Source organism: Pipra filicauda, unplaced genomic scaffold, assembly GCF_003945595.2.
Source record: "Pipra filicauda isolate LSUMZ 115617 unplaced genomic scaffold, ASM394559v2 scaffold602_size241134_pilon, whole genome shotgun sequence".
Lineage (NCBI taxonomy): Eukaryota > Metazoa > Chordata > Aves > Passeriformes > Pipridae > Pipra > Pipra filicauda.
In genome coordinates, this window is record NW_024104757.1 from 100720 (window position 1) to 239142 (window position 138423).

General features: G+C 54.9%; 4 protein-coding genes, 1 long non-coding RNA gene and 1 other non-coding gene across 12 annotated transcripts in view; 4 read left to right on the top strand and 2 right to left on the bottom strand.

The window, feature by feature from the left end:
* ELK4 (ETS transcription factor ELK4) overlaps positions 1-11094 on the top strand; it is a 20875-nt gene extending 9781 nt beyond the window's left edge. For both annotated transcript variants that reach the window (XM_027727994.2, XM_039388051.1), the window contains exons 3-5: positions 1-735; positions 1870-1986; positions 2867-11094. The exon at positions 1-735 is cut by the window's left edge and continues 171 nt beyond it. In XM_027727994.2, the coding sequence (XP_027583795.1) occupies positions 1-735; positions 1870-1986; positions 2867-2965 (951 nt within the window). In that variant the 3' untranslated portion in view covers positions 2966-11094. The remainder of the gene's footprint in view (positions 736-1869; positions 1987-2866) is intronic.
* A 1248-nt stretch (positions 11095-12342) lies between these two features.
* On the bottom strand, positions 12343-33755 carry MFSD4A (major facilitator superfamily domain containing 4A). Of its 2 annotated transcripts, none has more exons than XM_027727986.2 (10): positions 33544-33755; positions 26465-26663; positions 26097-26336; positions 19730-19898; positions 18098-18213; positions 17013-17186; positions 15574-15721; positions 14863-14933; positions 14574-14694; positions 12343-13460 (listed from the first exon to the last, which is right to left on the bottom strand). In XM_027727986.2, the coding sequence occupies exons 1-10, from the start codon at positions 33594-33596 to the stop codon at positions 13396-13398; spliced, it is 1356 nt and encodes a 451-aa protein (XP_027583787.1). In that variant the 5' UTR covers positions 33597-33755; the 3' UTR covers positions 12343-13395. The 2 variants fall into 2 exon arrangements, with proteins under 2 accessions (XP_027583787.1, XP_027583786.1); XM_027727985.2 differs by lacking the exon at positions 33544-33755 and adding an exon at positions 32533-32873.
* Positions 33756-37522: 3767 nt separating this feature from the next.
* CDK18 (cyclin dependent kinase 18) lies at positions 37523-74017 on the bottom strand. The gene is made up of 16 exons (XM_027727988.2): positions 73914-74017; positions 55026-55172; positions 48874-49019; positions 48463-48588; positions 46266-46322; positions 45870-45984; positions 45062-45156; positions 44906-44968; positions 44412-44535; positions 44213-44333; positions 43807-43904; positions 42865-42970; positions 42651-42693; positions 42091-42181; positions 41724-41801; positions 37523-41398 (listed from the first exon to the last, which is right to left on the bottom strand). The coding sequence occupies exons 2-16, from the start codon at positions 55147-55149 to the stop codon at positions 41364-41366; spliced, it is 1422 nt and encodes a 473-aa protein (XP_027583789.1). The 5' UTR covers positions 55150-55172; positions 73914-74017; the 3' UTR covers positions 37523-41363.
* Positions 74018-88215: 14198 nt separating this feature from the next.
* On the top strand, positions 88216-121567 carry LOC113991552. 2 transcript variants are annotated; one of them, XR_003541949.2, is made up of 3 exons: positions 88216-88539; positions 115404-115597; positions 115866-121567. It is a non-coding gene; the product is annotated as an uncharacterized LOC113991552 (long non-coding RNA). The 2 variants fall into 2 exon arrangements; XR_005566052.1 differs by lacking the exons at positions 115404-115597; positions 115866-121567 and adding an exon at positions 90304-91435.
* A 1983-nt stretch (positions 121568-123550) lies between these two features.
* TRNAW-CCA lies at positions 123551-123622 on the top strand. Its single transcript has one exon. It is a non-coding gene; the product is annotated as a tRNA-Trp (tRNA).
* An 8901-nt stretch (positions 123623-132523) lies between these two features.
* KLHDC8A (kelch domain containing 8A) overlaps positions 132524-138423 on the top strand; it is a 7403-nt gene continuing 1503 nt past the window's right edge. Inside the window, exons 1-2 of one of the 4 annotated variants that reach the window (XM_039388053.1) lie at positions 132524-132686; positions 134230-134434. The gene's annotated coding sequence lies outside the window, so the exon portion shown is untranslated. Of the gene's footprint in view, positions 132687-134057; positions 134435-138423 lie in introns of those variants that run through there. The other 3 variants (XM_039388052.1, XM_027728001.2, XM_039388054.1) reach the window with 3 other exon arrangements.

Below are 138423 nucleotides of genomic sequence, written 5' to 3' on the forward strand. Positions count from 1 at the left end.
AAGTCCCAGTCGTGTGCGAAGTCCTCGAGCCGCAACGACTACATCCACTCAGGCCTGTACTCCTCCTTCACCCTCAACTCCCTCAACAGCTCCAGCGTCAAACTCTTCAGGTCCATCAAGATCGAGAACCCGGCGGAGAAGCTGACGGAGAAGAAGCCTCAGGAGCCGACCCCCTCCGTCATCAAGTTTGTCACCATGCCCTCCAAAAAGCCGCCCTCGGCCCCCCTGGTCTCCACCGTCTCCGCGGCTTCCGCCGCTCCCGCCGCGTCCTCCTCCCTTCCCATGGGATCCGAGGAGACCCTCCAGACCCTGGAGACGCTCGTCCTGCCCAAGTTAACTGTCCCCGAAGCTCCAGCACCTTTGCCAAACTTAACCAGCAGCTTCACCCCGACCCCCCCCATCTCCTCGGTGTCTCCCACTCTCCAGGTCCCTTCCACGCCCCCGTCGCCGCCCCTGAGCTCCAATCCCGACCTGGACATTGACACGGACATCGAGTCCGTGGCCTCCCAGCAGCTGGAGCAGGCCCAGAGCCTTCAGCACCAATCCCCAGAGCCCAAAGAGCAGGATTCATCCGTGCTGGAGAAGGAATTTGCCAATCACCTCTCCAGATCTAAGAAACCCAAAGGGCTGGAGTTGGCTCCCACTCTCGTCATCACGGGCAGTGATCCAAGTCCTCTGGGCATTCTGAGTCCTTCTCTCCCGACTGCTTCTCTTACTCCAGCACTTTTCTCTCAGGTAACCAAACTCCCTTCCTGGTTTCTTTTTTTAAAGTAACAATGGTGATTATGTTACATTTTAAACCAGTAAGGGAAGGCAAGTGGAAAATGAATAGTCGGTTCATTGTGTGGGGTGTTCTGAAACTCAGGATGTCCCTCCCCCCCTTTTTTTTTTTCTCTTTAATTAAAACCTAAGTTTTATTCACAGTTGGTATTAACTTCACCCCAAAAAGGTGCCCAAGTGGTGTGTCAGCCCTGCACGTCTGGGCAGGGTTGGCATGTGGAGGCAAAACCCAAACCAGCACCAGCAGGATCCTTTGTAAACCTTGCCAGGGAGGGACTGAATTATTTCAGAAACCCTAAACCCTGCCCTCATCCTTCAGCTGGTTCTGAAAATACTTTAAAAATAGAGAAGCACAGAGGTGTCTGTTTGGCAGCTTTTTTTACTCAAATATAGGCATTTAGTTAAGGCCAGAGTCTTGTGAGTGAACATGAACAGCAATAAGAGCAGCTGCTTAATTTGGTTGCTATCTTTGTGTGGGAAAGGAAAGCTTTTGTGTCTCATGGAAAACTTGGAAGAGAACTGAATCCAGCTAGGCTGTTAAATCATTCTGTATCTATTTAATCTCTTTCCTGTGATAAATTGGAATTAGAGTGAAGCTGTAGGGAAGCTGCTGATTGAAAAGCGAAATGGCTGAAGGCAGGGAAAAAAAACCAAGTGGAGTTGCTCTTTTGGCACCCTGGGAAGTGTTTGGCTGGTGAACCTGGAGCATCCAGGGTATTCAGAAGCTGGGTGGAAACTTGTTTTATTGTTCCTTATATTGTCATTGTCACCCAGACCAGGCTTGTGCCTGCTGTCTGCTCCTTTGGAGTTCCCAATCCCGGTTTTCCCAAGTCCTTGCAGGTGTTGTGTGCTGGATTGCTCTGCTGGAGGTTCCAGCAGGATTTGGCAGCTGTTGGGAAAAGAGGGTTGATTGCTCAGCCAGGGGAGGGAGAGCTGGATGGGGCTGGGAAGGGAGGAGGAGCAGGGACTGGGAGTTCCTGAAATTGGGAGCCAGCCCTGGCAGCTGCAGGAGCTGAGGTGGTTGTGGCTGGGCTTCCACGTGCTCTTGCTCCAGGGGCAGGTCTCACTCAGCTCTCCTGTCTCTTCCAGACTCCCATCCTGCTGACTCCCAGCCCTTTGCTCTCCAGCATCCACTTCTGGAGTACCCTGAGCCCGGTGGCTCCTCTCAGTCCTGCCAGGTTGCAAGGTGCTAACACCCTCTTTCAGGTGAGTTCAGCCAATCTCTCCCTGCTTTTCAGTCCCTTCCTCAATAGACCTGCAGGAATCAGTTACCCAAATACCTGCTGTAGAAATAAAATACCTGCTGTAGGTGCTGCCCCATCCCTGGAAGTGTCCAAGGCCAGGTTGGCCAGGGCTTGGAGCAACCTGGGCTGGTGGAAGGTGTCCCTGCCCATGGCAGGGGGTGGGACTGGATGGGCTTTAAGGTCCCTTCCATCCCAAACCATTCCATGATTCTGTGATCTCTCCATTCTGCTGTCTTTTGTTACTTGGAAATTCTCACCTTCGCTGCTTTTAATAAATAATTTTGTTCAATATATAAGAAAAAAAATCCCCTATTTTTAAAAAAAACCCCTCCTTTAGTTGTAATTCCTCGTGCTCTTCCCTCACCTTCCACTTTGGCATTGGAATAACCACATCTGCTGCCTGGGTTTGCTCAGGCAAAGGGTGGGATTGAAGTGGTTGCTTTTTGGGTTGGGATCTCTCATCTCCATGGAGATGAAGGAAGTAGCTCATACATGCCACGAGGATGGGGAATAAACAATGCACTGACCATTTTCCTCTAGAAATAGCTGATAATTAACTGAGGGACTATTTAGACCTGTGGTTTCCCAACAACCTGTATTAAAGTCACTTATTAATTGAGGACATGGGCAGTGCTCAGGGCAGGGATTGCTGTGCCACTGCTTGCAGTGGCATTAAAAAAATTAAATTAAAAGTAGAAATCCGAGAGAATTCTTTGAAGTTTGGGGTGTTTTTTCTTTGTTGTGTTTTGTTGTTTGTTTTTTTTTTTTCTACATGCACAGATAGGGGAGAAACAATGAATTAAAGTGACCTCTTGCCTAATCATTTTTGTTTTGTCTCTTAGTTTCCATCAGTGCTGAACAGTCATGGCCCATTTACTCTGTCTGGACTGGATGGACCCTCTACCCCTGGCCCGTTTTCCCCTGATCTCCAGAAGACATAGCACATGGAATTCATGGAAAGGACACGTTGGCAAACAAGGGAAAGATGGGACACTTCTATTTAACCACGTTTTTTTAAAAATGAGCAATTTATAATTCCACACAGAGATTCTCAACGATCGTAGTTTTCGCCATTCCCAAGTAAAAATGCCTTTTTTTTTGCAAAATTCCCTTTTTTTCTGAAGAACCCAGGTTGGGAATGTATATGCAAAGGCCTTAATAGGAGCTGCAGCTCCAGTTTTCTTCTCTTCCCTCCTTGGTTTGGAAGATTTCACGTGGTCAAAAAGGGACTTTTGGTCGGTGTTGCAGCAGCTGAGTCTGCACTGATTGCAGTGAACAGTGTCAGAGAAGTCTTTTCTCTGTGACTTTTGGGGAAAAAAAAAAAAAACAAACCCTCTGTTCTTCTGCTTCCTGTGCTTGGCAAGAAGATATCTGATCAGGATGGAAGCTGGCATTCCAGGAAATGCTTGGGAAAGGGGTGTGTGCACTCCAGCTTTGCCTGGGGGGGCCACGGTGACTTCTGCAGCAACAAAAACAGCCTGGTCTGTTCTGCTGTAAAATCATCTTGTCTTTTTTGCAGGGAGAAATTTTCAAGGACTATTATTCAGTGCTTCATATCCTGAGATATTGGACAATTTGGGAATTGTGGTGGTGTGTGTCCCACCAGCCCAACCCCTCGGAGAAGTGGTCTGGCTGGATCCTGGATGCTTCCCCTGCCCTCCCTTTGGTGGGGAGGTGAGGTCTGGAGAGAGAGAGAAATCAGTGGTGGGATGAGTTCCTTTCAACCCTCAGAGAGTTTGAATGCTGAAGTCCAAACATTTCTTGTGCCAGAGACCTCTTCCAGAGCTTGTGATCTCACGGCTGGATGAACAGGATGGTGGATTTTCCTTGGAAGTTTTGGGGGGTGGGTGCCTGTGCTGAGGTTGCTGCCTGGTGCTGGAGTTCCACACCCAAACAGTGGTGAGAACACAGATGTCCCAGCATTAACTGCTCTTTCCCACAGGTTTGGAAAAGTTTCCTGCTTTTCCACAAGTGGAGGAGCTCCTCTTCTACCAGCTCTTAGCTCGACTTTTGCATTAGAGCTGTTGTTTGGTTTTTTTTTGAGGAAACACTGACCCAAACTCAGGCTCAGTGTGTCCACCTGGCTGTAAATCTGCTCTTGCATTGCTTTTCTTGGTGGTGTGGATGGATCAAGAATGAGAGATTTAATTTCCAGAGCCATTCGAGACGAAACGAAATTTGTACTTAGATTTATTTTTTTTTTTTTTACACCTCAGGAGGCCTTTTAAGAGAACTGAGGAGTGAAAGGAAGGGAGATTTGTCCTCTCTCAGCCCCTCAGAGTCTGGATGTCTTGGTCTGTGGGTGCTGGGCCCTGTGTCCTCCTTCCACTTGGGGCATCTGATGTCAGGCAGCAACTTCTGTTTTGCTACTGAGTGCGTTGAGATGGGGATGGAAGGGAATCTTTTTCCATAAAACACCCAGTAGAAAACAGATGGGAGCTTCTCTCTCCTTCAGCATCCTCACTTGGCTGCCTGCAGAGTTTTCAGGAGCAGAAGATTTCGCAGCAAGAGGAGCTGACAGTGTTTGCTGTACATATTTGCACCCCCTTTCATGGAGAAGTTTGGTGAACTCAAAGCTTTCCAGAAGTTTTTTTTTCCCTTTTGCCACTTTTGCAGGCTTGGAATTCACTTTCCAAGGGTGTGACAGCACCCGAGACTTCTCTTCCTTGGTGGTGTTACCTTCCTGTGTTCTGACATTGAAACGTGTACAACCACTTTGTGTGTTCCTGACGTGACACCTGGGACAGGTGGGTGGAACAGCTGATTTTTTTTTTGGGGGGAATGGGGGGCATTGTTCATCCAGAACACCTGCCCAGTGGGAATGGGAGAAAAGAGTATTCCTTCTTCAGGTGGAGAAGCTCATGGAGTGACCTGTCTTCCTGTTGGGTTCTGTCAGAGGCATAAATGCTTCACATTTTAGACATCAGCAGATGCAGGATGAAGTTCCTGTGCCAGCAGCTCTTAAAATGTGCAATATTGACCTTTTCTTTTTTTTTTTTTTAATTATTATTATTTTTTTAATGCAGAAGCAAAGCTGCAGATGATAATTGAGAGCAGGCATCTGGAATTTTCTGGTTTGCATGGTGGCTTTTGAGTCTGCTCTAGAAAAATATATATAGCTATGTATAAATAGCAGCACTTTTTTTTAATGGTTGTTTTAGGTTGGCCAATTTGACGCCCACCAAGTGTGTGGACTTTTTGAGAGCAACATTGCAGACTAGGATTAGAATTTAAAAAGTACTTAATGAGCACTAAAAACCCTTGCAATTTAATTGCTTCCCTTTCCTTGTCCCCTATGGAGAAAAGCCAAGTTTATTTGTTTAAAAAGTTGTGTGTGTGCACACATGCACTTAATTCTCTGTGAACTTTTATCACTTTGAGCATAGGGTATGCAAGAGAACCCAGCCTGGGTTCCTGCTCTTCTCCAAGAAGCTTCCTAAGATTGCACTGCCATAGCTGGGGGAGAGCCACCTTTCCCTCTGGGAATCCCTTGTGCAGAGGAAGCTCATGTGGAAATGCAGCCTGGATGGGATGGTTTCTGTCTGGGAATATCCACTGAGGTGGTGGTTGCTTTTCCTTTCCAAGGGAAATCAAAATCCACGGAAGGGTTACAATCTTAGGAGGCAGTTGGGAAAGCACATGGGAAGGGCAGGGAAGGGAGGGGAGAGGAGCAGCTTGCTGCCTTTTCTCCATTCCAGCTTTCAGGTCACTTAAAGGGAATATTATCTTGTATATATGCTGCCTGATTAAACACACATTTACTGACAGGTATGGAACTGCCAGCTTTTTTTTTTGGATCACATTCCTGACGGAGCACAGGGTCCTGTGACTCCTTGGGGCTCAGTGATGTGATTGCTGGTTCTCTGCTAGGTCACTTCAGGAGCACTTTGCAGCTCCTTGCAACTTGTTTTTTAATTTAGTGTAGGGCAGGTGGGGGTTAACAGAGGTTCTCTTTTCCTGGCCACGGTGGCAGTTTGCACTGTGGTGGCTTAAAAAAGTGATAATGCAGCATTACAGAAACCTTTCCTTAGCTGCCAGTTGATGCTGCTGGAGTAGCCATGGGATTGTGGAATGCTTGGGAATATTTGCATTGGTTAATTGGTAGCTGGTGGTAGAATTGGACTGGATGAGCATCTTGCCTTGCTTCTGGAAATCTCTTTTCCATGTCACTGCAGAGTTGGGAGTCTCACCCTGCTGGTGCTGTGTGTGCCACACCCGAGAGCCCGGATTCTCGGGATGCCAGTGGACAGACAGTCCAGACAGACTGCCACAGACAGTCCATGGAAGCAGGAATGTGTTCATGACCCCCTCCAGTCACAGAACCATTCGTGTTCTGTCTCACCTGTGAAGGGAATCCTGGGGAGGAGGGGGATGGAGGAGCATTGGGGTTTTTTTTAAACAGCAGCTCAAGTCCAGAGCCTTGTTTCAGAACCTGAGCTGTTCAGCAGTGGTGGCTGAATGCAATTCCTATGCACTGCCTTTGGCACATTGGAGCTGTGTTTTGCAATAGGTCAGCAGGTGATAAAATTCCTTGAGTTGGAGAATTCAGTGTTTTAACTTGGAGCATCCTCAGACTTCAGCATCCACGCAGTCTTTGGGGTGTGTGAGAACAGAGAGGCTTTGCCTGTTCAGTGGTTCATTTGGGGTAATTTCTCCCTCTGATACGTTTTCAGACCTCAGATTTCTCACCAATAGATTCTTCTTGTGTTTATAGCGTTCCTCCTAAGGACAGTGAAGGCTGCTTAGGTGCAAATCTCCCTTTCCCCAGCTTCCCACAACGCTGAGCTGCAGCAAGGTCAGGTTCCCTCGGGACTTCAGCTCTCACATGAGAGCTCTGCAGGCTGAGGTGGGAGGACAGAGCTGTCCTAGAGCAGTGATGGCTTTCTCAGGTGAGAGTTTTGATCCACTTCTGTAGCGTTTTTCCCAGTGCTGAGCTCAGAACCTGCAGTTCTGACACGCTCTTGTCTCCCACGATTTATTCATTTAGCTTTTAGTTACCTTCTGCTCCTGTTTTATAGCAGTTTTGTGTGTACTCCTGTTTTATGATTTAACCTCTTCCATTTTTAAGGCATATTTGTTTACAATACATCTCAGTGTTGTATCAAGAGGCTCTCTTGGTATTGTCAGCTCTGAAAATCAACTACAGCAGTAGTTACAGAACGTTGTCAAAGGGTGTGTTTTAAAACTCGATGTTTTGAGTTTTTGGGTGTTCACAACAGTTTTGTTTCATTTCTTAAGTTCTCCTGCGTGAGAAATAGAATGTGTATCTGTAAGAGTAGAAATAGGGGGGGAAAAAAAAGAGACCTTCTGGCCTCTGAGGTCGTGGGGATGGATGGTTTATTTTGTCTTAAAAAAATCACAGAGCGCGGTGTTGCAAAGAGCCCCCCCAGGATGTCACACTGGGCAGATCAGTCCAAAATCCATGAGGATTGCAATCCTGGTGCTTAGAAGCTGTTCAGGATGTTTGGTGAGGTATAGGATGTCTTGCCTAAACAGGGGGTTTTGTGGTTGGATTGGAATTTAGTGAAGCTGGTGGGTCTGGACAGCAGGTCTGCTCCGTGGGGAAGCCTTTGGCCATCCCGGGATGGTGGGATGTGGGACATGCTGGAGCTGCTCTGCTGGGATCAGGGGCTGTCAGGTGAAGGCTGAAGGATAAAATGCAGTGACAGTTCTGTGCAGTTCTCCAGGGGGTTCCTGCAGGAGGCTCTGTCTTGGATCAGCCCCTGGGCACACGGAATTCCACCTGGAGCGAGTAACACCGACTGTGGAGGTAAGAGCTGGTCCTGGCCAGAGAAGAACTCTTGGAAATGGAACCAGATCTTTCTCCACAGCCTAATTTTAGTCATAAGGGTACAACAGAGGAGCTGCAAAGCCACAGGGATGGTACATCCCTGCAAATCTGTTCAGCAGCAGCAGCTCCTTTGGAAGTTCCCTGATGGACCTGGTGCCATCTGGAGCAGAAAAGTGAAGCTTTGGGTTTAGTGTCTCCTGGATCTTGGCCTGAGGTGTGTTATTCCTGCCTTTTTACCAAGAACAAACAGAAAGAAGGAGGATCTGTTCACTGCAGAAGGGGGATTGGTTTTGGGCTGAGCCAGAACCAGGCTCTGCCAGGTAGGAAAGCTGGGCAGGGCCCGAGTTCCTTCTTGGATGTGTGTGTTCAAGGATTTCCCTTTGGGAATAGCGAGATACCTGCTTCATAAACATTATTTTTGGGGGAAAAAAAACCCACCCTAAAACTGACTAGAATTGCTTTTTTGTTTACCCCTCCCAAAAAATGTAGCAGAAGGTTTTGCCTGTGGAGCTGTTCCAGCTGCCTGACGAGAAGCACACCCTGAGAGCTGAAAACTTGGAGGTTTTTTTAGATTCCTTGTGCCTGGAATAGCCCTGCATGGAGCACACGTGTGTCATGCCTGACAGGATGTGTCCAGGATGGAGTCTTGGCTTCCAAATTTGTATAAATACCCCTCAAAGCAGCCACTGCACTGTGCAGTCGCCACTTTTAAATATGTTTTGCACACCCTGGTGAGGTTTTTTGGGGGCTTTTCCTTTTCTTTTAGGACTCAAGTCAATCATGCCACAGCGTGGACTCGTTGTGTTGCCAAAGGGTATTTTTAAAAGCAGCTTTGACATTGCTGGATGCCACATCTCCTAAAAAAAAAAAAAAAAGAAAACAAAAAAACAAACGTGTCTTAAATTTGTCTGTGAATAGTTTTGTGTTCACGGAACAAAAGTTTGGACTCCTTTACTCGAAACACTTCTCTCCTGAGACCAGGCATTGCAGAAGGTTTTCATCTCAAATTGGTTGTGGCAGGGGGTGGAACAGGGAAATGCTGAACCTTCTGGAGAACAGGGACCTTCATGGAGACACTGAGTGACCCGGGAGGGGAGGCTGCAGGTGATTTTGGAGCCCATTTCAGCCCTTGAGCAGTACATGCAGCAGTGCTGTACCAATAACTGGAAGCTGTTGTTTTTTCTGGGATTTTTTATTTTAACTTTTTAATTTTTTGGGTTTTTTTTTCAGTTGGGGGTTATTTTTTCATGGTGTTTGTTTTTATTTTTTGAACACAGGAAGGCTTTGAGGGTGGCCTCTGCATGGTTCCTAAGTGTGTGCTGTGTGCTGGGGTGGGGTGGGGTTACAATACCTGGGTTTGCTCGAAGCTCCTTGAGATGTGTTGTGGTTTGTTCTTTTCTTTTCTTTCCTTTTTTTTTTTTGTTGTTGTTTTCTTTTTTTTATTTTTATTTTTTGGCTGGCATGTCTTAAATCTTCAGGCTTTGAAACTGCTTTCTAGAGTTGTGTTGACTTTTTTGTTCTGCTGTTGTTCAGTTGCACAGAGTTTTCTATATATGATGTGCTAGTTTTGACGTTGATTCTCTGTGAACAGGGTTGAGATTATTCCTTGTAGTTTAAAAAGAAACCAAGTTGTATCCTAAAAAAAACTCCCTTTTTCAGACCTTGTTTGTATCCTGTTGCAGTGTTACCAGATGGCCTTATGTACGTCACAGTGTTTTGTGATAAGTACAGTAGCACATTTAATGCTTATTTCCCCTCTGTTTTTATAGCTGAGAAGTGTATTTGTAATAACAGAGCCAAATAAATGGGAAAATTCTAGGTAAGGGTGGTGGTTGTCTCCCCTAATGGGTAGTGGGGCAGCTGGAATTAATCTGGGACTAAACCCTTAGACTGCCTTGGGAATTCTGAGGCTCTTGGCAGATGTGGATCGTGTGCCAGGGGCTTGGAAATCACAGCAGCTCCATTGGCTCCACCACAACTGCTCCGACTTCCAGGGGCTGAGAACCTGCTCTGGGGGCAGCTTTTGGGCTGGGAGAGGCAGGGGAGAGGGAAGTTTGAGGTAATTTTTAGCAACTTAAGCACCCAAACCTGCTGGGCGGTGGGAAGGTGGGCCAGTTTTGTCCTGTTGATTTCTGCAGTTCTGTTCTGGGAAGTGACTTCCTGATGCCTTCAGTGCTTTCTAGTCCGTGGCTGAATTTTTTTTTAGGCTGATCTGGGTTTTCTTTGCTGCTCCAGCAAAGTTTTGGGCTCCAGCAGCTCTGCCAGCTCTGCTGGGAGCAGCTTCTGAGCAGATTTCCCTGTCAGGTGACTCCTAACTCTGCCATGGATCCACTTTTACCTTCCTGTGATTTTAACAGGGGTAAAAATGACATTAGAGGCAGCGGAGAGAACATTTTTCAGCTGCTCTTTCCCTGAACAGAATTGCATTTATTTTTTTTTCTATAAATATATATATAGTACCAAGTCTGGAGACAAAGCAAGTTATGTTGTAGTGAGTGTCTCAACTTCCTACACTGGAGACTTTTCTAGACATGATCTTTTAGAGACAACTGTAACCTCACCCCTCTGGGGTCCTTGTTACAGTTGGGTGAACCTGCCTGGGACAGAAAAGCTTCTCAGTCTAACTTTCTTTTTTTAAATAATACCTTATAATAAGAGTATCTTAATGCCATTGTGTTAAAAAAAAAAATGCTGGTATGTAATGCAAGTACATAAATAGCCAAAGTTTTCAGTAATTGTTCAGTGTTAACTAAATTTTGCTTTTATTTAACCTTCCAAGATAACATTTAGGAAGACCTTCAGCATGTTGACGTCACAAAAGTCTGATCAGCTTGATTAGAGCAGAACGTGGAGTTATTGGAACACATTTCAGGTTTGAATACAATTTGGAGGCAAAGTTTTTTAAGATGCAAAACTTCCTTTGCACTGTAATGACACTTCAAATGCTGCTTTTACAGTGGCTCATTGGTAATTGTTATTCAAACATCATGAAGGTCTTTCCTGAGAAATCAGGTGACTTTTCTATTGCTTCGATTTTTGTGCAAAAAAGTTAAAAATAAAAAAAATCAATGTATTGCAATCTTTTTTAAAAACGGGGTGGGAATAGTTAAAGAAAACTATTTTATGTAAGAACTGACAGAGGGATTTGCTTTGTATAATGCAAGCTGGCTTTAAAAAAAGCATTGTAGCAAAATTATTCAAGTCAATCATATGTTAATAGTTATGTGCAACCAGACATGCAAAACAATTGTATTTTTTTAAATAAATATTTTTAACAAAGTTTCTGCTCTTTTTGACTGGTTTGGTTTTTTTTCAGTAGAGGAAATAGAAAGTTACAGCTGCAGGGCAGCTTGGGCTGTGAGAAGGAGGGAGGTAAAAAATCTTTTTACAGCATCACAAGCTGGAGACAGAGATGGAGTTGGGAAGTTTGGGGTTTATTCCCCAAACCAGGTATTATTCTGGTGAAAATTTCCTTTAATTAGCATTTTTTTCTTTAAGCAGCCCCTCTGCCTAGACCTGAGAGTGGAGATTTGAGTTGCCAAACCTGGTGACAGGAGCACTGTTGCTCTGGCAGAGCAGATTTAGCCCCCTGTTCTCCAAACCTGCAGGGACACACCGAGATTACTGAAGAGCTGCCAGTGCTGGTGTGGCACCCACTTCATCTGAGGAGATTTCCTTCCAAAGAAACCCCCTCCTTGCATTGTTCCTGCTCCTTTCCTCTGGGCAGGGCTGCAGAGATGCTCTCCTGGTGGGAGGGGCTCAGGAAGGACACTCTGGGCTGGGGTTTTCTTTGCTGCAAATGGGTTTTGCACACACACAGGCTTTTTTTCCAGGAGAGTAACAGTGGCATCCTGTGGAGCTGGAGAAGAACTGCAGCACATCCTGCCCGGGGTGGAATCTGCTCTAGGACTGGAATAGAATCATGGAATGGTTTGGGGTGGAAGGGACCTTAAACATCATCCAGTGCCACCTCCTGCCACAGGCAGGGACACCTTGTTTGCTCCAAGCCCCGTCCAGCCTGGCCTTGGACACTCCCAGGGATGGAGAAGCCACAACTTCTTTGGGTTATTTCTGTTTTTCCAAGCATTTTTTTCCCTAAAATACCTTCACAAGCCCCCACGGATGGTCCTGTGGAAACAGCCTCGAGAGCTGGTGAGTTAAGGTGACTTTGTACCTGAAGGTGAGTGTATGAAGCAAATGCAGGAACAGGTAAATGCAGTTAAACTCTGGGTTTAGCTCATCCCTCTGCCTCACATCCCAGAATTAGAACCTATTCTAGCATTCTCTAATGAAACTAAACCCAAATTCAAGGCCAGGTTTGGAGCAGCCTGGGCTAGGGGAAGGTGTCCCTGCCCGTGGCAGGGGGTGAAACGAGAGGTTCTTTTAAGGTCCCTTCCAACCAGACCCATTCTGGGCTTCTAGAAATGCTAAAAAGAGTTTAAATTAAAACAGCTGGTAAATTCAGGCTGAGTTTAAAAACTGGTTAACTGAAGGAGCTGATGGTCTTGGCCAAAAAGAGAGAGAGAATTTAGCAATCAATCACCTTTAATTAAACACTGCTTTATATACACACATACATATGTACATCCACATACAGCAGTTAAAGCAAAAAGAACATGTCCAATCACTCACTGAAGGAGGAGCTGTTTGGAGCTTTTACATTCCTCTAAAGCCAGTCCTTCCCCCGGAGCTGGAGCAGGCCATGCGTGGGCTATGAGAGTACCTTACACAAGGCACCTGGATGAGGATATTGCACAGGTAAAGCAGCTGGAGACTGGCTCCCAAATACCTCTGGTGAAAGCTTCAGTTGGAAGCTGGAAATAAAACCACCCTAAAGGACACTGCCACTGCAGCAGCTGAAGTAAGTGGCTGACTTAAAGCAAAACAAACCCATCACAACTCATTCTTTAAAAAAAAAAAAAAAAGGAAAAAAAAACCACAAAACAAAAAAAAAGAAAAGCAAATGATTGTAATAATCAAGAGGCCTGAGCATGCTGAGTAAGACACTGTCTTAGTGAAGGTGTTTGTAAGTGTGGAATATACAGAATCAAGTGTGCAAATACAGACAGGGCTCTGCCAGTGTGGAACTGTTCCCCTTTGGGAGGGTAAATGGAGGTGACATCGACTCGAGTCCATGTTGCACAAAAATGAATTAAAATCCAGTATTGTGCTGTAAATTCAAGGGGCTCCTGTACATTACAGGCCAGAAAAATAATCTGTTCAATTCCTTAACTAAGCCAGGAGACATTCAGTCACAGGTGGAGCAGAGAGAACCTCTTCCTTCCCACCCTCCATCCTGAACAGGTAAGGAAGTTCATTTACAGGAGGAACTGTTGGGAAATCCTCTCTGCTCACACCTTTCAGGTGGCACTTAAAGTCCTTCTGGTCCCAGTGCCACTGGCAGCTCGTGCCACGGTGTTTTTGGGATGTTTCCTTGATTCTCACTTACCCAGTCGAATGTGCTTTTGATTGCAGAGAACTTGCATGATTCAGTCATTAAATGTTGAAATCATCCTCGAGAGCAATGCTTAATTGGAGGGGGGGGATGGTTTATTGCTTGTCTAGAGCTTGGCCACTTCCTCAGCGCTGGTACTGCCCCGTGTCATCTGGCACTGCTGCTTTGTCGGGAGAGGCATCGTCCAGCTCTGCAGAAGGGACATGAAACACCTGAATGTGCAGTTCTACTGAGCTTAAAGGGGGTGGGCATGAGCTCTCCCAGACAGGAATGGTGCTTTTCCATCACCCACCACAGGAGCTTAGTTCCCTGGTCATGGAAGGAAGTCACTGAGGTTGGAAAATCCCTCCAAGATCCGAGTCCAACCTGTGCCCGATGCCCACCTTGTCCCCCAGCCCAGAGCACTGAGGGCCACGTCCTTGGACACCTCCAGGGCTGGGGACTCCAAACCTCCCTGGGCAGCCCCTTCCAATGCTGCCTGAACATCCTTTCCACGACAAAATTCCCGGTGTCCAACCTGACCCTCCCCTGGCACAGCCTGAGGCCGTTCCCTCTCCTCCTGTCCCTTGTTCCCTGGGAGCAGAGCCCGACCCCCCCCGGCTCCCCCCTCCTGTCAGGGGGTTGCAGAGCCAGAAGGTCCCCCCTGAGCCTCCTTTTCTCCAGGCTGAGCCCCCCCAGCTCCCTCAGTTCTCCTGCTGCTCCAGCCCCTTCCCCAGCTCCATCCCCTTCCCTGGACATGCTCCAGCCCCTCAGTGTCCTTCTTGTCTTGAGGGGCCCAGAACTGGGCACAGCTCTCCAGGTGTGACCCCACACAGCCCCAGTCACCCCTTTCCTGCACCCTGGACATGTTTTTCCCTGTCCCACTCTGCTGGTTTTGTAGGAGGTGCTTACAAAAACAAACAGCCTCTGCAGACTGAGGTGATAAGCAAGAAATCCTTTATCAGTGAGGCTTTTTTCAAGAGCCTGACAGCTGCCCTTGGACAGCAGACCCACTTGTTCCCTGGATTTCAGCCAGGAAACAGCACAGGGAAGCTGGTTCAGTCTCTCTCTCTCTCTCTCTCTGAGATCCGCAGACCATTCCTACTTTTCCCCTCGCTTCTCCAACAGAAAAGAAAGCAAACCCCGGGTTGTGGCTGCCAAGGCTTTGTGGGCAAGTCAAAGCAGGAAAAGGGGAGAGGAAGCAGCAGAAAAATAAACATTTCCTTGCATTTTGCTGGAGTGCTGGGCCCTGGCTCTGTGGTGCTGCAGGTGCTGCTCTTCCTTCCATTCCAAAAGCAGGGCTGAGGGGCTGGTGCTTTCTTACCTGGAGAGGGCTTGGGGTACATCCTGTGGAAAAACACCAGGAAGGCGTAGAAGGTGAAGGCCAAGCATCCAAAGATCATCCCACAGACCAGGAAACTGTAGCTGCCCCGATCATGGATAATCTGCAATGGAAGGGAAACGGGGAGGGGAGCAGACATCACCAGAGCACTCAGATACCTCAGTCAGGGGGGGTAACTCGAGGGTCAGGCAGTGCTTCTTCCCCAAAACCAGGACTAAAGTTTTGACTTTAAAATTCCAGTCGGTTTTTTTGGCCTGTCTTGCCTACTCACCGAGCCCACCAGCAGCTGTAGGACCATCTCCCCAATCCCAGCTCCAGTCACCAACACGGTCGTGGCACAACCTGCAAGGAAACAGTGCAGGAACAGGTGGGACAAGCAGCAGGATCAGCTTTAAACTGCTCTTCCAGGGACCTCCCCACACAAGAGTTCCAAATACTCAATGCACGTCCCCAATTAACATTGAAAATGCCTCTGCTCACCTGCAGCAGTGCAGAAAGGGAAAAGTTTAAGCCAAAAAAAAAAAAAAACAAACCAACCAAATCTCCCTACCCCTTGTCTCTGTTGGCAGAGGTGATGTTGCTTCTTGCTGGAAAGATTCTCATTTTTCTGTCTCACTGCCCCTGAGACAGAGGTTGGCAGAGCCCTCCTGGGACAGCTGGCCAACTGGTTTGCAGTTCACTGACAATCTGATGATGTTTTCAAAACTTATCTCCCTGTAAAACCCCTAAAGCAGCACTCGTGTGAGCCTGAGATCCCTAAAGCTGCAGGAAAGCAGGAACCAGGCTGGATCCCTGCCTGGGGAAGTTATTAGCCAGCCAAGCAGGGCTTGTTACAGTCTGGGTTTGTGACTCCAAGCTTGAGCAAACAATTCCAAAGCAGCTCTTGCTTCCAGGCCTCCTCCTGGGCACCCCTGGGGAGGGAAGGAGCTGCTTGGGGTGACGGTATCTGAGCACCCAGAGGTGTTCCCAAATCCCTGCTCACCTTGGTACTGCAGGATGTCCTCGGTGTAGGCCAGCATGCTGGGGAAGGTGCTGCTCAGGAACAGCCCCAGGGATGCCGTGCCCACGAACAGGAAGACGACGCTGGAGGAGAAAATCAGCAGCAGGAGGAAGGTTATGAGGACCCCAACCTGCGAACAACACACGTGGAGTGAGAGAAATGCTGAGCTGCAACAGGCTCTGGGGTTTATTTCTGATAGGAAAAATAGCCTGGAAAAGAAAATACGCTGAGAAAAGACCAGCCTTTGAGAAAACGAAGCCACTGCACAAAAAAAAAATCTGTCTGGCTTTAAAGAACTTGGTAATTTTTTTATAGCAGGAATTTATAATATAACTCGGTTTTATGTCTCAACTTTGTTACGTAGAAATTTAAGATTGTACCTGAAAAAATGCTTATTGATATTTAATATTTTAAATAATTGCTGTAATAATAATAATTACTCGTGGCTAGGCTTTGCAAACAAAGATTTGGGAAATAATAATTAATAATAAAAGGTGTGTAAATATCGATACATAACGTTGAATAAAATAATAATTAATACAGTAGTACTGCTCCTCCCATGATATTTACCTATTTCAATCGCTAATAATTCTTTAACCTGAGTAAGATTTAACTGCTGAATGAGACTTAACTCACTCTCAAAGAATGAACTCTCAGGGCAGAGTCAGCAGAGGGAGCTCTGAGATTCCAGCTCGTACTGAATTAATTGTCTCAGCTCTGATTGGGGCTCATTTGCATGAGCTCAAGGGAGATTTGAGCTCTGAAGAAGCTGAATTGGAGCTGCCGTTCGTGTGACCCTGCAGTGCCAGCTCCCAGCGCTGCACAGGGGGCAGTGCCAGCCAAGGGAATTTTTACTCAAAATATCCCAAAATGTCTCTTGTCACCACCCCGTGCTCGGCCTCACGGTATTAGCTGTGCAACTCACCACCAGAACAACTGCTGGGTTAAATAAATTGTAAATTAAATGCCTTCTCACTCCTTTCTTCTTCTTCCTAAGAAGTGGGCATGGGATCATCTCCCTCCCTGTTGTCCTTACACATCCTGAAGGGATTCCTTCCCCTTTCTCCAAGTGAATGTGTGTCACTAATTTAAGCCACCTCACACCACGCTGGTTTCTCTGACAACTGCTGCAGTCTAAGCAGAGAATTTATGGAATGATCTGCCTTCCCTTCCCCATGGAATTAACCTCCCTGTGTGCAAAGTAGACGAGGCTGGCAGACACTTTCCTGGGCGCTTTCCCGACTCTAACACCGGGTTAACCGAGGGGTTTGGGCTCTGAAAAGCTCCCCAGTCAAGTTTTAAGCCTGGAGGGCCCCTTGTCCAGCCCTGCCTGGTGCAAACCTGCCCCAGAGAGGAGCTGGAGCTCCGAGGCAGCACCGTGGGGTTAAACCAGGACTAAAGCAGCCTAACCCCAGCCTTACCACGTTGATGAAGACCATGGTTGCCGGCTTCATGCGGTAGGACACGGGGATGGAGATGAGCCTGCCCAGGGTGATGAAGCCCCAGAAGAGGCTGGGCAGGTACCCGGCGACCTTGTGCACCACAGCCAGGGGCTCCTCCACGGCGTAGCTGTACACGAAGCCTGAGTACTCCCCCTGCAGGGAAACAAACCGTCCTGTCACGGCCAGGGCGGGGATTTAACCTGTCCCTCACTTGTTCGTGGGGGGAGAGCCATGAAGGAACCTGCTCCCGAGGCTTGGCAGCTTCCACCAGAAGCAGAACACGGGACTCAGCCTTAGTCCAGACTCGACAGCAACAGCAGAAATGCACGCTGAGCTCTGTCTGCAGAGATTCTCTCTCCCCCAGGGGCTTCCCTTGTCCTTTTGGAATTCCATACTCTCCAGACATCACATTTAGAACCAGGAGTTGATCATCCCTGAAGATGATCATTCCCATCCCTGTCAGCTGCTGCGTAACCCCACTCACCTCAGCACCCTAATTAACACCCTGCTAAGACCCAGCAGTGTTTTACCATGAGACAAAGAAAAAGAACAGCATCTTGCCAGCCAAGAGAGAGCCTTCCCTGCCTGGACAGACATCCCACACGCAGCAAAGCCCAGCCAGGGCCAGGCTGCCAGGCCACTGCAGGGCTACACCAGCCCCACGTGTTCTCAGCGTGGATTTTGGGGGCTCGGGAGACCCCTCAAGCAAAGAGCCACCACTTCTTCTGAATCAAAATGAAGCTGTTCTTGCCTCTTGGCTGAAGCAAGACCTCTGCTGTGCAGACAACACAGCTCCAGCTCTAACCCAGCTGTGCTCAGTGGTTTTAGCAATCCAGCTGCAACACCACAGAGCCCAGGAGGAGCCAAAAAAGCCTCCCCAGAAGCAGGACACACATCAGCCTGGCTGGGATCAGCTTGGAATGATCCTGAGCCCCAGACCACTGCCTGGCAGACCCTCGTGTCCAGCCCACTGCACGTGCTGGGGTTGGGCTGTTCCAAGAGGTTTGGGAGGAAGAAACCACAGAGCTTTGCTCAGACAAGACCCCTCTGTCAGCTGAACTCACCACAATCCCATCAGTCATGAAGAGAACGAGAGCCCCGGTGACGTGGACTGCGAAGTAGGTGTAGGAAGCCCCTCTGAAGTTCCTGCTTTGGCAGCAGCTCAACAAGTCGTCATGACCTGGTGGAAAACAATGCAAAGCAAACTCAGCTGGGGGGGTCTGGGTGGTTGCCAGCCCTCAGTGGGGATTTGTTTTGTGCCCAGATTCACTGTGGATGTGGGGCACTGCTGACCTTGGCTGGCACCACCTCAGCTTTACCCACCTCTGAGCTCTCAGCAGGCAGAGGGATGTGTTTTTGGGCTGCTGTCCACAGATTGGGATCCCCCCTCTCCAGGGAATCTGCCACCCCTCTTACTGTAGCTGCTTGTGCTCCTCTTCCCATTTAGGGGCCCCACATTGCTGGCCCTGCTCTGACAGGCAAAAAACCCAAGCCCACCCAACCACAGCACTCAGAGCCCCTCACCCCTGGAACCCCCACCCAGGAGGGTCCTTCCCGGGAGAGCTCAAATTCCTGGGATAAATAATATTTAACCAAACAGGCCAGATTTGGGAAAGAGAGTATTAAACACCCACAGCTCACTGTCACCCCATAAGAGACCCCTGAGAGCCTGGCAAAGCTGGGGGTGAGGGCCCCAGGAATTCCCAGCCTGCCCATCCTTGTGCTTGTAGCACAACTCCTCTGGGATGGGTAAGGGGCTGGCATTGAGCTGGCAGCACGTGGAGTCCTCCTGCATGGCAAGGATGGAACTGTCCCTGCTGCGGGGCAGGAGGGGTTTCACCAGCACAGACGTGTCTGTCCCAGATCCCAGCAGTGAATTTACAGCCTTCCCCCTTCCCTAAGGGTTAATCCCAGCTGCATTTAAGAGGACGATGGGGATCTGAAGAACATGAAGCTCCAGTGGGTTGTGGGACACTATCAGGTGTTATCAGACAGCAGGGAATCCACTCCATCAGGGACACCCCCAACCCTTCCCTGCAGCACATCTCCACTGCCCCCACCTTCAAGCATTCCCTAAAATTCCCTTTTACTGCTCAGGTAGAGCCATCTCTCCAGAAACAACACTGAACACTCCCCTGACAGCCCTAAGCCATGTTTACTTCCGAGATTCACTAATTAACCAAAGAATTTACTTTGATATGTTTCTCCTGGGTAGCGAAGAACAATGTCACTATTGTCCCCAAAGCAGGGTGTAGTCACAAGCTCAAGAGCAAACTATTGCTGGATTTAACTTTCCCCCCCTCAAACAAGGGCACTGGCCTTATTCCTTTCCCATAAAAATCAGTGCCTGCAGCACAATGGCCATTTTTAAACTGAACAGCCTGACCCCATCCAGAGGGAACCAAGGGGCACAACTAAAGGCAGCTCAGGGTTAGTTTTAGGAGAAATACAGGCTGGAGTCCTAATTAGGATTAGGATTCTAATCTCTGTTCAGGGCTTCCATCTAATTTGAGGGTAATTGGGCACCAAATGGGTTGTTTGGATTGTCTGAGTGCTCCTGGATTAGATTCATGTGTACTCTTTGGAAAGTTCCCTCCTCAGACAACAGCGCTGGATGTCCCTTGTTAACCCCAGACACGCTCAAACGTGGCTTTTTTCTCCCCAAAAATGCGTGTGTGGGAGCGGCTCCGGCTCACCTGCAGCTGCCCGGGGTCTCTGCGCGGGGGTGGAGAGCTCGTCCTTGTCCCCGGGCCGCGCCTCCATGGCCAGTTCGTCCGCCGACAGCAGGGGGTGGCTGCGGCCGCCCCAACACGGCACCATCCGCTCCTTGTAGAGCAGCAGGAACACGGCGATGGGCACGGGCAGCTGCGGGGGCACACACGGGCGGTGAGCACGGCGAGCCGGGCACAAACACCAGGGCCCAGCAGCTACAAAGGAGGTGCCCCCCAAGAGCAAAAGCAAAGGCTGATAACTGACTATAAAAAGCCTTAATTGCTTTTTTATTTTATCGACACTATTTTATTTTATTTATATTTTATAAACATATTTATGGTCTATAAATATATTTATATTTATAAATATATTTATTATATATTATATAATACATTATATATAATTATATTATATATTATATATATTATATATTACAAATATATTATAAATATATTTATATAAATATATTTATTATATTTTATATTATATTATATATGATATATTATATATTATAAATATATTATAAATATATTTATATAAATACATTATAAATATATAAATATAGAAAAACATATATAGATAAATATATTATAAATATATTATACATATATTTTATATTTACTATTTAATATATAATATATAATATATAATGAATATATAATAAATATATTTATAATATACAATAAATATATTTATAATAATATATTATAAATATATAAATATATAGTATATAAATATATATAAATATATAATAAATATATTTATAAATATATTTAATATTTATTTTATTTATTATTTTATTTTTAATATATTTAATATTTATTTTATTTATTTATTTTATTTTTAATATAATTATAGATATATTTTAATTTATTTATTTTAATATATTTATAAATATATGTGATATATAATATATAATATATAATAAATATATAATAAATATATTTATAATATATACTAAATATATTTATAAAAATACATTATAAATATATCTTTATATAATATACATAAATATATTATAAATATATTTATAAATATATTTTATATTTATTTTATTTATCCACACACATTTCTATTTCATTGAAAAGTCTGAAGTGAGCCTGAAACAAATGTCACCCGGCATAAAACACTTTTGGTTATTTATTCTGTGCTCTGATGTAATAACATGTAATTTCTGTGCAGGGTTTCCCGGCTCAGACTGGTGACCCAGCTGGTACAGGAACGGGAGGTGAGGGGAAGGAGCCACTGTGGGAGGGATGGAGCCTGTTAGGAGACAGCAGACAGGGGGGAAAAATAAAGCAAGTGGAGAGAAATCCTGATCTGCTGGAGCATCTCCAGCCAGTCCTGTGGGATGGGAACCACTCACCTGGGCTTGGGAACGGGGACACTGCAACAGAAGGCACCGAAATACAAACCTCAGGAGGCACCAAAACCTTCCAGGGTCCAACATTTGGCCACTTCTGCCCAAAGAATAAAACAATAGAGCAGCTTCTGCCCGGGGGAAGTTCTAACGGGAGACCTTTTGTGGCTGGAATTGTCTGCGAGGGAAGAGCAAACTGCTCCAAGACACAGCCCCAGCCGTTAGCAGAGGTTGCTCAGCATCTCCTGAGAGATGAGCTCGTGGTTCCCAGGCCAACAGCGACAGCACAGCTACAGCTGAGCGACTCCAAACAGCCCCTCTGGCCCAGGAGGGACCTGGGAATGAGGACAGGGGAGCCCCCAGCGCTGCCGGGGCTGCCTGAGAGCCCCCGTTTGTCCAGGGATGCTCCCAGGCCAGGACAGCCCCGTTCCCTGCAGTCCCACCCCACCATTCCCCTCCTGCCCGCTGCCAACACACGCGGGGACCGCGGGCTTGTCCCTGCCCTCTGCACCCGCCAGGCAGCAGCCACAGCACCAGATTCCCTGGCACTGGCGCTCCCGGGGGACGAGCCTGCTCCCCGCACACTCCCACGACTCGGTGGTGCCTCCGAGCCCGGAGGGAATTGCTCTTTTTTTTTTTTTTGGTGAGAAAGCAGAGGGAAGCCAAGGGAGCTGTCCTGCCCCTCGCCGTCACAACCCGGCGGTGTTTACTCTGCCACGGGCTGGGGGGGGAAAAAAAGCCAGGAAATCCTAAGTGACAGCTCATTCCCTTGTTTTCTACATGTCTGCGAGCAAGTGTGAGCTCCAGCTCCAAATTTCCTGCCTTTTGTTGGCTCGTGGCACGATTTAAATGTATGGAGAATTCCCCCCCCACACACACACACCCCACCCCGCCTCTCTCGCCCTCAATTCATTTACGAGTCTTCATTGTTCTGGGAACAATGGGAATAGGAACAGTTAGTTCGGTCCCATGGAAGAAAAACGCATTTGCTTGATAGTTCTGATCCTTCCGGAGGTCAGGACCAGATTTTTATTCTTCTAAATTGCAGATTTTGCAAAAAAAAAATAAATCTACCCACGCAGAGGGACTGGCCATACAGATAAGGGCCCTGGGCACTTCCAGACTTAAGGAGCACTTGGTGTCTCCACAGAAAAGGGCCCTGTTTTGGGAATCCCCAATTCCCAAAGTGGAGGTGTATCCCTGCTCTCCACACCCTCATCTCTAGGGCAAGCAGGTCCCTTTTGCTTTAGAGCTTTAGGTGCCTTTTTTGTTCCATTTCTGGCACTTCACCTGGGGGACCACCTGGCCCACGGGAGGGTCCAGCCCTGGATCTGGGGTGGGCACAGGGGAGGGAGCAGCAGGAACACAGTTCTTACACAGGCACCTGGAGAGGAGCAAACACAGGTCTCACCAAGCAAAGGGATAAATCCCTCCTGGAGAGCAGCAGCCTGCCCTGACTGCAGGACAAGGACAGCTCAGGGACTGTCCCTTCCACTGCCACGAGCTGGTGCTGAGCCCCTCTCCCCATCCCCAGTTCCCCCATCCCCAGCTTGGGTGGTGAGGATGAGCCTCGCTGGCCCCTGGAGTCGGGACACAAGCAGGGCCACTGTGTTTATCCTGTTTATCCAGGCAGGATCCTGTTACTCAGCTCCTAAAGCAGCTTTGGTTCTCTTGGGGATGACCCTTGGCTGCGTCTGGGCTGTTTGGCACGAGGCAAAGAGCTCCCCAAACCCCCAAACCCTGCAGGGAGCCCAAACAGCCAGAAAAAGGAGATGAGCCACAGCACAAACCCCAAAACAAGGACACCGGTCCCCAAAGCACCACCCTGCAGAGCCCACAGTGTCCCACACTGTCCCCAACCCCACCAAGCTGCACCCCCAGTCCCACCTCCCACCAGCCCCCCCTCCTGAGCAGGCATTTGCTCACAGACTCTCTGCCCGGCCTCAGTTTGCTGCTTTCCTGCCTTTTTCAGCAGAAGGTTTTCGGTTTTTCCAAGGGGGGAGAGGGGCACCTGAGCATCCCACCAGGAGCCTGAGGGAGCCAGAGGACCAACCAGGCAGCAGGACCCAACACTCCAGCCTCCACTTGCCAAATTCCCAGGGTTTTTCCTTCCCCTGGCAGCTTTTAACCACCGTTAGGAGCTCAACAAGTTGCTGCATCCCACAGACAATGTGGGGATAATCCAGCTCCTTCCCTCCAGCTGCTATTTCGGTCTCTCCCCCCCAGGAACACGGGATCATTCCCTGCTATTGTATCCAGGCTACTTTGGAGCAACCTAAGCACAATGGAGTGTCCCACACTTCCCCTGGGAAACCACCTTCCGGACAAACACATCCCTCTCAGAGGAACATTTTTCCTGATTTCCAGCCCCTTGGAACGGGCTGGATGATGAAATTTCCGTTCTGTGGGAAAACTGAATTTTAAAATATTGGTTTTTGTTCCAAATCTGGACGAAAAGGCGAAATTTTTTCTCTCAGAACGAAAGATTTTGGCTGGGGAGTCATCCAAGCCCTTTGTTTTGATTATGTTGAGCTGCTGAATTTTTACTAAAGCAAAGCCATTTTGCTTCAATGACATCAACAAGCTTTGCACATCACACTTGTGCCAGAGTCAAATTGAGACACTTCCACTTTAAACAAAAAAAGCAAGAGCTCAAAATGAATCATTTCAGCTTGTGTCTTGTCAGAATACACACAGCCCTGTGAAAACTGGGGTGGAAATGAGGGGTTTGAGCGTTTTAAAACAGAGTTGCTGCTCCGAGTTTCCATTTCTGTGGAACCCTGGGGGTTTAAATACCCCTCAACATCATCTCCCCCCCGATATTTACACCTCAAAGAAGGGTCAGCAGGTTTGGAGCTCAGCATCCCCAGCAGGGCTGGCTTAGTTTAAACAAGGAATAAAGTCAGTTCCCTCAGTGAGGATTTGGGAAAGGCAATAACAGCTTTGGCACAGGGACACGCTCCAGAGCTGTGCACACCCAGCTTCCCCACTCTATTTGTGTTTGCCTTAACCCTCATCCCAAAAACTGGTCTCCAGCACCCCAGACTCCCTGCTGTATTCCTGGTATTCCTGCAGCGTGTGGGAATTGTGCATTCAGTGTGGGCACACCACTCCCAAACCACCCACACGAGCAAATGGCACTGGAGCACGTCGTGAGGCACGAGCCCAGCTCCCAACCTGCTGGGCACAGCCTGTGGTCCCATCCTGCCCCAAAATGCCCCCAGGACACTGCTGGGAACAGAGGGGGCTCTGGCAGCCACCATCAGTGCTCCCGATCTCAGACCCGCTGTGGGGTTCAAAGCAGGCATTAAACTGCTGCTTCAAAACTAAATTAGCCTGCCCAGAACTGACTGGCAAAGGAGATAAGGCTCCGGTGTAATTAAAAGCACATTTCCCATGGCATAGGCAGAGCTGGAGGTAATTAAAGCTCTTTCTCCTCCCAGGCAGAGCATTCTTTTGCTACTCTGCACAGAAGCTCATTACAGCCCCTGCCCAGCTCCTTCACCTGCCTGTTCTCCTCCCCTCAGGGAGCTGTGAAAGCCCCTGCATGAGGTGCACTGGGGTAAGTTTTAGTTATAACTCTCAGAAAATGGGAGGAACACGAGGAAACCTGTTCCCTTTGCCCGGTGCAGACACTGGTGAAAGATCCAGGGACAGGGAGAAGGAGCACCCACACATCCTCATGCCTTGGCAGCAGGGCAAGGGCTGAGCTTCAGAGGGGAGGGGAAGGAGGCTCTGGGGCTGCAGGGCAGGCAGGGACCAGGAGGTCCTTCTGGCAGGATCCCCCTTCACTTCTCCTGCAGGAGCTCCCCAGGTGAGCAAAGGGGCACCAGCTCAGCTGTCCCTGCCCTGGCAGATCTTTATAAGCAGAGAACAGAGCACTTTATGGCCAGGGCTCCAGGGGCTGGGCTCTGCTCTGCCCTCAGGGCACCCCAGGGCACCCCTCAGGGGTTCCCATCCAGGAACCATACCCAGGCTGGGCATCAGCCCTGGCACGAACAGCACCACTTGGCAGGGCTGATGTTTCCCGCACCAACAGGCTGTGCTCTTATCACCCCACATCTCCACGGACCATTAGACACAGGCTGGGAGGGCTCCTGCTGCCAGGGCAGGGACAGCAGCAGCTCTGCTGCAGAGGGACTGGAGATGGGCACGACACAGCCACAGCCCTGCCAGGCTGTGCAAGGGACCAGCTGGATTTCACCCTGCTGGGGTTGGGTATTAACCAGAGGCAGGGAACAAAGGCCAGGTTGGATGGGGCCCTGGGCACACCTGGGGTGGTGATGGCATCCCTGCCCACGGCAGGGGGTGGAAGGAGGTGATCTTTAGGCCCTTCCAACCCAAATTATTCTGTGTTTCTATTCTAGGATTCTAAAAGAGAGCCCAGGGGCTGCAGGAAGGAGCAGCTCGCTGGGGATCCCCTCTGGGACTCAGCAGGGCAGGGGAAGAGGACGGGCACTGAACTCCAAAGGAAGGGCCACGGGGCCTCTACATCTGCTGTGATACACCAGGAAACACAATAAATAGGCAGAGGCACCCTGACCAAGCTTTCAGTTCATTGATGGGCACTTTGCTGTGAATATTTTGGACAATCCTCTCCTGACACACCGTCCCCACAGCACTGAGCTCCTCCCCAGCTGACTAGGGAGGAAGACCCTGGGGGTCTGAGTGCAGTTTGCTGGTCTAACTCCTGCTCAGGGGATGCTGGAGGTACAAACTGCTCCCAGAGGGCTCAGACAAATCCCTGCAGGATGGTCCCTCCACCCCACCCCGTCTGACCACTGCAGAGTCCTGCCCTGATGGAACCTGTGCACTTGGCAAAAAATGAACCTTTTCTGTGGACCAGCACAACCATCCTCGTGCCTCTCCCCATCCCCAGGAGCACCCAACAGGCACCAGCACCCCCCAAACCCTACAGCCTCCCACAAACCCGAGGAGCAGGGATATCCCCAACCAAGATCCCGGGCCACTCCAAGATCCCAGCCACTTACATTGATGAGGGCCATGATCCAGAAGGCATAGGAGACACGGGTCACCACCATGCCCTTCATGGGCAGGTCGTAGTGGGACAGGTTGCCCGGGTGGTGTGGCACCAGGGACTTTCGGATGTGAGGGAGGTTGCTGGAGGCGTTGGCTGTGGAGTTGGACAGGATGCAGTTGGTGTCTGACAGGAAGGGGTCGGCTATGAGGGGGCTCAGCAGGGCCCCAAAGCCCACGAAGAAGTGAAGGGCCTGCAAGAGAGGAGACCCACGAGTGGAACAGCGGGGTCACTGCTCTGCAGGGGGGTGGCAGAGCCCCTCCCTCCTCTCCCTCCGAGGAGGAAGCACAGCCCCAGGGCAGGCACAGACCCCACACCCACCTGCAGGAAGATGGCAGAGTCCTTCTGGTAGATCTTCACCAGCTGCATGTTGGAGATGGTGTCGATGCACCCCATGGCCAGCCCTGCCACAGCCATGACCACAGCCAGCACCACCACATTGTGGCACAGGGGGATGATGGCAAAGACCAGGGAGATGGCCAGGGAGGAGGCAAAGAGTGCAAACAAGGACTGAGCCAACCTGAGAGCGGGGAAGAGGAAGGACAGGACAGGATTAGTACCACCAGAGCAGCACCCACACCACACCTGCCCCCTGCCCCCAGCTCCAGGGCAGGAATTAGCAGGAGAAGCACCCACAGGCTGCAGCTCCAACTCAGTGCAGCTCCAGCACGTGCCCTTCTGACAAGAGAAGGGAAATACCACCCACCCTTCACCCCAGTGCCCCCACATCACCACCACAGCCAGCCCTGGGCACTGCCCCCTCCTGTGGGGAGGGTGATGCCCCAAGGAGGCAGATCCTCCACCCAGCTTTTTGAGTAACCATCCCTCCAAACCCACGGGCCGTGTGTTTCCAGGCCAAACAATCCCCTCCCCTCGCTAACTGGGCAGATCTGGGGATGCAAGGGACGTGGGCACGGGCAGGTGGGGCCACACTGTGACTTTTGAGCAGCTCTGGGTCATTTCTCTCTCGTGTATCACACGAGAGCTGCTGGCACCCACAGCACTGTGTCATCCCAGACCTGTCCTGCTCACAGGGCAGCCACTGCAGCTCCCTCTCCGTGCCCTGTGCCATCTCTGTGTTCCGGCAGCATCACCTCTCCTCCCGGCACGACAAGGTGGGATTCAGCCCTGCGGCCACTCCCCGACCCACACCGTCCGGCAGAGGAGCCCCGGGGCCGTGCGTGGCCGAGGCAAAGCCGGTGTGTCCCCTCCCGGGTCTGGCAGCAGCTCCCGGTGGGAGCCGGGGGAGCCAGAGAGCAGCGCCCGGGCTGGCACCGCGCGGCCCCGGAGCTGCCAAGTGGGAAGGCAGGAAGGAAGGAAGGAAACAGGGACCAGACAGCGAAGCGCTGGAACCAGCAGAGAGATGGGACCGTAAAGGCACAGCAGAGAGGGAACGGTACAAACCCTGGAGAAGCCGAGGGTGATGACCAGCAGCCGCTTAGTGAGCTGGTAATTAGCAATAATTGGGGTCTGATGGGGGGTGTGGGTCTGTCCACAGCAAAGGGCTCACAGGTACATCATCCCCAGCAAGGAGAACACCCACATCTCTGCTCCACACCCTGCCAGCCAGGCAGGGGAAGGCGACGAGGAGGCAGAGGCTGGAAGCACAGCTGGGCACCTCGGTGCCACCCCTCCTGCCCTGCCTGCTCGTCCAGAATGGCCTGGCCTTGGGCATCTCACTGTGTTTCTGCGTGGCCCTCATCCATCTGCAGCCCCAGAGGGACTCGGCCCTGCACCCTCCCCGTCCTGCTGACATTGCACTTCCACAGCACCGCGGGGGAAACGGGCCAAGGGCACCTCTGCTGTGCTCTGCTGCCCGGTGGCACAAACCTGGCCCTGCTCACGTGGCCCGGCCCAGCCTGGCTCACCCATCAGCCAGCCCGTGCTGCAGGAGACAGCATCTCACCAGGCTGTGACTACTGATGGCTCCCTGACAGCAAAGCGGGGAGCCAGTGTGGGATTTCTGGGGGAGGGCGGGAGCCGGGCGGGATGTGAGATGTGCACAGTCACGGCAGCAAGAGCAGCTAACAAATGAGAGAGAGGCAGCCTCAGGCCTGGAGAGATGAGGCAGCTCTCTCCAGGGTACAGCAGGAGGGAGAGAGGCAGAGGCACCAGCAGCTGGTGCATCCAAGGCCGGGAGTGACGGGGAAAAGCACACGAGACATCCCAAAAACGCCTCTTCCCTCCCGCAGCCCCAGCGGAGCCACCACGGCACTGCCTGTGCTGGGCTGGGGAGCACCTTCCTTACTGGAGAGAGGCATTAATTGTGGATGATGTTGTGGCCTTAATAAGCACTAAAAATATCCCCTCAGTTTGCCCCAATGGGGAAAAATTCCTGCTTCCAGCCATAAGTTAAGAACACGGTTGTACCCCCCTGCAAACACCAGCAGCCCAGGGGGGAACACAGCCCTGCTGCCCCTTCCCTGGCTCTGGCATTAGGGGGGAGCAAGAAATTGCTGCCAGATGCCGAAGATGCAGCTGCAGGACACAGCTCAGCACCCAGGGAGGCACCGAAAAACCATCGGAGGGATTCCTTTAGACACAACCCCCTCTGAAAGCATCCTTAAACGAGGTACCCCCTGACTTCCAGAGTACCTCATGTCTTGATGATGCAAAACCAGTTCACCTCTCCCAAGGGCTTAAAAAGCAGCCCTGCTGTCATGCCACAGCCTGGTCCCTGACACCTCTGTGTCCCCATCACTAACCAGTCCCCGTGCCCAGCACAGCTCTGCACCAGCTGTGGCTGTGCCCAGGGCAGGCTCCACTTCAGCAGAGTCTTGGAATGCCACAGACTCTGTTTCAGGACCACCCAGAGCACGCCCTGGCTCCACCACAGGGCCTGAGGGAAGGTTTAGGCTGATCTCCATAGGATTAGGATGGTCAGTTCTACAGTCAATCCTACAGCCACAGCTAGCAAAGCTCCCCCTCCTTCTCTGGCTGTTCCCATTGCAGCAGGCTCCCTTCAGCTCCAAGCACATTTTCCCTGCCCCCAGGGAGCGTTTTCTAAGCCACTCACATCAAGAAGAAAAATGATAATCAGGCTAACTCAGACTTGCAAAACTGATCATTAAAACCCCAAAGCCCTGAGGGGGCGAGGTGAGGACATGGCAGGGATTATCTCACATCAGCCTTCAGGTCCCCTTGTCTCCAGAGGAAGCACAGCCAGGCTCAGGGAGCATTGCCTGACATGCACAAGTCACTGGGCTGCTCTCTCAGCAACAAAAGGTTTTCCCTTGCAGGGAGAAGTGTCCTGTGTGCACCAGCCACATGCTGGAGCTGAAACCTGCAGAAGGTGGGAGCCTGAAGGGCAGGGAGGGAACAGGGGCAGCACTCTCAGCTGATGTGCTGTGGGGTGCCCCGAGGCAAAGATGAAAGGAGAGTAAAAGGGTCCCATCTCATCCGCCCTCCAGGCCCTGCTGTGGGTCACTGTGTGTGGAGCCTCCTCAGGGCTCCAGCACAGCACCAGACCCAGCAGTCCCCTCCTCTTCTCTGCTGAACACCAGTGGGATTAGCTCAGGGCTGACCCAAACACTGGGAGCAAAAGCAAGTGTTCGGCAGGACACAAGAATGCAGTTTCTGGATAAAACCCAACAACCTGGGGCTCAGGAGCTCAGTCACTTTGGTGCTTCTGTCATCAGTGTGTGGGGCACAGCAGCACAGAGGGAGCATGATTTTAACTTCACCAAGCAGGCCCAAAATCCAACAACATGGGAAAGGAGAGTGGGAAGCAAGAGGGAGAGGGGCAGGGGATGCAGGAGAACAGAGCTCCCCCCTGGAGCTTGCAGTGCCAGGGAACTCAGGGCTGGATTACCCAAAAATCTCACCTCCCACTTGGGTTTCTGAGCCCAGGGAGGGCTTCAGGTCCCCCCAGCACTCCCACCCAACACAGCCTCACACCACATCAGGAGCTCCTGGGAATCCAGGGAATACCAGGAAACAAAGAGTCTTCAGGGTGCTTCCTACAGAGGAGCACAGGGTTCCTTGGAGGGGACACCAGCTCCTGCCAGGGCTCTCTGTGCTCCTGGAGCCTCTAAAACCACAGGGCAGCACCAGGGTTTGAGCCAGGGCTCTCACTCCACCTCAACCCCAACCCCACTCATGCAAACACCTTGTGAAAAATCCATATTTCCTGAAGCAGAGCTTGGTCACAACAGCAAAGCCCAAAGCAGGTGTTACCAGAGAGCAGCAGCCTGTTGTGAACCTGAGGGTGAGTTTAAACAACACACCTTGAACTACATCCTGCTCCCCCCAGCCCTGACTCTGCATCCCCAAAAGAGGGACCAGCAGCAAACCCAGGACTCCAGCACAGAGCAAACCCATTATTTCTACACCCCTCAAGGAACCTCACAACGACAAACTCTTTTCTTCCCAAAAAATCTCACGTGAGAGGGAATTCTGGAGCTGGTTCTGGCAGCCCAGGCTCTTATTGAAGGGATTCGTGCCATCATTATGCTCCATGTCCCCAGTGCCAGGAGCAGGGACCACAGCCCAGCACTCAGCACCTTCTCTGGTCAGAGGAACCAAACTTTATTGAGGTCCCACCATCCACTTCTGCCACAGAATGCAGAGACAACACTGCTGTCCCTCACGAGTCCATCTCTCAGGCCAATAGATATTTTAAGCAAAAGCCAAAGCCTGTGTTCCTCAGGCATCAGGAATCACACACAGCTTGCAGCCAGACTTGGCTCGCTGCTCACAGGCAGGCAACGCTTGGGATGCTCTAGAGCAGCTTTCCATGTCCTAACTGGAAAAGATGACCTGCCCAGTGCTCCTCCCTGCCTGGCACCAGGGCAGGCATAATTTGATTTATAAACCCACGGCAAGGCCCAGAAGCAGAAACCCTCAGCAGCAGGGACAGCTCAATGCATCCATCCCTGAAGAGGGGACAGTACTGGAGCTCCTGGAGCCCGAACAGTTAATATTCCCATCCAAACCCACACATTTGTACCCTGGCAGGCTGTGAGTAACCCTCACAACGCTCACAAGCACGAGTATCTGAAACTGCTCCCTCCTGCCTGGCAGGGCTGTCAGTCCTCAGCTGGGATTCACAGGCACTTCCCAAAACCTCTGTGCTCCAAGAGGCTGCAACCCCAGACACATCCCGGTTCGGCAGCGAACACACTCCTTCCCCCTCTGCCGCTGCACAGTTAAAAGTTTGGGAGTCTCCAAGCACAAGATCCCAAATGGATCTCCAAATGGAGCTTTGGTAGGAGCTGACAGCAGGAAACAATTCTGCATTTTCCTTCCCTGCTCCTTCAAACATATGCGAGGCAGCCCCGGGGGCTGGCAAAGGCTCTGCCTGCTGACCCAGCACTCTCAGATCCGTGTCAGACCCGTTCCCACGTGCCGTTCCCATTCCTGGGCACCCCACCTGGCACAGCCCCACGGAGCAGCTCCTGCCTCTCCAGCCAGGACAGTTCAACGTGCCACGACGGCAAATTACAGGTGCTCAAACACCTCCTCCTTCAGCCGACGCTCCCCAGGAGCGAAAACGCAAGGAACAGTTTAACAAAGCGTTTCCCGACGAGCATTTTTAAAGGATTCGTGCAAAAAATTCTCCGGCTCCGCCTCGCCCGTACACACGGGGTGCGTATCAGACACACGCGGAGCTGACACGTTACATCACCACCCGGAGGACCGGTGACAATGTAAATAATCAGCTGGTTCTCACAACTGTCACCAAGCCTCAAATCAAACGCCTCTCCGGCGATCTTTAGGGCTGAGCCATCGCGGGTTATTTATTTTAAACACATCCTGGACGGAAGGCTCGGTGCAGATCCGTGGCTGGCCGTGCCCGGGTCTCTCCTCAGCCCCTCAAATTCCCTGCTCGCCCCCAAGCCCCTGCCCTCGCCCCCCACTCACATCCCGCCACGTGTTTGCCCAAACTCCCGGGAAGCAGGACAAATGCCTCGCTTTCTGACACCGAGGCTGTTAAAAACACGCTTGGAAAAATATATATTTTTTTTTTGCGGTAAACAATCGAGGTCGAGGAGAAACAAACACCCTCCCGGGAAGTTCTGGCTGTAACTTCACACTAAGGCTATCGCCGCGCTGAGCTCCAGGAACCGGCAGCTCCTCTCCCAGGGGATGGAACCACACAAGGAGGAGAGCGGCACCCTCGGGAGCGGCTCCTGCCGGGAATCCCCCTCCCTCCGAGCGCTCGGGCGAGAGGGGCTGCGGACCCTCCACGACGCCCACGGTCGCTCCACTCGGGAATGGTTTTCCCACGCAACATCCCGGCAAACCCGGCGGGAGGGAGGCGAATCCCGGGAAAAGGGGGGGGGGGGGGGAGCTGGAGCTGCCCGCCCCCGAGCCGGGGTAAGGGAGGGGGGTCTGTGCGGAGCCGGTTCCCCCCCGCGGGAGGTGCGCTGAGTTTGCCAGGCGCTTACGTCCTCTTGAAGACCCCTCCGAGGCAGCTGCCGAGCAGGAGGCAGAACTGCTGGGAGAAGAAGACCCAGGTGATCTGGGAGAGGGAGCTCTGGGTCTGGCAGCGCAGGTCCAGCAGCGTGGGCCCCAGGAAGGCGATGCAGAGGCCGAAGCTGAAGAAGACGCTCCAGTAGGTGAGGGTGGGCTGCAGGTTCCTCCGGAACCGCGCCGACACCCGCTCGTCCCACCACATGGTGGGCGGCGGCGCGGGGCGGCCGCGGTGATGGGCTCCGGCGCTGGGCTCCGGCCCCGCCGCCGCCCCGCTCCCGATCCCGGCCCCGCTCCTCCTTTGCGGGATGTGGCTCCCGAGCCCGCCGCGCCGGGCGCTGGCTCCGCCTCCGGGGCCGGGCGGAGCGGGGCCCCTCTCCATCCCCCGCCGCCCCCGGAGCCGCCCCGGCGGACCCCGGAGCATCCCCCGGGGGCTGGAAGGATCCCGAGCATCGCGTGTCCCCCCCTCCTCCTCCTTTCCCACCTCCTCCTCTTCCTCCCTCTCCTCTCTCCCAGTTCCCGCATCATCTTTCCAAAAGTGGGGCGACCCCTCTGCGTGGTGGGCGCACCCCGGGGTATTAAACTACAGGCACAGAGAGCACAGCCAAGCAAGGAAATCCAGAAATCTCCCTTTTTTCTTTTTTTTTTTTTCGTTTTTTTCCCCTGCTGCCAGCCGTCCCTGCGGTCTCTCGCACCCGTAAATAGGTGTCACCCTCCCAGAGAAACGCAATTAAAGTTGCCCCTTCCCTGAGATAAGAGGCACAGGATGGCTTGGGGCGGGGGGAGGGCGCGGGTTTTAAAGCCGGAGCAGTCGGTGCTTACGCAAAAGGTCTTCTCTAGAGGATGGGTTTATAAATATTTCACCTACTTTAGCTAGGAAAGACTGGCAATTTTTAGAACACTCTTTCCAGGCAAAAGCAGAATCGATGGAGCTCAGCCATGGTGGAGGGCTGGCTCCAGGTCCCTCCCTGGGCACAGGTACTCACCCATCCTGTGAGCCGGCCCTCAGGAATGCTGCTCCGGGGCTGCAGGTGCTCATTTCCACCTGGCCAGAGCTTAATGTTTAGCTAATCCAAATTGCATCCAAGTCCTTGTTCTTCCGTGCCCGTGGCATCCACTGGAATCTTCCCCAGGAGTAAGGAGAACAAGGTCACGTCCCCTTCCAGCACCAAAGTGAGCCCAGTGACCGTGGGGGGCAGTGGGGTCATTGCACCCCCGCCCTCCCAGCTGCCCCAAACTCACAACTCCTGGGGCCGCTCAGCACCTGCACTTGAAGCCATTAAACAATCAAAGGAGCAGCTGAGCTGCCTGGAGGGCTGGAGCAATGTCCTTGTCCTGTTTGACTGATGGGAAAACCCAGGGCCAGGAAGGAATGAAGAGCTTTGCTCAGGGACAGGGAGTGAGTCAACAGCGAGGGCGGAAATTCAGTTTTATCATTACATGATAAACCACCTTCCTAAACAGCCTGGATGGCAGGGTGGAGGGGAGGGGGAGGCACAGCCTGGAAGCCACAGCCTCAGGCTCTCCCTGCCAGGCAAAAACTAGATTTGAGAGGCCACACTGCTGCAAAGTGTCTCAGCTCAATTCCCCATCCACAAGCAGAGGATGAGGGAGAAAGGATTGTGACAATAAAGGCCTTTCCATCAAAACACTGTTGGGAAAGTCATCTCCTGACCCTCCTTGTCCATACATCTTGTTCACAGAGCCAACTTAACCTGATGAAACAGCAGATCCTTGTCTTCCCCACACCAGTGCTCTGCCCCAGGAAAAGGGCTGAGCTGCAGTTCCCCTGGGCCACATTCTTCATCTCAGTCTTGATCTTGGTTCTCCCTTTACTGGACAGGGAGTTGGGAGACCTGCAGTCTGCTCCTGGCTTCCATTGCTGCATCCCCATCACTGGAGAGCATCAGCTCCCCGGGGCTTGAATTCCCAACTATAAAATGGCTGAGCGAGGCTTTCCCCACCTTTGCAGGCTCCCTGCATCCCCCACTCCCGGATGAAAAGGCAGCATCCAAGCACCAGAGCCGACAAATATTGGCACAACCCCTTCCCCAGCTCCGACTGACCTGAATGCAGGAACAGTTGCTTCCAGGAATATCAGGCCCTTTTATCAGGGATAACAGAAACCATGCAAGATATTGCTTGCAAATAAGAACCGAGGCGTAGGTGGGTTAGTCAGCACAGGAACACACAGATCCTTTCTGGTTCCACACACTGAAATCCAGATCCTGGGAGGCAGCTCATAAAAATGCAAGCCACAGGACCATGAGTATATGCAACCCCCGAATTAGCTCCACGAGGAGGCACTTTCGGCTGTTTTCCAAACTGAGATCCATGTTGTACTTGCACTGAATTAAACACCCACAGTTTTGCACTTGCTGCAAACTGCAAAGTGAAACCATGAATGAAGGAAGAGCAGAGCAGCACGACTGCAGCCAGCAGCATCCCTCGGAGCACGCTCCAAAACATCCAACAGGCGTTTGGGGAAAACCCTTCCTTTCGCTTCCCGTGCCCTCCAACATTCCTGGGACAGCGAGAGGCACAGCAGGCAGTTTTCACACTGTACCAGTTAATTTTTTCAGCTCCTCTGTGGTGATCAGTCCTGCTTGCAGTGGCTGTAGAGCTTCGGCCCAGATTAGCTGTTGTGCTGTTGGCGTCGCTTCTCTTCACCCAGTCTCAACACAGTGGGGAAATCCAGCTCCAGTTACAGGTTTTCTAAGGGTTTCCTTGGGGTGGAACCAGCTGAGACCCCACAGCTGGGCTTGGGACAGCAGGTGCCTGGGGACAGGTTCCCCCAAGGCTTTTGCCAGTGTTGGCAGCTCGGCCAAGGGCCTGGGGCTGAGAGATTGCTCAAGTTTTCCCTGTCCTTCTTTTGCCAAAGGCCACAAAGGGCAAATCTGGGCTGGCCCCCTCAGAAACCACAAGAGTTATCCCAGAGTGCCAGTGTGATGGGTCCAAGAGCCACATGTACATTTGGAGATGGGAACTTTGATGCCTCCAAAAAACCCAGCACCAAGCAAGCTTGAGCAGATAAGAAAATAACTCTGAATCACTGACTGACAGAGGACAGGATGCTTCTTACAACACTGGGTAAACTTCCCCATGGGATGAGTCAAATCATTCTTGGCTGCCTGAGAGATGCTCAGGAACCCGAATGGGCACACGAGAGAGGTGTTCACCTCGTGTGCTTCGGGGTCAAGAGTTTCAAAACACACGGCGTGGTTTGGAAAGCTTGGCTCCACTTCCAGGCCAAACATTAGCCTGAAATCTTGGCCCAGTTGTTACAGATCTTGTAACACTTGTCTGAAAGGAGGAAGTGCTCACCTACACGTTTTCCTGCCACCCAACCCTACTGGAACAAGTCACACACCCACCACAGCTGAGCTGTGCTTGGGGCACTAAAACCACGGCCCAGGGGGGTGGCTGCAAGGGAACAAGCCAGGCTGAGCCTCCCCAAAATGCCCCAGGAATATGATGACACTCAGATAACCCCGTGGAGGGCAGCAGGTATCACACCAGCCTCGTGGTCAGATACACCCTGAGACCCGGGGAGCAACCAGTGACCCGGCTGGAGCATCCTGGCGAGGCAGGAGGACTCCCCGAGGGAATACTTGGGCTGTTTGGGCAGCTGGGAATGTCTGGAAGCCGGGAGGGGGATGTGGACTGGGGATGCTGGGCAGCATTCCCCCGGATGCAGCTCCGGCACTGGAGGAATGAGAGCAGCAGATGGAGGAACTGGTTTGGCAAACAGGTTGTTACTGGGGACCTGCCCACACCAGCCCCGGAACGTGACTCAGGCTGGGAGGGCTGGAGCTGCACCCAAGGAGGGGGGTGAAGGGCACTGTCCCCTTCCCTAAAGCAGCCCATCACCCCTGGGCTCACACCACAGCCCGGTCCCAAAGATCCCACAGGGCCCCTCGTGCCCCAGCTCTGGCTCTTCCCACATTCCCGGGGCACTGGTGGCTGGAGATTCTCCCCAGCACTGACAGCAGAGAGCAGGAATATGCAAAGGGGACAGTGGAGCTGAGTAACTCTGATCCCAGGGGGATTTTAGCTGCTGGATCTGCGGGAAAAAGGGCTCCCCTGTCCCTTCCCCAGCTCTGCCCTCTGGCTGGTTTGCAAGCCTGGGCTGGGCTTGTCAGCCTTGGGCTTTATTTGCCCGATAGGCTTATGGCAATATTTATTCAGGGCCTCAGGAGCCACGCAAGGGACCACAGGAACACCTTCCTATTACGCACGAGTCTCCCAGGTCTTGGGTTTCTGCCCCCTGCAGAGGTCAGCTGCTGGGCAGACTCCTTTTGTGCTCTTTGGGAGTTCACCACACCCAGCCCAAAAGTGCCCTGGTAGCAGGAAAGGTGTCCTGGAGCAGCAGGGAAAGCCGTGGGAATGATTCCGTGGGAAGGAGCAAAGGTGGCACGGAATGGAATGGCATGGAATGAACACTCACCACGGAGCAGCTTCACCCCTTCCACGGGACCTGCCCACCTGAGATGACCCCCCTTCCTTCAGTCCCACCTACCTGAGCCTCAAAAACCAAAGCAGGTCCTTCTCCTACCAAAAAAAAAAAGAGAAAAGAGAAAAATTAAATCCTGTGCAAACCCATCCCATATTCCACACAGTTTGTTGTCCAGTCACGGCTTTGGGGCATTCACAACACATAATAATGTAATATTTGAGATGTAATATAATAATGTAAATTATTACATTTAAATTAAATATTTAAATTAAATATTTAAATTAAATATTAAAGCCTTAGCAATGAAACGAGCACGGCCACAAAACAGTCCGTGTCACACCTGAAATGCAAAAATTGAAATATTCTTATTAAACACAGAGACACCAGACTGGTAGATGGATACAATCTTTTATTCTTTTTTTTTTTTTTCCTTTGTGCCTTTCCATTTATTCCAGAAAAAAACTTTCTATTAAAAAAAAAAAAAAAAAAAAAAAAAAAAAAGAAATCGTTGCTCCTTTCGGAATAAATCTTTAAAACCGTTTCTTTTAAAACGCGTCTTTCGCTCGTACAACACTCGTTAAATATATTACTGGTCTTCTGCAAATGAATCAACACCAGAGGACGTTCACAGTTTGTGCATCCTGGCCACTTGCATCCATTTTTCCTGCTGCAGGACAAGCTCGATGCTGAGGAGGGAGGAGAAACTCGAAAATGGGTTTCAGAGCGTTTGTGCCCAGACAGGGGGTGCTCAGGGACATCCAAAATCAGCTTTTACAGGAGCGCACAGAGACAGGGCAGATGTGCAGCACAGCTGGAGCAGCACCACCAGGCAGAGCCAGAGCTTTTGGCAGGTGAGATCAGGTGAAAAAACCCCAAAGAAAACATTGGAGAACCTTGGGAAAATGCCCTTTAATTAGGTTGGTTTTGTTTTTTTTTTTTTGCCTCGTGTGTAAGGGAGAGGGAAAAAAAAAATAAAAAAAGGCATTTATTTTGTCCTCAGTCTCCAAGATACAATGTAGTTTTGTTGTTTAAAATCTTAACATAGATCTGGCAAAGGGTTGGGCCAGGAAAGGCGTGTGCAGGTGGGAAGGGAGAGATGAAATGAGATGAACCAGCTCTGCCTCCAAGTGTTACTGTGGTCCCAAACACAGACCTCACTTTGCACATCACTTTACTTACATTCCTTTACCCAGCCGTGAGCTGAAAAGTTGGGAGAACACGGCCTTTCCTGATGGCACGGCCAAAACTCCTGTTTTTCACCAGGACTGGTAAAAAGAAACCAAAAAAAAGAAAAAATTCCAAGAAAAATGTGTGGAAGAACAAAGCAACAATTTCCTTTTGTCAGGACTCCTCATCTGCCAGGAGTGGCAGCTGCTCCACAAAGCACTGGATGGGAGAATCCATAAAACAAGGGAAAAAAAATGCTGGAGAGCCACAAGAAATTCCCAGAATTTTAATAAGAAATCCAACTTGGGAGCTGGCTGGTGCTCCAAAACCTGGGAAAGCTCTTCCTGCCAGGGCTGAGCTGCTGGAGAGGGCACAGGGAGGAGAGAGGGGGGTATCCAAGAGATCCCTCTCCTCATAAAGCCAGCCCATGGAGACTGGAATGCTATCCCAGACATGGAGAAGAGGGATTTGGCTCCAGGCTCACCTTGCTCAGTGGGGCACCAAATATTTACACACCCTATCACCTCCTCGGTGGGAATCAAACACCCACTAAATGAGTGGAACAAAAGGGGTTATCTCAGATTGGGGCTGTTAGTGGGGCTAATAAATAATAGTGTCTCCTCTGGGGAGGATTTGTAGGAAAGGCAAAGGTTAGGAAAGAATAAACAGGAGCCACCAGGCCCTTTGTCTTTGCCTTGTCTGATCCTGGGAATGCCCCCTGGCTCCATGGTCATGGCTAAGTCTTTCCTCCAGTGGTGTCTGTAGGTGACTTTGACCTTCAGCAGGAATATCTGCCTGATGGAGGGAGAGCTGAGGCCACACTGATCCGGTGTGTCCTGTCTCCATCCTCCCAGTGGGAATGTGGGATGGCTCAGCTGGGCATCCAATGCCCCAGGAAGGTTATGCCCCACGGGGATGGCAACGCCAAGCAAGAAAACTGCACGAGAGCTGCTCACACGTGTCCTGAGTGGGCTTCCCAAGGCTGGGTGAAGGAGATTCCTGCTTTCCCTGGTCTGATCCAGGCTCTGTTCCCCTGCACACGGCAGCACTCCTCTCCCCCAGGGACCTGAAGGTGCTGCTGCACCCCCTGAGCCGTCCTGAGCTGCTAATTCCTGATGGGAGCCTCGGGAAGTGCAAGTCTGCCCCACAGATCCGAGGAAATTCCTTTGTGAAAGGAAAGAGGGCAGAGTGAGAGCCCCGAGTGGCTCCAGCCAAGCCCTCCCTCGGCGGAGCTCCCCGGGAGCAGGAGCCGGGAGTGGGGCCGGGAGGGCACGGCCCCGACACGGGGCTGAACTGCGTCACTGGGGCTGGTGGCTGCTCACGCTCTTCCCTATCAAATGGAAACAATTAATGAGCTATTCAGCCTGCTGGGAGCTGGACACAGCGAGAGGGAACAGAGCAGGGATGGGCAAACCTCAAACAATGCAGACGTCTGGATGCTTGTCTAGGACAGACCCCAATCAACAGCTCTGCTGGGATGGGGAAGCTCACAGGGAGCAGCCAGCACTGGCACGGGGAGGAGCCGTCCCAGGGGCTCTGGGGACCTCTGGAGTCCCCACTTTTATCCTCCTGCTGCGTGTTTTCCAAGGCTCACAGAGGAAATGACGCACAGCAAAGCAGAAACCAGCCCTCACTCCCTGCTCCGTGGGGGAACAGCAGCACAGGGAGCTGCCATCCCCTGAGCAGGGCACCCCAATGCACCAGCACACCCTGCCAGGCCGGTCCCAGGTGGCACTCACAGCACTGGCCACGTCCAGATCCTCCTGGTCACACCCACGGGCTGCAGGAGCACTGGGTGAGGGGACCAGTCGTCCAAGGAAATGACAGGAATAATGTACAGTAGAGAGACTTCTTGCCATGCTCACACACTTGCAGACTGTTTGCAGGCTGTGGGGGAGAGGTGCAGCAGGGCCCCTTCGCTCAGGATGGATTTGGCATCTTCCTGAAGGGTGTGGAGGGGAAAACACAGCCAGGGCAGCCTCCAGCCGGCACAGCACGCTCACACCTCACACCCCCCTCTGTCCCCAGAGCCCTCTGAGCCGGGGCTGGGACAATCCCCACCCCGAGGGCAGGCAGGGAGGCTCGAGGGACGGTCTGCTTCTCTCCAGCTCTATTTCTGGCGCCCACAGCTGAGCTGTGGGAGGTTTGGCACCTCTCTCCCTTCCTCCGGGGAGAAGCGCGCTGAGGTGGGCGTGTGCAGCGCTCTGCTGCCTGGGACTCGGGCTCTGCCTTGTGCTGTGGGGGCTCAGGGATGGGATGGGGGGGGAGATGTGCTCCTGAGACACTGCCTGGGACCCCCATCCTGCCCCTTGTGGGGTCAGAGAGGGTCGTGGCTGTGGGGGGATGAGGAAGGGGCTGCTCCGTGGGTGCCTGGGAAAGGCTGGTTGGAGGGCACAGCACAGAGCCAGGGCTCACCTGGCCCCTCCTCTGCACAGGTACCTGCCCCCAGCTCAGGACATCCCAGCTGGCTGAATTTAGGACATCCCAGCTGGCTGAATTTGGGACCACGATGACGGCAAGGAGGGGGAGATGTGGAGGGAGAAGCGATGGGGAGCCCTCCCCTTCCAGCTGCCCCATCCTTGTCAGGACTCAGGGACCAAAGATGGGGAGAGAAAAAAAAAGGGGCTCTGCAGGCAGAAGCAAGGGAAACAAGGGAGGGCTGCCCTGGTTTCTGTGCTCCAGGGGCAGCCTCCCAGTGCCAGGCTGGGTCATGCCCATGACTCACAGCTGCAAAGTGTCCCCCCCAAGAAACTGGGGGTGCAGAGCAGGTTGTCTGAGCAAAGGTACGTGTTCAGAAACGCCTGCCTGGGCCAAACACCACAACTTGGGAGACACCACCCCGTGCTTCACAGAACCCCCAGGGTGCCCAGCTCACCCCCGGGGTGCAGCTGTACAAGGTCGTGGTCCTGCAGCTCCTCAGTGGAGCCCCTGCTCGGGGGGGTGGCAGCTCACGTGTCTGACGGGGACAACACGGAAACAGGAGGGGGAAAACAAGGCCACAGGTCCATCAGCAGCAGCTCCAGGGGGTTTGGGGACACACGGGGACATCCTGAGGCCAAGGGCACTTCAGCATTGTCCTGCCCCGGCTGGGAATCCTGCGGGGGGTCGGGTGGGAGCTCGCTGCCTGTCTCCTTTCTCAGTGCTTCCATCTCCATGGTGACAAGGGGAACATGAGATCCAGGTTTAAAATATACTCTGCCTCCTGTTCTTCCCTCGGGCTGAGGAAGAGAGAGAGAGAGATGGGTCAGGGAGGTCAGACAGTGGCTCTGCAGAGCAGCTGAGCCCTGAGGTGCTCTGGGTTGGGAGATCCCGAGCCCGTGGCATCCAGGGAGGAAGGAGCTGTGCCTCAGGACACCTAAAAGTGACTTTAGTACCATGGTAGGTGACAAGCAAGGATGCCCCAGGGATGATTTGTGGACTAAAGCAGGTAACAGGGAGCAGGTCTGGCTTTTTCCTATGTGGGACCCACTGGGAGTAACCCCAGTGCCAGAATGATCCATGGCACCACTCGGGAGAGGCCAGAGGGCTTTTCCCCAGTCCTACCTGACTGCTGGAAGGCTGAGCCTCGGTAGCCAGGGTCCTTTTGAAGCTGGATCTCCTTCAGGGAGAAAATGGAGGCATCTGGGCAGAGGGAGCAGAGAGAGGGGTCAGTGCAGCTGATCCACAACCCCAGAGCCGGGGAGGGGGACAGCCTTGACACGTGGCCTCTCATCAGAGCTCTTCTCTCTCTCTCCTATTCCTCCCCATCCTGCCTAAATTATTCCTTGCTCTCACAGCCATCCAGCTCCCACCCCACCCTGCTGCAGGAGCACCTCTGAGTGAGCAAAGACAAGGGGCTGCCAACCAACCACCCCCTGGGGCTGCCCAGGAACCCCTTTCTGCTCCACACGAGGGGACAGGCAGCACTTACTGTCAGGCAGGAGGTGCACCCTGTCTCCCAGGCTCTTGAAGTAGGGGTGCTGCAGGGCTGCCTCTGCTGAGATCCGGCTCTTGACCCTGTACTGCACAAAGCCCCAGAGAGAGGATGTTACACACGGTCTGCACGGGTGGGACGGCGCCCAGCGGGCACAGAGGCCACGTGTGGGCACATCTGGGCACCTCTGCCCGTCTGAGAGCCCCAGCAATGCCACGTGCTGGGTGACAGACCCGGCGGGGGGGGTGCAGGCGGTTCCCAGTGCCATTTGTGGCAGCCCAGGGCACAGCACACGCTGTGGGAGCACAGGAATGCCCTGGCCACGTTGTACCTCATGGATCATCAGCTTTGTGCCCTCTCACTTGTGTGGGAGAGGACACAGGGTAAAGGGTTCACCATCCTTGGTGGGAGGTGCTTTGGGACAGCTGTAGGGCCAGGGCTGATCCTGCAGCCACAGCTCCTCTCCTGCCCGGCTCCAGTGCCAGTGTGAGGGCAGCCAGAGCACCTTCCCTGGAACAAATCCCTTTGCCACCCACCTGGGCTGCTCTGCCACTCACCAGGAGGAGGTTTGCCAGCAGGTCAATGCCTTCTGAGTCCAGCCTGAGAGAAAGAGGGAATAAAACCAGGAGACAGTCAAACAATTGCACCCAGGGACAAGAGGCACTGCAGCCTCTGGCACCACAAGGAGAAAATGAAACTGGTCTCCCCAGGCTCCCCTTTCCACCCAGCACAAGCCCCCCATGGCTTTGGTGCCCCTGCTCCAGGAGGTACCTGGGGGCGTGATTTATCAAGGGCTGGGCTCGGTACTGGGTGAAGTTGTAAGCCTTGAACTCCTCGTTGGATGTGATCCCAGGCCAGGTGTCCTCTGTGGGGGTACCTGGGAGGGGGGCAGAGGGAAACCTGTCACGGTCATTTGGTACAGAAGGAAAAGCCTCCTGAGTGTGGGTCTCCTGTCCCCGAGAGAGAGAGGACATGGCTGGCACTGCCTGGGGCAACCAGCGAGGAGCACCTCACCCTCCCACCTCTGCCAGCCTGGAGGGGGGCTGTGGGCAGACTCTGCCCACCCCTACCTGTGCCAGACCAGCCCTGCCCACCTCCCTGCTCACACTTGCCCTGCTACCCCATGCCTGCCCACCCCTGTGTCCTCCTGCCCACCCCAGAGTACATGTGCCCACCTCTGCCCACACCATCCCATCCTTGCCAAACCCTGCCCACCCCAGCCCACCCCAGAGCATGTGAGCCCACCCCTGCCCACCTCATCCCATGCCTGCCCTGTTCACTCCTGCCCACCTCAGCCCACCCCTGCCAAACCCTGCCTACCCCAGGGCACTCCTGCCAAACTCTGCCCACCCCAGCCCACCCCAGAGCACGTGTGCCCACCTCTGCCCACCCCTATTCACCCCTGCCCGTGCCAACCCACCTAAGCCCACCCCAGAGCACGCGTGCCCACCTCTGCCCACCCCACCCCCTGCCAGCCCATCCCTTCTCACCCCTGCCCACCCCATCCCACGCCTGCCCAACCCTGCTCACTCCTGCCCGCCCAATCCACTCCATCCCACATCAGCCCACCCCCTTCCGCCCCATCCCACCCCATCCCAGCCCTGCTTTCCCCCTCCCACCCCCTCCCGCCCCATCCCGGCCGTGCCCGCTCCCGCCGCTCCCGCGGGCAGCCACTGCCCTCGCGTGGGGACGCGGGCACAGCGCAGCCCTCACCCAGCAGCCTGAAGATGAGGTGCAGCTCCTCCTTCACCGTGGAGCCGGGGAACATGGGCCGCCCCGTCACCATCTCGTAGTGGATGCACCCCACGCCCCTGGAGCGCGGGAGACACCCCCGGGATTAGGGAGGGACGAGCCACGCGGGCCCCCCTCCCCCCCACTTTTCCAGGGATGAGGCTCCTGGAGCAGGGAAACAACCTCCAGGAGCTCTGTCCTTTCTAATCACCTCTCACCCCGATGGGGACAGCACGTTCTGGAGACCTCGACCCCCAAGGGACATGGAAAACAGCTCTGGGAGAGCCCCCCACCCTCTGGCATAACCAACACGGTGGGGATGGGGATGGAAATGCCTGACCCACCACCCCAGAGAGCCCAGGGAGCTCCATTTGGGGCTGTGACTCACCACATGTCGATGGGGGTGGAATATTCCGTGGATCCCAGCAGGACGTCGGGGGGGCGGTACCACAGCGTGACCACCTCGTTGGAATATGTTTTTGTGGGCACTGACTTGGCCCTGGCGAGCCCTGGGGACGGAAGGGACGGACATCAAAGGAGCTGCACCTCCTCTTAACACTGCATCATCCCCGGAGAGGGTCACATACCAAAATCAGCCAGTTTGAGCTCCCCCCTCTCGTTGATGAGCAGGTTCTGGGGTTTGAGGTCTCGGTGCAGGATCTTCCTCCCGTGGCAATAAGCCAGACCCCGCAGCAGCTGGAACATGAAGATCTGCGGGGAGGAGAAGGGGTTTGCACTCAGCATTTTTAGGACACGGGCCCTAAAAATGAACCTGCCTCGAGGTATCCCAAACTCATGGCCAGGAAAGACCCCTCCAAGCTGGCCTGGGGTGGGACACGCTCTAGGGAAGGGTTCAGGCCCATCACAGAGACACAGAAAGGGGGGTCAGTCGGGTCTGCACGCACAGTGATTTTATTTAGGGTGGCAGTGACCAGAGAAATGCTGGTGGAGTGTCAGAACAGGCTGAAAAAGGCCAAAGAGGAGTAACAGGGCTGAACTGAAGGGAGAAGGGGTCTCCAGCCTTCCCCTGCCTCCGGGTGATCTCCCCACATGCAGGGGCAGGGGGGCACCCCCCCTTTACCTTCACGTTGTGCACACTCATCAGGTTCCCACAGTTATCCAGGTACTGCTTGAGGTCGTTGTCCTGCAGTGGGAAGCACAGGTCAGCCTGTCCTTCCCCTGGCCCCCATCACCCACCCCCACTGTCCCCCTGTTCCCAGAGAGCCCCCAGACCCACCAGGTACTCGAAGACGAGGGTGAGGGAGCGCTCGGTGTGGATGATGTCGTGCAGGGTCACGATGTTGGCGTGCTTCAGGTTCTTCAGCAGTGACACTGCAGGGTTTGGGGGGCAGGGGACAGGTTGGGGCAGCAGGACCTGGGGCTGGCCACAGGTACCCCCTGCACCACCCACCCCAAATCCACCTGGGACTGACCACAAACATCCCCCTGCACCACCCACCCCAAATCCACCTGGGACTGACCACAAGTACCCCCTGCACCACCCACCCCAAATCCACCTAGGACTGACCACAGACATCCCCCTGCACCACCCACCCCAAATCCACCTGGGACTGACCACAGACATGCCCCTGCACCACCCACCCCAAATCTATCTGGAGTGATCCCAGGTACAGACATCCCCCTGCACCAGCCCTGCATCACCCCAAATCCACCCAGGACTGACCACAGGTACCCCCTGCACCACCCACCCCAAATCCACCTGGGACTGACCACAGGTACCCCCTGCACCACCCACCCCAAATCCACCCAAGACTGACCACAGGTACCCCCTGAACCACCCACCCCAAATCCAGCTGGAGTGATCCCAGGTACAGACATCCCCCTGCATCACCCACCCCAAATCCACCTGGGACTGACCACAGGTACCCCCTGAACCACCCACCCCAAATCCAGCTGGAGTGATCCCAGGTACAGACATCCCCCTGCATCACCCACCCCAAATCCACCTGGGACTGACCACAGGTACCCCCTGCACCACCCACCCCAAACCTGCCTGTGACGGGGAAGAGCCCCCCTGGCCTCACCTTCCCGGATGGCCGTGCAAGGAGCCCCCTCCTCGTGCTCCAGCCGGATTTCCTTCAGGGCCACGAGGTTTTCTGTCAGTTTGCTGCGTCCCTTGAAGACGGTGGCGTAGGTGCCCTGGGAGGGGGAGAGAGAGAACAAGCCCTGCAGCCCATTTCCCAGCCTGGCACAGCACTGATATCCCCAAAATGTTTGGAGGAAGGACCATTTGAAGTGCCAGGGCCAGGTCTGAACTCCCCGGAAAGACTTGGTCTGAACGTTCCTGGATATTGAAGAAATTTGGCTTTATTGAATTTTGGGATTTATTAAAGAAATCTGTCCTTTGTGTTTCAAGCTGCCCTTGGGGCTTTATTTAATTCCTTACAGGGAATTAATAGGATACTCCATAGGATACTCACCTCCCCCAGTTTGTCCAGTTTAACGTAGGTCTCCAGCTTCCCAAACCCAATATCTGACTGTAACAGAGAAAGGAAAACATCACTGGGGGTGGTGTCTCATCCAGGGATGGCTCCACCTCCAGGGATAAGGTCAGGGACACTGGGCAGTGACAGTTTTGGGGCAGACCAGTCAAGGCAGGTGTTTGCCAGCTGATCCAAGCACATCCAGTCCATTAATTTCCTGGAGAAGCTGGGCAGGCAATCCATCAGAAAACCTTCCCAACAGACTGGCTGCTGGAGTGGGATGGATGGACCTGCATCCTCAGCCTGCCCCTGCCACCCCTGCGTCCCCTTCTCCCACCCACCAGCCTGACACGCCACCAGCAGTGGGAACAGGAGCTGTGGTTTGCAAAATGCCCTTTTTGTGGGAGAAGCCCCGTGGGATCCTTCTCCCGGTGTCCAGCCTGTCCATGAGTGCTTCCCTACGTCTGGTCTCGCTGTGACTGCTCATTCCTCTGTGACTGCTCATTCCTCTGTGCGCTGCTCCAATCAAGTGTGAAAGGGACATTTTCCCACTTGGAACAGTAACTCCTTAATGTGCTGCTGGGACCTGCTCTCCTGTACCCAGTGACAGCAGCACAGCCCCTGCAAATCCACGGAGTCGGGTGTCACTCCCAGCAGACCCCCCGAAACTGCAATTTTCTGTGTGGACAGAGACACCTCCTCAGCGAGCTGGGATCATGTGTGTGCCAGGGAAAGGGGTGATTCCCAGCAGCACAGGCCCCAAGGCACAGGGCAGACCACTGCTCCTGAAGCTTTAACAAAATGGTGCCGTTCTCCCCCAAAATCCAGTTCCCTCGTTGTAATCCCGGGCCAGCAGCTCTGCCTCCAGCCCACCCCAAGACCCCCCCAGCCCTGATCCGAGGGCTCCTGCCACGCTGCTCACCAGCAGATGGAGCTGGATGGACAGCTGGCACCCAGCAGGCAGGGAAAGGGACCCTGGGGAGCCACTGAAGGGGGTCCCCCCACCCCGTGCCCAGGTAGAACCAGCAGCCCCAGGTAGAACAGCAGCCTCAGGTCTGGGGTGCTCCTGCAGCCCCCCCAGCTCTGCCCCACGGGAAAGCACTGACAGCCCACCCAGCTCTCCCAAGCTGGGAAGCTGCTTTCTTGCTCGCTCAGGCTGGATTTGAAGCAGCAAATCCCAGGGGAACAGTGGGATTTTTACTCCACTGACTCCCCAAACCCTCCGTGTGCCCTGGGAACTGCCACGTCCTGAGCAGGGGAACGAAGTGGCTTCTGCAATCCAGAGGTGCTGCACAACCCCTGGAGCCACATTCCTTATTCATAGAGGGGACCATGAATATTAATGACACAACCCTCTGGCTGTGTCTATTTTATTGATTAGACAACACAGGCAGGTAAATTCGAGCTCTCCTGTCCTCCTCCTTCCCCCTGAACAGGCATGTAGGCTCCAAAGATGCCTTCTGAGACCTGGCTGTGGTACTTGTACAGCACTGGGCACTTCTGGGCAGCAGGACAGGTCCCTGCACAGCTGGACACAGGGCACAGAGTTTCTGCTCCTACTTTGTGCTGCTGCTCTGCAGCAAAAGAAGCTGAAATGCCAGCACTAACGCAGGGGCTAATTCATTATTTATCCACATTTGCATTTCAAGCAGCAGAGGCTCCAGCACTTGCCAAACTGCAGGAGGGTTCCCACCTCCTCCCACGGGGAAGGAGCCTGGCCTAGGGGACAGTCAGGTGTGTGCACAGGTGAGGGAAGGAATGTGCAGGCCTGGGGAACTGCACAGCAGCACTGAGCTGTGAACGGGGAGGGGATCTGCAGATCTCGGGATCACAGAGTGGGGAGGGGATGCAGATCTCGGGATCACAGAGTGGGGAGGGGATCTGCAGATCTCGGGATCACAGAGTGGGGAGGGGATGCAGATCTCGGGATCACAGAGTGGGGAGGGGATGCAGATCTCGGGATCACAGAGTCCTTTGGGTTGGGGAAGACCTCCAAGACTCAGTGACTGACCCCCACCTTGTCCCCCCGCCCAGAGCACTGAGGGCCACGTCCTTGGACACCTCCAGGGCTGGGGACTCCACCACCTCCTGGGCGGCCCCTTCCAATGCCTGACCACCCTTTCCAGGAGGAAATTCCTCCTGATGTCCAAGCTGCCCCTCCCCTGGCACAGCCCGAGTGCACAGTGAGCCTTACGAGGGAAGCCCGTCGGGACATCCTGCTCAGGGGCTTGGGGAACTCCGGGCTCTCCATCTGCAGCTTCTGCAGGAACTCGGGGGGCAGGCGGATGTCCATGGGCAGGGAGAGGCGTTTGCTGACGTCCTGCAGAGAGGGACAGAGGAGATGGGTGATGAAGGGAGAGCTGCTATGGATGGGGAAGTGATGGGGCAGCATCTGTGGGACCCTCAGCGAGAGGAAAAGGGAAAAGGGGGGTGATGTGCTCGTGGGGATGTGCCTGGGCTCGGTCAGGTACCACGGGGGTGATGCTGAGCCTGGCACTGCCAGGTCCCCACGAACCCAACACCGGCTCTTCCAGCCAGCAGGGAGGTGACAGCCAGAGGTTCCCATGTCCCCCCTGCCCCCTCCCCAGCCTGCAGCAGCACTTGCCTCCATGGAGAAGCGACGCTGGTTGTTGCTGCGGTACCTGACGGCCACCGGGGACTGCCCTTCCACCTCCGACGGCGAGAGGGGGCTGCTGTCGGCCCGGAATTCCCTGCCCAGCTGTCCCAGCTGCAGGTGCCCTTGAGCCAGGTCTGAGGACAAAAAGACAGGAGAGGGAGCTGCTGGAGCGGTGGCTGAAGTGCCAGGGATCTTACTTTGGAGAAAAGGGAGTGCGAGCAGGGCAGGGACGTGCAGGGATGCTCTGGGGCCGTGGGAATATCTTCTTCCTTCTCTGTGTCTGGGAGGCCAAGGGAATTCCTGCTTTTTGCCCCAGACTCCTGGTGCCTCAGCACCCACAGGGCTCTGCTCTCCAGCACCCCCAAAGCACCCTGTGCATCCCCCTGCCACGAGGGTCTCCTTGACAGACAGGGAGGGGGATGCAGAGGGGGGAACTTCTTCACACCCCAGGCCAACCAGAGCTCCCACATCCCATTCCAGTTCTCAACCTTCCTGCAGCAGCACCCTGAGGTTGTGCAGGGGTGAGTATTCACTTTGACTTCCCAGATTTATCCTCCCAAAAAATGCCACATTAGGCAAAACACCACGTGCACTTTAGGAAGACTGAGGTGCCTGTCCATGGCTCTGGATCCCTCTGGGCTGGGTCAATACAGGAGCAAAACAGAAAGAGAGCCCTGTTTCCAAGGAGTTCACACACACACACGTCCCATCTGCCCTTGGAACCACCAAATCCAAAGGCATCAGGGCACTTTCCTCCAAGGATGTGACTGTTTCTTGGAAGGTTGTTTGGGATTAAAGGCTGCAGAGTCACTTATTGCAAAACAAACCACTCCAGGCCTTCCTGCCCCAACCCGCTGCCCTGAGCCAGGCACAGCCCCCAGGAGCACAAGAGCTCTCTTGAAAACCAAAGCAGCTCAGGAAAATAACTCTTCTCTCAGGGCTCCGGGTGTGAAGCCTCAGAGTGTGAGCCCAAGAAACCCTGAAAGGAGCGAGAAAATCAGGACAAAATAAGCCATTGAGCTCCTTCTGGTCCCCAGTTTGAGGTCTGCACTTAACCCTCCTCACTCTGTAGTTAACAGCTGGTCGGTGGGAACACTCTGGCACTCACAGACCCGGGCAGAGGCACAGCCAAAGCCTGCTGGGTTCAACACAGGTCACCTGGACCCCAGTGAGGTGGATTCCTCTGATCCACACGGATGCTGTTTCCAAGGGGATGTTCAGGAGGAGGCAGCACCAACCTGGGTGTGCTGGGATGGAGGAGAACCACCTCCCCCCCAGGGCAGGGATGCATCTCCCTCTGAAAAGGTGCGGGGCCAAGCAGGGAGGACCATCCCACGCCCTTCCCCTCTGCAGGCACGCTCCAAATTACACCCGGAGGGTCCAAGGATGCCCCACTCTGCCTTTAGATACCCCGCAGACATCGCAGGAGGGAAACTCCGCAGGGAGGAGGAGCTGCTGCCCCGGGCTGGCCCCTGCCCATGGCCCAGCCCTCTCCTCGGGCTGCAGGGAGACAATCCCTGCTCTGCCAGCGATGATCTCATGGCTGAGGGCTGGGCAGGCAGGGCTGCTTTTCACGGGGTGCTGAGCAGGGCTGGGACCTGGCTGCAGTTTGCTGGTCTGATGGATGAGAGGTGGCAGGCAAGTGACCTGGGAAAAGATGTGTTTTTGTGCCATGGTCACCGGGAAACCAGGGAACCTGAGGGGTGCAGGGTGTCCTGGGTAGGCAGCCCACACCTTAGAGGGGGGGTCAGCCCGTGCCACTGGGCTTGAGAGGGCCTGAAACAGCGCCAGGAGGTTTTGGGCAGACAGGAAAAACAAGGCACAGTCACCCCTTTTTGTTTCTCTGGTCCCTTCCCCTCCTGTCCATCTGCTTGTACAGGAACAATTAGGGAACATCCTGAATTAACCACAGGTGTGAAAGGAACGTGGATCAATGAAACCGGATCGAATCTTTTTCACTTGCTCATTTCCTAAGCAAATTATCTGCCAGGAAAACAAACAAACAAACAAACAAACAACCCCAAAAGCCATTTAAAATCTGACTGAGTGGACTCCAACTAATCTGTCTTAAATGATGGTCTGGGTGAATTTGTGCTGGTTCCCATAGGTTAAAAAAAAGCCCCAAAGCTTGGGAAAAGGTGCAGCCTGTCCTGAAAGGTGCAAACCAGCAGCACTGTCTCTTTGAACCAGTAGATCAGTGTCGATCTCCTCGTCTAAATGAACATCAGATGTGAAGTCAGAGGTCAATCGACAACCTGGATATTCCAGTGCATCCAAAGGGGATGGGAAAAGCAGGTAAAACACACAGGAGACTTGCAGGGACGAGGGGAAAGGTGTTTGGGCTGCCCTGGGGCCAGAGTGGGGAGGGGGATGTGCCAGCTCAGCACCCCCTGGGCTGTCCCAAGGTGCACTCAGGGCTGGAGTTGCCCCCAGGCTTGGAGGACCCTCCAGGGTGCTCACAGAGGGGGGAGATGTGAAGCTGTGGGCGTGCAAACAGTGAGGGGCTGCTTGATTCTGCTCAGCATTTCCCGTGGCTCAGGGGGGGCCCTGACACCCTGCAAACAACGAGGCTGCCTGGGATATCAAAGGAAATTAAAGTGAGACCGCAGACACTGCTGACGAGCCTCCCGCCCTTCCAGAAATACATTTAAACACAGCCCCTGCCAAAACAAGCTTTGATCTCCCAAGGAAAGGGGCCAGAACCCTCCGCTGCTTGCCTGACTTCTAATTACTCTGCTAAGTGTGAACTCTCTCCTCTCAAGGCTCTGTTGCACTCAGCTTGGATTATTCATCCTCCTCCCGCCCACTCGTCGTCACCTCTTTGGGGCCTTGAGCTCCCAAGGTCAGATCTGGCTCTGTTTTATGCCGGTGCAAATTGGGAATTACCTTTGCAGCCCTTATCTGGGCCTGGGAGCACAGAGCAGGCAGCAGCTGGTCTGTTTTATGCCGGTGCAAATTGGGAATTACCTTTGCAGCCCTTATCTGGGCCTGGGAGCACAGAGCAGGCAGCAGCTGGTTTGGGGCAGAGCCTTGGCACAGGTAAGAGCTGTTGCTGGATGCCACCAAGTTCTTATCAAAGCAGATGGGACACACCAAGACCTGATACCTCTGAAAAAAAATGGAGCCTGCATTGTCAGGCTCCACCAAGGTGACATTGCCTGTGGCAGGAAAAGCTGTTTGCTTTTCCAGCCTGGAAAAAGAAAAAAAAGCCTGTTTTTTTCCCTGTTTTATGGGAAAAGCTGTTTGCTTTTCCAGCCTGGAAAAAAAAAAAAAAAAAAAAAAGCCTGTTTTTTCCCTCGTTTTATCAGCCCCTGTGAGTGAGGTCATGAGAACTCCAGGGCAGAGAGGACAGAGCTGGGGATTTCTCACCACACACCCAACAGAGGGAGGTTTGTCCCCAGGAGAAGGTCCTGCCTTGTCCTGTCCCATGAGCCAGGGCAGCTCCTGCAGATGCTCTTGAGCAGCCTGGTCTGGTGGAAGGTGTCCCTGCCCATGAGCTTTAAAGTCCCTTCCAACCCAAACCAGCCTGGGATTCTCTGATTCCTGGAGCACCTCGTGAGGAGCTCTGGCCTCTGCATCACCCTCCTCCCCGAGGGTGGGCACAGACATTCCCAGCCAGCCCAGTGTGGGGTGTGCAGACTGCCACGATGCTGCTACCCCCTGATTTCTGATGCTGGAGGGAACCTAAAACCTGCAAGCAACTCCCTGAGGAGCTACACGAGGTGAGGAAAGGAAAACCGATGGTGTTGATCTGAGCTGTGATTAGCACTTGTCTCTGGAGCCAGTGATCACAGAGCCTGAGCCGTCACTGTTGTCACCAGGACAGACAGGATCCCTGCAGGCTGGTCTGGAGCCCGGGGGAGGGCAGAGACAGCCCAGGGGCAGCCCCAGAGATCCTAATGGGGAAGGTGAAACTGCAGTGGAGCTGTTCCATGGGGAAGAGAAGCAGCACAGGAGCTGCTGCCACGGCTGCAGGCTCAGCTCTGCTCCCCACGCCTGGAGCAAAGTTATTTTCCCTCGCTGCATTTTGATTCTCCGCCTGCAAAACCGACCAAGACCTCAGAGAGAACTAAACTCAGAGCCCTCTCCAGGCCCAGGCAGCTCCCATGGAGCCCAAACCTGACCACAAACCCTGGTGCACAACCCCCTTCTCGTCTGTCCCCCTCCGGCTTCCCCCTGAGGAGCCTCCTGGCACAGGGATGTGGGTGAGGAGTTCCCAGCCAGGAGGGTTCATTCTCAGCCAAGAGATGCCTCAGACAAATGTGGCTGTCAGGGCCCTCCATAAACAACCAGGAGAGGGGATTAAGGGCACCCTGGAGGTGACCCCTCGGGGTTGTTCACAATCCCCACAGGAAACTCAGACACGGGATCTCACTGAAGGGAGCGGGTTTGGGGTGGTGGGCACGGCCTGGGCTCTGTGGGAGAGGGAGAGATCTAAACTGGGAACAACCAGGGAATGGGGGGCACCAAGGAGGGAAAGCTGGGGAGGGGACCAGGATGTGCCACATCCATGTGGGGAGGATCAGTGGGAGCTGGCCCTGGGAGAGCTCGAGGCTGCACAGGAGGAGCTGTACCCCCAGAGTGGTGCTGGCAGATCCTGAGCCCCTGATGCATTCCTGGGGCCAGGCAGGAGGATCTACCAATACACCTCCTCATGGACTGGTTCTGGTCCAGGCAGGAGGATCTCCTACACCACATCCCAGTCGAGTACTGGTCCAGCCTCTAACCATGGGCTGGGAACACCCTCAGTCCTGGCCCCGGGCTCACTCTGCTCAGACTTTGCTCTTTCTCTCTCCTGGCTACTTAAGGAGCAAGCCCAAAATCCCAGGGAGGGACTGGCAGATGCTGCTTGCACTGGTTTGCCATCCAGGGGCAAAGAAAGACTCGTGACTGACTCCTCATCCGAGCAGAATAACGGGGGAATCACCTCTCTGGTTTGCAGGGCACAGACAGGGCGCCCGGGCTCCCCCATCCCAGCACAGCTCCCCCAGGGAGGGCAGGAGCAGCTCTCAGCACCCAGGACTTCCTCAGCCTTGCCCCATTTTATCCCCACAGCTTCTGCACATCTAATTAAGGGCTCAAGTCTAATTATAGCCCTGGCTGCTGGCTGGGGTGTGAGGGGAGGTGTGTGGGAGCAGGGCAGGAGGCCGGGAGGGAGGGACGCTGCTCAGGGCAGCCCGGCTGTGTGGAGAGATAAAGGAGCCTCAGGGGCTGCGGGAGCGAGGAGAGCCAGCTCTAAATTAGGTTACTGCATCTCTCCTTGGGAGCAGGTTGGCTGGCACAGGGACGGTCCCTCCCCACCAGTGCCAGGCAATGACATCATTCCATCGTGGCCCAGCCCCTGCTGGAGCCCAGTGGAGCGTGGAGGGGCTGGGCTGTGGCACGGGGGGCAGCAGTGGCACGAGGGGGTGGCCGGGAGTGGCTCAGGCTCGCACCCACAGCAGCCAGTTCAGCCCTGGATGGGCCGAGCCCAACTCCAGCCGGTGCCCAAAGGCTCTGCCTGCCCGTGCACGGCCACGGGGCTGAGCTGCTCCCACGCTGTGCCTGCAGCCCTGCCCCTCCCTGGCTCTGCCCCCGGCCCCAGAGCCTGCCCCAGCCTGCACCGAGGGCTGCTCTGTTTGCACAAGGCATGTTAACCCTAAACCTCCCTGGGGCCCTGAGAACGGCCTCCCAGGGGAAGGCTGTGGGTCCAGGAGGAGATGTGATGCCCAGAAGAGAGAGAACAGCCCCCTTGGCTCGGGGGAAGCATCAGCCTGTAGCCCTGGAGAGGGCTCACAGCCCACTTTTGCCCCCCAGAGTCACAGCACGGGGAGGTGCTTTGGGCAGGCAGGAGGAGATCCCACACTTTCCCACTCCCAACCCTGACCACAGATGTGTCATTCCTCCCCGTTTTGTGCAAATACCTTTCCCTCCCATAAGTCTTTCCTTATGCAAGTATAAATCCCTCTTCACATTTAATGACAAGGTGTTATTAATCCCGGGGGATGGATGAGGAACCAACCCCGACAAAGGGGCAGAAACTTTCCACGCACACCCACTGAACAGCCTGGGGGCTGGAGAGGAGAGCCCTGCTGGCAACACTGACCCCAGATGCTCCTGACCAGCCCCAGCAGCACATCAGGGGCCTGGGGGCTCCTTACCTTCATTCCTCTGGTTGTTGAGCTGGTTGAACTGCTCCGTGAACTCCGTCAGTGACTCCTCGATGGTCTCCGTCCGCGGAACCGAGAGCGAAAACCTCCTCTTGAAGTTTTTCATCTTGTTCATTTTTCCCTCGTGCTGCCAGAGCCCTGCAGGGAAGGGAGAGCAGGCTGAGAAGGCTGCACAACACACAGGATTCCACACCCCCCCCAGCCCCACAGCTCCTGCTCTCTGGGGCTCTGGCAGCACCCCAACCCAAATTTCCCCAAATCTGGAGACCTGCAGGGGTCCCCTGGGACATCCCCATCTCCGAGGCACCACTGCTGTGTCAGAGCAGATGAGGAGCCACGTGGCCACCAAGGAAATTTGGGTTCCTCGTTTTTTAAGAGCTGGAGATTGTCAAGAGGGGCAGGGGGGCTTCTTTTCCGAGCCCAGAACAGGGCTGTGCACACTCTGTCCCAACTACCAACACAGGCCGTGCCTTGTGGCATCCTTGGAAACTCTGGGAATGCCTGGATCGGGGAAGAGCAGGGTAGACGTACAAGGAAGGCAAGAAAGAGTAAATAGTGACGGAAAAGACTCAATCCCACCCTCCTCCCTGTGCAGGGAGGCCCCTCTCCCCTGGCAGTTCGGGCTCTGCTTTGCCCTTGCACAAAAGACTTTCTGAGCCAGCAGCAAAAAGCTGAGTGGAGCCAGGATGGGCTGGGGGGATCCCCCAGAGTCACAGTACGGGGAGATGCTTTGACCTCTCGGCTCCCTGGTGAGCCCCAGTGACTCATCCTGATGGGCATTAGAGTCGCCTTAAGCCGGAGATCTGATTAAAGCAATAAAACCCTTAAAGGAAGAAAACCCTCCCGGGGCACATGGCAAAGTGTGCTGGGGCTGAGCAGCCACGGGAGCTCGCTCTGGGCACTGCTTTGCTTTTCCTTTCCTGCTTTGGCTCTTCCCAGGCTCAGCAGCACGGATGGGATCAGGCTGGAAGAGCTGTCTGGGCAGGGTTTGGGCTCCAGCACCAGCCCTGCTGCACTCTGGTGCTGTTCCTCCTGGCCAGCACCCAGCCAGCACCCAGCCTGCTGTCCTGGCAGCTCCCTGCTGTCATGGAATCATGGAATGGGTTGGGTTGGAAGGGACCTTAAAGCTCATCTCATTCCACCCCCTGCCATGGGCAAGGACACTTTCCACTAGCCCAGGTTGCTCCAAGCCCTGTCCAACCTGGCCTTGGACACTTCCAGGGATGGGACATCAGTGTCTTACCCTCAACCAGCCACAGTTCTGTCCCTCTCCCCAACCCCATGAGTGTAGGGATGCTCCTCCACCATCCCTTATCCTCTCGACTCTCTCACCTTCCTGGCAGGGGAGTTTCCATTAACAGCTCTCTACTCCTTAATGTTGCTCTGACCCACCAACCCAAGGGAGGATCTGAAGGGGCAAATCAACCCTTGGTACCAAACAGGCACCAAAACTACCCGGAGAGGTTCCTTCCCACTCCAAGGGGCTCATTCCCACATCCCGTGCCTTCCCCCGCAGCCCTGGAGCAGGTCGGCCCCCTACTCCTGGGTGTCCCTGCTCTTCCCTGGCTGTCCCCACTCCCCCCCCAGCCCCCTCCGAGGCTTATCAGCACAAACAAACGGTGATCGCATTCCAGGCTGATGCGATCAGACACAGCATCCGGGAGCCGGCGCATCCCCGTCGCCAGGACAACGGGAACACTCGGGCTGACATGCCTGCATCTGAAAGCTTAAAAGATTACCCGTCAGCAATATAAACACTCCGTTTGGGTGCCTGCCAGGCTCTGCGGTGAGGCACGGCACCCTGCAGTGGGTGAATCCCCTGAAAATCCCTGGGATTCACCCGAATCCTGGGCACTCACACGCCTCAGCCACCCCCACTCACCTCCCACCCCCAACGCTGCAAACACCTTAAAAGTGAAGGCTCAGTCCTGCCTGGAATCGGGGCTGGGGTGTTTGCTGGGGGTGGGAAGGGAGGCTGGAGGCTGCTTGGAGCTGGGAAGTGAGGCAGGAGGATGACAGACACATCCACTTCAGCCTGCAGACACTGAAACGTTTCCTCAGCGCGACAGAAACGTGCTTTGACAATAAAGATGTGGCACTGGTGATGCTGCATTAACAAAGTCTCCCTGCTGGCGCCCTCCTCGTGGTCCAAATAACGCCTCCAAGCAGCGCTGTTGCTTTGGGAGGGAAGGCAGAGCCTGACACTTGCTTTGGAGACCTTTTTCCCAGCCCACGGTTCCAATCTGACTCCTCACCTTGCAAGCTGAGTGAGTTCGAACCAGGGCACTGCTGGTGTGTGGAAACACTGCCAGCGTTGCAGGTATCCAAGGAACTAAACCCACCTGGAAAAGCAGGGTCAGGTTTTGCTCCTGACAAAGAAAAAGCTACAGAGGCTCCTGAGCTCGTCGGCTCCAGGCTGGCAAAAAACTGCTCCACAAATCCCAATCCTTCCCCCCCCCCTTGCCTCCTACAGGAATGCCAGCAGCTCCAGGCTGCTAAATATAAACCTCCTCGGAGAGGAACTGGGGTGGGGGTAAAAATAGCACCGGGATGGCTCCCTGCCTCTCCTGCCATTCCCTGCCTCTCCTGCCATTCCCGAGCTGCCCCGTGCCTGTTCCATGCTCCTCATCCTCACGGCTCGGGCAGCTGGGGCTGTTTGTTCCAGCTACACCTGGACCTACTTGGCATCTGTTGATGGAGTTCCCATTCAAGTGTTTGTCAGCTGGAATTTATGAGGCTGTTCCTGCCCTCAGCCCTCCGCCCCTCCCCAGAGGAATTTGCCCCGGCCCCAGTGGCCATAAGGTTCCCCCTAAAACTGGGATTTGCTCCATTCCTGGAAGGAAACCATCCACAATGTACATGCCAGAAGGCTGCGGGGGTGATGTAGGGTCAGGAAATGTGGGGTCCCCAGCGGGCACCCCTCCCCACACCCCAGCACCCCGGGGTATGAGGGGCTCCATCCCCTCTCCATCTGAATTCCTTCTGGGAGAAGGAATCCCCTTTAGAGCTGAAAGGAGCAGCCCAGCCCTCTCCCCCAGCATGGATTTCAAAGGGAGAATTCCTCTTGTTTTTTGTTTGTTTGGTTTTTTTTCCCACCACGTTTAGTGTCCTAAAGGAAGCAGAGGCATTTATTGACTTTGGGAGAGAAAGTGGCACTCGCTGAGCAAAGCGATGCCACCCCTTTGTTTTCCAGCCCGACAGGAACCACGGCAACCCCTGCGCTGGAGGCAGCGGGGATGGAGGGAGCTGATGGTTCCCGACGTGCACTAACATGACAGTTGCACGGTAGGACAGGAGGGGAAGGAGCAGTTTAAAACTGGCAATCGGGAGTTTAGGCATCAACAGGCGGAAAATGAAATCACCCGGCTTGGAATGTGGCCAAGGATTAAAGCCAGCAGGGTGAGTGATCTGCATTTACTGTAATACAGTCGGGTAGTAAATACTTGGCTAAAACACTTCAAAGAGCCCAAAGCCGAATCCCATCAGGAAAAGCTCCTCGTAGGATCAAGACAAGAAGTTAACGATCCTTTAAACGATCCTTTAAACGCTGTGTCACCGCACGGGCAGTGACCACACTCAGTGAACTGTTCCCACTGTCCACGTGGATCGCCCTTGCATTACTACACCCAAAAACTGCCGGTTCCCTGCCCTGCAATTCATGGGACAGGTATTTTAGGCATCACCAGTGAGAGAAACTGTTCCCTTTCTCCTCCAGCACCTGGCAGGGCCTCGGAAGCAAAGCTGTGGAGCACTAACTACTTTATTGCTTTTCACAAATGCTAAGTGCCTCCATATTTTCCTTACCATTTTAACAGCCTCACGCCCCCATTTCCCAGAGGAAAGAGTGGAAAGCTTGGAGGGAATAGTTTGCTTCTTTTAAGCCTTTTTTTTTTTAAATTTTCAATCCCCACAGAGATTAACAGTTGTGTTTACAAGGCAAAATGAACAGTCCCGTTCAGCAGTTACAGCTCCTGCTTGCAGCTATTAGGTGGCACTGATTCACTCCTGCAAGGATCAGAGAAATGGGGAATTCTGCTCGTGGAGCCCTGTTTGCTCAGCAAACACGGGGCTAAACAACCAACCAACCCAGGCACCAGATACCCGCCCCTCCTCACAGGGCAAAGCACCGAGACAAAGCCAGACCCAACCAAAGCTCCCCCCGTGCCGGGCAGCCCTTTCCAGGTCCGTCTTGGCCGGCTGAGGTTCTCCCTCCCAAGCTCCAGCACGGAGGAGGAGCAGGGAAAAGCTGCAGGAGCTGCCAAGGCGTCTGAGAGCAGGAGATGGGAGAGATTTCGGCCCCTCCGTGGTGCACATTCCTGTGCAAACAGGAGCTCAGCACGACCCAAATTCCTCCTCCTCCGCTCTGAATTTCCTCTGCAGGGCCGTGTTCAGGTGCTCAGAGGTGCGTGGAAGGAAATGGGGAGTGACTTGAGGCTGTTCTGGGGGGGTCAGAGGGAAACGACTCAAACACACACCAGGGACGACGCCGAATTTTCTGTGGCAGCTGGGAATGCTCCCAGGGAGAGGAGGGAGGGGCAGGGAAGGACATCAGCCCCTGACCACCAAATGAACATCTCCTTGGCCACTCAGCTGTCGGCCTGAAACCCTCCCTGGGGTGCCAAGCTCCCTCCCTGGGGTGCCAAACTCCCTCCCTGGGGTGCCAAGCTCCCTCCCCAGCACAGACAGAGCACAGCCCGAGTGGGTGAGTCCTGCAGTGGGGACCAGCAGAGCTGGGGCCACATCCTGCCCAGTGCTGGGATGGGCCATGGTCCCTGCCCAGCAGGCAGAGGGGTTTGCAGGAATTCCTCTCCCCAAAAGGTGAGTGATGAGGGGAGAGAGCAAGGCCAGAGCTCTCCTCCCTGCTCATTTGCCTCCCGCAGCTCAGCCCTGCCTGACATCTCCCCCCTGCCAGGAGGTCAAGATCCTGCAGGGAAAGGAGCACCATCAATTCCTATTAATCTACAGGAGCCCTGCAGCAAACAGCAAGACCATCATCCCAGGGCAGCCACTGCCCTGGGCATGATTGAAAAGGGAGCTTGGCATCCCCAGGGAGCCAGTCCATCCTCACTCTGCAATTCCTTTTCCCTCCTGTGTTACTGCCTTCCATGATCACAAGGGATGCAGCGCACCAGGAATGTGATTGTGGCAGCCAGGACATCACTGTCCTCCCCTGGCACAGCCACAGCTGGGAGGAGGCTCGGGAGGACAAATGATCCTGTGGCAAATGCCTGAGACTGGCTCCCACTCCAGCTCTGACCCTCTTGGAATGCCTCAGCTTCCCAGAGATAAATCAAGAATGAGGACACTTCCTTCCTCCCTCCCAGTTGGGCTGAATTCCCCTGGGATGCGATGCCCTGTCCAGCACAGCAGTGTTCCCATCCCTCCTTTGCAGAATTCCAGCTGTAAGTTGTTTAATGGCACAGGCACATGGAGCACGTACAGACCCCTGAGGCAGACACAGGGATAGCCTGGGAAGGGTGGATGCTGTGGAAAACTTCCTGCCAGCCCAGTCTTTGGAGACTTTACAGAATCATGGGATTCTGTAAAGACTGGTTTGGGTTGAAGGGACCTTAAAGCTCATCTTGTTCCAACTCCTGCCATGGGCAGGGACACGTTCCAGTATCCCAGCTTGCTCCAAGTTTATCCAGCCTGGCCTTGGACACTTCCAGGGCTGGGATTATAACCTGTACTCCAGGCAGGGGCGGGAGGGGAAGGAAAGCCCTTTGCTGGATGCACATTTCCCCTCCCATTTGTGCCGGTGCTGACAATGAGCCCAGTAACAGGAGCACACAAAGGAGGTTTGTTCTGCCTTTGTATATTTTGCCTTTCTCAGCCCCGTGTGGTGCAATCAGCAGCTCTCCCTTGGCTCTTCCCTCCCCGGCTCTTGGTGAGATCAGGGCAGCTCCGAGGAAGGCATTAAAATGACAGTCATTATTCCAGCAGCCTCCAAACACTGGGCACTTATTCCCCTAACCTGAGAAAAGTGTCCAGTGTTCAGCTGGAACAACAATAGGCTGCAACTGTGCAGTGTGGCCACCCCACCATCCCTGGGGGGCTGGGGGGGAGCTCAGGGCTCACATTGTCCATGCCCTGACAGTGTCAGTGTTTCCATGGATTCGGCATCCCCGGAGGATGAGCAGCCTGGATTCGCAGCCACTGTGGACCAGCAGGTCCCCTGCTCCATCCCATCCCATGCCATGCCATGCCATCCCATCCCATCCCATCCCATCCCATCCCATGCCATCCCATGCCATCCCATCCCATCCCTCCCAGCGGGTTTGCTCCAGGAGGGCAGGCAGTGGGAAACGAGTCTCAGCAGAACCACAGGACTTTTCCCCTCTGAGACAGACCCTCCCTTCCACACTCACTATTGCTACAGCAGCTGTCTGAGTTATTGAGGCTTCATTTAGGGTCACTTGGGAGCTCAGGGCACGTGTCCCACCCTCGATCCTGGCAGTGTGACCACAGCCCAGGAGAGCTGGGAGCCAAGAGCTGTGCTGGGATTGCTGGGGCAGCAGCACTTCCCAGCTCTGGGAGGATGCTCCTGGAGGTGCTGCTGCTGGGCTGTGTGATGTTTAGCCATTCCCTCCCCTCTTCCATGACTCACTTCCACCTCCCATCCCTTTATTGCACGTCCTTCACAGCTCTGGGTACCCTGAGCAATTACTTGCTGAGGAGGAACACGACCAGCAAAAACCAGCCTGGGCCTTGCTTTTATGACACTCCACTGATTATTGACTGCCAATTAACTAACACAATCCAAGCTGCATCCCAGGAAGGTTGGCTCCAGCCTGCCTGCTCCTCACCAGCCCCTGGAGACCTGATGTCCTGTGCTGGCCTCTGCCAGCATCACCTCCTGCCATGTCCCACCCAGAGAGGGTCCTGAATAGCCACGGACATCCAGCAAAGTGCTCGTGGATCCTGCTGAATGAAAGACACTCCCAGAAAGACAAACCCAGCCCTGTCACCCCAGCAGCTGGCACTCAGCATTCCCAGGTGCCAAGGAGGTGCCAAGGAGTCATTCTCAGGAACACAAAGCCTCTTATTTTCTCTCCCAGGAGTGTTTAACCTGTGGCTGAGTCTGTCAGCACCTGCCCTTCCTTTATTGCTACATGGGAAGGAGAATCCACGTTATGGGAGAAGATTCCTGGTGCAGGAGAGCCCAAGTCCCACCGAGCCTCTCCCCCAGGAACATTCCCAACACACCTGCAGCTCCAATCCCGCTGGATGAACCCGTGCAACACCCTCACACACGGGTTATGTGGGGTCTGCTGCCTTCCTAACTGCTGTTTTCTTTCCTCCTTTTCCTTTTTTTCCTCCCCCTTTTTTAATTAGAGCTTTCCTTCTTTCCCAGCCCACACAGAGCTCCCAGAGCTGCAGGCTCGTCTGTGACTGCAGACAGGAGCACATGGAAAGCGGGGATTCACCTTCCCTGCAGTGGTCAGGAGGAGCCAGGAGGGGTTGTCTGCTCTGTCTTATAACAGAAAACTCTGGAATTTTCCTCCCGTGCCCCGTGATTTCATCCTGCACTCAAAGCCTCCCTTCCTGGCACGTGAGAACAAGGCTGGAAGGAAGGGATTCGCTGCAAAACGACGGCTGGGGGTGGTTAATCCCTTCTGCTGAAGTGTGGGAGCAGCCCCAGGAGTTGGCTTTGCCCAGGGGTGGGACCAGAGGGACAGCTGAGCAGGGGGATCACCCAGCCCTGCTGCCCTGCTCCCCTTTCCAAAAGCATTCCTGGGGAGGGTATTTAAAGGAACAGAAATCACATCCTGTACACCCGAGAGCCCCGTGGAATCCCCGTGGAATCCCCGGGGAATCTGGGAAATGCAGCCACCTCTGGGGCAGGGAAAGGGAGGGGGGACAGCAAGAAATGCCAGCCAGATCCTTGTGAGAAGGGAATCCCTCCTCTCCAGAGGGATGCTGGAAGCAAAGGATCTTGACAGGATCAAGCCTCCCCCCAAAAAATGGAGAAGGGTTTAAATACAAACAGAAGCACAACATTTCTGGGGAGCAGCAGCACCACCAGCACTGGGAGCAATCCAGGGCTCAGCTCTTTGCCACAGGTTTTCTGGGAGACTAGAAAAGCCTGCCTTGCTCTGCCCTGATAAAAAGGGCTCAGAAAAAGGCTGAAACCTCTACAGTCCACCTGGATTTCCATGCCCCCCCCAGCCCTGGCATGGGAGGAGGAGCTGGAGAGGCTGTACAAACAGCTTCCCATGGGATTAGTGCTTCCTCCTCTCCCAGCAAGCTCCCAGTTGGGATCCAGCAGCTCCTCAGAGCTGACACTGCTCCTAAACCAGCCTCCCACTGCCCTTGGACTGATCTTCCTGCAGCAGCAGCAGGGAAAGCAGGAGAGGGGATGGTGTTCCTGACCTACTTTCCCCACTGCAGCACCTCCCAGTGCCAGCTACGGGCTGGGTTTCCCCCAGGACGAAGCTCTGGAGCAGTGGTGCCCCTGGTTGGCATTAGGCACACAAAGCCCTTTGCAGCAGGGTTTCAAATCTGTTTTATTTAAAGCTGGGGAATAGTCACATGGTAGGAAGGTAGCGAGCAAACACTGCCAGTCTCCTTCCCTGCCAAGGATTGAACTAATCTGCTATTTAATCTTAAACCAGTTGTGCACCCACCCTTGGAGGGCTTTGTGCACGTGGATTTTCCCCCTGAGATGGGAGGGAAGAGCAGCCACACAGGTAGGGAGCACGAGGAGCCAACGTTTGAGGAATCAGAGGAGCCATAATTGCTTTTGGATCCCTCTCCCCCAGAAGGAGAAAAAGCAAAGCTGCAACATCTCCCATCCCAACCCCTCCTCATCAGGATGATCTCAGAGCCCCAGCCAGGGTGGGATGTGCAGGTGGGCACCTCTGTGACCCTTCCTGGCTCTGCTTCCCAGATCCAGAGCCTCCCCACGAGGGAAGGGATCACCCTCCAGCTGGTGAGCAGGGAATTCTGTCCCACTGAGCTGCTGGAGGAAGGCAGGGGATTTAAAAAAATCCTCCTGAGCCAAGAGGTGGCTGCCAGGGATGCCAGGGTGGTACCAGCACTGTTTGGAGGCAGCAGACTTGGCCAGAGCGTTGCTGCCAGGACGCCAGGCTTTGGGACACCCTTTCCTCAGCACAAACGGCTCCAGGGATGGCTCTCCCTTCTCCTCAAACCATTTTCCTTGGATACAGGGGTGCCACCAGGAGGCTGTGGGTTGCCCAAGAGCCCTGAGAGGCCCCGTGATGGTGAAAGCTTTCCAGGATCCCACCCTGGGGAGCTGCTGCCTTCCAGGAAACTGCCCCCGAGGGAGCAGCAGGGCATCCTTGCACTGCCTCGGGTCACCTCCCTCCTAAAACCCTCGCCCCAGCACAGCCAGGCACCACCACAACTATGATATTTTCATGTCAGACCAAACACGGACAGGGCTGGATGGGGAATAGAGAGATCCCAGGTGAAACATGTATCAACAGCTTAAACACGCCCCAGTGCCTGCAAACCCCCGCTCGCCTCCCCACCGAGGGCAACATTTCAGGCATATCTGGGAACTCTGCGAGCACACAGTGTTTAGATAAACCTTGTTCCTTGTTAAACTGTAAATAACATCTGGCTCACCGAGCCAAACCGAGCCCCAGCCCCGTGTCCTCAAAGCTGCAGGGATGGCAGACAAAGCAAGTGTGTTTGGTGGGGTTGAAAGAAATTAATTTATCTCTTTTTTTTTTTTTTTTTTTTTTAAAGATAAGTTTTCCACTTCGTCCCTTCCCCCCCCCCCCCCCCCCCCCCCCCCCCCGTACTTTAAAACCTGTCCCAACCCTCGCTGAGTGCTGGTGGAGTCCCCCCACAGCTCCAACGTCCTTGACAAGCAGGATCGGGTTCTGCACGAGCCTTGGAAACTGAGGGAGATAACAGAGCCCAGGGGGGAGATAAACAGAGGGAGAGAGCACGAGGGAGAGAGATCTCTCCCGGGAAAACACACGGCTGGGCTCACGAGTCCTTGGGCACGGCTGGGAGGGGAGAGGTGCTGGGCTGAGCACGTGCCTGCAGCCTGCTGGGCTTTTGTGAGGCATCAGAAGCAGAAACCAACGGAAATAAATTCATATCTAGTGCTTTCCCCCTCCTCCCCCCAGCCAAAACACAAAGCTGTTTCCTCCTGGTTTTTCCCAGGAGCCAAGGAGACTCCGAGCCACAAAAGCTTGGGATGAGAAGGGATGACACTGAGCAGGGCTGCTCAGAGCTCGCTCGGGTGTTTTCAATCCTCCTCTCCTGCCTCACCAGCTGATAAGTTGTTGCTTCATAGGAAATGCTCGAGATAAGGAAGGATTATAATCCTGAGGCCCAAAGAGAGAGAGGGATTTGGCCTGGGTTCACACAGCAGAGCATCAGTGCCCCCCTCTCCCCACTGCACCCAGTTCTTATCTGCTGGGGTTGGTCGTGCCCACTGCAGCCCAGTGTGCTTGCCATGCTATGATAGTGCAATTAGTTGCACAATTAATCGTTAATAAGAAGGGATTGAAGGGGATTAAGTACTTAAATAGAACACATGCTGCTAGTGGTAATTTATAAAAGTACTCCTTCTCCCTCAGACACTGTGTCGTGTTTTCCTGGAATTGGAATGACTCGGATGGACCTTTTCTCTGCACCTTCTGCACTGAGGAAATAGCTGTTTTTTCCATCCCTGTGTGGCTGCACTGGAGTCTGAGGGGATTCAGCAGCACGATGGGCACTTCTGTGCATTCCAGGTTTGCCTCTCCAGGGCCAGGGCATCAACAGGAATGATGGGAAAGCTCCTGCTGCTCCTGCTCTGTTCCAGGGGCTTTGGGAGTTGTTGCTAAAGCAGGAGGCTGGTGGAAGGGAGGGATGTGAAGGTGGTGTGGGGGTGTTGTGCTGGTTTGTTTAATGGAGGGAGCAGTCTGGGGACACAGAGACGCTCTCTGCATTTTAATTTGGATGAGGCACAAACCAATCTCTGGCTGTAACCAAAAAGAGCAGTAAAACCACTAGTTCTGCCTCTTCCTCCTCCTCCTCAGACTCCCCAGGCACACAACATCGTTTCTCTGTCCCCCCTCTCCCCCCCCCTGCACCAATTTACATTGCAAATGGTGTTTCCAAATTCCTGCCTAAACCCCAGGCACTGCCCAGGTGCTGCCAGGACCATCCACAGCCTTTTTGGGACCCTTCCAAAGGGCAGGAACAGCCCGGAGGTGCCTGCTCAAGGCAAGGACTGCGGGGCTCCAACTCCCACCCCTGCAGCTTCTCCTCCCTGTGTCCCCATTCCCTGCGGCTCTGGGTGGTGACAGGATTTGTGCTGGCCCTGACAGCCCATCCTCCCCCACCCCACAGCCACAGCAGGGAACTTTTCAGCCTTGAACCAAACACCAAACCAGCAGAAAAACAAACCCCGTGGCTGCTCTGCCCAGGGCACCCCTCAGGCGTTTCTTGCCTCGACCACACAAGCCTACAGTGAGTTTCCCCTGCACTGGGCAGCATTCCAGACTCCAGCTCTTCCTCAAAAAGTAGATTATTCCAGCTGATGGGCAAGGCCACAGTGCAAGTTCTTCCCCTGCTCTGGCTGAGGTGGCAGTGAGGGGTGACACAGGCTCTGTGCTGTCCCCCAGGTCCTGTGGACCCCCAATAACAGGCAGCATTCCCAGCACACCCATCCCAGTGGCACATGGGGACCAATTCCATTGCATCCCATCCCAGTGGGCCGTGGGGACTGACTCATTCACATCCCATCCCACCCCAACAGGCTGTGGGGACCAACTCCACCACCTCCCATCCCAAAAGGGCCACGGGACTGCATCCATTGCATCCCATTCCAAAGGGCCACGGGGACTGACTCCACCACATCCCATCCCAAAGGGACATGGGGACTGACTCCACCACATCCCATTCCAAAGGGGCCATGGGGACTGACTCCATCACATCCCATCCCAGAGGGCCATGGGGACCAACTATATCACATCCCATTCCAAAGGGGCCACGGGACTCATCCATTGCATTCCATTCCAAAGGGCCCATGAGATTGACTCCATCCCATCCCAGTGGGACATGGGGACCAACTCTGTTGCATCCCACACAGAAGGTCCCAGCATCCCACAGCCCCACTGGCAGAGCAGCTCCCTGGCCATGCCCAATCCTGGGATAAAGAGAGGCTTTTCAGTCCCAGCTGCTCCTTCACCTCCTCTGGGCAGTGCCGTGCCCAGGGAACACCCGGGATCAATGCCTGCACTGTGGGGTGGGCTGGGAATGCTCCCCCCTGGATGTGGTGTCCCTCAGGCAGGATGGGGAACACTGGCAGCCCTGCCAAGGGCTCCTCCTCCCAGCCACGGCCCCGGGATGTGGCTGTTCCCTGCTCTGGACTAACACTGGCCTTCAGTGCCCCGACTGCAAACACGAAAAGCAAACAGTGTGTGGAGAATTCCGGCGGCAGGAATCGTGTCCTGGCTCGTGGGGCAGGGCTGCAGCCAGACACCAACCCGGCAAAAATCAAAAGGACAGATAAGGGGAGGCTGGGATTTGTGGGACACTGCCTGTTCCTGAGTGCCCCTACTTCCTGTAGCCTGTGGCACAGTGATTGCTGCGCAGTAATTAGTTAATAATTACAAGCTGACCAGCCCTCGGGAGTGTCTGTGGCAGAAGGAGGGAGAGGTGCTCCAGGCTGAATGCAGATTTTCCATATTTTCCACCTTGCACTGAAAAGCTTGGAACTGTTTATCCCGGGTCGAGCACGGGGAACAGATGCTGGGAAGGTTATTGTGTCCAGAGGAACCTCGGGAACAGCTCCTGGCCCCTCTGGGGTCACTGCTCCCTCAAGGAAAGCCCAGCAGCTCACCAATACCAGCTGTACTCCAGCCTAGTGGGAATCTGGCTGCTGTCCCCCCTCCCACTGAGACAGGAAAATCGGGAATCTGGAGATGGGATGGGACTCACCCAAGGTCACACAGCAAGTCAGTGGCACAGCCAGGAAAAGAGCCCAGGAGATCTGGCCCTGGATCCTGCCTCCAAACCCTGGATCCTTCCTCCAAGCCCTGGATCCTGCCTCCAAACCCTGGATCCTGCCTCCAAACCCCGGATCCTGCCTCCAAACCCTGGATCCTGCCTCCAAACCCTGGATCCTGCCTCCAAACCCTGGATTCTACCTCCAAACCCTGCATCCTGCCTCCAAACCCTGCATCCTGCCTCCAAACCCTGCATCCTGCCTCCAAACCCTGCATCCTGCCTCCAAACCCTGCATCCTGCCTCCAAACCCCGGATCCTGCCTCCAAACCCTGGATCCTGCCTCCAAACCCTGGATCCTGCCTCCAAACCCTGGATCCTGCCTCCAAACCCTGGATCCTGCCTCCAAACCCCGGATCCTGCCTCCAAACCCTGGATCCTGCCTCCAAACCCCGGATCCTGCCTCCAAACCCTGGATCCTGCCTCCAAACCCTGGACCCTGCCTCCAAACCCTGGATCCTGCCTCCAAACCCTGGATCCTGCCTCCAAACCCCGGATCCTGCCTCCAAACCCCCTCCTGCAGCACCGTTTCCTTTGCTCTGTTGTTCACAGATCACTGCAGCACGGGATCTACTGGATCAGGACTTGGATCCTCAATTTCTGGGATCTGTTGAAGATCCCTGCAGGTCCCTGGCTGCGTCCTTGGGTATCTACAGCTCAGCCTTTGCTCCAGCCCAGGCCTGGCACATCAGCTGCCAGTCTAAAAGGTTCTCCAGCAAATAATCCAAGTGCTAGAAGGCACAAATCCAAGCTCCAGGTGATATTCCATGCTGGAATACAGAAAAAAACACCCCCAAACTGATGAATTTATCTGCGTGTGCATGTTCCCAAGTGCAGAACTGAGGCTCCTGTTCACGAACCTTGTCAGATTTAGCAACTAAAAAAAGAAGTGGCTTCAAGAGTGGGAATTTCTGGGAGGGACTGGAGTGAGGGAAAAGCGATGCCTGAGGGGGGGTGGTTTGAGGATAAATCCAGCTGGGATCAGGAATCACACCCCCTGAGTGACCAGCATATTAACACTGACCGAATAATTAAATAGACCCAGTAAAAATAAACCATTTCAAGCGAAATAGAGAAATAGCAGGAAAAAACCCGGAACGTTTGGAATGTTTCTGCTTCCCAAAAAAGGCACATTTTGATTTTTTTCGGAGGTTTCAGTGTTTACAGCTTCAACAGCCTCTCCTTTTTTAATGGAGCAATTCAATTAAAAGTCACCAGAACAACAGCAACACCCCACAAAACTGGTCAAATCCAGTCCCCTGCCCCACTCCAAAGCCCCCCAGCTGGGAAAATTTGGGTTGTTTTACAGGAAACAGCTGAGATTCGGGGAGAAAGAGAGGGAGAGGGGTCATGGAGAAGCCTCCAGTAATGAAAACATCACTGCATGAGCAAACTGAAAGGGTGCCCAAAAGCCAAACAAAATTCATGTCACCCCAGAGCCCAGACAGAGAGGGGCTGTTTAATGCAGAGCAGCTCATCAGAGAGAGTTTAAACCTCTGGTTGGAGATCCAGGGCCATCAGTGATGGAATTTCTAGCCCCAGGAATATTCCCCTCTGATAAATGATGAGGACAGAACTCCAGGGTGGTGCCAAGGTGAATTGTTTGGCTGTAATTAATCCAATTAGTAAGAAACGAAATAAAAAAGTAAAAAAAAGGAGGGGGGAAGTAACAAAATAATCGGATTGAATGCACCATTAATTGGAGTGTCTCCACTGGCAATGCAAGTGCAGACAGAAACCTTCCCTTCCCAGGCACTAAGGAAAGGGCAGTAAATCCAACACCACTAAATCCATCCTGTTTGCTCCCTCCTCCCTGCATCCCAGCAGCAGCTCTGATGATCCCCGTGCTCCTGCAGTGCTGGCAGAGGTGACAGGTACCAGGCACTGACAGCTCTGGATCTGCAATTTGCCACTCAAATAATGTAATTATTGTTGTCCTGGCAGCGCCTGCTGGGCCCAGGGATCGAGGGGCTCGTGAGGAATTGTCCCTGCTCTAAAATGCCTGATTCAAAGCCACGAGGGAAGGTGAAAGGGAAGCAAAACCACAGGTCAGACCAAACTGAGATCTCTGCAACGTTCCACCTGAGCTGCTCCAGGAGACCTGGCTCCCGACAGGCAACGAGCACCAATCCTTGAAAACAGCAGCTCAAACATCCCTCAGCGTGCACACTCGCAGAGTTTTTGACCCTCCCAGCACCCTGGGGTGGCAGGGACGGCCCCCGATGGGAGATGGGGGCACAGAGAAACCACAAACAAAACCAGAGGGGCTGGTGCTGGCAGCGGGATCCAAGTGCCCCAAAGCCTGGAGCATCCTCCCTCTCCGTGAGCTGCATTCCCGCGGGTCCTGCCTGCGCTTGAAAAGCTGCATTATGCATTCAGCACAGGGCTGAGAGTTTTAACAAGAGCCCCGGCTGCTGCTCAGGTGTGAAAAGGAAGGGCCGGATTTTCGGCAGAGATCAGCCCAGCGGGCAGGGACGCGCTGCCGGGGACATGTGGACATCTCCCAGCGGGAATGCGGCGCGCCTGCAAAAATCCAGCCTTAATTGCGGGCGGCTTGGAGCCCATCCCCGAAGCAGCGAGGGAGCCCAGAAGGCGAGAGAGAAGACAGGTCTCAAGTTCGGAGACGCAGCTGGAAGGAGGCGAAGGAGGGAGGCAAAGAAAGGAGGAGACAGATGAGAGGTGGCAGCGGTGGCAGGAGCGCAGACAGAGCCCAGCCGGCTCCCAGGGCTCACCCCGCTCTGCTCTGCGGCTCGAAAATAATTCCACAGCAGTTTCTTTTCCAGCCAGGCTGCCGAGACAAAGATACCAGCCGAGATTGTGAGCGACTGAGCAAACAATGATGAGCAGCGCTGGCTGCGGGCAAAACGCTACCTGAAAAGAAACCCTGATTAGAAAGAGAGCAAAAGATGCTCTGGCTGATTACAGATCGACTCCTCGAAGTTAATTGTTCACCAGATTGTAATCTGGGCTTTTGCATCTACATTAATCAACAGGTTGCTTTCTGCTCTCGGTTTTCCCTTTGCAAACAGCAGGAACAAGTGAATTTAGAGGAAAGCAAACCCAGCAGGTCAAACCTCTGAAAGCAAGCAAAGGGCCTTTTTTAAATTGAGACCTTTTGTTCCGTGTTCTACCTGTAAAGAAGTAAACCAAGACCATGGCAGAGAGCAGAGCTGACCTTTCTGGGTGTCAGTACAAGAGTTACTCCCAGCAGAACTCACTCCAGGCTGGCTTGGGATCTGCTCTGAACTGGCCCCAGAGCCAAGACCCCCTGTCCTCTTGCCTGGAGAAGCTGCTTTAAGTTGCCTCAATTCCCCTGAGAGTGGAAGGAGAATTTGGGAGGCTCCTACTGAGTATAAACCTTCTTGGAAACTCTTAGTGTTATTTGACACGATTCCCAAACACGCATCCCAGATTTTCTGGAGATTCTCAGGCCTCCTGGCCCAAACCTCAGGTCTGTGTGGAAGCCAGAGGAATGTCTCAGGGTTTACAAGGGTTGACCAAACATTCATTTCTCTCCAGAAGGCCAGACCAAAGGGATGGTCTCAGTGGAAGCTGCGACGTGGATATTTTAATGCAGACATGACCTATGGAAGGTACAGACACAGGTTTCTGTCTGACCAGGTGGCAGGACAGAGAGAACAGAGGGATCTCATGGCCTTGGGAGATCAAAACTCAACTCCCTGAGCTGCCACAGGCTCCTTGTAACACCTTGAGCCATTTTGCCTCTCTGTTTTACCATGTGCAAAATGCAGCTGCCTTCATCTACCTCGTCTGGAGCCAGTGCCAGCAACAGAAGGCAAAATCTGTCCCCTCCAGCCCCCCTGCTCAGGGCTGTACCCTGACAAACAAGGCAGTGACACTGGCAAGGAATGCCCGTGAAAGGCAGCAGATAAAAGCTGATAAAGCTAAAGATTTAAAGCAGCTCCTTGGGGAGCCAGTAAAAATCAGCCAAGCACATCCAGCTGCATTTCAGTCACCTGTAACCTCCGAATATGTGACACCATCACTTGGCTCTGCCACTGGCTGGGCAGCAAAGCCTGTCTGAAGGGTCCATTCAGGGACCACAAAGAGCTTGTTCACTGAAAGGGGCCTTCGTGGCATTGAGAGGAGGATTTTAGTGCTTCCACGCCCATCCCTGCCAGCATCCCAAAGCCCTGCAGAGCTCAGGGAGCAAAACTCCGAGAACAAAGCAAGGTCAAGTGTTAACAGATGGGGGGACTCAGACATGGGGATATGGTGGTGACGTGGCCAAGGTCAGGCAGAATCCGTGGCAAGGCCGTGGACAGAGACAGATCCTCAGAGTCCTGCTTAGTTACAAATTTTCCTCTCTTTCTTTCTCTCTGTCCAAGTAGGATAAGAGAGGGGGAACTCCCAGCTATTGCTGGCGAGGTTGTTCCACTACTCATTTATTAATTGCTCTCATTTGGTCACGGTACCAATATTTTCCAGCACGGGTGAGTAAACCTGAGTACTTGGAAACAAATCTGCAAGAGCTGCCATCAAAAGTGGTCCCGTCTGGAGAACAGACACCAAAACTCGCTCAGAAGTTTTCTGGCTTGACAGGAGCCTAAAAATCAGTGCCCTGTGAGCTGGGTGCCTCACACCTACACACAGAGATGAAGTTTCAGGGGTGAGGTGCCAGCTGGTGAACCAGGTGCCCTCCTATTCCTGCCTCTGTTCCTCCTGTGCATCGGGCTCTAGGACGTGTCACCTCCCATTGATGGATCTTCCCCAGGGAGGAAAAGGATGCTCTGGACTACAAATGCCCTTTGAGACCTCAGTGTGCCCCCACTGACGTGTTCCTGCTGACACAAACTGTCCAGTTATCTCCTGGCTGGCTGTTTGCACCCAGAGAATCTTTTCAGGATCATGGGAACTGGTTTTCACGAGCTCTCCACAGATGGGGTGACCCAGATGCCCTGGCAAAGCCTCGTGAGGCAGGAAAACAAGACTCAGCTTGCATTTACCCCTCTTCAGCTGTGGGGAAGCACATCTGCAGGTCTTTGTGCTGCCCCCACAACCACTGAGGAGGAAATTAATCCTATTTTCCTTGCAGGGTCCTGTCTGAAGGCACTTGTCCTTTCACAGATCTTATCCAGAGGCTCTAACTTTCTGCCTGATGCTTGTTCAAAGCTCTTCCCCTTCAGGCACCTTCTCCAAGCCTGACACACACATCACATCACACTGTTCATCTGCCTGATGCACAGCACAAACCCCACTGCCAGCAGCCCCAGGCCTGGCCCTGATGTTCCTTCTTTTCAGAGCTAACACCACTATTGTGCCAACACGCTCATTCCAGGCTGTTTTCATGGAGAGATGAGCTAGTCTACTAAAGCCTGACTTTTCAGGAGGCAGGGCTGGCACGGCAGGGAGAGCAGCTCTCAGGAGCGAGGAGGGGGGACAGGCATTCTGGGGCGAGTTCTCCCACATCCCTGGGAACTCGTCAGAGCAACAGGCGGTGCTGGAGAGATGCAGCTGATAGTGACAGCCACCAAAAAATGCAGCGCAAGGGGAACGCCGGCCAGCCAGCGGCAGGGCTCCTGTCTGAGCCGGGGAAGCCACCACACAGACCCTGGGTGTCAGCCCCCCACCCCGGCAACTCTCCCCCTGCAAGGGTCCCCCCAGGACCTTCCCAGCGGGACCCACGCCAGGGGTGTCTGCCAAAGTTTATAATGATCGAAGCGTTGACCAGAGCTCCCTAATCAAGGTTTAGGACCAAAACACGCGCAGGAATCTCCCGCAGCAGGGCACAGACAGGTACAAATTCTCGCTGCGCTCGGTACCGAGCTGAACCCTCCCTCCCCATACCTCCAACTTCAGCTCTTCCCCCCCCTCGGACTTTCCGCCCCAAGCGGTCCCAAAGGCAGCGGGCAGGGACCCCCATCCCGCCGGGGGGGCACTCACCGAGCAGGTCGCTCTCCCTCCTGCCGTGTCCCTTCCTCCTTCCTGCCGCCGGCACCGCGGGGCCGGGGCAGAGCCGGGGCAGAGCCGGGGCAGAGCCGGGGCAGAGCCGGGGCAGAGCCGGGGCGGCGCTGCGGGAGCCGCGGGGCCGCTCCGGGGCCGGGCTGGGAACGAGCCGGGAGCGGTTCGGGAGCGGGGCCGGTGCCGGGGAGGGTCTGGAGCGGCGCTGATGCCGGAGCAGGAGCAGGAGTGGGATCGGAAGCGGTGGCGGAGCAGGAGGAGCGGGTTGGAGCGGGGCCGGGGCCGGTGCCGGCTCAGACGCGGAGCGGGAGCTGGAGCGGGGCCGGTGCGGGACCCGGCGCGGTGCGGGAGCGCTGCCGGCGCTCGGCTCGGAGCGGCGCTGGCTCCTCCCCGCCGCAGCCCCGGGATAAGGAGCCCGCTCGGCCCCGCTGCCCCGGCAGCGCTGCGGGCAGGGACACACGGACACACGCACACACACCGATCGCAGCCTCGCACCCGGGTCAGGGGAGTTCCCTCCCGCGGCTCTTCCCACCCGTCCTTGAGGCTCTTGGCAGATGTGCCTGAGCGGGGGCAGCCCGTGAGAGCGGGACCTGCATCCCTCGGGCGGCCGCGGAGGTTGCAGCCCCTGTGTCACTCTGTCGGTGGGGTTACGTGTTTAGCAGCGGCTTCGCCATCCATTCCAGCTACTTGTTGTCTTATATTTAGTCAAACATCCTCTGTTTGCCAGAAATAGAGCAGCCATGGAAATAAATCAGGCTGACTGGAGGTGCCAACATTGTCTGTCTGAAACTAATTAATTTCTTATATCCTCAGCTATATTAGTCCTCGCCTTCCCTCTACAGACCATCCTGTCTGTCAGCAGAGTTGCTGTAATTAGTGGGTAAATCTGGGGGATGTGCAGGAGGTTTAACGTGGCAGGGGAAGGCAGAGGGATGCCAGCAGGACACCTGGGCAGGGAAGGAACAAAATCCATCTATACCGAGTATAGAAAGTGGGAACACAGAGGACACAGCAGAGCTGGTGAGGGAGAGGAAAGGGGACACAAGTTCTCTGTGGGGAAATCCTTTCTGGGGGAGCATGTAGGGTCTTCTCCTTTCCAGACATCTGAGATCCCACAAGACTGTCCAGGAGACACAAATTCGGGCTTTCTGCTGCTGACAGAGCCCCTTTTTCCCTTTTCCTTTTGGAACGTGGGAGTCTCGTCGGACTTGCTGACTCTCCTTTCTTATATTAGAACCATCGAGCTTGCTGGGAGACACTTCGAGGAACAGGGAAGTGGCTCACAGATGGTGTGGCAGAAGTGTAAAAAGCTGAGCCCCCCGTGGAGGAAAGGGCTGTTTCAGCAGGACCCATTTTGTTTGTTCCCTTTAGCCTGTCCCCAGCCAAGACCTGAGGCCCTCAGTGGTGCCTGTGGGCTGTGTGAGTGGGGTCAAACATTCCACAGCAGCTCTTCAGTCAACCCCCTTGGTGGGCACATGAGCTGAGCCCTGTCTGAGCACACAGAGCTGAACCAGCAGGCTCTGAACTGGAACTGCCCCTCCAGAAGCAGGTGGGGAGTTCACACTTGAGTCACGTTGCCCCAGCTGGGACATGGTGACTTTGCAGCAGGGGGGGAGAGCCTGTCCTGGGTGACACGGGGCGAGCAGCTCGTTTCTCACTGCCTGGAGCTGCTCGTTTCTCACCTGCCTCCCGAGGATCTGCATCCTTTGCTCTGCAGGGCTCCGGGAGGAGCAGCAGAGGGTGAGACCCAGAGGTGTGATGTGCCTCTTGGCTCGTGTGGCCGCCTGGCCTCTCCTAACCCCTGGTCAATGAGTACCTGGTCATGTGGGTGCACAGTCAGCTCGGGGTGAGTTGGCCATCACGCTCCCTTCGTGCCACTGGCTGCAGAAATGGGCAGGTTTTCCACAGCACAGTGTCCAGCCAGGCTCTGGAATCTCTCTGACTTCCCTGTTCACCCTGTTCATTATTCTATTTAAAGAGGAGATGTCACCCTGGAGGGGGAGATGTCTCGAACACTTACATGCCGTTCCCAGCACAGCACAGCCTCGGTGTAACAACTGCTGCCACACCCCCCATTCCATGGATCTGAGACCACCTGGCACTCTGAGTCCACTTTGAAACAGAAGCCAAAGGAGATCCCCAGCAAAAGCCCCGGGAAATTAAGGAGAGGAAGGCCCCAAACTGGAGCTGGACATGGAAACCAGCTCCAAGAGAAAGGGCAAGAATGTTACAAGCAATTAGTGGCCAGAGACATGAGCTCAGTGGTTGTGTCACACGAGCTGCTCATTGGTGCATAACATTCCTCCTAAACATAAATTACAATAATCAACATGCCAGGGATTGCTGTGAGCCTGACAGGGATGGCTCTGGAGGAGGATGTGGAGAGGGAAAGCACCCAGCTGCTGCAGCCAGCAGGGATTGCTATCCCTGCCTGTTCAAAGACTGGAGGGGAGGGGAGGCGTCGGGGTGTGATGGATGTTCCCCAGCATGTGGGACACGAACACAGCACATCTGCCCCGCAGGCTGATGTGGGACTAACGAGGCCCTTTGCTGTTAATGGGGCTGGGGCTGCTCCATCGGTGACAGCACAAAGCAAAGTGTCCCTTATCGGGTGCCCTGTGAAGGGCTGAGGTCGCTGGTGTTGAACTTGGCACTCACCTGAGCTGCCTCTGCAATCCCAGCAGTGTGTTTCCAAGGCAGAGCCTCGGGGCATTTTCCAAACATGCCAGTGTAATGGCTGAGCAAAAGGCAGACAGAAGTGCTTGTTTTTTCATGAGTTTTTCTAAAATTACTTTGGGTTCTGGGGCTGTGTTTTCTCCCTTTTGTGTTTTCGCAGTGGAATCACGCTGCCTCACAGAGGTCCAGGGGAAATCAGGTGTGAAAATGGGCTCATTGTAGTTGGGGGAATTTCATAAAAAATGGGTCTGTGGTCAGGAGTGTTTCATAAAGAAATGGGTCTGGCTGGGAAACTGCAAAGCTTTCTGTAGGTCCACAGCTGTGACCACCTCAGCTCACGCTGGGGGAGACTTTGCTCAGCACATCCTTCTCCTCCTCTTCCTTCTCCCAGTGTATTCCACACTGGGAATAGTTGAGCAGTTCCTAGTGTGTCCCTTGCCTGGGGCAGCCAGAGGAGTGCTGGGTTTCATCCCACAGCTGTTCTCCCTTCTGAGACAAATTGCATCTTTTGAAGATGGGGGGCTGTGCTTCCTCCCCGAGGTGTCTGCTGTCACCTCCCTGCAAACAGCACCTCGGCCCAGCTGCCTCGGGCTGGGGAGGGGAGAGGAGGGGGAGGTGAGAAGGAGGCAATGCTGCAGCAGGCAGAGAGGCCTGACACACACCTGGGTGCTCCTGTCTTTGTGGGTGCCACATCCAGGCAGGAATGTGATGCACATAACCCGGGGTGACAGCTCCGGGCTGTTCCTGCCCTCGGCACAATCCCAGGGTTTCCTCTGGGTAGAGGCAATCCTGTCTCTGCTGCACACCAGAGCACTCATTCTCTTCTTCTCCCATCCTGAAAAGCCACCCCCAGTCACACAGCAGCCCGAGCTGCTGAGCTGGGCTCCTTCCCCAGGCCAGGGGAGGTTGGTACCTGCATTCCACGGGATGCAGGTGGGAGTGACTGCTGGGAGCCACAGGGAACTGCAGCATCCTGAGCAGCATTTCAATCACCGCCCCCAGGGGTTTGCTAGGGCTGCTCCTCTCCAGAACCTTCCCTGTCAGCAAACACCACTGCAGGGATGTGGGATGGTGAGGAGTCAGCACAGCCTTGGGGGCACGGGGAGAGCGGCCCCAGCCTGTGTCACATCACAGGGGCAAACACGGCGTGAAAGACTCCACTGTGCAGCCCTTGTCCCTGTCCAAACCTGTCCAGGGACAGGGATATGGGGATGCTGCATGGACTGACACAAAGCTGGAGCCCAGGCAGTGTTAAGCTGAGCCTGCCCCAGGCCCACTCCCTGCGTGGCTCCTGGCCAGACACATTAAATCCTCTGCTTCTCCCTCACATGGTGAGGCCCCGGTGGGGACACTCCATCCAGGGCTGGAGCTGGCCTTGAGACAGCCCAGGGCAGCCTGGGGAGAGGGGACAGCTGGAGGGCTCCAAACCTGCCTTAGGAGGAGACCAAGGCAGCTCAGGCTGAGCAGAGGTGACAGTGATCTCCAAATGCACAACAGAGCAGCCCATCCTCTGTTACAGCCACACAAAGTGCCCTTTGGTGTGAGAACACCTAATTTGGGGGTGTAGGGACACCTAATTTTTGCTGTAAGCTGCTCACTTCCATTTAATCCCTGTGCTCAAAGTGGGGAGCAGCCTCAGCCCCCCCTCCCAGAGCACACACAGAGGCAGGAGCTCACCTGCACAGTGTCCAGGCTGGAGGGAAGATGTCAAAACACACTAAGCACTGACACACCAGGCCCAGTAAGAACCAGTTAAGAAAGATAGGACCTCCAAACAGTGCTGTACCCAGCAGGCATCACTGTGTCCCTGGGGAGAGGTGCAGAGCTCCAATCTGCAGCCCAGTGCTCTCACAGAGGAGTCCTGGCAATCCCAGTAAATACACACAGTGTATTAAACCTGACAGCTCCCACTGAAGCCTCGGAGAAATGGCAGCAACGTGAACGTGCTTGACTTCTCCGGGAAGCCCAGGGCAGCTCCGGGGGGGTTTCACCTGTTTTCCTCCTGCAGCTCCTCCAGCCCCACTCCCTGCCACACCGAGCAGTGGCTGGGCTGCAGAGCCCTCCAGCAGCTCAGGGGCACGTTTTCTCCGCTGCTAAACTCACATGGCCAAGCATGTGTGTGCTGCTCCGAGCAGAGCAGCTCCCCGGAGGTCTGCAGGGAATATTTTACAGTCGCTGCATCCGGGCAGCAGCGGCAGCAGCAGCTCCCTTCCCCACTGCCCTGACATTCAATAGGCACCGAGTCATGGAAAGAAAATGTGTTCAGTGCCTCCCCTGCCCCGGCCCGTCCTCCCTTGTGCACGGGCAGGCATGTGGAAATCATTGCCCAGCGCTGCATTTCAGCAACAATCAGAGAGGGCTGGAGTTGAAAGCTGGCTGCTAAGTCGAGGAAAACTGGCAAATGGGCCCCATGCTCCACTGCCCAGCCTGGCACGGCAGGATCTGCTCCTGCCGAGGGCTGGAGAGGCCAAACTCCCCCCCGGTATCCCTGGGAGGGCGGGGGGTGCTGCTGTGCCCCAGCCCAGCCTGTGCCCGTGGCTGTGCCCGGTGCTCACAGGGGCTGCAGTGGCTGTGGACCACCCTGCTTTAACAACAACCCTCCCCCAGTTACGTCTCTGGTGGGAATCTGCAGCTCCACAGACTCAGGAAACGTAAATCATAAAATCACAGAATGGTTTGGTTTGGAAGGGACCTTAAAAATCATCCAGTGCCACCCCCTGCCATGGGCAGGGACACCTTCCACCAGCCCAGGTTGCTCCAAGCCCCGTCCAACCTGGCCTTGGACACTCCCAGGGATGGGGCAGCCACAGCTTCTCTGGGCAACCTGTACCAGGGCCTCCCCCCCTCACAGGGAAGAATTCCATCTTCACAACCAGTCAAAACCTTCCCTCTTTCCATCTGAAGCCATTCCCCCTTGTCCTGTCACTCCAAAAAAGGGAATATTGTTATTCCCATTTTACAGGCAGGTGAATTGAGGAGCATGAGGAACTGGGACAAGTTCAGACATCCTTGTTAACACATCCCTGTCCCAGAGCCGAGGGAGTTCCACAGGGTCTCCCTGCAAATCTCCATCAACATTCCAAACTGAGCCCAGATACCTGCAGGCTGCTCTTGTCCCACGTGGGAATTGGCTCTCTGTGATCCCAAATCACCCTGAGACCAAACTCAGTGTGAACCCCTGTGGGACACAAAGTCACCGTCCCCAAGGTGGCCACAGCACAGCTGACCATGGCAACCACGAGGCCAATTGCAGACCCGAGAATCCGGCAGCATCTCCCCCTAATTTTGTCCATGGAGCATCACCATAACAACAGCTCCACCAATCCATGCCAGAGATTCAGGCACTTAGCAACCAGGAGCTGCCAAATTGCAAAACAAAGTGAAAAATATGCACAAAGTCTTCCCTCCACGGTCCCACTGGAGAGTGCAGAGCTCCAGCTCTGGTGGGCAAAGCCGGACAGACACCAAAACTTCTCCCACATCCAGGAGCTCTGGAGCCAAGGCATCCTTTGCCCTGCCTGTGGTGTCACTGGAAGGTGAGTTTGGCCTTTGTTTTTGGCGTTCCAGTGTGTGCTCCCCCCTCCCTTGCACAGCAAAGGGAGGGAGGTTCAGTGTGAAGGCAATGCTGGCACATGGGGGCTGTCACCCTGACTGTCACCCAGCCACAGGACCTGCAGGAAGTGCTCTGCCTGAAGGTTTCCAGGTGGGTTTAGCAGCTGTTTCACAGGGGTTAAATCCCCTCAGGTGCCAGCACGGAGTTCAAAGGGAACCCAGGCTGTCCCCAAGGAGTTTGCTCTGCCAGCGGACCTTGTCCCCTGTCACCCTGGCGAGGCAAGTGCAGGGAGGAGATAAGTTGTTTTTTTCAGAGAACAATCCATCTCCCTCCCACTGAGTCATGACAAGCTTCCCCTTTGCAGGCAGTTCACGGGGTGAGCTGGAGGCTGAACAGCAGGATGGGGGTGAGTCAGTGCACCCAGGGCTTAAAGCTGCTTCCTCCCGGGACCAAGGAGCACTGGGGCTGAAGTTCTGGGGGGGGACGTGTCTGAGCAAGCCCAGCAGATGCTTCTCTCTGTCAGAGTACACCAGACACACCAGCAAAGTGCCTGGTGCTTTCCTGCTTGGGCTGGGAGCAGAAATACAGAAATACCCGGAGCACAGAACATCCCATGGGGTTCTCCAGCCCAAACCAGTAAGACCCCAGTTAGCAGGATAAAATCCTGTGGCCCAGGCAGTGCAGGAGAATAAGGGCTTTTCTGAGCCCTTGGCCACAGGGATACATGGATGGATGGATGGATGGATGGGTGGGACAGGAGGAGCCATGGCAGCAGGCTGGCAATATTCGTCAAGAACAGCTTGGGTGGCACCAGAAAGGGACTCCCTCACTGCTGGCTCTGGCAGCCTCAGGATGGTAAGCCAGGATTTGCTGCTTGCCTCGCAGTCTGTTTGCTATTTTCAGCCCAAATGAGGAATCCAGCCCAGCTCTGGCTTCCCAAAACATTGATTCAGGCATAAACTTCAGAGGGCATTAGAGGGGATGATAAATGTGAGAGCGTTTCCAAAAAAGAGAGCCAAGAATGGGCTCGAACAGCAGTGCTGCACACATGCACGGTGGGGCACAGAGAAAAGCACCCCTGAGAGGGCAGGAATGGCAGGGATATGCCCAAGAAAGATCCCTGGCTTAGCTGGGAGCAGAGTGGGTGCAGTCCCACCTTCACACATATGCCGGTGCTTGTGCCAGCCGAGCTCGTGTTGTCTGGGAGCCTCTCCAGCCCACACGAGTCTGTCGAGGCTGCTGGAGCTGATGTTCACCCCACACTGCCTCCTCTCCAGTCTGACATCCCCCACCCTTGCTGTTATAATTAGGGAATTGGAGCAGATGGCAGCAGAGTTAGCTGGAAAGAGGAAAATCTCATCCACAGCTGCCGCTCGCTGCGTGCGAGTCCTTCCCTCCGAGGCAGGTCGGGCTGACAGCTCTGTGATCAGAGGGGAAGCTGCTGGGGCTGGGTGCTGCAACAACATCCCCAAAAGTCTCTCAGCTGGGGGCTGGGGGCTGGGGGAGGGCGCCAGGAACACCGTGGGCACAGGGAGTGAACCACAGCGTGGCCAGAGACCAGGCACTGGTGGCACCGCAGGGACCACGGGCTGGGCTCCCTCCTCCCCGCTGCCCCCGAGGGGCTGGGTGAGCTCCTGGAGGTCTGTGCACCTCGGTGTCAGCTCCTGTTTTCATCCCAGCAGGCTTTAGGGAAACCTGCACTGGAATAAACCACTGCTCTAGTTTCCTCCCTGCCCAGCAAACGCTCCCAACAACTGCTCTGTGCTGCTTCTCCCCGGGCACAAACAGAACTGGTGCAGGCAGGACACACAAGGACCTTGCCCCTTCCTTCCCTGCCAGCAAACATCCGTGTGTCAGCAGCAAAGGGCAGAGAGAAATTCCTGGAGGTAAGACCTGGCAAAGCCTCTCAGGACTGGCTGCATCCCAGGGAAAACCCTTGGCATCCCAGGGATAGCACAGGTCCTGCTCTGGGCTGTGCAGGGGAGGGGAGATGGGCTTTCAGGGTGCCCAGGATGTGTTTTGTCTGGTGCTGAGGCATCTGCCCAGAAGAAAACCACCAGTGCCCAGTGGAGGCAGCTCCCTGCAAGGCAGGGACTGGGGAGAATCTCCAGCACAAGCCTCTTCCTTGCTGAATTCACCTGTATTAGTTCATTAGTGCTGTGATTCCCCAGGCAATAAATGCTTTAATGGCACATCGAGTCCCTCCTGCTCGAAACTGCAGCCCTGCTGTCCCAAGAGTCTGACCCCCTCTGCCCTGACAGGCTGCAGAGAAACTTTCCTGCTGCCTTCTTCTGGCTGGAAGAGGCTCAGGATTCCTTCCAAGAGGTGCTGAGTGCTCGGTGGGAGCTCCACAGCTCTCGGCCTCATCCTGCCCTTGGCTGGTCCAGTTTTCTGAGGGCTGAGCCCCCCCACAGTGAAATCCCTGGGAGCCAGGGGCTGCTCAGCTCAGCATCCCACCCACAGTGTCACAGGAGGGCTCCGGGGCTGCTGATGTCACCAAAGGGCTCTCAGGGCTGTCGATGTCACCAAAGGGCTCCTCCCAGGGCTGTTGGTGCTCTGCTTAAAACCAGAGGGAAATGCTGCCTTTGCAGGAATTTCTAGCCTCGGGGTACAAAGCACGAGGCTGTTCCATCCCCGTGCACCAAACAACTCGATCAGAAGCTTTCCCAAATCTCAGAAAAACAGCTCTGGAGGCTCATCCAGTCGTGGTGCCTCACACAGTCCCGGTGCTCTGCCCCAGAGCGGGGTGCCCTGGCACTGGAGGCTGCAGCAGGTCCGGGCAGAGATCACCCTTCCCCAGGCTCCAGCAGCATCCAAGGGGCCTCAGAGCAGGACTTCAAAGGGCTCCACGTGTCCCGTGCCAGATGGAGCAGGCTGGAAGTGGCTGGAAGTGGTGGGTGGGGTGGTACATGTGCGACCCCACGAGGGCACAGAGCCAGAGCAGCCCCGGGGACGATTCTGAGATCAGAGCAACCCCAGTGCTGAGCTGTGCCCTCCCCTCCCCTGTGCCTTGGAGACATCCAGCACTGCCCCACCATCTGCCAGCACTGGCATTCCTGCAGCCCAGCCACTGATGCCACTATTTTTGACTAAGTAAGGCAGTTCCAGGAAAAAAAAAAACAACATAAATTGAAATACAGGTTTAAGGCAGGACTGTTCTGGATAAATCTGCTCTCTTGTTGTCTCACAGATTTAATCAATTAGCACCACAGAAGAGGTCTGCATTTGCAGATGCTGGGGCTGGTTCTCCTTGTGTTCATGCTGCTGCCAGTCGGGAATCAAGTCCACAAAACTACAGAGAGCAAGAGGAAAATACCAGTTGTGTTGCCCAGCACACAGCCTTCACTTGCTGGGTTTAGAGCTCCTCAGAAGCCCCTGGGGTATAACCAACTTATTTATAGCTGTTTACTTACTAAACACACACAAGGGAAGGCCAAATGTCAAGGCACTGCTGCAACTGAGCTGGGCCCTGCACATCACACACGGGGATGCTGGGCCTGCTCGGGAGCTGGGGATGGAGCAGAGCCAGCCAAGGAATGTGGGTCCTGCCTGGAAGCTGGTGCTGCTTGTAACCCCCCACCCCAAACATCTGGGAACCCATCACCTCCTGACTGGGGGGTCACCTGTCCCAGGAGTGCAGTCCCCATTTATCTGCCTGTACAGATGATCTCCTCCTTGGGCTTTCATATTTTTAGCCCTTTCACACGAGCAGCTAACAAGGAAATGTCCAAGCCAGGTGTCACACACAGAGAAGAGGTGATGGGGCTCATCCAAGGGCGGTGGGAATGTGTTCCCAGAGCACTGCCTGGGACCCCTCCAAAACTTAGGTGAATCTTGGTGTCACTGCTGCCAAGTCCTTTATCCTCTCCTTATGAAATATTCCAGGGAAATGTGTGCTTCCAGCACAGGCACTGAGGTTTTGCAGGAGGGCAGAGCACCCTCCCCATGCCTGGTGGCCTGAAGGAATGATTTTCCAGGGGCTCTGTCCCCATCCTGCTTTGTGCCGGACCCTGCTGGGAAAGCCCCAGTTGGCATCTCCCACGGGATGGAACACCTTCCAGGCTGGCAGGAGCCTGGATCCAGCAGTGTGCCAGTGCTCCCTGCCCAGCTGGGCAGGGTGGAGCAGGGTGAGCTCCCCGGGATGGAGCAGGCACAGCTGATCAGCCGTGACTCAGCACCGCCCCGAGTGTGAGGAATGAGGGCTGACCCTGTGCCAAGGGGCAAACCCTGCTCCTGGCTGTCACCTGGCACTGCCCAGCCCACAGGAAGCACAGGTGCTCCCAGGCAGGCACAGGCAGGTCCTGCCAGGCTCACAGACCGGGGCTGTGGTTGGTCTGGCTGGCTGTGAGCAGAAGGACGTGGTCCAGGACAGGCACCTGGACATCTGGGTTGGGCCGCCTGTGAAGGGCTGCACATAATCCAAGTGTCCAGGAGTTCTGTTTAGAGGAGGAAAAAGAGGAGCCCAGTCATTTGGAGTCGTGCCAGAGGAGGGTCAGGTTGGATCTCAGGAAGAGGTTCTTCCCCCAGAGGGTGGTCGGGCACTGACCAGGGTCCCCAGAGCAGTGGGCACGTCCCCAAGGCTGCCAGAGCTCCAGGAGGGTTTGGACAATGCTCTCAGGGACAGGGGGGATTTTGGGGTGTCCGGGAGTTGGACTTGATGATCCTTGTGGGCTCTTTCCAATGCAGGATATTCCAGGGGTTTATGGTCTCTCTGGGATGTTTGGGCACATCATCTGGGGTCCAGAAGTGACACAAGTGACACCAGGCAGCCCCCCTGCATGGAGCAGGCCTGGGGGGCCCAGAGCATGGCCCTGGGCAGGCTGTGCTCCTGCAGTCCTGCTCTGGGGAGCAGGATACAAGGCATTTTTCCCTGGGTAGGGGGCAGTCAGCATCATGGATAATTGCAGGAGCCTTTTCCTGGAGAAGGGGCTTTTCCCCTTGTGCCCCGTGTCCCTCTTTGATCCCTTCCTGGCTCTTTTCTCCAGCCCTCAGCTCCTTGGCTGTCCTGTCCCCCTGCTCCAGGCACAGGCAGGCTGTCCCCGGATTCCGAGGCGATCGCGGGAGTTTTTGGAAAATGCTTCCACCTCGTGGTCCTCTGGAGAAACGACTGCCTGGGAAACGCCGGGTTGCTCCCCTGAAGCCCGGAGAGACGCAGAACCCGGGCCGTGCTCTCTGCTCGCTCTGGTGCCTGGGACGTCCCTCTGCTCAGCCCTGGCACTGCCCGGGTGCTGCTGCATCCAGGGACGGGCACGGGCGCATCCCGGGGGATAAGCACGGGCTGTCCCCGGGGCTGAGGAGGAGTTAAAGCACCCCGTGGTCTGTTCAAACCCAGTCCTCCCAGTGCTCCCAGCCCGCGTGTGCTCACACGAGCGCCTGCAGAGCTCAGCCCCGGGTGCCGGAGCTGCCGAACCAGTTCTGCCGGGGGACAGCACCGCCACTCCTGGGTCCCCTCCAAACGCTGCCTGTGCAGGCAGGTGGGGTGGGGAAGGAGTGGAACGGCCTTGAGTGCACGGTGGGAAGCACCAGGCACCTTGTCACTGCACCAGGCAGCCTCCCCTGGCTGGGAAGTGCTGCAGGGAGGGGGATCACAGCCCTGTGGGGGTCCCTGTCCCGCTTCTGCCACCAGCACAGTCTGAAACGCTGGGAAAGGCACTTCTGCTGCATCCTGGGAGATCCCTGATCTCCAATTCTCCAGGAAAAAAACATCAGCTTTCACAAAGATCTCCTGCTAGGACATAGAGGTGTTCATAGAATCACAGAATCCTCAAATAGTTTGGGTTGGAAGAGACCTTGGAGATCACCCAGTGCCACCCCCTGTCATGGTTCCACTGTCCCAGGTTGCTCCAACCTGGCCTTGGACACTCCCAGGGATGGGGCAGCCACAGCTTCTCTGGGCAACCTGTGCCAGAGCCTCCCCACGCTCCCAGGGAAGAATTCCTTCCCAATATCTCACCTGAACCTCCCTTCCTTCAGCTTAAAGCCATTAAAGTTGTTCTGGCTGGGGTTTGTGCAGGATCAGGATGAAACACTTGCAGTTTTCTCCCAGGCCACAACTGTTACACTTCACATTAAACGTTTCTGAGACAAATGATCCCTCTCTTGCAATTCTCAGGCGACGTCTCGTTTCTCCACAAACAGCCTCCTGCCCTGCTGGCAGGTGGATTTTGGAGAAACCACTTAAAAACCTGGCAGAGCTTTCTTTCCCCACATGCTGCTACAGGAACCAGGTGGGCCTTTGTGAGAACACTGGGATTTAGGGCGGCTGAAACATCCCCAAGGATGGATTAACTGTCCCTCCTTTCTTCCCTCCGTGGAGCTCGGCAAGTGCTGTAGAAATCCAGCTCAGAATGTGTATTTTAGAGGATGTAACCCCTCTTTTCCAAACAGTTTTCAGTCTCAATATTAACTGCAGCTGAGCTGTCCTGCAGCTTGCAAGGCTGTGAACCCCCTGCAGGAAGGGATGTTCTGCTCACCTGTGCCTGCCCAGCAGCAAACACAGCCTGACCACATCCCTGATCCTGTGAACATCACATTTCCCCCCCCCCCCCACACACTCCAGCCTTGCAGGAACTCACCACCCTGCTCATCCACATGCTGGGGTGACCTGCCCCTGGGCAGCAGCACCAGAAATCCCTGTTTGTCAGCAGTTCTCCAAGTTCCTGGGGCTTTGCCAGGTCACCAAGGTGTTTAACTCCAGCCAGCAGTGCCCCAGGTCCAGAGGTGCTGCCGAAATCTTCCTCCTGTGCATCAAACAAATGGCAAAGTCCTCAGTTCCCACACAGAGAATGGGATGCTCTTGCAGCCTCGGGGTCTACTGAGGAATAAAACACATAGAAGGAATTCTCTGCCACCCTAAGGATCTCCCCTGCCCAAAGAGAGGTGAGTGGGTGTTTGCTGAGCTTAGTTTTGTAGCAGTGGTGGTGTAAAGTGATGATGTTTTTAGTAGTTTTTGCTTTTATTAAAAAACAAAGTCCACGAAGATGGCAAATCCATTTGTGCAAAACACACCCTCTAATGCCAGGGAGAGGAGCAGAGTGCCATGGCAGTGCTGCAGTGGGGTGGCAGAGCGGGATCAGAGATGGGAAGTGCCCTCACACCCTCACTGAGGTGGCAGCTGCTTCCCCACAGCCAGGAAAGGGGCTCCCCATCCCTGATCCTGTGGAGACTCTGCACAGAAGTGACATCCCTGCTGTCACAGCCAACACCACACACACGGCAGAAACCTTTCAGAAGACACAACCAGGCTGCTCGTGTCCCATTTGTGCTCACACAATCCCTGACCCAGCCTCAGCTTGAACAGTCTGCGGAGTGAAAGCCATTCCCGGGAGGAATCGGGAATTAATGCAGCAGAGTGAGCAAACCTGCAAAGCACAATACGTGTGCTTGGAAATGGTGGTACCCAAGAGACACAGCGGGGCTCCTTGTAATCACACAGGGCTGGACTCATTTCTCCTGTTATAAAGGACCTCAAATTTTGCAAGAAAAGTGGTTTTGGTTGCAGGGGGAGCTTTCCCAGCGGGACTTGAGTGAAACTCGGCGGCTCCACCGGTGTTTGCAGAGAGCCTGGGAGAGCAGCCCCGCACAAACGCTGGATTCTCCCGCTGCCACCGCTTTAGACATTCGGCTTTCACCCGGCAAGATCGATCCTGCACGGGGCCGACAGGTAACAGGTAGGCAGGGTTTGAAGAAGGCTTATAGCCGGCTTCCTTTTCCCGGGAACACAACGCGGGGAGAGGCATCTTTAAAGGCAGGCAGGACACGGCCCCTGCTCTCCTGGCCGGGGCTCAAGCGAAGATCGCTCCCCGTTAATGAGAAGGAAGTCGGGAGCGGCGGGATCGGGAAGCGCTTTGTTCAGCCCATACGGCCAGTTGGCACGTCGGGACCTACCGGGGGTTAATCAAAAGGCGGTGAGAAACCTGCCAGTCGCCATACGAGCCGCCGTCCCGAGGAAATTAAAAAATCAGGCACCATATGCCGCGCGGCCCCGGGGAGGGAGCGGAGCGTCGGGAGCGGCGTCCGCATCTGCCCGGGGCGGGTGCGCTCCGGGCCGGGAGGGAGGGAGGGAGGGGGGTCCGGCACCTCCTGCCCCCGCCCTCCCGGGCAAGGACAGCGCCGGGGAAATGAGGGGAGCCGAGGGGAAGGATGACACATGTTCAGCCCGGCCCAGTGGCAGAGCAGCCGGCGAGGCAGAGCCAATGGCTGCTTTTCATGCTCAGTGAGTCCGTCCACCTCCACCCCCCTCCCCGGGTCCTTAAGTTGCAGCTTTTAACTACCTCGGTGTTCAAAGCAAATATGATGCTCAGCGTGAACAGAAGGAAGAGCCTGCTGACAGGTAGACAGCATGGACACTGATCCCGGCAGGGCCGGCTGCTGAGAGAGGTACGTGCTTTCCAAGGCAGGGATCCGAAAGCAATCACATTTGGGATGCAAACTCGGAGCAGACTTTAATTTTCCAGCAGGGGGAATATGGAAATCTGGCTCGCTCGAAATGATTCATCTCCCCCCCCGCCCCGTTCCCACCACCGCCACCTCCCCTCCCCCTGCGTCCTCTCCCCATCCCTCCCAGCACAAACGCTTCGCCGCAGCCTCTCCATCCCGGTACCTCCGCCCTGGGAGTCCTGGCGCTCCCCGCTAAAACCGGGAGCGGAGGTTTAAGCGGGACCTGGGGACAGGGTGGTCCCCGCGGGGTGGGTGGGCTCGGGAGCCGGAGCAGGGGCAGGTTGGCTCGTGCCAGAGGCTGAGCGGGGATCCCGGCTGGCAAGAACCATCCCTGGGGAGCCGGCACGGCCCTGCCCGGCTCACGGGAGGCAGCCGGGGGCTCTCCCGAACGGCCGCTTTTCCCTGACAAGTGTCAGAGCCCGGCGCTCCCAGCGGAGGGAGGGGAGGGCAGGGGGGAGCGGTGGAGCAGGGCCGTGGCAGAGTTAAGCTCCCCTCTCCAAGGGCTTTGTGCTCAAAGGCGACCCTGACCCAGCCCTGCGTTAATCTCACCCATGTCCCCTGCCCTGGTCTGGGGAGAGGGGAGGGGGAGGCCTGGCCCAAGGATGTCTCTTCCAGGCACTGTTGCTGGTTGTGTGAGCCCTGGTTGTGTTTGCTGATTCGGGGGAGACCCTCTCCTTTGGCTGGAGTGTGTCCGACCTCTGCGTGGCTGTTGCAGACAGAGAATCCCCCCACACGTCTGGGTGGCACCTCTGGGGAGGCAGAGGGAGGTGGGGGTGACACTGGTGTGACAAAGCCCCTCCTCTGGTGGCAGAGGAAAGTGGCTTCTCTCGCGTTACCGTGTGGGAGGTGTCGGGACTTGCTGCTCCCGGGATTTCTGTGCGATTCCTTCTCACGTTTATAAACACAGAGCTGTTTTCTCAGGCACATCCAGGAGAATTAAAAAGGGGGGAGTTGTGGGGATCCTCCAGCCAGAGCTAGCAGGATCTCCCTGCCTCCTGGGTAGCTTGGAAGAACTTTGATGGGCTTGAGAAGAAGAGGGGAGCCGTGGTGTGCATCCCCTGAGCTCAGCTTTGCTCTGCCCCACCCCGGGGATGGACACAGGGCAGAGTCCTGAGCCAGGGCTGCTCTCAGCGGCCCCGTTTCCCATTTCCACCCTCCCTGCTGTCGGAGGTGATTCTTGCGTCTGTGCCGGTATAAACATTGTCGAACAAATCCTTCCTGGCGGTGATGCCATCAGGTGGCGCTTGGGAATAGGCAGCGTCGCTGTGGGACTCTGGAGAGGGAACACTTGTTGCTGTGAGCTGCACATTGACAGGGCACGGGGAGACGGGGCACCCAGAGCCACTGTGAGCTGCACATGGCACGGGGAGCAGGGAGATGGGACACCCAAAGCCCCTGGGAGCTGCGCATGGCACTGGGAACAGGGAGATGGGACACCCAAAGCCCCTGGGAGCTGCACAAGGAACAGGGAGATGGGATACCCAGAGCCACTGTGAGCTGCACAGGGAACAGGGAACAGGGAGATGGGATACCCAGAGCCACTGGTCATCCAAGGTCACAGCTCTGGAGGTGACACCGAAAAAGAGGAAAGACCTTTTGCAGGTGCTGGGAGGGATGTGGAGATGGGAGCATAAGCATGGAAAGCTTTTCCTCTCAAAGCTTTTCCTCTCTGCAAAGCTTGTTTTTAATTATAGACTATTTCAGGTTTAGGGATGTCTGGCGTGTGACTTCAGCCCTGTCACCTCCGTGGTTCTGTCACAGTGTGACACAGGTCTCGGAGGGAGGCTGCCCAAGGTAAAAGTTTCTGTGCAGTCTGGAGAGCTCTTGGACTCTCAGGAACACTTTTATGGTCAGCCAGATGTGTTCAGGGCAGAGCAGAGTGTTCCCCTGTCACCTCATAAACCCGCTGCTCCTGTGTGGGGCTGCCCCAAACCAGCCTGAACCGTCCTGAAGGGCTGATTAGAACCAGGCTTAGGGAACCACCCATCCCAGGGCACAGAGTTCACCAGGAGGGCCCACACTTAGCAAGGGCCTGTGCAAAGCAGCCAGGAATGGCTGTGGGTACACACAGTGGGGCACAGTGCTGCCCAAACTCACCTGGTCCATCCCAAATCCCACCTCTGTCAGCCCCGGGGCTTGGGGGCTGTTTCTTTAGGGAGCTGCTCATCACTTCCAGGGTCAGAGAGGGTTTGCCAACCCCCCCCCCCCAGGGCCTACACAGCCCAGAGCACAGCCCAGCCCTCCTTCCCCTCAAGGATAACCCTCCCACTGACTTCAAAGCCAAGGCAGCTCGAGAGGACAAAGAGGAGCATTGTGGCTGACAGCGCTTGGGGACACCCCACACAAGTTGTTTGCGGAGATCCCAAATCCAAGAGCATTTTTGCAGCTTGGCTTAAGTGTGCAGAGAGCAGGCAGAGCCGAGGAGGAAAAGAGCTGCTCGAACTAAAGTAAGAGCATCCACGTGGGGGTTTGCATCCAGATTCACTCCATTAGATCCGGCGCAACTTCCACACGGAGACGAAAAGCTCAGGTGCAATCCCAGCTCGGAGGCTGCGCCAGGAACGGGGACCTGGGCGCAAGAGGCTTCAGCAGCAGCTGAACCGGCGCCTTTGGGTGCCCTCGGCGTGGTGCAAAGCACGGGATGAGGCTGCTCCCGGCTCGGCTCCCGCGGCTCTCCCGCCTGCCCGTCGTGCCGGGCGGCTCATCCCGGGGGTGGGAGCGGCCGCAGGGCTCTCTGTGGAGCCGGCGTTCGCAGCCCCGGCTCCGGCACAAGGGAGCACGTCCCCTGTTAATCAGCATTTAATTAAAGGACATGCTGACATTTGGAAATCAGAAACAAGTCTCCTGTGTGGGCTGCCTCTCTCCGCCGCTCGCCTCTTCTCTGAATCACTCCCTGACATTTTGCCAGATTAGGATGTGACTCTCTCTCTCTCTCTCTCTCTTTCTCTCTCTCTCCTTCCTTATAAAAATAAATTGAAAAGGAGAGGCAAAGCCAGCGCTGCTCCTGAGGGAGAGGACACAGGGGATGGGGCTCCCGTTATTCCTGGTCCTCCAAAGACCCTGATGTGGGGTAGGACAGGGATGCTGAGGCGGGGGGTACTCACCGTGTCCCCGCGGGGCAACTGGTTCTGCCTCTCCAAAACCACTCGGAGAGCCGTGCAGGCATCTCGGCTCCCACAGCAGCCCGGGGCCGGGGGACGGGGCTGAGGGAATCACAGTGTGGGTGCTCGGCAGGGAAACAGGGAGTCCCTTGGAGACTTGGAGAGCTTGGGTGGGGAAGGAGGGAAGGACAGGGATGGAGAGACCCTCGGAGTGACCCCGCTCCCAGCGTCACTCCGGGCGCCAGGCTGGGGGCAGGGGGTGAGCCCTGGCTGGCAGCACACAGGGACGGGACAGCCGGGCTGGGGGGGCCTCTCCCCACGGACCCCAGGCGGGACCCTCCTTTTCCCTCAAATTTCCATTCACCAGCCACCCCCCCGCAGTGAAACCCCCCCCCCCGTGCCCGCCACGTCCCCCCCCTGTGTACCCTCCTGTGCACACGCGGTGAGCCCGGCGTGGACCCCACGTGTCACCCCCCGGGTGTCCCTCTGTTCCCCCCGGCGAATCCCCCCGTGTACCCCACGTGTCACCCCCCGAGTGTCCCTGTGTACCCCCAAGTACCCCCCGGTGAATCCCTGCGTGTCCCCCCGTGTATCCTCCTTTTAAGCCACATGTACCCCCCTTGCGCCCCCCGCGTGTCCCTCCCGTGTCCCCCCCGTTCACTCTCTGCGTGTCCCACCCCCCGATGCCGCCACCCCCGCCCCCCAAACCGGCCCGGGCATAGCGGGGCCGGGGGTCCTTTCCCCTCCCGGCCCGGGGACGGGGGGTCCCCCGGCTCGTCCCTCCGCCCACCCCCGCAGGGTCCCACCGTGGTGTCCCCCCCCTCCTCCCGCACCTTCTGCCGCGCTGAAACGGGGCCAGCGAGTCTGTTTATCTGCTCGCCCGTTCCCGAGCTGGGAAATGCAAACAGCAGCGAGCACCGGGGGAGGGGGGGATTGGGGGGAACCCTCACCGTTCGCTTCCCCTCGGCTGCTCATTTCAACCTTCTTTCAAGCAGAAATTACTCACATTAATCAGGAGTGGGAATGTGTTTGCAGCCCTGCAGATTTGGCAGCGCGGAATCAAATTCCATCAGTAGCAGCAGGAGGACGGGAGCCTGTATCTGCTGTGCACAGCCTAATAGAGCCATTGCCGGGGGAAATTGGATCCGAGAGCTCCCCTAAATTAATCTACCCTTTAAAAAAATGCCAAGAGATCTACATGACAAATGAGCGCTTGCAACGGAAACAGATGCAAACACCCAGCGCATCACATGGGGCTGGAGCTGCCCCGGGGCCGGCAGCTGCGGGGGGGAGAGGGGCACAAAAAACCTCCAGCAACTGGGTCCCTGGACCTGCAATCCGGGTGGGGAGAGCTGCGGGAACAGCAGAGAGGAGCAAAACTCTTAACAGATCATTAAAGGCTCACGGAAAGGAAGGGAGGGGGTGTTGTCCCAAATCTGGGTTCTTTCACCCAGTGTGCAAGAAGCTGATCCACACACGGGGTTGAGGTGTTTGATTTATTCACAGCTCTCTGCAGAAGGGGGTGCTGGGGGGTCACCCAAACTCTGAAATAATCACAGACTGGTTTGGGTTGGAAGGGACTTTAAAGATCACCCAGTGCCACTCCTTGCCATGGGCAGAGACATCTCCCACTAGCCCAGGTTGCTCCAATCTGGCCTTGGACACTTCCAGGGATGAAGCAGCCACAGCTTCTCTGGGCAACCTGTGCCAGGGCCTCCCCACCCTCCCAGGGAAGAATTCCTTCCCTATATCTAACCTAAATTTCCCCTCTGTCAGTTTGAACCCCTTACTCTTTGTCCTGCCACTCCAGTTCCTGAGGAACAGACCCTCCCCAGCTTCTTTACAGCCCCTTCAGGTGCTGTGAGGTCTCCACACAACCTTCTCTTCTCCAGGCTGAACAGCCCCAGCCCTCTCAGCCCATCTCTGTCCAAAGCCCCTCTCCTGCTCCCCAGGATCGGTGCCGGGGGCTCGGAGCCATCCCCAGTACGGGCCCCAGAGGTGCCATGGGGCAGCCAGGAGAAGCCCAGCGAGGCAGAGCCAGGGCTGTGGGGCAGCAGCAGGTGCTGCCAGGCTGCTCCCACCACCCCCCCACCGTGGCAGGGGGGAAATCAGGGCAGGGGGGGGTCCTGGGGTCCTGACTCCATGCCGGGGGTTGGGGCGCAGCTGCCACGGTTCCTCTGCTGTAATAGAGCTGCTGCTGCTGCTGCTCCAAGGTGATTGCTGCTTTATTGGCTTATTTTTAGTCGTGTGGCCGCATTGGGAGCAAGATGGATGGGGCTTGTCTTGCCTTGGGAGAGACTTTTGTTGCAGCAGGAGCCCGGGCACGAGGCGGGAGCGACTGCTCTGAGAGCTGCCTTGGAAACGGAGGGAGTGAAGCTCCCCAGGGCAGGGAGGAGCTCTCCAGCCCCCCATTCCTGCCCCAGGAAGGGTCTGTAGGGTGGGCATAGAGGGGCCAGGCCAGGTGTGTGGGCTGCTTGATGCTGGGCAGTTACCTCCAGTGGAGGATCCCCAGTTGTGGGGGGTCCCACCGACACATGCGGTGGGAAAATCCAAGGACCCACGTGGTGGTCAGGGTCTTGTCTGCCCTGAGGGTCTCCCATTCCAGGAGTCTGTCTTCTCACAATCAGACAGCAGGAATGCTGCTGGGCCCATCTCCAGGAGATGCCCCCTGGCCAGGGCTGATCCCTGGAGGGGAGGGCAGTGCCCTGCTCTGTGTCCGAGCTCCGTGTGCAAGTTGGGTTTGCAACCCAAGTGGAGTTGCATGATGGCAACTGGGAAAATAAATCTTTCTCGGGTGAGTTTTGCTCCCTGATCAGATGTGCTGCCGGGGGGTTTTGTTGCAGGAGGTTTGTTCTGTTGCCTACAGAAAATCCAGGGCCGGGTGTCAGGATTTTATGGCGACGGGAAAGCGAAAACACCCGGGGAGCTGGATGAGGAAGAGTGTGACCTTGTTTAAAGGATCAGGAGTGTGTGGACAGTGTGTGGCAATAATTGGGTGTCTCTGTGTCCCCCCCAGTCCCATGGGGATGGGTGTTGCCCAGGGAGCAGAGCCTGAGCACCCAAGCTCGTGTGCCCTGGTCCCGTGGCTGCTCCTGGAGTGGTGGGAACTGTGGCCAGCGAGGCCACAGGGAATATTGATTGGTTTTCCAGTGTAACCTGACAGAGCCTATTCTGCTGATGTAATGAAGATGGATGATCCCATCCTCCCTCACTGGTGCTTTGGGGAAAGGGAAAATTATTTTCTGCATCCTGGAGGGATGTGCCACAGTCCTCCTGTACCTCAGCTCATTTCCACTGCTCCTGCTGGTTTTCTCTGCTTTCCATCCTCGTGGTTCTCTGCCTTCCCGTGTCCCAGCACTGCACTGTCTCATCCCACCACATGGATCTGGTGCTCAGGCTGGGGAGCAGCTGAGCCTGGCCCAGACCATCAGGGGTGCAGACCTTGCTGCTGGGATGAGCTGGGAGAGGGCTTGTTGCGGGTGGAATTCCTTTTCCCGTGGTGGAAAGCTCTCCCACCGGGCCTCACCACAGCCAGAGTCCCGATCCAGCCTCGCTCCACAGCTCACCTCTCCCTCCTCCTCCGCCTTTGCTCCGTGTCTCCTGTTCTTCCTTTGCTTCCCCCACCAGTGTCCGCCTGCACGTGCGTCTCCTCCTCGGGGCTGAGGCAGCCCAGCAGCCCTGGGCACCCCAGCTGCCAGCCCAGCTTGCTGCAAACACATCCCACCTCCCACACACGGGCAGATCTCCCACTGGTGAGCCCAGTTCCTGAGCCCCAGAGCCTCATCTCTGGACCTGTTCAATGCCAAGTGAGGTTGATGAGCTCCTTCCACAGCCTGAGCTGAGCGTTTGGGAAAGTGCAGCCTGACCAGCAGTGATGAATCCACCTCTCTGCTGTGACACCAGGCTCGAGCACTCACATGGCACAAGGCACTTATGTACAGTCATAAAAGTGATTTAAAATTGGACGGGGGTTTAAAAGAAAAAAAACCCCGAGCTCACCAATTCCCGGGTCTGTATTTCTTCTCGTAGCCTTTACCCTCCGGGTTTCATGTTTTCAGGCTTTTCTCAACAAACAGCACAGTTGGAAATGCTACAGTGTTTTTCTATCAGAGCTGAGAATCCTCCAGAATCACGGGGCTGTGGGAAGAAAGAGAAGTACCAACTGCTGGAATGCACGAGGTGTGATCTCCAGAGCCGCCAGCACCTCTGCAAAGGAACCATCCCTGCTTCAGGAGTCTGCTGAGTCTCATTGCTGTCCTCTGCCAGATCCAAACCCCAGCATTTCACAGACCTGGCATTCCAGGTCTGCCCCAATGCCCGGCACCTCCCTCACTTCCAGCTGAGCATCCATCCCGGGAAAACACCCAGTCGTGGAACAAAGATTTCCAGGGATGCAGAGAGCCAGTGATAACCACAGCCCACGTGTTAAACCTCTGAGCCTCTTAAGGCTGTTTTTGGGTGGGATCTCTGGCGTTCCAGCCAAGTTCTACGAGGGGATGAATAAATTCTTGTAAAACCAAGGGGAAATAATCCTGTAGCAAACACATGGCACCTTTTCGGCCTCATGAGTCCACTTGGATATTCATGGCAGGGCAATTACTCTTTTGCCCAGCTCAGGGAACTAATTTCCTAAGTAGTACAACTCCACCAGGAGAGGAGAGCTGGTCAGGGAGTTAGGGAGGAGGGGAAACCACAGTGCTCAGTGATTTTGAATTAAATACTTTAAAAATAAGGCACCCCAAGCACCTGCCTGTCGCTGGAGGCAAACAATGAACGCAACAATGAACTTTTTGGTGGCCTGGGTGGCATTTTTGTAGTGGGGTCATTTTGGGGAAGAGCTTTGGAGGGTCCAGGTTGCCGGGAGCACATCCACGTGTTCCACAGCCACCTTTTCCTCCTGCTCCCAGCAGACAACTCCAGCCAAACATCTGGCAAAGCTGTGGCCCGTGGCAGGCCGGGCTGACAGTTCCTGGGAGATCAACCCCCCGAGCACCATCCCTTGGTGGGAGCTCACTCACAAAGGCAAGAAAACGGAAGCAAATCTTACATGACACATTTATTTTTGTCATCTATTTATTAGCTCAGAGCAAAAGTCCTGCTGCGCTGCATTCTGGGGATTATGCAAATGAGGGACATCAAGACAATTAAAAAAAAAGAAGCCCAAGTGAGCACAATGTCAGAGCTGGAGCAGATGCTGAGGGGCAGCACAGCCCCCCCCGACCGCTCCTGGTCTGCTCCAGATCCAACATATCACCCCATCCAAACCCTCCCCGTGTGGACAACCCAGCCAAGCAGCTCATTAGGCCCAGCAGTTAATGAGCTGCCCAACACACCTCCCAGGGTGTTGCCCTCATCTGTATCCCCATCCCTGTTCAGGGGGAGGATGTGCAGGATGGACCCTGCCCCGAACTCCTCCCGTCACAGGTTTTACCTCGATCGCCGCGGCCAAAATTAACAGTTAGAATCGGATTTAAGGGGTCGTTTAGGGGGCTGCCCACAGGGCAGAGAGCAGGGAGGGTCCTTGTCCCCCCAAAAAGGACCTCCTGTGTCCCCACGGGGAGCAGCCCGGTGGAAGGTGAGGTAATGCCGTGCTCCTGCCGGGTCGGGCGCTGCCACGGGAGGAGGATCTGGCGCCCAAGCCTGGCTAAATCCCCACTGAATCACCCGTTGTTACACTGACAGCTCGGGATTTAGGAGAGCTAAAGTGGATGGATAGCAATGAGCTGCGGGAGGAAAAGAAGGAAAAAAAAAAAAGGTCCCAAATCCGACTTGTCTTTACTTTGCTTTGCCAAGCCCCGGAGGACTCGGGATGTGTGTTTGGGATTTAATCCTGTCTGAACCCCTCTAGTTTGAGACAGAGGTGGAGGGAGAGCTTAAGGCGGCTGAAGTGCATGTCGAGAGCTGCTCCCAAGGACAGCTCCTGCCCCGGCTGCTCCTGGAAGCGGGAAAGCGTTTCCCAAAAGCCTGTGGAAGAGCACAGGCAGGCTGGCGCTGGGAGACAGGCAGAGACGCAGGGAACAGCCAGGGAAACACGCTCGCATCCCCACTCCGCTAATTACACTCATTAGGGAAGGAATGCTGCCTCCGATTTCCAGCTCCACCAGCTATTTTTAATCCCCCTGCCTGCTGAAAGCGCGCACCGGAGACCTCGGGTGGGTTTTTTTTTTTTTGGTTTTGTGGTTTTTTTTTTCTTCTCTTGCTGGAAACGGGGATTTCTCCTCCCAGGTCAGAGGCTCTTTTGTGTCTGCTTGGCTGGGAGACGGGGCCGGAGACAAAGCAGGAAGGGAGAAAAGAGGGAGAGAGGCGAGCCGGGGCGAGCCGGCATCCCTGCCCCGGGGAGCGGGATGCGGGAAGCTGGAAGGGATGCAGAGGAGTGCGCGGCTCCGGTGGGGAGAGATAATTTATGCACAACCTCAGCTCGGGGTTGCGGGCGGCCGTCCCCAGCCGGCGTGGGAGGGAGGGAGGCCTCTCCCCATCGCCCCTTCACCCGCCTCCTCCCGCCCCGCAGCCACACACAGCCACACAATCCCCTCACAATTAGGAAGACACCTATTCAGCACCGCTCTGGCATCGCTGGGCTTTTGTTCCTTCTCTTCTCCGCTGGCAAAGCTCTCTCTCCCTTCCCTCCGCTCGGCTCTGAGCAGCGCCCGGCGGTTCCTTAAGTTGCTTTTTCATAATCTCCACCAAAGAATCGCCGGAGTCCCGCGGTTGAGGCTGCAGGAGGAGAGAGAGGAGGAGGGGGAGGCCAAAAAAAAAAAAAAAAAAGGAGGAAAAAAAGTAAGACGGCGTTTTTTTTTTTTTCTCTCTCTCTCTCTCTTTCTTTGTCTGGAGTGTTGCCTGGAGGAGTTGTGCGTGTGAGGGTGAGCGGGAGCACTGGCTGGGATGGGATGGGCGAGGAGCACACGCAAACCACCCGCAGGCACCTGCACCCCGCGCTCCGGGAGTGTTACCTGTGCAGCGTCCTCGGGGATGCCTCTCTAGGAGCATCCCAGAGCAACCCGAGCCCTTTATCCCTCGGTGGCGTGGGTCGGAAATGCGTTGGTGCATGTGGATGTGCAGATTTCAGCCTGTTTGCAGTGTTGTAGCTGAGGGGTGGCACTGGCTTGCTGTAGTTCTGTTCCTGTGGATGTAGTGGATTAGCTGGGAAAATTTAAATTCTCTTTGCTTTAAGTGAGAATAATCACCAAGTTGTCAAAATGCATCCCTACATGAAGGTCTGTGAGGGGGTGTGTGTGTATATTCGTGTATATTTGCATTACTTATGTTGACACAGAATTACATGCAACACATGTTAACGTTCTTATCGGCTAAATTACACGTGAGCTCATTAACTGTTGGATTCCAGTGCTGGAATGAGTGTTCCTGTACATGAATATGTGTTTGTGTAATGATAGATGATATCAGATATGTAAAACTTGTTGTATATGGTAAGTTTTTTTGTCTTACCCAAGTGGCAGCCGTGTGAGGGGGGCGGGTTGTGGGACCGGGGTGTGTGTGTGTGTGCAAACACTTTGGCATTGTTTAGAGGGGGTATAAAACCCGTGGATCAGCTCCTGTCTGCAGGTAAAAGAAACTCTGCCTGGTGCAGAGGTGCATTTGGGTTTCTGGAGGGCAAAGAGCGGATTTGGGAGTGCCTGCGCCTCGCTGAACCTCCCCGAATCCTGCGAGGAGGTGCCGGTGTGCTCGGCAGAGCCGGGCGTGCCGTGGGACTGCAGCCGAGCAATCCTTCCTTCCCCTGGCTGCAAACTTGCGGCTCCGACAGCAGCGCTGGCATTGGACACATGGAGAGGGAGGCTCTCCGGGTCCTCTCCGATGAGGTAATCCCGAAGAAAGATAAGGGAAGTGGTGCATGTGTTAACCTGAGCGGTGATGTCAGCGAGGGGAAAGGAGATTATTTGCTCGGAGGTAGGAATTGCCTTGATTTCGGTGTCTGATTCCCGCCGTTATTCCGGGAGTGCCAGGGTACCCTCACCAGGGTGAGGGGGTTCTGAGGGCTGGGGGGGGTTTCTGGGGAGCCCAAATGGGTCGCAGTGGCTCGTGCAGTGATTTCAGCACTGTGTGTGTGTGTGTGTGTGCCAGTCCTGCTGCACTCACGTGTCTGGGCTGCGATAGCCCGTTAAGGAGGAGGAGAATTTTCCTCTGCCAGAAGCTTCAGCGACAGAGAGGAGAGGGGAAGGTGGCAGAGCCTCCAGACCCCCCTCCAAGGAGCGGGCTGGGGGTGCCCAGAGGTGCCCAAGCGATGTCCCCTCCTGGTTTTTGCAGACGTCTGTGTGTCCCCAGGGAGTGGTGGCAGACCTTCAGCAGCAGGGCTGGGTGGGACCAGGGCTGGGATGGCTCCAGGCAGGGGGAACAGGCTCAGGTACAGGCTTGGGACACCTCCACACTGCGTTTATGGGGTTGGTTTTCCCTCCAGGTGTGGCTGTGCCTTGGTGGGGGAGCAATGGGACCCCAGGGCCCTGCCCAGCGGGGTGAGAGCAGTGGAGGAAACGCCTCCAAAGCAGAAAAGAGGCACTTTTCTCCAGCAGGATTTCTCCCCGTGCTAATGGATGTCACATTAAGGCACGAGCCTGCAATGACTTGTCAGCAGAACATGATAAATGGCTGGAAACAGGGACCAGCAGGGCCGGGAGCAGCCGAAACACAAATCTCTCATGTCTGTCTCACCTTGGGCCTGACACCCAGGATGCATCCATGATGCTCCCACCCCCTCTCCAGCTGTACAACCTGCCCCTAGGATGTTCCCTCTCCAGGGGCTGATCCATGTGCTGTGTCCTATTCCAGCCCCACATTTCCCACACACGGTGCCCTTGCCTTGCCTGTTGCTCTGAGCTGCAGAGCACAGCCCGTGCTCCAGGCTCAGCCCGGGTTTGGCACTCAGGATCTTCCCCACAGCCAGGGGAGAGCCAAACCAAGAGCCAGCTTGGCCTCTCAGTGCCCAGACAGGGTCCTCCAAAACCCAGGATGCAAAACTGTGCAAGGCTTAACCCCCCTGTGCCTCACACTGGTGCAGGATGGCAGCTCCCACGTGGGTAAGACCATCAACCCCCCCTGTTTCCATCCCAACCATCCCAGTTTTGCTAATCCTCCCTGGCCTGCAATGGGGAGCATCAGCAGGGACACACATGGAGGGTCCCCTCAGCCCCACAGCTGCCACCTCTCCCTGCCGCACTGGCCTCCCTCGTGCATCCAGAGGGCAATTCCCAGTGGGAAGCACAGCAGAGGTGCAGCCAGACAGGGTTGCACAGGATGGAATATCTGCCAGGAACCCTCTGTTGCGTGTGCAGGTTGAGTCAGGGGGGCTCTGGGGGTCAGGGCAGCTGCTGGGCAAGTACAGGGGTCACAGTCTGGTCCTGGGTGGGCACAGTTAAACCCTCTTAAAGGGTTAAACCCTCTCTGAGCCCAGTGCAAAGCCATGGTGTGAGTTCCAGATGAGCACTGGCAGCTGTCCCTGCTCCTGTCCCAGGAGAGAGCTGGGGCTGGGGCTGTTTGAGTTTGTGCATGTGATGGTGAAGTCACATGAAAGGGGGTTTGGGGTCTGCTCTGTGGGGGGTGGAAAGGGCACTTTAGCAGGGCCCCTTCCCCCAGCACAGCCTGTCCCTTATGGACTCAGCCTCGACTGACGGCGGTGGGAGATGGGCTGATCTCTTCTTCTCCCCAAGCTTGTGGTCAGGGTGATGTCTCTGAAGTGACTGGACTCACCTGAGAGAGGTTTGAGCCCTTGGAAGTGTCTCCCAGGGGAGCTGAGGTGGCCTCTCTGGTGATGCTCATCCTGCCTTCGCTTTTTATCTCTGGACAAGCGACCCCACACCCTCACAGAGCTCTTCCCTCACCTTCCCCCTCTCATTCCTCCATCTCTTTGTTCCCTCTGCTCTGGTTGTTTCTGATCACTGAACCCTTCAGATGGTGTTTCTCCATTCCCAAGTCCAAGCTGCTGGAGAACCAAGGGGAGCAGTGCTCACCCTCCTCTCCTCACCCTCCTCCTCCTCACCAGGGATCAACCCCTGGGGTGTGTGGGACAGCTCAGATGGAGTCCCCAAATCCCTGCCAGAGTCAGGGCCATTGATCCCCTCATCCCTGCCAGAGCCAGGCCATTGATCCCCCCATCCCTGCCAGAGCCAGACCATTGATCCCCCATCCCTGCCAGAGCCAGGTCCATTGATCCCCCAATCCCTGCCTGAACCAGGCCATTGATCCCCCCATCCCTGCCAGAGCCAGACCATTGATCCCCCATCCCTGCCAGAGCCAGGTCATTGATCCCCCCATCCCTGCCAGAGCCAAACCATTGATCCCCTCATCCCTGCCAGAGCCAAACATTGATCCCCCATCCCTGCCATAGCCAGGCCATGATCCCACCATCCCTGCCATAGCCAGACCATTGATCCCCCATCCTACCAGAGCCATGCCGTGAATCCCCCATCCCTGCCTGAACCAGGCCATTGATCCCCCATCCCTGCCAGAGCCAAACCATTGATCCCCCATCCCTGCCTGAACCAGGCCATTGATCCCCCTCCCTGCCTGAGCCAGACCATTGATCCCAATCCCTACCAGAGCCAGGCCATCCCTCACCAGCCCTGTGCGGCGCCAGCAAATGCAGACAAACTTCCTCCCCCCACCCCCGGCTCCTGCAGTGTCTCCTGCCTCCCAGCCCAGACTTAATTACAGCTGGGGCTGTGGGAGCTGAAATATCTGTGCCCAGGAATGTGCTGAAAGGCCCGGGAGGATCTTGTTAGCGAGTGACTTACCTGGATTCCCGAGCTGAGCTTGCCCTCCCTTAATGGGCTCTGTGGCAAAGCGATGGTGAGAGTGTGCAGGGACAGATCTGGGTCATTACCTCGCCCCTTCCCTCCCTGCCCCTCTCATCCCTCCACCTGGAAATAAATCCAGAGGAACCAGGGATGCTCTGCCACGTGCAGAGGGGTTTGGGGTTCAGCAGGGCTGTGACCCAGGACACACAGCTCATGGTCTTGGGATCCAGGGGGGGTCTCTCTGAGGATGGTTGGGTTCAGGTGCAGGTTTGCAGAACGCAGGAGCACCCAGGGGGGTCAAACCAAAATGAATTTGTTCTGCGTATTTTCAGCGAGCTGAGAAACAAAATCACTTAGGGTTGCAGAATATTGTGTTTCATCCAGAGAAAAAACCCCTTTCGTTACGTTTCCAGGCACCTAAAAAAAGTAATTTGGGTAAGAAGGAAGGAGAGCTGGAAGTGGCAATGCTGCTCCAGATGGAAAAGTGGGAAGGAAAGGTTGCAGCTTCTCAGAGCTGGTTTTGTACCTAAAGCTGACTGCTACAAACTGACTGGATTTGCAAAATGTTCCTCCTGGCTCCAAGTTGTCCCAGTGGGAACATTTCTGCTCATTAAAGCGACCTCAGGCACCCTTGGAAAAGCCAGTGCTGTGGGAGCCTGGTGCGTGGGCAGCCCTGGGCACCTCAACAGCCCCAGTTTTCATAGACAAGTCCATGACTTAGGGAAAGCCTGGCCCTGGAGTGCCCACTGGAAGAGGAAAACACCTCTCCTGGGCTGCCAGGGTGCCAGGGAGCAATGCCTGCACTCCTGGAATGTGTGGATTCAGAGGGGTGGCCGAGCATCCCTGCGGGAATAAAGCAAAGTGCTACAGTAGCCAGAAATGAAAAGATTCCTTTTCTCTCCTTAAAACAAATCCCTCTGGATTCTGTTCTTCAGAAGGAGTGTGCGATTGCATGTGCACCTGGAAAATGAGGAGGATTTTGGCCCTTCCTCTGGGTTTCCCATGGCTGTGGTGCATCCTGGAGAAGGGAGTTGAGCTCAGCCTGTGCTGCTGGGATGCTGCTGGGGCTGCAAACGTGGATTTATGGAGCACATCTCCCTGGAATGCCTCGATAAAAGGTGCTGGAGACGGTGTGGTCTCATCTGCAGCTCTGGAGAGCTGCGGGGAAGCAGATTGGTGCTGCTTTCCTGAGCCTTACGGGTGTGCTGAGGGATCAGGGGGGTTGCTCAGCTTACCTGGCCTCCCCTTTTTATAGCCTGGAAGATTTATGGGGCATTCTGGAGAGACTTGGGTTATATCTGTGTTGTTAAAGCAGCTATCAGTGGAAAATCAGGTGATGGGAAAGCTGATTAAAATCCATAAATAACCCCAGTATCACCCTATCCATGGGATGTACAAGTGGCAGACAACATGCACCTTCAGCACCACTACAACAAATGCTCTGGAGCCTCTTTTTTCCCTGGTAGATGTTTCTATAAAGCCAAAAAGTCCAACCATAACGACTTGGAGAACAAGGTAAAGGCTGGGAAATGACATTGTTACAATGACAAATATTCTCTGAATCCCCAATTCATGATCCTGGGCGCCTTATAAATGTGATTAGTAGATGTAATCTCGCTGTGCTGGAGCCAGTTGTCAAGACAGCTTGAAAATGGATCGTTGCCCGACTCTGACTTCAACTGGTCCCCAAGTTCTGATAGTTGATGTTTAAAAACTAACCAGGAGTTGGGGTCTGCACACCCTGCCCTGGGGCACGAGCCAGCCTGTGGCTGGGGAGGGGGGAACTGCAGGTGATCCCCTAAAACAAAGGCTAAAACAACCCTAAAGCATCCCCCAAAAGAACCTTCTTGGGATGCAAATAGTATGGATCTATGTGGAAAAAATCCTTTAGGTGTTCCCAGCTCAGTCAGCCTCCGTTCTGGAGTATCTGTCCATCTGTCTGTCCATCTGTCCATCCGTCCTTTCCATTGGGGTTTGTTATTTCCCTCCCACCTCCCAGCAGGGATGGAGCAGCCCTGGACAGTCCCTGCACGTGTCTCAGCTCCCCCCACACCTGAGACAGGGGCAGGGAGCTGGGAAAGGAGGGGAGGAGCCCCGGGAGAAGGCAAAGCAGCACCGAGAGCCCCCGGCTCTGGGGAGGCTTCCCCTTGTGCTCTGATTTTGGGTCCCCTCGCTTTGGACACCATCACGTGGGCACCCCAGGGGCCTGGCTGCTCCACAGGCCATTCCCACACGTGCCTCTCTGGGTGCTGTGGGACCTGCCAGGCACTGGGTTTTCTGCAAATGAGCCGCAGAGGCAGGAGAGTAAGATTTCCAAAGGCACTCAAGTGCTTGTGGGCAGCTGGGACGGTTCCAGGCAGGTTGTCAGAGCATCCCAGTGTCCCCCCAGGACTGGCAAAAACCAGGATAAGCCCCGAGTGCCCCTGGCTCCCTGGGGAGCGAGGCAGTTACTTTGCTGGAGGCAGCAAAGCCCTGTTTAAGGCATCGATCTAAGTGCTGTGAGTCTCTGAGGTGCGTCTGATTCCTTCACCCAGGATTTCCTGGGGCATCCCGGCGGGAACGTGGTTTCAGAGCAAGCTCGTGCTGTTCAAGCTTTGGCTTTTTTGGGGCAGCCTGGTTGGGGCGAAGGCCCGTGGGGACGTTGTGAGAGAGTCCCCAAAGTCACACCCGCCTTCCCAACCTGCCCAAACAGCCCCCACCCACCCCAAAGCAGCTCCTGGGACACAGGGGGGAGGCTTTGAGCGTATCCAAGATACAGCGGATTTGGGCACCCTGTCAAATGTTCTCATTGTCTGACCCTTGTCCAGACGCCAGTAAAACCCTTTGGGAAATTCCCCCTCCACCCAGAGCACCGGCTTTAATTACAGGAGAGGAATGTGAGGCGCAGAGCTCTGCTCCTCCTGCCTCCACGCTCGGCTGAGCGCGGGACCTGTCCCCAAAGTTTGGGGTCTGGAGGGCTTGGGGTTTGGAGAGGAGAGGTAAAGGAGCACAGGGAAGGACGGGAGTGGAGCTGGGCACTGGGTGCCTGATGCTGGTGGGACGCTTCCCAAGCCCAGGGTGACGAGCGGGGGGCTCGTCCCCCCCGTCCCGCCCTGGCAGCAGTACCCGAGCAGCAGGACATGAGTAATATCCATCCCACTGGGGGAGTTAGATCAAAGGCACTGAAGTAGATACAAGAGGTTTCTGCTTCACAGACCAGAGAGGCTGCAGTTCAATAGCGCCTTTGTTACCGGCTCTCCGGAGCCAGGGATGGAGAAATACCTGACCCCCGCTCCCTCCCTCCCTCCCTCCTTCCCTCCCTCTTTCCCTCCCTCCCTCCCTGCGCTCCCGGCCCCTCGGTGCACAACCATCTCAAGTATGTGCCCGCGCGGAGAGGCTCGGCGGGACGCGGGGTGCTGGGGATGGCAGGGGGAGCAGCCGGCAAGGGAAGGGTTGGGGTGACCCCCCCGCAGCCCGCCGGGGCTCGGGGCGGTGGGAGTGACCACCCCGGGCAGCGCCGGGCACCCGCTCCCCGAGCATCCCCGCGGCGCCCGGGTTCTGCTGGCAGGGACCAGGGGAGGACGGGACGGTGCGGGCACTGCCGTCCCAAGCCCGGGGATGGCTGGCACGGGGCCCTTCCCGCGGAGAGGATGCCGCGCTGCCAAAGGTGAGGTCAGCCGTGCTCGGCCGGCGGCTCCGGGCTGTCCTCGGGTCCCCGCGGCGTCCAGTGGGGATGGTGGCTCTGGGATGGGCACGTGGACTCCTCTTCCCGGGCTAGGGGAAGGTGGGCTGGCACTGAATTGGGTGCCACCTGCTCTGGAAGGTCGTGGGGTGCCACAGGGCCACGTCCCAAAGAGCCATTGGGACAGATTTACCCCCGGAATGTGCGACGTGCAGTGAGATTGGGGCTGATCCTCAGTGCACCCCCGGGACTAAGGGCTGGGTCAGTGCTGGACATGGAGGGCAGAGACCCATGTGGGGCTGCTGGTACGTACCCCCATACCCGGGGTGTTCCCAGCAGATCTTCCCAGAGCAACACCTGCACCAAGGATGCAATGCCAGGACCAAGGAATGTTGGGATACTCGTGGAGGGGCTGGAGGGGAGCGTGGCTGTGCCACAGGTGGGGCACACGGTGGCCTTTTTTGCTCACCATTCATATATGGGAGTTAAAAGAGGAAAGACCTTCAGGGGGGAGAAAAAAACCCAGTCCTGTGCTCCAGGAGTTTGGTTTGTAGGTCAAAGTCGTGTTCACTGCTGTTACAAACCACAGCAGGCAGAATCCTCCCCACTTCCGATCCCGCTTGCTGCGCAGTTTTGGGAACACTGGATTTCCCAAGGATTCTTGTGAGGGCAAAGAGAAAGGGAGTTTCCTGCCCTCAGCAGCGGAGCTGACCTCATCAGCTCCCGGCAATTAGCAGTCACTGCTGCTGAAGAGCGCTGTCCTGGCAGGGGGAGGGAATAAAGGCCGAGGCCGGCGCTTTCCCAGGACAACCTGGGCAGTTTTGGTGCCACCCAAGGAGCTTCCCCAGGTGTGGGGAGGTGCAGAGGCTTTTCTACAGCTTAAGGTCCGTGCCCGGCTCTCGGGGGAGCTGCTGGAGCAGCTGCCCCTGTGAAGCACATCACCTCGGCCTGAGATGCCTCTTTTGTGGGTAACGAGAGGAAAACTCCCCCGAAAAGGCACAGGGGGAAGCGGCAGTGGGGGAGGTGAGCGGGAGGCGGGTTTGCAGCCAGACCTTTCTTTAGCCCTTTGTCTCAGCCGACAAAGGCGGGTCTGTTGGATGTACCTCGGCTGAGCATCCGCTGCCTCTGCAGCCTCAGCCAGGTGAGCTGTGGGGGCAGTGGGGCCACGGGGAGGGTTTTGGCTCCTACTTCTGCTGCTGAGCGACTCCGTGACTGTGGGCAAGTCCCTCTGCGGCCCCAAGGGTCAGATTTTCAAAACAGCTCCAGGGCAGGGTACAGATACACCCCCGAGGCAAGTGTTTTCCACCCCCTTGCTTGCAAAAGGGATTTATCCCACAGATCCCAGTGCTCCCCCTGGGAAAGGGACACTTGATCTGCAGGTGGAAATCTGTGCTGCTCCATTTGCAGCCAGGTCGACTCTCTGGTTTATAACTCAAGGTTTGTCAGGTTTATTGTGATCCTTCAAAGCAGCACAAAAAGCTGTGCTGGGGAATAGCAGGTCCTGACAGAGATGAGGTGTAGCTGTGGCCAGGACACGGGGAGAGGGAAAATAAACCATTCCACTGCTGCTCCGTGGACATCCTGCCATTCATTCTGGCCTGTGGCACGGTGCCCTTTGAGCACACCCCTGCTGCTGTCCCTGCGGTCACAGCTCATTACAGCATCCGGAGCACAAAGGCAGGGCACAGGGTCCTCCTCCCGGGGTCAGGTCCCCGCTGAGGGGACAGACATGCCAGGCTTGGATCTCTCCTTGCTGACCCGTGGGTAACCCAGGAGGAGCCCCCCCGTGATGCCACGGGGCTGAGGGGTGTTTTGGGTGGGAACCTACCCCGGTTTTGGGGTCCCCATGCAGGGAGGGAGCGGGTTGTGCTCCCAGCTGGTCACGGGGAGGGAGGACAACTCAGGCAGAAGAGTTACTTTTTTTACCCCCCTCTCCTTTTCCTTTTCCCTTCGCTCTTCCCAAAGACTGCTGGCTTATCCTGGGTAAGCCCTCTGCTGTGGTCTATGGCTTTTTATTCCTATGTGATTGCTTTCCCTAAGTCATGTAGGGCGAAAAGCCATGGGCTACACAGAGGAGGGACTCCACCTTCCAGGCACCTCCAGGCACCCAGCGCACGGACCCCCGAGCCCCTTTGGAACCCCCCCCTATTCCTCTGGGTAACAAACGGCCGCTGAAAGGGGGCATTGAAGCCTTGCAGGGCCTTCGCCAGGCGGGTGGGGCAGGGGGTGGGCAGACAAAGGGGGCCGGGGGTGGTGGGGGGCACGGCCTTTCAGGCGCCGCCGAGGGGCTGCGAGGGCGGCGGGAGTGGCTTTTCTTTGCCGCGGGAGTGGCTTTTCTTTGCCGGGGAAGCTTTTCTCACGCGGTTCAAAGCATCCCCACCTGCACCACCACCCCCCTTGCAGAACAAAAGGGCCAGGGCAGAGACCAAGGGCACTTCCAAGGGGAAATGCCCGACCGGGCTGCCAGGGGAAGGCGGGAGCCCTTTGGTGTTGAGGGGTGAGGAGAGGGCTGAGGGAAGTCCTGGCACCTCCAGGCACGTCTGCCACCACGCTGTGCCCCTGCCAGGGGTGCTGGAGGCCCAGCAGAGCCTGTGGCCACGCAGCTGGCACCAGGCAGGGTCTGTCCCTGCAGCTCCCATGAGGTCACGGCCAGGCCGGTGCCATGGGGATGTGGTGGCCAGGAGCACGTGGGAAAGACAGGTTTAGTTCCACAGCAGGACTTGGCAAACTGGTGCTTTTTAAATGTGCAAAGGCAATGTCTTCAGGCATAGAAACCTGGCAGGGCTGGGCTGGATCCATGGGGTGGGTGAGAAGGGTGCAGATCCCACTGCCATGGACCCCATTCCTGCAGATCCCATCACCACAGACCCCATTCCTGCAGATCCCACTGCCATGGACCCCATTCCTGCAGATCCCACTGCCATGGACCCCATTCCTGCAGATCCCATCACCACAGACCCCATTCCTGCAGCCATGGACTCCATTCCTGCATATCCCACTGCCATGGACCCCATTCCTGCAGATCCCATCACCACAGACCCCATTCCTGCAGATCCCACTGCCACAAACCCCATGACCTCAGACCCCACCACCGCAGCCCCCACCACCTCCACGACCACCTGACCAACGCTGGGGGATTCCAAACCACTTTGCCAAGCAGGAAACGAGCAATTCCTCCCTTCTTTTTGTTGTTTTATTTTTTTTTTTCTCTTTTCTCACTTCCTGAGCTTTGAGTCATTAGGTGTCGGGCTTTCAAGTTTATTTCACCAGCCTGGAATGCATCTTTAAAAATAATAGTCATTGAAAAAAACTGAAAGCTGAGATTTCAGCTGTAATCCCATGACTCAAGGAGGTGTGGAAGGAAGAAAATCATGAAATCCCATGAGTTCCAACAATGAAAGCATGAGAGCTGGCAAGGACCGTGCCACATAAATCATCAAAACTAAACACCATCAGTCAAAATGAAAGGAATTAAGCCAATCTCGCCAGGCTGTTTTAATTATTTTTTAATGAGGATTTGCTCATTCAGAAAATTCCCCCCTGACAATGCCTGCCCCGAGCCATTCACGCCGGGCAGGGTGGACACGTTTGGCTTGGCCCCACCACCCCCACCCCGGGCTGGGGAGCACAGAGAGAGGATGCCAAGGAGGGCAGAGCAGGGCAAATCCCCCCAAGATACACCGGGAGCCCTGGTTTTGTTGCAACCCAAAATGCTGCGGCGGGGAAGCAACGAGCAAAATCCTCTCTGGTCCCCCTTAGCACCACAGACATTTCATAGCATGATTTGGTTGGAAGAGACCTCAAAGCTCACCTTTTTCCACCCCCTGCCACGGGCAGGGACACCTTCCACTAGAGCAGGTTGCTCCAAGCTGGCCTTGGACACTTCCAGGGGTGAGGAAGCCACAAACACGAGCCCCCGTTAATGTTTCGGTGGCTGTCGGGCCGAGCAGGATTATTGGCAGCCTGTCTGCTCTCTGCCAGCGAGATCCTCCACCCCCGAGACCTGCTCTCACTCCCTTTCATGCTATTGATTTTTCCTTTAGCAAGGCAGGCACGGAAGCACGGAAGGAACAGAGGGAGCACAACCCGCTGTGCTTCCCGGGGAGCGGCTGGGAGGGGAGGGAACGGGGAAACGGAGCAGGCACGGAGCAGGCACGTTGGTCTGGTGGTCAGGAACCAGAGCTGGGCACTTTGTGCCAAATGTCTCGCCCTTCTCTGCCAGCCCCAGTGCCCCCAGGCACTGCCCAAGGGCTTGAGGAGAGAGATTTGTCCTGTGGTTTTCAGTCTGCTCCGGCCTCAGGGACACCTGAGGAGACAGGCATGGGACAAGTGTACCCATGAAAGCCCTGCCGTGCAGAAGGCACTGGCAGGGACCCCTGGCAAAGGTCCAGCGTGAGGAGGAGATGCTGCCAGCACCAGGTGAGCTCTCAGCCTGTCTGGCATCCACCTCCCAGCAGCAGCTCCAGCCACCTTTCAATTAGCACAACTCTGTGATTGCTGCCCACATCCAGGGCTGGGCACAGCCAAGCCCCTCGGCTGCCCTGGGTTATGAAGGATTCATGGCATTAAATAAAACAGTGGAGCGGGTTGGAATTCTCAAAGCATCTTTGAGAGTTGAGGCACGCAGCTCTTTTTGAGAAGGCAGTGATCGAAATCCCAATTCATCCCGTGGCTGGTCTAAAGAAAGCAGCTCGAGGACAAAGACACTCCCGGGCAGCCCTGTGTCCAAAAACACCCGGCTGGACCCCTCCAGCATTCCCTGGTCCTTCCCGAGCTCCCAGGAGTGAATGTGCAGGAGCTGCTAATTACAGATAATAACTGCCATTAATGAGGAGGCATCCACCGGCCAGGCTTCTTGGGTGTGGAGCTCCCGTGTCCCAAAGCTGGGTGAGGCCCAGGCTTGTCCAAGGAGGGGGACTGGCAGCCCCTGTGCGGCTGTACCAGCCCCTGGACACCCCTCCTGGCAGCACAAGTCATTTTGGCTTCAGGCACGTGAAGCCACAGGGCACCAGCTCCCAAATCCTGCCGGGAATTGGGATGAGGTTTGTCCCTGTGCAGCCTCGATGATGATTTGAAAGAGCACCACCTTCCTCCTGGGTTACCCAGCCCGCTGGGTGCCAGTCCCGGGAGATAACTGGGGGAAAAGTGTGCCAATTATTGATATTTTAATTACAGCCAGATGATAACCAACTGAAAAGCTGCAGTTTTTAATCAAAGCTGTGACAGCACCCAGCCCCGGGAGGGTTGGTGGACACGGGGGGCTGCAGCACTGGGACCTTCCACGGAGGGAATGATGCTCAGGGGGAGCCTGGGGGGGATTTTAAAGCTCAGCTTTGGCACAGGATGCCCAGAGAAAGACCAGGGCATTAAAACCCACACCCTCAACAGGCAGACCCAGCCATGCCTGGGTTTGAGCTGTGACACCATCACTGGGTATTTACCCTTTACATCAGAGGGTTCAGTTCCTTGAGCGCTGATCCCACCCGAAATCCAGGGCACTCAACCTTTTGGGAAAACCCACCCCCCCTCAGCTGCCGGGGGGCCGGGGGAGGTTTACACAGACAATTCACCACCGGGACAAAAAGAGCCAAATCCGGGGCTGGCCGGGAATTCTTTATTCAAGCTCTGCCCTGGGCGGGGAATTACGGATGCACCAGTTGTGCCACCGAGCACCTTCCCCCTCCCGTCTGCTTGGAAATGGGTTATTTAGTAACTGGTGAGGCCACCGGTGCTGAGTCAGCCCGCAGCTAATGAACACCCCGGCTGCCCATTTGAAATTTATTGCACCTATTAATTACAACCATTAGCTGCAGCCAGTGAAATTTTTATAATGAGGACCCTTGCGACTTTGCCTTCCTAGCAGCAAATTAACTGTGTGGGGGGAAGAATCAATGGGATCAGCAGACTTTACAGAAGCGATGTTTTAATTAGTGATTCTCTGCAAACATGCCAAGCAACATCTTCTCCGTTCATTATCTCTCCTTAAAGGGATGGTGCTTCTTTTCAGGTTGGTTTTAGCCCGGCCTCAGCTCCTCTGTAGTCGGGTTTCTAATGCACTGCTGCTCATTATAGAAGCTGCTTTGAAGTCGGGTTTAGCTTAGGACTGGTTGTAAGCAGCAGAGATGTCCGAGGTTTGTGGGGGGGGAAATAAAAAGCAACCCCGGGAAATAATGAGTTTGAAAGCTTGGCTGGCAAACAGCTAAATTGGAGGAGGAGGAGGAGGGTGAGGAGTGTGGGAAAGGGGTTGTGTCCACACAGGGACAGGCTCTGGGATGCAGGACCTGAACCTTGGATGCTTCGAAATGGAAGGGACTAAAGTCCCAGGCAAAGCTCTGTCCGTGCTTGGAGCATCCACATCATCCAGGCTTCTGAAGAAAGTCCTTGCAAGTCCCAGCTGTGTCTCTGGGGACTCTTCCAAGGGTGTCTGCTCAGTGGATTTTAGAAAGCCAGGCTGGTGATCCCCAAATCATCAGTCACTCCTAAAAACCTCATCTGTGGCTGTGGCTGTGGCTGGACCAGCCATCACGAAAGGCAAATGAAACAAAATTTCTGGGAACTTTGCTGCGTTTCGTTACAAATTATTTAATTCCTCCCTGCAAAAATACAGGAGCGATTTCCATTGCAAATGATCTCGTTTCCCAGGGAGGAAGCCCGAGACGCCGGCAGCGAAAAGGCAGCCTTGAAATTCAGGGTTTCAAATGCAAAACTTGTTTTGTTTGGTTTTTTTTTTTTTTTTCCCCGAAGTCGTTAAAAAGTTAATTCGACGGCGCTTCCCAGGAATAGAAAAGCTGAGGCAGGGGAAGAAAATCGGCTGGAATGGCAGATCCTGGTGCCTGAGCATCCCAGCCCAGGGTCTGGTACTCACTGATGGAGCCCGGCAGCACCTTCCTGTCCCTGCAGCCAGGCTGTGCTGAGCCCTGCCTGCACCCCTGCCTGCACCCCTGCCTGCTCCCCTGGCTCTCCCTGCCCGGCACCTTCCCTCCTGAAGCTGCTCCTGCTGCCAGCCGTGGTGCCAGGAGCTGCCCAGTGAATCCCAGGGAATCAGGAATCGCCGGGCTGAGGAACAGGCTCCGGCCAGCTGGTTCAGAGAGACATTTTTTCAGGGCTCAGGGAAAGTGCCATTATTAAAGTGAGCATGCTGATTGCAGACAGCTCCCAATTCATCACTGTGACAGTGACAAACACGGCCTGGGGTTATGCAGTTGACTAAAGAGAATTCTCCAGCTTTACATTTTTAATGCTCCTCTCTCCCATTTTCTCTCTGCTGCAGCCAGAGTTTTATCCGAGAAAGGATCTTCTCCCCTGAATAGAAAGGGCAGCAACGGGGCTGTGGAGCATGCCCGGCCCTTGCAAATCAGCCAGGGCCTCTGTCAGCGCTGCCCAAGCCAGTTCATTTATTTTTTAATTATTCCTTGCTCCTTCAGGATCCTTTTTCCACCTTTTCAAGAAGAACAGGAGCGTCGGCCTCAGCTGGGCTGCCTCCATTCTCCGGGGCTCATTCATCATTGTCCCCTGCCTGAATGGGAGGCAGAGGGTCAGCCTGAAAAGCCTCCGTGGTACAAGCTCCTCTAAATATATCAATAGGTGCCTAATGGACGTTGGGGTCCCAGCCAGACCGCCCAGGCTCTCAGGGAGCCTTTGTGTCTGCGTGGGGGGGACAGCCGGGACGGGCACGGCCAGATTTGGGGTGGCACGGGGCACCCCTGGGGGGGTCTGGGGTTTGCCTGGTTGATGTGGGCGGTGTTGAACAGCAGGGATGGTGCTGTGGGGATGGTGGGGGTGCCCTGCCCGGGCGAGGGAAGCATTTAAAAACCCCGGGTGAGGTGGTGCTGGACCAGACGCCCGTATGCCCACCCAAAACAGGCTCCCCCTCCCCATCGCCCCTTCCCCGTGCTCTGCTCCAGCTGGAGCCGTGCAAACCCGGGAGGGCTCAGGGGTGGGAGCTGAGCGCCCCCCCCCCCCCCAAAAACCCCCCCTACCAGCCGTTCCCTCCAAAATCCCATTCTCAGGCTGGCAACAAAAAAAGCAGCAGCACAAAGGCAGAGCCGGGACCTGCCGCTATGCCGGGAAGCCATTCAGAACGGGAGGCTCATTAAAGAGCCCGTGGTCATTATTTGTGAGCTCCAGAGGTAGAGCCTGATTTAATTTGGGAGCTCCCAGACAGGTACCCAGATGGCTGGGGACGGGGGGCAGCGGCAGGAGTGAATTAAAGGGGATGTTTCTGGCTTTGTGCTGCAGCTGGGCCCCCTTGGAAAGCGGGGAAGTGGAAAGGCAGGGATGTGGCATCACCCCCTGCACCGTCACCGCTGGTGGGGGGCTCGTGGGGGGCCACGGACCCCACCTGCTTTGGCTTTTTTCCCAGTGGTTAATTCCCTCCCATTTGGCCCTGCTGGGAATTAGGGCTGCTCCAAACTCCAGTGGGGGAGCCCCCCTGCTCCCCACGGGGTTGGAGGGCCGTGGTGCTGAGGATGTGCCTTGCTGGGCACTGTAGGGCCGGGCACAGCTCCCTCTGAGCACCAGCACTGCCTGTTCTGGGCCAAAATCAGGGCTGCAAACTGTGCAAATCTTATCCAGAGAAGCTGTGGCTGCCCCATCCCTGGAAGTGTCCAAGGCTGGACAGGCCTTGGAACCACCTGGGCTAGTGGAAGGTGTCCCTGCCCATGGCAGGGGTTGGAGGGGGATGAGCTTTAAGGTCCCTCCCAACCCCAAACCAGGCTGGGATTCTGTTTTTCCTGCGAAAAGCTAAAAATTAAAGCAGGGAGCAAACGAAGGTCTCGCTTCAGACGGAATTTCTGCGAGGATTTGTTATTTATTTAAAAACCCCCAGCCTTTCATTTGCATAATTACATTTTGCAGCTGTTGGGCCATCATGTGGGCTGTGCTTTGGGGCATTATTTTATCTGCTGGAAACGGACACAAAGAGAGGGAACTGGGAGAGCTCAGCTGAGGCTCTTTGTGCCAGAACCTTTGGTGCTGCCCCCGTGCCGGGGCTGTCCCAGGGCTCCTCACCTCCCAGGCCCTCCATATGCACCAGGAGCTGCAAGCTGTCCCCACGTCTGTCCTGATTGTTCCCTGGGAGAGGGGCTGGGGGGGGGGAGTTTTAATCTCCTTGCCTTTGGCTGGCTGGGGAATTTGGGAGAGCGTGGCTGGGGGCTCCGGGGAGGGAGGAGGGGGGAGATGTGCCCTGGTACAGGGAAATTTTCCGGGTTTGTGGTTCTGGGGGGTCTGTTTTACACCCTCCATCCTGCCTGTGCATCCCCAGGAGCTGCCCTGACTCCTCTCCCTGTCCCCATCCAGGTGTCCCGGGGGTGCTCCTGAGCCTCTCCTGCTCCAGGTGATGCCCCAGTTCACCTTCGCTTGCTTCTGCGGGCTCCATGGCTTCTGCAAGATGAAGAGGAAGAAAGAAGAGGCCAGTGCACAGCAGGAGACGGCCGTGTGAGGAGCAGACAGACCCTGCCGAGCTGTGCCTCGGGACCCCGCCCGGCCCCTCGGTACGGCAGCACCGCCGGGGGGCTTTGGGTGCCTCCTCCTCCTCCTCACCTCTGCAAGGACCTGCCCAGCGGCACCACCTCTGCCCGCCCTGTCTCGGGGGGTCTCGGGGGGCTCAGGGGCCGAGCTGAGGTGTCTGGGAGGGGAAGAGGAGCCGGGGCTGAGCAGCTGCTCACGGACAGCAGCGGGGGTTGGGGCAGCACAGGGGGGGAGCTGCTTAATCTCCTCTAACACGTTTCTCCTGCACGTTCTCTCATTTTCTCTTCCCAGACGCCGGTTGTGGCCAGGGGAGAGCCAAGGCACGGGAATGACCTTGCCGGGAGGCAGAAGCAGAGGCTGGGGGTGTCACCCAGGAGCTGCAGCAATCCCAGCGGGTGCTGAGCCCCCAGCACCCCAGCACTCGGGGTCAGAGGGACCCTGCATCCCAGGGGGATAGAGATTTCCCTCCTGGACGAGCCAACCTGCCCTTGCTCTGGCAAATCTCACCAGACAGACCTGGAAAGGGTTTCAAAAGCCGGGGCCAGACCTTGGAGTCCCGGTCCTGGGCAGGGTCGGCCCCTGGCTGGTAAGTTGTCCTGCTGCTGCAGGACTGGCTGAAGGCAGAAAAGGAGCCGGTTTGGGGCTTGTTTCTCCTTTTAAAGCCTCAAGCAATTGTCTGTGAGTCCAGGAAGCCATTCTCCGTGCCTCTGCCCTCCTGCTCCCGTGGCTGCAGCACCCTGGGGTGCTCTGGAGGCACCAGACACACGGACCCTGCTCGGACCAGTGCAGCCCAGGAGCTCCCACCCCACGGGCAGGGGGTACACCTCGGGGGGTGAGCCCACCCCCTGCACCCCTGGGCCATGAGGCTCAGCAGGAGGTTGTTCTCTTCTGGTGAACAGGACCAAATTCCTGAGCTTGGGGCACCTGAGATCCATTCCAGGGACATGTTCTCCAGGGCAGAAATCCTTAAATTCTTCCATACTGCGCTTCCCTCCTCCCTGTGGAGACCCTCTGAGCCTGGGGCCAAAAGCAGTGCCCAGGACTGCTGGGCAGGAGCTGCTCTTCCCCAGGGTTAGTCCTGCTCCTGCCACCACCTTTCCTGTGGTGGCCGTGCCCAGGGACCCCCTTTCCCCCCTACCCTGTCCCTCTGTCCTTCCCACCCTCTGCTAAAGCCATACAGGAGCCCCCTGCATGCTGTGCCTTCCCGAGGGCTCTCAGGCAAACATTCCCACTGGGATACCCTCCAGACAGCCCCAGGATCTGCACATGGGAAAGCTGGTGAGTGTTGGTGAGCCAGGGACTCCCAGGGTTTGGGTCTGGGTGACAGGTCCCCCATCCCTGAACACACCCAGGGTTTGGGTCTCAGTGCCCAGTTCCCTGTCCCTGAACACACCCAGCATTCCCATCCAGGCACCAGCAGCTCCCATTTGCTGGAGAGCAGCAGGGACAGCCCCTGGAAAGGGAAAATGCTTGGGGGCAGCTGGTCAGCACAGGGGAGTGTTGACTTTTAGACCCCTGAGGAGACCCCACCATGGGGGATGAGCACACTTGGAGCACAAATCCTCCTCTGTGATTAAGAGGCTTGACCTTTCCAGGGTTTTCCCAGTGCTCCCAGACCCACACTCGGCCAACAGAGCTGTCTGTGCCACTGACAGCTCCCTTGGGAGCAGATTTGTTGGCTCAGCCAACATCCAGGACCAACACGGCTGTTATTTTATTTTCTTATCCAAAGGATTTAGCACGAAACCCTGAGCTTGGCCAGAAGCACCAATAACAACCCAAGGTGCAGCTGAGGAGCTTTAAATCCTCCCTGCTGGGTGCCTGTTTCCTGGGAAAGCAGCTGGCTGGGGTGGGATGTGCTGGGAGGTGGGACACGGGCAGGGGGCCACGGGCTGTGCGTGGTCTGTGTGTGTCACACCCGGGCTGGGGCAGCTCAGGACACTTTGCTCTTTCCCCTCTTTAATCCCGAGCTCTGTGAGCTGTGGGATCCAGGGCTGCAGCCCCCCAGCAGCGTTCCCAGGTGGGTATTTCCCAGCTGGACTCCAGGTTTTGGCACGGAAGAGGGCACACAGTGACACGTGAGGTGACACGTGAGGGAGCAGCCAGTCCAGCTGCCCTGTCACTGGTCACCACCGAGCCCAGCAGGTTCCAGCCTGGTTAATGCTGATGCTCCCACGTTTTGGCTTGGTTGGGGGACGCAGGGGAGGTCCCTGCTAATGATCTGAGCAGGCATCACCCTGTGAGAGCAGCAGGGCAGGCTCCAGGGAGAGCACCCAGAGCAGAGGTTTGGAGGAAAATCATGGAAAAGCATCCATCTGTGCTCAGATGGAACTAAATCATTGCTGAGGGGTGAGGAAGAGTGGCCCAGTTCATTTTTGTGCGAGCTGTGCTGCTGAACCTCTTGGATCACAGAGCCAGGGTGGTGCTGAGGATGTGCAGCTATGGAGGTTCTGTGTCTCTGGAGCAGCACTGGGGAGGAGGCTGGAGCTGGGGAGGGGCTTCCAGTTCTCCCAGTTGCAGTGGGAGTCCCCCAGGCTGGGCTGGGATGAGCTGTCTCGAATATTCCTGTCTCCAGAGAGGGGTTCCCAAGCCCGGGGTTTAATGAACGTAGCACGTAAAACTGAGACAGGCAGACACTCGCCCACACCCATTATATGTGCATTGAAAAACACGAGGAAAAATGACCCAGGAGCCGTGTGAGCGTTAAAGCACTCGAGCTTCAGCAGTTATTTTTGAAGAGAATTTCCCACCTCCCTGGGTGGATGCAGCTCTCTCGAAGCAACAATATGTTTTCCACCGTGTCTCCGAGCGAGATGGTTTGCTCCTGGATTGACCTCTATTGTGTTCATAAACGGCTCGTGGTGCTTTTTTGACTCCCCCCCCCCCCGTCAGAATGACTTGACCTCCAGATTTACGGCTGAAGGTCTCGTCGTCCACGCGTTGTTTTCCCACCAGACTGCAGCCTGATTTTTTTTTGCTTTTCTGGAGCGAATCTGCCAAGAACTGAGCATCCCCCACCCTGCCCCGAGCCCCTCGGAGCCCCCCCATCCTCCCACTGCCAAATCTGCAGTGGGCAAAAGCAAATGGGTTTTGTTTCTCTCTTTCCCGTGGCGGCGTTTTAATAGGGCAGCGTCTGCTCGGAGCCTGCGAGGGCTGGGGCGTGACAGCTCCTGTCACAGAACACTCTCTCCCCGTCTCCTTCTCTCTTCCCCCACGTTTGCACAACCCCTGGCATTTTTATAAGCTCGGGGTTTGCTTATTTTCCAGGATTTCCTCTTGCTCTCCTGCCTCTGGCTCTTCCAACCCCACTTTTGCTTCTCCGCTCCAGAGTCCCCTGGAGCTGAGCGATGCTGGAGTAGATAAATCTTACTGACTTACTAACCATCATCCAGTAGGTTCCAAGTGCTTTTCCAAGGTTTTTCCATCCTCTGGAGGGAGGAAGGAAGGTGCAGGGACGCCCCTGGGCTGAGCAGTGAGCTCAGGCTCAGTGAGGCTGCACAAGCCCTCGTGTCCTGGCTGTTCCTGAGCATCCTTGGGGAAAGGGTGCAGCAAGGAGTGAGGTGTCCTCTCCATCACTAATCCAGCTCGGTGTACAGCTGGAATGTCTGCAAATCCCTGTTCCCTCACACCATGGGTTCCCAGGGTCTCTGGAGAGAGCCTCCACCTCCACCCCTCCTCAGGGAAAGGAGAGCCCTGCTCCCGAAAGATGCATTTGTTCCCACCAGCAATAATCCTCCTTTAATCCTATTACAGTGAGGAAGGCATCCAACTTCCCTTGGAGCAGATGATGGGGTGCACAGAGGAGGGGGGCTCCTCTCTCCCTGTGGTGCCTGCCCTGGGTCCCCACTGGGGTTTGGGGGTGGGTGTCCCACGGCTCGTCCCCTTCCCGTGCACCCCGAGCTTTTCCTGCAGTGCCAAAGAGCTGGAGTGAAGCAACGACACCCCTGGGATGGAGCAGAACATCCCCTGGAACGAGGAGCTGCCTGGAACGAGGGGTCAGCTGTGGAGCTGGTGCTGGAGTGTCGGGAAAAAACAGTTTTAATGACCCAAGTGAGCAGAGCAGGGCCTCGGGCTCGCTCCAAGACAGGCAGTGTGGCCCCCTGGAAATATTGGCTTCCTTGGGAGGGAAGGAAGGAGGGAAAGAGCATCCAGATGTTTATTTGCTTGGAAAACAGCCAGGCTGGGGACCAAAACTTGGGGGTAGGGGGTGCAGATCCCTTGGAAGATGGGCTGGGCATGGAGGGATCCTGGTGACAGATGGATCCTGGTGTTGGAATTGTGCTGGTGCTGGAGGGATCCTGGTGTTGGAATTTTCCCGGTAAGGGAGGGGTCCTGGTGACTAAGGGGTCCTAGAGACAGAGGGATCCTGGGTTTGGAGAGATCCTGGTGCTGCAGGGTTCCTGGTGCTGAAGGATTCCTGGTGTTGGAGGGGTCCTGGTGCTGGAGGGGTCCTGTCAGAGGAGCGTGCAGGATCTGGTGTGAGCTGCAGGAATGTTTGTGCGCCGAGCTGGAAGGGCACAAGCACCAGCTGTGGGAGGCAAGCCAAGGAGAAACTGCAGCTTGAACTCTCCATCTGGTAACACATTCTTAAAGGGTTTGCTGGAGACGTGAAAAAGGAGCAGAAAATAACCCTGGGGAGCCCGAGGCAGACGCTCCACAGCAGGACAGACTCCCACCCAAGCCACGACCTGGAGCTCTGGGCTCACAACGAGCTGTGTTTGCTGCAGGCAGGGCAATCTCTGCATCCTGGGGGGTAGCCAAGAGAAATCCACTTTTTTCTTTTATTATTATTATTATTTTTTCCCCAGAAGTCACCTGGTCAAAGCCATCCTTTTTGCCCTCCCACGGGCAGGATTTTCTTCCAGCTCCTCCTGGGCAGTCGGATGACACGGACTGGATGCTCCCAGCCCGTTCCAGCTCACCCCTCCCCGAGCCTTCCTCTAGCTCAAAATTATCTGGGGCTGCCCCAAAACGCCCCATTTTCCAGAATGTTATTCTGAGGACAAAGCACAGGCAGCTTTGGGCAGCTCCAGGTGGGCACAGGGAAGCTCGTGTTGTTTTGGGAGAAAATGCTGACCGTGTTCTGTTCCTATTTTTGCACATCAGCAGAGCCTCCCGAGTTCAGGGTTTGCAGCCCTGGCGAGTCCTTGGTGAGGACCTTCAGATTTAGCTTTGGGCCAAAAAAAAAAACAACCCAAAAAGAAACCAAACAAAAAAAAAACCCAGGGAAGTTGGTGCAACCCAAAGTGTATTTCTTGAATGTAACTTTATTTTTGCACGAGGATTCGTGGTGGTGACCACGTGATGGACTTTAATACTTGGGATTAATCACTGCTCTGCAGTTTATTACAAGGTGTGGGTCGAGTTCGACCCTTGTTTTATGCCAGTGTGAACCCAGAGAGACAATCTGACACTGAGGTGTCTGCAGAAATACTAATTAAACAGAAATGAGCTTGGACTGGACCCCAACACTCAGATTTCTCCTGTTTCTCCAGATTTTTCCTATGCAAAACCACCACCAACCAACCAGCACAAGCAGGCAAAGGCAGGCTCACAGCAGGTCCTGAGTCAACAAAGCCCTGCCTAAATCTAAGTGTTTGCTTTGGGATTTTGCTCCAGCCAATAAATTTTCCTGATTCCACCCGAAATAAACCCGTATCGATCCCTGACAAAGAGGGAAAGGCACAGAACCATCCTTGCAACATCCCCCTAATGCTGCCTAACAGGGATCAGAGCATTAAACCTCTTGGTGTTGTCCTTTTTTTTTTTTTTCCCACTGCCTGGATTTCATCAGGAAGGGACCTGTTCCTCAGGAGTTTCCCGGCCCCAGGAGCCATAGAAAAACAGTACTGTACGTTTGGGAAAATAAATGTGGCATTTGTAAATAAACACACACACGTCTCTACGCACAGAGCAGAGCACTTCCCGTGGGAATTCCTATGCTAGAGGAATATATGAGTTAAACAAATAAATAAAGAATGTTTATAAGGATATTTAGAGTGTGGATTTTCGAGCCATTTGGAGATCAGGGTTTTTGCTACAGGACAAGCTTCCTCCTTTCCTCAACTGGTTCTTCAAAACACCCCAAAATACACCTTCCAGAGGCCTGTATTCCCGGTGTTTGGAAGTGGGTTTGATGTGGGGAGGGCACAGTGGCATTAAGGCATAAATCAGCCCCACAACGATGCCCTTCAGTCCCGGGGCAGCAGGAAGACTCCCAGCTGAGGGCTTTTGAAGTCAGATGGAAAAAACCCACATTTATTTGAGTAATTATTGGGCTTGTTAAGGAGCCTCGCTGGCCGGGGTTCAGCCCGAGGGGAGGGAGCACCCGAGGGGAGGGAGCATCGTTTTCCTGGAGGATTTTCCTACAACACCCATCGTCTCCCGGGATATTCCCCCTTCCCGCAGCCCTGCAGCAGGATTTGGCCCGGGGGGGAATCTCCCTGAGCTGCTGGGGGGAACAGGGGAGGGACGCCGGGAGCATCCGTGTCCTCGGGGAAGGGATCAGGAAAACTCTGGAGCGGAGGCGATGGAGATGGATCCCTTTTGGCTCTTCCCGGGTATCCCGGAGCTGCGAATCCCCCCGAGCCCGGCGGCCGCTGCTGTGACAAGGCTGTAAATTAGAGATGAGCATCGCGGCTGTGCTTTGAGACTCGCCTATTGATCCGTCTCCTCCTGCTTGGTATTCCAGGGGGTTTGTCCGGCTCCATCTGCACTCGGAGCCGGCGCTTTTCCCATCCCAACTGTCCGAGCACGCCGGGAAGCAGCTGGAATAAACCGGATTTACGAGACCCCTCCGGGGTGGGTTTTATTCTGTGCAGAAGGGTTTGGTGGGATTGTGGTGGGAGACAAGGAGAGATGGAGTTCCCTAATCCTGTTCCCACCAATCCAGCTGTGTGCAGCTGGAGAGTCCTGCTGCAAATCCACTCATTTACACACGCACAGAGACGGTGCAAAGCAGAAGCTGCTGTGAAATCGAGTGCTGGCATCTCGGGTAAAATTTACTAAGTATAAAAATAACATATAATATAAATATAAAAATTCTACAAAATATATACATTATATATGAATTAGAAATAGATATAAGAATACATATATAAAATATTTATAGATATATGTATTTTCTATCCAGGGTGACCATGGTTATAAACAAGGTGACACTCATAGGGGCAGTCAAAGTGAACTTTCATGGAATCATGGGAGAGTTTGGGTTGGAAGGGACCTTCCAGACACCCCCCTTGCCATGGGCAGGGACACCTTCCACTAGCCCAGGTGGCTCCAAGCTCTGTCCAGCCTGGCCTTGGACACTTCCAGGGATCCAGGGGCAGCCACAGCTTCTCTGGGCAACCTGTGCCAGGGCCTCCCCACCCTCCACAAAGAATTTCTTCCATATATTGAACCTAAACTTCCCCTCTGTCAGTTTGAAGCCATTCCCCCTTGTCCTGCCCTTCCATGCCATGTTAGAAGTCCCTCTCCAGGTTGCTTGCAGGCCCCTTCTCTGCCAGAAGCACATCGAAATAAGCAGCAAAAGAACGGCTGAGAACGGCCCAACTCATCGCACGCCACGGGCCGCTCTCCCTGCGCGGGCCCTTTAAAAGAGGCGTGGCCGGGGCCGGGACAAACCAGAGCGGGGCGGGGGGGGGGATCGCTCCTCCCCGCCACCGGAGCGCGCAGGTGGGCGCCCCCAGGCGGCGCCGGGACACCCCTCCCGGGGGGCAGTGGTACAGCCCAGGCGCGGGGTGGGGCGTGGCCAGCGGGGCGGGCGGATTGGAAACCGTTGAGGCGGCAGGGGGGGGGGGACGAGGAGGCGGCTGCGGCTCCAACGGGCCGGGCCGGGGAGTCCCGGGAGATGGAGATTCCCGGGAGCGGGAGGTTCCCGCTGAGGGGGGAGCCCCGCGCGGGTCGATCCCGGCGGCGGTTTGCGGGAATGGGCGGCGCGCAGGCTCTTGCAGGAAGGGCGGAGGTGGCGCTGCCGGGACCTCGTGGCGCAACGGTAGCGCGTCTGACTCCAGATCAGAAGGCTGCGTGTTCGAATCACGTCGGGGTCACGGCGGCCCTGGGGGGCTCCCTTTTTCACCGCGCGCGGCAGATTTTGGGGTGGCACAGGGGGGTCGGGTGATGGGGACGCGCTGGGAACTGGGGGGAACCCCTGCTCCCTCCTGCGCTCTAATTTTTGCCCCCAGGGCGCCGCATCGTCCAGGGGATCGGGGTTGGATTGAAAGAGTGGGTTTGGGTTGGATATTTGGGGAGAAATTATTCCCTGTCAGGGCGCTGGGATGGAATTCCCAGAGAAGCTGTGGCTGCCCCATCCCTGGAATGGTTGGGGTTGGAAGGGACCTCAAAGCTCATCCAGTTCCACCCCTTCCGTGGACAGGGACACCTTCCACCAGCCCAGGTGGCTCCAAGCCCCGTCCAACCTGGCCTTGGACACTTCCAGGGATCCAGGGGCATCTACAGCTTCTCTGGGCAACCCGTGCCAGGGCCTCCCCACCCTCACAGGGAGGAATTTCATCCCAATATCCCACCTAACCCTGCCCTCTGGCAGCGTGAGACCATTCCCCCTTGTCCTGGCACTCCAGACCCCTATAAACAGTCTCACTCCAACCCCCTATAAACAATCTCTCTCCGTCTTTTCTGTTGGCTCCTTCAGGCACTGGAAGGGCACAGTTAAGACACCCTGAAGCTTCTCTTCTCCAGGCTGAACAATCCCAACTCTCCCAGCCTTTTATCCCTCTGATCATCCCGGTGCCTCCTCTGGACTGGCTCCAGCAGCTCCGTGTCCTCCCCGTGCTGGGACCCCCCAGCTGGAGGCATCACAATCCCCCCATTCCCAGCCTTTCCAGCCCCAGAAGCGCCTCCTCGCTTTTCCTCAGCCCCGCACTCTGTTATTTTAACCTCTTTTACACTTGGAAGGAACAATAAAGGCGAAGTCTGAGCTGCTGGAGGGATAAAGCTCCTAAGTGGTCATTAAGTGGAGCTGCTTTGAGCTGTTGAGCAGGTGATGGGTTGTGCACACCTGAGCTCCTCGAGTCTTCATCTCTTCCCATCAACTGGCTTTTGTCTTGACTGGCTTTGCCTTTGAACTTCATTGCTCTATAATAGCAGGAAGGAACGATGCTTTGAGCTTCTGTTGCCACAAAGGTTCTGGTGAAAAATAGCACCGGGCTGAAAAAAGAAACCAGAAATTGAGTCTTTATTGCCCTGCGCTGCTTTCAGTGATAACGATTTTAATTAAGGAAAAAGGGGTGGGTAAAAGAAAATAACCTCCTGTCTGGAAGTATCCACAGTGGTGTGAAATGTGTAATAATAAAGCTGTTTGTGAGGTGACAGCAGGAAATGTTTAAACCTCACTCTAGAAGCTTGAATAAATAAATAAATATATATATTTATATATGTTTATATTTGATGGTGTTTCTAGGTAGTGACTATGTCATTAAGCTTGGTAAGATATTCACACCAGGCACGTGGTGGGATTTTGGGGTTGTCCTGTGCAGGGCCAGGAGTTGGATTTGATGGTCCTTAGAGGTCCCTTCCCACTCAGAATATTCCATGATTTTCTTTTGTGGAAAGGTGACACAGTGGGACAGAAGTCAAATGTACTGTGTATTGTGACTTTTTATTTTTCTTTAGTCTCCCCGGAGCGAAATTAAATGTAATATGGATTAATATGAAGGTTGGGCTTGATGATCTTAGAGTTCTTTTCCGACCTTAATGATTCTATGAATGGAAAAAAAGCAATATTAAAGGTAAATATTAAAAACCAGAAAGTAATATTAAAGGTGGATTATGGTGGGATCTCCTGGATCCACGTGGGCTGTTCCCACTGTGATCTGTGGGGGGCAGTGCCCATCTTCCTTCCTCCCACATTCTGTGGGCTGATAAATAGAGGTCCCTGGAGCAGAACTTCACCTCTGGGATGTGGGATCACCTTCCAGCCTCTCCTGGGCTGCTCCTGAGGCTTCCTTGGGACGCTGAGAAATCCAGGGGGAAAATGGCCACTCCCTAATGAAGGGAGTGCTGATGGCAAAGGGGCTCTGTTTATATAAAAACCTCGTTTTCTAAAGCAATTTAGAGTGTTTGCTGATGCTGCTGCTCTGAACCTGTGCCTGGTGTCCTGCGAAGAAATAAACCCAGAGAATATCTGGATATCACCATTTTATCCCGTCCCACTTTGCTTTACTTTCCAGCACAGAGTAAGGAAAGAGGGAGAAAAAAAAAAGCCCCCCCAAAAAAAGACATGAAAGAGCAGATCTGACCCTCTGCCCTGCTCGGGGGAAGCAAATGAGCTGCGAATTTGGGCAGCTTTGCTCCTCGGAACACCCGGGCTGTGTGAGCTGGGCAGGGTTTTATTTCCCCCCCTGCCCCCTCCTGGAGGTGGCAAATGTTCTAATCAAAAGCAGGTCACCAGAGAGCGAGGCACGAAGGAAGGAGCAGCTGTTGCATCCAGTCAGGCACAATATTCCTGTGCCAGAAATGATTCATTTGGGCTGTGTAATATATATGGAAATGTGCTGCAGGAGCATGGCTGGGAATAACCCATTGTGTTCACCCGGCCCTGACAGAGCTGAGCTGGGCTTGGGGTTCCTGACGTGCCTTTTCCTGGCTTGGATGTGTCAAACAAACACCAGCACCCCACCTTTGGGTCACTGGGCTGCACTTAATCTCTCTCTCTATTTGCTTCTTTTAGGCTGACATGGCTGAAAACACCACTGAAAACACCACTGAAAACATGCACTAAATGAAGGCTCTGGCAGGGAGCTGGATGGAGGGGGAATAAAATCCTGCAGCAGGAGCGCTCTGGATGGGCAGATAAAAAGGGGAAGAATAAAGGGAATGGAGTAGGTGGACCGTTGCAGAGGTCTTGGGGTATTCTGAAAAACATCTGAGCTGAAAGGGATTTCGGCTCTTTTTTACTCGAGTAGAACATTCCGTGTTTTAATCTCCCAAAGCCTTTTTTTGGGGGAGTTCCTCAGCACCGATTTGCCCCCACCTTCTCCTTTATTGTCACGTCCTTTGAAGTTCTCTTCAAAGATGATGAAGCCCCAACTTCCCCATTTACTCTGCAGCCTGTAATGAATATCCAGCTTTGTTGAAGCAATTAGCTTGGTGGGGTGATTTCTCTGGTGCTGTTTAAAAAATAATAAAAAAAAAAAAAAAAAAAAAGTTCCCAAATCCTGAGCGGTTTAGACATGTTTTGAAAAAACACTGAGCCCAACAGCTGTGCAGTGGACTAATCTGACAGTACAGCAGCTGTCATAACAAAAGCAGAGCTGGTTCAAACACAGCTCCTTTGTTGGGTGATTGAAAATGATTTAAAGGAAAAGGTTATTTACTGCTTCTGCCGTGTGGGGCCGGGGCAGTGACTGCTCCCTGTGATCCCCCAGCACATGAATGGGCCCTTAACCACTTCTTTGCTCCGGTTTAGAGGCTCAGGCAGTTTGGGGAAGTGGGATTTTGTCTGGATGCTTTGCTGCTGGCTTTGTCTCCAGGCCCTCTGTGGTTCTGGAGCCGTCTGCTGGAGGTGCCTGCCCGGGGTTCTGGGTTGATGGCAAATCACTTCAACACACTCCCCCCCACCTCCGTGATCACCGAGTGCTCCAGGGAATGCACAGCAGGATAATTAAGCAATGTCACTTGTAAAGATGGCCTGAACTGGGGCTTTTTAAAAGTATCAAATTATGCAACCCCGTGTAGCTATTTCAGGTTAATTCCCTCATATTTTAAGGCCCTTTTCCCCCCCTTTTTTCCCTCATTCAGACAGAAGTGCTGGAGTAACCTTTGAAACAAAAGACTTCAAAGTGACAGCAGCCTGTGCCTCTGGCTATACTGAAGTAAGTAATCTACTAAAGCATGAATATTTTATGTCTCTACAGCTAAATGAAGGAAATTACAAGTTGATATAAACTGATGTTCTTTGTATTAGCTCATGACAAATGCAGCAATTACCCCCAATCAGTTAATTACAGCATCCTTCTGTGGCCTGCCTTCCACTTCCACCAGCTTTCTTTTGTAAGAGGGGCGAGTTAAACTCCCAGTTCCTTTGTGCTGCTTCTTGGAAGAAGGGCTTTGTTTATGCTGTTGGAAATTATATCAATTTAAATAGCACACAGTGACAGTCCCTGGTGTTCCCTCAGCCCCTTCTTGCTACTTCCTCTCTGGTTTGTGCTCTTCACACCCGGAGGTGTCTGAGGATCCTTTTGTCTGGCTGACAGGACAGCAGCTCAATAACCCCCCCCAAGGGTGCATTAAAGGGAGAGATGAACAATTAGGGGGGTTGGAGGGTCGCTGCTTTAATGGCTGAACTTCAGGTGGGTTGTGAACGTGGGTGGCCGTGTGAGAATTCACCGCTGAGCCGCTGAAAGCAGAACAGGCTCCACAGACTCCTCCGAGCCCCTTTCAGCTCCCAGCGCCTTTGTGAGAGCAGCTCTGTGAAAACACACTCCCATTCTTCCGAGTTCTGCACAGACAGAAGAGGGAACCCTGGGAGCCCCGTCTCCTGCTGCTGTTAGAGAATCATGAAAGTGGTTTTTCTTCCTTGCCAGGGAACAGGGGGATCAAAGGGGGGCCCTGACCCGTGGTCGTGGTTCAGCTCGAGGCCGAGCAGGAGAGTGTTCTGCTGGTGCTGCTTCGCTCTCAGTCCTCCAGCAGCACATCCCAGCCGTGCCCCACCTGCCATTCCTGGCCATTCCTTGCCTGCTGCATCCCAGGCACCTTTTCCTGGGAATGGGAGGCGTCCAGGGGGAGAGTTGAGCAGCGCTGGGTTATCCGAGAGCAGGCAGTGACGGGGCAAAGGGGGAGTGGTTTTCAACTAGAAGAGAGGAGATTTAGATGGTTTGGAAGAAATTCTTCCTTGGGGGCGTGGTGAGGATGGAATTCCCAAAGAATTGTGGCTGGAAGTGTCCAAGGTTGGGCAGGGCTTGGAGCAACCTGGGCTGGTGGAAGGTGTCCCTGCCCAGGGCAGGGGGTGGCACTGGATGAGCTTTAAGGTCCCTTCCAACCCAAACCATTCCATAATTCCATGATCCCTCTGTGCCAGCTGCAGGAAAAGTGGCACCTGGGTCAATCTCCACAGCTCATTCTAACAGAAGCCTGGCTTTGTGATTCTTGGGTTTATTTTTTTTTTACTCTGCCCTAATTGCAAGGTTCCTGTTTGACTCAATGGCAGGATTCCACATCTAAAATATAACTTTGTAAGGTCAGTGGTGAGAATTCAGGTTTCCCCTCGTGGATCCTTTGGGAAAAGGGCCTGAACCACTTCCACTTATTGACACTAAAACCTGCACGTGGCATCAAAGATGATGAGACTTCAAACTGAGCCAGAAGATTTTCCCCTGAAGGAGAGAGAGTGAAGTGAGATGGTTTGCTCTGGAATTTCCTTTTTATCCAGGAGGTGGAAAACCCCACCTGTATTTCCATTCTTCCCGTGAAACTCCAGCAGGGGGGGGATTTAAGGGGCACATCACTGGTGGGGAGGACACACACGTGTCAGGGGGACATGTGGCATCTCTGCATCTGAAGGACAATCACTTGTCACTCCTCTGGGGTGGCAGCAGAGAAAATATTTGGGCTGGTTGCTGTTCTTTGGTGGTTTTCCTCTTTTTCTTGGTTTTTTTTTCCTCAACTGTCTCACTTCCCTTTGCCCCCCCAGCCCCTTTTCCCAGCTTTGCTCAGCTCCCCCCTTGGAGGTGTGGATGGAATTACTGATGGACTGACATCCCGTTACCACCCACCTCCTCCGAGGGTTTTGTTTTCAAGCTGTTTTTTTTTTTTGGTTTTTCTTTTTAAAGCACAGAACGCTCCGACATTTAACCCCCAAAGGACAGAAAACCAACTTTCTCTGCGATTTAAATGAAACATTTTGAGGTGGATCAGGAGTTAACTCACCAAACTCTATTAAAATATTATTTTTTTCATAGAAAATCAGAATTCTATACTGATTTTTTTTTTCCCCTTCACATCCTTTTAAAAGGATTTTTTTAAAATCCAGTTTTTACACAGCCTGCTCCTGTGTCTTATCTCTGCCTGGCCCATGAATGATTAACCCTCCTGCCTTTGAGACCTGGAGGACAAAATGCTGCTGTTCAAAGTCCCTTCCCTCGCTCAGAGGCTCATCCAGCTCGTTCCCAGAGACACTTTGGCCCCGGCTCTGGGATGGATGGACCCCTTGGGCTGCTCAGGAGCTCGGATGGGAACACTGGGAACACCCAGGAGCTGCAGGTTGGGATCCCAGCAAACTGCTTTGATCCAGCACTCTGGGAACCCTGGCTGGGGCTCAGCTGCTCCCAGCCCTGCTGCGTCCATAAACCCCCTGCCTGGGAGCAAACAGCTCTTTTCCAGCTGTGCATAAACATGGAATTATCCTTTATTTTTCTGAGGAGCACACGGAGCAGCTCCGAGCTCGTTCTGCTGAGTGGAGCTGCTTTCCTGTGCAGGAGGGTGGGTTTATTTGTGGGTTTTTTTGCCCAGCACTGTCTTTTCCAAGTGCCTGCCTGTCTGCAGGGCTGGCTCTGGCTGTTTGGCAAACGGGCACACGCAGCTGGTGGACTTCTCCCCGTGGGAGAAAGGTTGGGATTGAGGGATCCCGGAGCTCTGGGCTCCTGTCTGCTCCTGTTAAGGTGACTCCCTGCACTGTAACCAGCTCGGGGCCCTGCAGGAGGGAGAATTAATTAATTAACTGGTTAATTAACTGTCAGCTCGCCAAATCTCTGGGAGGAATGACAGGGGGAGGATGGATGGTGTCTCTCCAGTCCCCTGCATTGCTCTCCAGTGCTGGTGCCAAAGCCCCAGCTCTGCCTGCTGGCACAGGGAGGTGCCCGGGCAGGTCCTGCTTTTCCTCTTTATCTGCAACAACCTCATCTCTTCTCAAAGAAAAGCCTCTCACTGGGCTGCTGGGGGGGACTTTTGCTGCTTTTCCCCCCCCCCCGTTTTCTTCCTCAGTGCAGCTCCTCACACCTTTCCCAGCCAGGACTGGGTCAGTGCTCCTCGGGTGGAGTTGGCTCAGCCTGAAGTGAGGTGAGAAAGAGGGAAATCAAACCTGACCGTGGGGCTTATTTGTGTAATTTGCAGGAATTCCTGCAAAAAACTCTCCTGCTGTTCCCATGGAAACAGATGTTGGGCTGCAGGAGAGTGCTGTAGGTTTTCAGGACTATTATTCCCCCCCCCCCCTTTACCTCCTTCACCTCCTTTATCATTTCCAAGCAGCCTGGGAAAAAAAATCCTTCCGCTTTTTCGAGGCACAAATGTGGAAAGTGTGAGCTCCATCATTCCCAGACAGTTATTTTCCAGCCTGTTGGCTCTGACTCATCCACCAGGCAGGTTGGAACACCTGGGGTTTTATGGCCAAGCTGCTTTTGTCACATTTAAACTCCCCTTCTTCCCCTGCCTTCCTCTCATTCCTCCTGTCTCTCTCACAGAGACATTTCTCTTGTCTCTCTCTCTTTTTTTGGCTGGTGCAGACTCTTCATCCCTGAAGGTGAGGCTCCATCCCTGCATCCAGGAAATTATGAAAGGTCACTGGTGGAGTTTCTTTGTTGTTTGGTTTTAAGTGGGTGAATGAAATGTTGTGGAGATGAAAGAGGATCTGTTTCAATGATTAGTTTTTAATATTTATATTAATATTTAGATTTCATTTATTTATATTAAATTTTTTAATATTTCTATTTGATAATTATTAGTTTTTAAAATGTAGTTATTAGTGTCAGGTATGTAGGGCTGTGAGGATGATGAAGGCAGAGCTCTGCCAGGGCCCTGGTGTGTGTCCCACCATCCCTGCTCCCTGTTTTATCATAATCCATCCCGTTTTTCCTTCCATCCAGAGGCCCCTGGTTGATGTGAAAACCCCACTCATCACGGGATGAGGAGCCCAACCAAGCAGGTGAGACAGGAAGGCAAAAAGCAGGAAGGAAAATTTAAAAGGAGGACGTAAAACCCAAAACCAACCCCCCCCCCGCAAAAAAAAAAAGCACAAAAAATCAAATCTCAACCCACCAACCAAAAACCCACCTGGGGCCAAACCCAGGCTCCTGAGCCAAGGTGCCCTTTGGCCCCCAGCCCACGGAGCAGGAGCTCCAAAATGCTTCCAGACACCGCCCTGCTGTTGTGTTCCAGGAGGGGGGGTTGGAAACCAGGGTTTATCCCCAGCTCCCAGGTGGAATCTGCTGGGCCACGGCATTCCAGGGACCAGCTGCAAACCTGGCACAGCCCCTGGGCCACCACCAGCCACAGAGGTCACCCGGTGCCAAGGCAGCTTTGAGCTGGTGCCCAGCACGGGAACGTGGGCATGGAGAGGAGCTGCCAACCCTGGGGCTTGGACATCGGCTCATCCCGGAATATTTAGGCTGGAAAAGACCTCCAAGGTCGCCGAGCCCAAGCTGTGCCCACAACCCCACCGTGAGTGCCACGGCCAGTCCTTCCCTGCCCACCTGACACCCCTTTCCAGGAAGAAATTCCTGCTGGGAATCACACCAGCCTGTGTCCTGCAGCCTCTGCTTCCCTTTCCCTACTCCCAGGAAACTGGGCTTTCCACACCCAGCCCTTCAGTGCTTTGAGAAGACCTTTTATGACTTATTTTTTTTTTTTTATTAAACTTGTGGATTGTGGCAGGGAAACCTTGGTTCAGAGCTCCTGGACTCACCTGGAACCACTCTGCTAAATAATAATAACAACTAACAGTTGTCCAATAATGCCAGACTGCCAACAGGCCCCCTGTTAAAATCCAGTTTGGTGGCATCTTCTGAAATCCCTTCAGAAGTGAATTCTCTGCACTGAAGATCCTCCTGTTCCATTGGCCCCACGCTGGAGGGGTTTATTTAAATACAAATTGAATCCTCCCACTGGAAAGCTAAACAGGAGATTAAAATAGCTGCCAGGGGATGGGGAATTTGCTTTATGAAGAGTCATTTGACTCAACTTCTTGCTGATTTCCCCATTTTCCTTGTTTTATGGCCAGAGATGCGTTGGAATTGTTGCCTCTCCCAGCCAGCAGGAATGAACCTGGTCACCGTGGGGCTCAAATTTAACCCCCCTCCAGTCACCTCTGGCACTGTCGCTGCTCCAGGGAAGTGGCCACTGGAGAACTGATGTGGAAACAAGACTTTTCCAGCTCTGGAAGTTGTAAGTTCAAGGGATGATGGTGCTCAGAACTCTGTGCTGGTGGGGAAAGCTGCAGGGGCAGAATTCCCTGGGGGTGCCGAGGACTTTCAGAGCTCCAGAACCCCTTCAAGGGGGTTCCTGAAGGATCAGAAACATCTGCTGGGCTGAACTACAACCAGGAGATCTCCGGGGAGGAGCTGGGAAGTTTGAGGGAAGGTGCATGGAAAGGATCTTTTTTTTCTCTCTTTTTGGCTTTGGCTTAGAAATGACTTTTCTGCAAATTTATTCTGCGACACTTTGGGGAGAGGAACACGCTTTTAACAGGTTTTTGGAGAAGCAGGTCAGGGAAGTGAAAGCCTGGGAGGACTGGCAGGCTGGGAAATGGGCCCAAGGGTCCTCCATCCCACCGGGGCCTCTGCACCCCCCGAGCTCCCCGTGGGACGGCTGGGGCTGCAGGGAGGGGGATTTGGGCTGCAGGGAGGGGGATTTGGGGTGCAGGGAGGGGGATTTGGGGTGCAGGGAGCAGGGATTTGGGGCTGCAGGGAGGGGGATTGGGGGTGGGGTGCAGGGAGCGGGATGTGGGGTGCTTGGGGGTGCAGGGAGGGGTTGGGTGCAGGGGAGGGATTTGTGTGCCGGGGGGGATTGGGGGCAGGGAGAGGATTTGGGTTGCAGGGAGGGGGATTTGGGGTGCAGGGAACAGGGATTTGGGGTGCAGGGAGGGAATTTGGGGTGCAGGGAGGGGGATTTGGGGTGCAGGGAGCAGGGATTTGGGGTGCAGGGAACAGGGATTTGGGGTGCAGAGAGCAGGGATTTGGGGCTGCAGGGAGCAGAGATTTGGGGTGCAAGGAGAGGGATCTGGGGCTGCAGGGAGAGGGATTTGGGGTGCAGGGAGAGGGATTTGGGGTGCAGGGAGCAGGGATTTGGGGCTGCAGGGAGAGGGATTTGGGGTGCAGGGAGCAGGGATTTGGGGCTGCAGGGAGCAGGGATTTGGGGTGCAGGAGCAAGGATTTGGGGCTGCAGGGAGCAGGGATTTGGGGCTGCAGGAGCAAGGATTTGGGGCTGCAGGGAGCAGGGATTTGGGGGTGCAGGGAGCAGGGATTTGGGGGTGCAGGGAGCAGAGATTTGGGGCTTGGTTTGGGGCCCTCGTGGGGCCACAATGGGGTGGCACATCCACGGGATGGGCTCTTCCCTCGCCGAGCCCTGGGGTCCATCCTCTGGCAGCCAGCCTGGACAGACCCCCATCCCTTCCCGACACAGGGGAGGCAGCTCCAGCTTTCCAGCTCCTACTCTCCCTTTCCCAGGAGTTTTGTTTGCGCTGCCGGGAGGGAGGGCGGGCGAGAGGGGGGGGGAGAGCGGCCGTTCCAGAACATCCTGTGCCTTAAAAGCCATAAAAGGCTTAAGTATGGAGTGGTGATGCTGGGAGCCCGCACGCACACGCGGCTGCTGCTCCGAGGAGGAGAGCAGATGGGGAAACACCCTCCTCCGTGACCGTCCTACATCTTCCAGAGGGGGAACAGCAGCGCCGCTGGATTTATGGTGATTTTTTTTCCCCCCTCCCACGCAGCATTCCCAGCCCCGGCTGCTCCCGGCGCCGCTCGCATCCCTGGAGGCGCTTGGAAGGGGATGCTCGGAGGGCACCGGGCATTTTTGGGGTGAAGTTGCGGCGGGTTCCTGGCCATGCTCCGCCCGGACTCGGTTTCCCCGGAGCTGTGAGTACCTCTGCTCTTCCCGAGCGATCCCGGCGGGAAGGAGGGAGCTCCTCGCTGGAGGTCAGTGGGTTATTCGGGAGAGGGATGCCTTGGAAGGGAACAGCTTCCTGCCGGTGTCAGGCTTTTCAAACCTTTGAGTTTGAAAAAACTGGGTTAAAAAAGGTTAAAAAGGATGGGTTTCCCCTTTACTTTTTGTGCAGAAGGGCGGGTTTACCCTTACTTCTTATTTATTTCTTTTTTTATTTTTTTTCCCTTCCTCCCTGTAGCCCCCAGACCCCGTATTTCGAGCCTTTCTCCCAGCCCAGGCCCTGGCAGGGGTGGGGGTGTGCCGTGACCTCTCCCCAGCTGTGATCTGGCCCAGGCTCTTCCCATTCCCTCCGCAGGGATGCAGCCGAAACACAGAGTGACGGGAGCTCTGGAAACACAACCCGAGAGAGGCTGCAGGGCTTGAAAAAGCCCTTCTGTGTTTGTGACTCGTGCAAAAGAGAAGCTGTTTGTGCAGAGGCGGCTTTGGGGGGCGAGGGGAGGGATGCAGGTTGGGCATCCCAACCGAGGGGAAGGGGATCCCTTCGGTCCTGCAGGTTGGTCTTGATTAAATTATAACAATGAAATGTGAGCAAATCTTACCTTGTTCTGCTGATTCTTCAGCCCACACGGGGAAAAAAAAAAAAAAAAGGCTGGTCTGGGGTCTTTGTCTGTGCTAAAAAAACGAAACAGCTTCTCTCCCTGTCCCGTGGCTGCAACACTCCTGAAATGCTGGTGCTGTGGAATATTCCCTTGCACAGCCTCCCTGCCTTGCTCCTGTCAGCAGCTGCAGGAAAGTGCCTTTGGCACGAGGAGGGTGGAAACGATCTCGGGGGGACAGGGATGGGGGGAAGGGGTGAAGCTGAGGGGGGAGGTCGGATGGGTCACGGCCTCCAAACTGCCCCTCTGGGAGTCTGCAGGGGATGCTCGGGGGTCGGGAGGAGCAAAAGGAGCTGCCTGTGAGCTCTGCTGCTTTTTGTTTGCTTGGTACAATTCATTAGCTCCTAATCCTGATGGGTTTCCTCTTTGCTTTTGCCCTTTTTTTTTTATTTTATTTTTTGCCAGCTGGGTGATTTGCAGCGAGAAGGCAGAGAACTAGTGGATTTTTGTTGTTGTTGTTGTTATTTTTCTGGGTAGCTGTTACTATGGCAAGGAAACTTGATTCAGAGAGAGGTCAGCAATGCCAGGCTGAAAATTTCATGCATGTTCTGTTTAAAGAACTCAGCTGCCAGGGTTTGAGCAAGGGAGAAGGAAAAGCACCAGAGTGCCTGGTTTTCAGAGGGTTTCAAGCCTTTTCTGCCTAAAAGTGGGATTTATTTGCCAACCCAGGCTTACTGTTCCATGACATTGTGGGCTGAGCTCTCTGGACTGTTGCACAGTTTAGGGGGTTTTGGGGGGCTGAGCCCCTCTAAAAATCTATTTGGTGGCAGAGAAATGAGCTTTATCCCTGGAGGAGGAGGGATTCCTGGTTCCCTTTTGGATGCTGAGCAGAGGGAACGTGGACTTAGAGCTTCCTGAACGTTGTATTTCCTGGCTCTGCTGCCTTAAGGAATCATTTCTTTCCAGCAAAGGCCTGAGCCCACACCAGGCTGGAGTTTATCTACCAGGTTTGGGCAGACAAATCCCAGACCACCACATTTCCCTGCTTCCAGGAGGAAAAGCAGCTCACTTCCATTACTGGGATTGATGGGGAGCTTTGGGTGCTGCTCCCACACCTGAAACTCTCTCTGTGTGTTATTTGGGGTGCTCCTCACCCTGCTGCCTTCCAGCACAGGTGAAAACAGCACAAAGAAGCTGCCACTGTGTGTCCCCTCCTTCCTCATCACTTGCTGTTGTTTATTCCTTGATAAAGCTCGGATTTTACCCAATATGGGATGGGATAGCTGGGAAGCTCCAGCTGCAGGTTGGGATTTTGGGGAGATGTGGGGTCCCACCTCCACCTGGAGCTTTCCTGTGTAGTGGAACTGAGCACAGAGCCCCAGGAGAGCAGGAATGATGATCCCAGGACAGCCTGCCTGAGGTGTCCTGGTCCCTCTCTGCCCCTCAGAGCAGGTGAGTGCTTGAGGAGCAGGAAACACTTCCCTTCTCCAAACTGTGCATTGGATCCTGTGCCTGGAACAGCTCCAGGGAAGCACCCAAATGTTGCTGTAACTGGAATTGCACTGGGAAGAGGGTCAGGAGCAGACAGGGCTGAGCAGGGCTGTGCCAGACCCTCCCTTTTTGACAGTGGGTGACATTCCTGGAGATCTCCCCTCTGTGTCCTCCTTCCTGGGCTTGCACCACAGTCCTTGGGACAGAAATGGGTTGATTCCCTGCCCTGAACCATCTCCTTTGAGCTGCCTTCCTGGGGGCTGTGCTCTGCCATCTCTCCTGCCCTGGGTTTGATGGAGCACAGGCAGCCAAGGCAGAGCTGGAAGGGAGCTGCTCCCTCCCACCTGGTGCTGAGGAGCAGGAGCTGGGATTCCTGCTGGGCTCCAGGTGCTATTCCCAGGGTGTTGCCCCTGTTCCTGCCTCTGTGGTGATGCCTGTCCCTGGAGCAGTGGGAATTGTTGCTGGAAGTTGTTGGGTGATGCTGGGTGTCGGGTTATTTGCAGCCCCTTCTCCCTTGGGAGACACCAGAGCCTTTTCCTGGAGCAGGAGTTTCATGGATTCCTCTGCCCCACTGGTGACTGTGCCTGTTTTAACCTGCCCTTGGTGACAGCAAGGAGCACGTGGGTTGTGTTTGGGGTTGGCAGATGTGTTCTGGACCCAGCTCCTGATGGGGCTGTGATGGGAGTCCTGGGCCTGACCCGTTCCCAGAGCTGGTGGTGGAAATCTGGGATCGTGCTGCTGGAGTCAGTGGAGCTGATGGTTGGAGGGAGGAGATTTGGGCTCTGAACTGAGGGAATTTCACACCTGGAGCAGCAAAGCTCCCAAATCCTGGGGAGAGGTGGGATCAGGAGGAACAGGGAAGCAGCGCCGAGCACGGACATCTCTCCCTTTTCAGCCCGTGGATCCCTTTGACACCCACCAGTGCTTGTGATAAACCACAAATCATGGCAGGTAATAAATACCAGTGACCCAGGGGCTCTCCAGGATGAGCCCAGTGTGACCTGCAGGGTGAGGAATGGCTTTTCCTTGGAGTGTCCCAGCACAGGGAGCTCAGTCCTGCACACCAAGAGCCCTGACCCCCTCTCAGCGGGTGCTGGGGGGGCTCCCCCTGCCCAGCCAGGCTCCACATCCACTTGGAAAAGACCCTGGAGGGTTTGTAGGTGCTTGCTGAGCTCTTAAAGCAGGGATTTTTGTCCTGCAAGGGCAAGGTTTGGGTGCTGGAGTGGACTCAGCTCCTCTGGTAGAAAAGCAATTTCCCTTCCTTTTGATTTCAAAATGTCAGTGCTTCCAATTAGTTTGGGATAATGAAGTGGTAATTCCCTGTCCCTGGCTGCAGTGCACTGAGGGGGTGGCCAGCAGGTTTTGACAGTGCTGGCATTGCTTCCCAGGGAGATCCAGGTGATGCTGGAGACAGGGAGACAGAGGACGTGGGCACAGTGTTTCAGCTGACCTTGATTTTCTTTAAATAGCATGGCAAAGGAATAGCAGGTTATTTGTATGCCGAGGCAGCTGAATGCAGGCAGAGCTTTGCACTACAGCTGCTGAGGGCTCTGGAGATGCTGGTTGCCCTTCTGGGATCACACCTGGGCTGAATTTCCAGGTCTTTGTTCTGAATTTCCAGGTCTTTTGCTCTGCTCGTTCCCACAAAGGACCTGCCCAGCACTCCAGAGAAATCCTCAGCCGTCTCCAAGTGCTTTGAGCCACCTTCTGTGTGCTGGTGTGTTGAAAAGGAATCTTTAGGCTATTTTAGACAAGTGTTCTCAAGCTTTGGATGGTCCTTAATGACAGCAGAGAAACTGCCTGGCACCAGCAGGTTCTGTGTCTGTCAGACATCTGAGTGGTGCCACTTGTGCCTCATCCCAGCACTCTGGAGCTGAAGGAATCGAGGCACAGGGCAGGAAAAGAACTTCTGGGTGTCTGAGTGAGAATCTCTC

Excerpts from the sequence above, each read along its gene's own strand:
- MFSD4A (XM_027727985.2), bottom strand. The coding sequence starts at position 32,762 with ATGTGGTGGGACGAGCGGGTGTCGGCGCGGTTCCGGAGGAACCTGCAG. Across the intron at positions 17,187-18,097 it reads TCATGACTGATGGGATTGTG|GGGGAGTACTCAGGCTTCGT; the intron begins GTGAGTTCAGCT and ends GTTTCCCTGCAG. Across the intron at positions 13,461-14,573 it reads GTACCCCAAGCCCTCTCCAG|AGCTGGACGATGCCTCTCCC; the intron begins GTAAGAAAGCAC and ends TCCCTTCTGCAG.
- CDK18 (XM_027727988.2), bottom strand. The coding sequence starts at position 55,149 with ATGAACAAGATGAAAAACTTCAAGAGGAGGTTTTCGCTCTCGGTTCCG. Across the intron at positions 45,157-45,869 it reads TTGCACGGCCATCCGGGAAG|TGTCACTGCTGAAGAACCTG; the intron begins GTGAGGCCAGGG and ends CAAACCCTGCAG. Across the intron at positions 42,182-42,650 it reads TGCTGGCAAACCTCCTCCTG|TACAGGGTCAAGAGCCGGAT; the intron begins GTGAGTGGCAGA and ends GGCTTTGTGCAG.